General features: G+C 54.5%; 1 protein-coding gene across 1 annotated transcript; it reads left to right on the top strand.

Moving 5' to 3' along the window:
• Positions 1-24,295: 24,295 nt before the first annotated feature.
• On the top strand, positions 24,296-98,360 carry PKP1 (plakophilin 1). The gene is made up of 13 exons (XM_054395910.1): positions 24,296-24,497; positions 36,532-36,632; positions 54,127-54,548; positions 70,705-70,849; positions 74,604-74,811; positions 76,133-76,310; positions 80,456-80,570; positions 82,070-82,225; positions 82,322-82,498; positions 86,351-86,504; positions 87,482-87,668; positions 96,504-96,588; positions 98,289-98,360. Exons 1-13 carry the CDS (start codon positions 24,296-24,298, stop codon positions 98,358-98,360), a joined length of 2,202 nt encoding a protein of 733 aa, XP_054251885.1.
• Positions 98,361-139,007: the final 40,647 nt, after the last annotated feature.

Below are 139,007 nucleotides of genomic sequence, written 5' to 3'. Positions count from 1 at the left end.
TCCTGGGGCTGCTGGGGAGTGGCTCTGCTGCAGCCCCTGCAGTGCTCAGCCTCTGCTGACCCTTCCCTGGCAGCCACTCCCCCAAATTCCCATCGGATGAGGGAGCTCCAAGCCCAGCTGAGTGGAGTTTGTCTCTGCTAGGGGATCATGAGCCATGTCCTGAGCTGTCAGGGACAGCAGAGCTCTTCTGCTGGCTCCCACCCCAGGGGGAGGCTGTGGGGTGTTGGGGCTGTGCTGAACCATGGCTCTGCCCTGGGCTTTCCCCTCTGTTCAGAGGCAGGGCTGGGCCTGGCTGACACTGATGAGTGTGTCACAGCAGAGCCTGAGCAGCTGTGACAGCCTGGGGTGGACAACCTGGGCAGCAGGTTTCAACAGAGCAGGAGCAAAATCCCCCTGAGCCCCTGCTGATGGATCCTGTCAGGGCAGGAAGCAGCCTCTGACACAGGAGCCCTCCTTGGCCCTGGGTGTGCTTGGGCTGTGCAGATGATTTGCAACAGAAAAATACTTCTGCTGTTAGGACTCCAACTTCTGTGAGCTTTGGTGACCTGCAGAGCAAGATCAGGTCTGGAGCCCTCAAGACAGGAAGGACATGGACCTGATGGAGAGGGTCCAGAGGGGGAGGGCCATGGAAATGATCAGAGGGTGGAGAACCTCTGCTGTAAGGCCAGGCTGGGAGAGTTGGGGCTGTTCAGCCTGGGGAAGAGAAGGCTCCAGGGAGACCTTAGAGCAGCCTTCCAGTACCTGAAGGAGCTACAAGAAGGATGGGGAGAGACTGTTCCCAAAGGTCTGCCAGGTCAGGACCAGGGGCAATGGCTTCAAACTGGAGCAGAGCAGATTGAGATTGGATGTGAGGAACAAGTTCTGCACCAGGAGGCTGCTGGAACACTGCAGCAGGTTGCCCAGGGAGGTGGTTGAGGCCCATCCCTGGAGATATTGAAGGTGAGGCTGGACAGGGCTCTGGGCAACCTGAGCTGGTGGAGGATGTCCCTGTTGAGTGCAGAGGGGTTGGACTGGAGGAGCTTTGGAGCTCCCTTCTGACCTAAACCATTCTGTGATCAGCTCTGCTCACAAGCCAGCAAAGCTTTTCCATCCTATTTTCTGAGTGCTGATGTCAGCCCTAGGGACTCTCTGGACTTGTCTCCTTCTTTTTGGATTCTCCTTTCTTAGGCCCAGCTTAGCAAAGGCTTTTCTGCACCCACTGCAGCTGCTGGCCAAGGCCATGGGGCAGGTCTCTGCATCTTCCTCTGAAGGTTGTCTAATGAGCACAGGGCTGGGGAGGAGCAGCTGAGGGAGCTGGGGGTGTTCAACCTGGAGCAGAGGAGGCTGAGGGAGACCTCATTGCTCTCTACAGCTCCTGAGAGGAGGCTGGAGCCAGGTGGGGGTTGGGCTCTGCCCCCAAGCAGCAAATGACAGGAAGAGAGGAAACAGCCTCAAGTTTAACTTGGTCATGAGGAACAATTTCTCTCCCAGAACAGTTGCCAAGCCCTGGCCCAGGCTGCCCAGGGCAGTGGTGGAGTCCCCATCCCTGGAGGGGTTTCAAAGCCCTGGAAAAGTGGTGCTAAGGGCCATGGCAGTGCTGGGTTGGACTCCATGACCCTCAAGGTGTTTTCCAACCCAAACAATTCTGTGATTCTATGACTCCTCTCACCTGGACTCAGCTGCTCAGGGCCTCATCCAGCCTGGCCTTGAACACCTCCAGGGGGGGAGCATCCACAACCTCCCTGAACAGCCTGTGCCAGTGCCTCCTCCCCCTCACTGTGATGCATCTGGCAGTGCTGCAGCCTCCACACAGCAGGCTCTGCCTGAGCTGCCCATGAGCTGCCCAGGAGGTTGATCAGGGGCCTGTCCCCTTTGGCTGCAGGGGTCAGAGGCCATCCTCCTGGCAGGGCAAGGTGGTGCTCAACTGACCCTGGGCAGTGCCTGGAGCAGTGGCTGCCAACCCATCTCCTGGATCTGGCTGCTGCAGGAGGGAACCAGATGGCCTCTGGGCATGGCCCTGCTCAGCAGGGGAGGCAGGCTCTGGGGCAGCCCTGTCCATGCTCCTTCCCAGCTGCACAGCAGGTCCCATCCCTTCCTCTCCAGGGAGTGGTGCTGTAGGACTGCAGAGCCCTCCAGGCCTGCCCAGGGACTATGCAGAGAGGGTTTGCCAGCCTAGGAGGCTCTGCAGTTCCAGCTCCTTTAGGGACTGGAGACCCTTTGGAGTCCCAGCATCAAAGGATCATAGAATGGCTTAGGTTGGAAGGGACCTTAGAGATCATCTGCTCCAAGCTCCCCACCATGGAACACCCTCCCTGAGACACTGTTTAAGAGCTGCCACTGTGGCCCTCCTCTAGCTGGAGGGGTGAACAATTCCTTTCTGGGTGAGATGAGGAAGAAATTCTTTCAGGTGAGGGTGGGGGCACACTGGCACAGGTTGGTCAGAGAATCTGTGGATGCCTCATCCCTGGAGGTGTTTAAGCCCAGGCTGGATGAGGCTTTGAGCAGCCTGCTGTAGTGGGAGGTGTCCCTGTCCAGTGCAGGGGGGGCTGGAACTGGATGGTCTTGAAGGTCCCTTCCAACCCAACCCATTCTGTGGTTCTGTGACAAGGAGGCAGCCCTGGCAGCCTCTCCCCAGAGCTTTGAGGAGGATGCTCCTCTGTAGCTCCTGTAGCTTGCATCCAAACATCATCATCTCTGCTCCCAAAGCCTCTTTCCTCCTCAGCAGAGTCACTGCAGCTCCTCTGGAAATACAGAGCAGGGGATGGATGCTGCTGGAGCTCTCAGAGGGAGGTCAGAAAGGCAAATGCACCCCAGTGAGGGGCTGCAGCAAGGCAGGAATTCAGCCTTTGTGTGAGCAGCGGGAGCAGGGCAGGGATTGTGCCCCTGGGCTGGGCACAGCTCAAATCCTGGGTTCAGTTCTGGTGCCTCACTGAAAGAAGGACATTGAGAGGCTGGAGCAGGGCCAGAGAAGGGCAACAAAGCTGGGGAAGGGTCTGGAGAAGAGGGCTGGGGAGGAGCAGCTGAGGGAGCTGGGGGTGTGCAGCCTGGAGAAGAGGAGGCTGAGGGAGACCTCATTGCTCTCTGCAGCTCCTGAGAGGAGGCTGGAGCCAGGTGGGGGTTGGGCTCTGCTCCCCAGTCTCAGATGACAGAAGGAGAGGAAATGACCTGAAATTGTGGAGGGTTAGGTTAGAGAGGAGGGAAAATTTCTTTGCTGGAGGAGTGTTGAGGGATTGGAAGAGGCTGCCCAGGGAGGTGGTGGAGTCCCCATGGCTGGAGGTGTCCAAGCAAGGTGTGGCCATGGCACTTGGGGCCATGGTTTGGTGGCCATGGTGGGGTTGGGCTGGTGCTGGACTGGATGATCTCAGAGGACTTTTCTACCCAATTCTACCATTCTCTGACACTTTGTCATGTGTCCTGCAGTGTCCCCACTGTGAGAGGTTCAGCTCTGGGTGTGTGGCTGGAGGATGAGGAGCAGCCCATGGGTGCCTGTGAGCTGCACCCACCCAGGGCAGTTTCTGCAGTGGGGCAGGGTGGGGGCTGTGGCTTCACCTAGACACAGCTCAGTGTCCTGCTCCAGGAGCTTTCCTCAGCCCTGGGTAAGATTTTCTTTTCCTCTCAAACTGTCTCCCATTCCCCACAGGATCTGGGCAGCCAGGCAGCTGCTGTGCTGGGACTGGCCAGGGGAGTGTGAAAGGAGCTGAGCCATGACAGCCAGCCCCAGCCTTCCACCTGCACTGAAGTCCTGGGAGCCCTCCTAGAATCACAGAATCATGGAACTGTTGAGGTTGGAAGAGACCTTGGAGGTCATCAAGTCCAAGCACTCAGCCAGAGCTCACAACCTCACCCCTGCTGCTGAGCCACTGCCACTAAACCTCCTCCCTCAGCACCACCTCCACAGGACCCTTGGACACCTCCAGGGTGGGGACTCCACCACCTCCCTGGGCAGCCTGGGCCAGTGCCTCAGGACCCTTCCTGGGAAGGGATTTTTCCACATATCCAACCTGAAGCTCCCCTGGCACAACTTGAGGCCATTTCTTCTTGTCTTGTTTCATGAGGACAAGGCTCAGGTAGGCTCAGAGGAGACCTCATTGCTGTCTACAACTCCCTGAGGGGAGGTTGTAGCCAGGGGGGGGTTGGGCTCTGCTCCCAGGCACCCAGCAGCAGAAGGAGGGGACAGAGTCTCAAGCTGTGCCAGGGGAGGTCTAGGCTGGGGGTTAGGAGGAAGTTCTTCCCAGAGAGGGTGATTGCCCATTGGGATGTGCTGCCCAGGGGGGTGGTGGAGTCACCATCACTGGAGATGTTCAGGAGAAGCCTGAATGAGGCTCTTAGTGCCATGGTCTGGGTGATTGCTCAGGGCTGGGGGCTAGGTTGGACTGGATGAGCTTGGAGGTCTCTTCCAACCTGCTTGATTCTATGATTCTATGTGAGAAGAGCCCAACCCCCACCTGGCTCCAACCTCCTCCCAGGGAGCTGTAGAGAGTGATGAGGTCTCCCTCAGCCTCCTCTTCTCCAGGCTGGACACCCCCAGGTCGTTCCTCACAGGATTTGTGTCCAAGGCTCTTTGCCAGCCTGGTTGCTCTTCTTTGGACCTGCTCCAGCCACTCAGTGTCCTTCTGGGAGTGGGGGGCCCAAACCTGACCCCAGGATTCAGGCTGTGCATGAGAGGGATGAGTTTGCTGCTGCTCACATCATTGCCCATTCTGAGGGAGATGTTCCCAGCTCCTGTCCTGTAGCTCCTACACCAGCACAGCCTGGCCAGGGGAGGATGCTGCTGGGTGCTGCCTTGGGTAGTGGCCCTCCTGAGGAGGATGAATAGGAGCCCAGTGGGATGGTGGCTTCATGGCTTGCTGGAGGCAGGAGCATGGAGGAGCTGCTCTGCAGGGTCAGCTTTGTCTGATTTATGCCAGAATGATGGAATTGTTGGGGTTGGAGAAGTCCTCTGAGATCATCCAGTCCAACATCAACCCATGGCCATCAACATGGCCACCAAACCAGGGTCCCAAGTGCCATGGCCACACCTTGCTTGGACACCTCCAGCCATGAGGACTCCACCACCTCCCTGGGCAGCCTCTTCCAATCCCTGATCTGTGTCAAGGGAAGCCAAAGGAATTGGATCTCTTCATCCATCAGGCCTGGCTGGGGAAGGGCAGACCCAGAGCTGGATGGAGGAAGAAGTTGGAGACTCTCTTGGCCTTAGACCTGCTCTGGCTGCAGCTTCCCTCCCTGCAGGACTGGGGTGCACCAAGAGCAGGAATGATGCTCCCAAGGGCTAAGCTCTACTTCTACCAGGTCCCAAGTCTCTACCCTTTGTGCTTGAGGGCTTGAGCTGCCCAGGGTGTGTGGGCACCTTCCCCACATCTCCCTGGCCCTGGAGGTCCCTCCTGTGCCCTGTCAGTGCCAATGAAGCTGCAATCTCTTTGCTGCTCTAGCACAGCCTCTTGGTGAGTTGGAGAGGGTCAGGCACTGAGGCATTTCCTGGGCTGGCCACCCCCAAGTGCTCTTGGACACCAAAGCTGAAGCTGTGCTGCAGCTGGCAATGCAAAGAAGTAAAACTGGACAAGTTTGGAGGATTTCAGGACCCTCTGCAGCCTCTCAGCAGTGACTCAGCACCTGATGGGTGTCCAGGGGCTGCCCATCTCCACTCAGCCTCTCCTGATTTAGGCAGTGGGTGCAGAGCTGCAGCTCACAGGACACTTCCCCACCCTGTGCTCAGCCCCATGCTGGTCACCCAGGGCAGGATTGCTGCAGGGCAGCATGGTGCATGAGGTTCCCATCACCTGTGTCAACCCCAACAGCCCCACTGGGGATGCTGGCAGTGCAGAGCTGCCTGGAGCTGTCCCCCAGACAGTTCCTCATCCTCCTCCCTGCCCTGGAGATGTGAGAGACAAACCAAACCCACTGAGGTGGGGATGCTGTTGGCCACCCACTGCTGAGGTCAGGTGGGGTGGATGCAGTGTGCAGAGCATCTCCATCTGTGCCACCACTGAGCACAGCCTCTGGGCCACAGCTGTGGGACTGAGCTGAGGGCTGCTGTGGCTGCTGATGGAGCTTCCTCTGAAGCCAGCACAGCACAGGCAGCAGCAGCTCAGTGCAGGGTGGTGCTGTGTGAGCTCAGTGGGGCTGGCAGCAGCCTCAGGAGGCACTTTTGGCTCACAGAGGAGATCTTGTTAAGCCACAGGCAGCTGGAGTGTTTGCACAGAGATAAGGAGATGCCCAGAACCTCTGTGCAGCTCAGCTGCTCTGCTTGCTGTCAAAAGAGACTTTGAAGGCCTCCAGCTCCAGCCCTTTCTCCCTGCCCAGCCCAGCCCTGGCACCACAGGAGGGTTGGTGTCTGTCCCACAGGCTGTGGTCCTCCAAGGGGTCAGAGCCATCTGACAGCTCAGCCAAAGAGGCTCCTGCTGGAGTGAGGCTTGAGGCCAACCACCAGAGCAGCAAACTGCACTGTGCTGGTGCTGCCTGATGTTTGCTTCCCTCACAGCTGCCTCTGGCTCCTCCTCACCCTGGGCAGGCACAGCCTTCTCCAGCAGATGCAGATTTGCATGACAGACCCAGAGGCACTGACCTGTGAGGTTCTGTTACCCTGCAAGTGACATTGCCTCTTGTTTGCTCACTCCTGGGCAAGGCAAGCCACTCTCTGACCTGGCCCAAGCCTCTGCTCTGGGCAATGCCATTCCCTCTGGCTGCTGTTACTGCTCAGCTCCATGTGGGCATAGCCAGGGCTCTCTGCCCCTCCTCTCCCTCATCCACTGTACCCCAACTCCTTCACAGAATCACAGAATTACAGAAGGGACCTCCAGGGATCATCCAGTCCAAGCCCCTGCCAGAGCAGGGTCACCCAGGACACACAGAACACATCCAGGTGGGGCTTGAAAGCCTCCAGAGCAGGAGACTCCACAACCTCTCTGGGCAGCCTGCCCCAGGCCTCCAGCAGCCTCACACCAAAGAGTTTTCTCCTCATGTTGAGTTTATGTCCACTGCTCCTTGTCCTGCCACAGGACACCACTGAGCAGAGCCTGGCTCCTGCTTCTTACCCCCCACCCCTCAGCTATCTGCAAACTTTGATCAGATCTCCTCTCAGCCTTCTCTTCTCCAGACCAAACAGCCCCAGGACCCTCAGCCTTTCTTCATCACAGAGATGTTGCAGTCCCTTCAGCATCCTCATAGCCTCCCCTGGACTCTCTCCAGCAGTTCCCTGTCCCTCTTGAACTGGAGAGCACAGAACTGGACACAATCCTCCAGCTGTGGTCACACCAGGGAGCAGCACAGTCCCCCTGTTAGTCCAGAAGGAAGAAGTTAAAGACCTGCTGAGCCACTTGGATCCCCACAAGTCCATGGGACCAGATGGGATCCATCCTAGGGTGCTGAGAGAGCTGGCAGAGGAGCTGGCCAAGCTGCTCTCCATCATTTACCAGAAGTCCTGGCTCACTGGAGAGGTCCCTGATGACTGGAAGTTGGCCAAGGTGATGCCCATCCACAAGAAAGGAGGAGCCAGGGAATTCCAGGCCTATCAGCCTGACCTCAGTGCCAGGCAAGACTATGGAGCAGGTCATCTGGAGTGCAACCACACAGCACCTGCAGGATGGCCAAGGGTCAGGCCCAGCCAGCAGGGATTCAGGAGGGGCAGGACCTGCCTGACCAACCTGATCTCCTGCTATGACCAGGTGAGCACCTGGTGGGTGTGGGGCAGGCTGGGGATGTAGTCTGCCTGGACTTCAGCAAGGCCTTTGGCACCATGCCCCATGGCAAACTCCTGGCCAAGCTGGCAGCCTGTGGCTTGGACAGGAGCTCTGTGCTGAGTTAGGAACTGGCTGGAGGGTAGGACCCACAAAGTGATGGTGAATGGTGCCCAGAGAGAGGTGGTGAATGGTGCCCAGAGAGGGGTGGTGAATGGTGCCAGAGAGTGATGGTGAATGGTGCCCAGAGAGGGGTGGTGAATGGTGCCCAGAGAGTGGTGGTGAATGGTGCCCAGAGAGAGGTGGTGAATGGTGCCCAGAGAGTGATGGTGAATGGTGCCAGAGAGGGTGGTGAATGGTGCCAGAGAGGTGGTGAATGGTGCCCAGAGAGTGGTGGTGAATGGTGCCCAGAGAGTGATGGTGAATGGTGCCCAGAGAGTGATGGTGAATGGTGCCAGAGAGTGGTGGTGAATGGTGCCCAGAGAGTGTGGTGAATGGTGCCAGAGAGGGTGGTGAATGGTGCCCAGAGAGTGATGGTGAATGGTGCCAGAGAGGGTGGTGAATGGTGCCCAGAGAGTGGTGGTGAATGGTGCCCAGAGAGTGGTGGTGAATGGTGCCCAGAGAGTGATGGTGAATGGTGCCCAGAGAGGGGTGGTGAATGGTGCCCAGAGAGTGATGGTGAATGGTGCCCAGAGAGTGATGGTGAATGGTGCCCAGAGAGGGGTGGTGAATGGTGCCCAGAGAGTGGTGGTGAATGGTGCCCAGAGAGTGATGGTGAATGGTGCCCAGAGAGGGGTGGTGAATGGTGCCCAGAGAGTGGTGGTGAATGGTGCCCAGAGAGTGATGGTGAATGGTGCCCAGAGAGTGATGGTGAATGGTGCCCAGAGAGTGGTGGTGAATGGTGCCCAGAGAGAGTTGGTGAATGGTGCCCAGAGAGGGTGGTGAATGGTGCCCAGAGAGTGGTGGTGAATGGTGCCCAGAGAGTGATGGTGAGTGGTGCCCAAGGAGTGGTGGTGAATGGTGCCCAGAGAGTGATGGTGAATGGTGCCCAGAGAGTGGTGGTGAATGGTGCCCAGAGAGTGATGGTGAATGGTGCCCAGGGAGTGGTGGTGAATGGTGCCCAGAGAGTGATGGTGAATGGTGCCCAGAGAGTGGTGGTGAATGGTGCCAGAGAGTGGTGGTGAATGGTGCCCAGAGAGTGATGGTGAATGGTGCCCAGAGAGTGGTGGTGAATGGTGCCCAGAGAGTGATGGTGAATGGTGCCCAGAGAGGGTGGTGAATGGTGCCCAGAGAGTGGTGGTGAATGGTGCCCAGAGAGGGTGGTGAATGGTGCCAGAGAGTGATGGTGAATGGTGCCAGAGAGGGTGGTGAATGGTGCCCAGAGAGTGATGGTGAATGGTGCCAGAGAGTGTGGTGAATGGTGCCCAGAGAGAGGTGGTGAATGGTGCCCAGAGAGTGATGGTGAATGGTGCCCAGAGAGAGGTGGTGAATGGTGCCAGAGAGTGATGGTGAATGGTGCCAGAGAGGGGTGGTGAATGGTGCCCAGAGAGTGATGGTGAATGGTGCCAGAGAGGGGTGGTGAATGGTGCCCAGAGAGTGATGGTGAATGGTGCCAGAGAGGGGTGGTGAATGGTGCCCAGAGAGTGATGGTGAATGGTGCCAGAGAGGGGTGGTGAATGGTGCCCAGAGAGGAGTGGTGAATGGTGCCCAGAGAGTGATGGTGAATGGTGCCAGAGAGAGGTGGTGAATGGTGCCAGAGAGTGGTGGTGAATGGTGCCCAGAGAGTGATGGTGAATGCTGCCCAGAGAGTGATGGTGAATGGTGCCCAGAGAGTGATGGTGAATGGTGCCAGAGAGTGGTGGTGAATGGTGCCCAGAGAGTGATGGTGAATGGTGCCCAGAGAGTGGTGATGGTGCCAGAGGTGGTGAATGGTGCCCAGAGAGTGATGGTGAATGGTGCCAGAGAGGGTGGTGAATGGTGCCAGAGAGTGGTGGTGAATGGTGCCCAGAGAGTGATGGTGAATGCTGCCCAGAGAGTGATGGTGAATGGTGCCCAGAGAGTGATGGTGAATGGTGCCAGAGAGTGGTGGTGAATGGTGCCAGAGAGTGATGGTGAATGGTGCCCAGAGAGTGATGGTGAATGGTGCCCAGAGAGTGATGGTGAATGGTGCCCAGAGAGGGGTGGTGAATGGTGCCAGAGAGTGATGGTGAATGGTGCCCAGAGAGTGATGGTGAATGGTGCCCAGAGAGTGGTGGTGAATGGTGCCCAGAGAGTGATGGTGAATGCTGCCAGAGAGTGATGGTGAATGGTGCCCAGAGAGTGATGGTGAATGGTGCCAGAGAGTGGTGGTGAATGGTGCCCAGAGAGTGATGGTGAATGGTGCCCAGGGAGTGATGGTGAATGGTGCCCAGAGAGTGATGGTGAATGGTGCCCAGAGAGTGGTGGTGAATGGTGCCCAGAGAGTGATGGTGAATGGTGCCCAGAGAGTGGTGGTGAATGGTGCCCAGAGAGTGGTGGTGAATGGTGCCCAGAGAGTGATGGTGAATGGTGCCCAGAGAGTGGTGGTGAATGGTGCCCAGAGAGTGATGGTGAATGGTGCCCAGAGAGTGGTGGTGAATGGTGCCCAGAGAGTGATGGTGAATGGTGCCAGAGAGGGGTGGTGAATGGTGCCAGAGAGTGATGGTGAATGGTGCCAGAGAGGGGTGGTGAATGGTGCCCAGAGAGGGGTGGTGAATGGTGCCAGAGAGTGGTGGTGTATGGTGCCCAGAGAGTGATGGTGAATGGTGCCAGAGAGTGATGGTGAATGGTGCCAGAGAGTGGTGGTGTATGGTGCCCAGAGAGTGATGGTGAATGGTGCCAGAGAGTGATGGTGAATGGTGCCCAGAGAGGAGTGGTGAATGGTGCCAGAGAGTGATGGTGATGGTGCCAGAGAGTGAATGGTGCCCAGATAGTGATGGTGAATGGTGCCCAGAGAGTGATGGTGAATGGTGCCCAGAGAGGGTGGTGAATGGTGCCCAGAGAGTGATGGTGAATGGTGCCCAGAGAGTGATGGTGAATGGTGCCAGAGAGGTGGTGCATGGTGCCCAGAGAGTGATGGTGAATGGTGCCCAGAGAGTGGTGGTGAATGGTGCCCAGAGAGAGGTGGTGAATGGTGCCCAAAGAGTGATGGTGAATGGTGCCCAGAGAGTGGTGGTGAATGGTGCCAGAGAGGGGTGGTGAATGGTGCCCAGAGAGGAGTGGTGAATGGTGCCCAGAGAGAGGTGGTGAATGGTGCCAGAGAGTGATGGTGAATGGTGCCCAGAGAGTGATGGTGAATGGTGCCCAGAGAGTGATGGTGAATGGTGCCAGAGAGTGATGGTGAATGGTGCCCAGAGAGTGATGGTGAATGGTGCCAGAGAGTGATGGTGAATGGTGCCAGAGAGTGATGGTGAATGGTGCCAGAGAGGGGTGGTGAATGGTACCCAGAGAGTGATGGTGAATGGTGCCCAGAGAGTGATGGTGAATGGTGCCCAGAGAGGGGTGGTGAATGGTGCCAGAGAGTGATGGTGAATGGAGCCCAGAGAGTGATGGTGAATGGTGCCAGAGAGTGATGGTGAATGGTGCCCAGAGAGTGATGGTGAATGGTGCCAGAGAGTGGTGGTGAATGGTGCCCAGAGAGTGATGGTGAATGGTGCCAGAGAGAGGTGGTGAATGGTGCCAGAGAGTGGTGGTGAATGGTGCCCAGAGAGTGATGGTGAATGGTGCCAGAGAGTGGTGGTGTATGGTGCCCAGAGAGTGATGGTGAATGGTGCCAGAGAGTGATGGTGCATGGTGCCAGAGAGGGGTGGTGAATGGTGCCAGAGACGGGTGGTGAATGGTGCCCAGAGAGGGGTGGTGAATAGTGCCCAGAGAGGGGTGGTGAATGGTGCCCAGAGAGTGATGGTGAATGGTGCCAGAGAGTGATGGTGAATGGTGCCCAGAGAGGGGTGGTGAATGGTGCCCAGAGAGTGATGGTGAATAGTGCCCAGAGAGTGGTGGTGAATGGTGCCAGAGAGTGATGGTGAATGGTGCCCAGAGGGAGGTGGTGAATGGTGCCCAGAGAGGGGTGGTGAATGGTGCCCAGAGGGAGGTGGTGAATGGTGCCCAGGGAGGGGTGGTGAATGGTGCCCAGAGAGAGGTGGTGAATGGTGCCCAGGGAGGGGTGGTGAATGGTGCCCAGAGAGAGGTGGTGAATGGTGCCCAGAGAGTGGTGGTGAATGGTGCCCAGAGAGGGGTGGTGAATGGTGCCCAGAGAGAGGTGGTGAATGGTGCCCAGAGAGTGATGGTGAATGGTGCCCAGAGGGAGGTGGTGAATGGTGCCCAGGGAGGGGTGGTGAATGGTGCCCAGAGAGTGATGGTGAATGGTGCCCAGAGGGAGGTGGTGAATGGTGCCCAGAGAGGGGTGGTGAATGGTGCCCAGAGAGTGGTGGTGAATGGTGCCCAGGGAGGGGTGGTGAATGGTGCCCAGAGAGGAGTGGTGAATGGTGCCCAGGGAGTGATGGTGAATGGTGCCCAGAGAGTGATGGTGAATGGTGCCCAGAGAGTGATGGTGAATGGTGCCCAGAGAGGAGTGGTGAATGGTGCCCAGGGAGTGATGGTGAATGGTGCCCAGAGAGGGGTGGTGAATGGTGCCACTGCCAGCTGGTGCTGTCCCCCAGGGATCAGTGCTGGGCCCCATCCTGTTCTGTATCTTTATTGATGATCTGGACAAGGAGATTGAGTTCATCATCAGCGAGTCTGCAGATGACACCAAGCTGGGGGCAGGAGTTGATCTGTTGGAGGGTAGGAGGCTCTGCAGAGGGACCTTGCCAGGCTGGACAGATGGGCAGAGGCCAACAGGATGGCATTGAACGAGTCCAAGTGCCAGGTGCTGCACTTTGGCCACACCAACCCCAGGCAGTGCTACAGGCTGGGGACAGAGTGGCTGAGAGCAGCCAGGCAGAGAGGGACCTGGGGGTGCTGGGTGACAGCAGCTGAACAGGAGCCAGCAGTGTGCCCAGGTGGCCAAGAAGGCCAATGGCATCCTGGCCTGGAGCAGGAGCAGTGTGGGCAGCAGGAGCAGGGAACTCATCCTGCCCTGTGCTCAGCACTGCTTAGACCACAGCTTGAGTGCTGTGTCCAGTGCTGGGCTCTGTGCTCCTCAGTTTGAGGAAGATGTTGAGATGCTGGAAGGTGTCCAGAGAAGGGCAACAAAGCTGGGGAGGGGTCTGGGGCACAAGGCTGGGGAGGGGTCTGGGGCACAGCCCTGTGAGCAGAGGCTGAGGGAGCTGGGGGTGTTCAGCCTGGAGAAGAGGAGGCTCAGGGCAGACCTCATTGCTCTCCACAACTCCCTGAAGGGAGGCTGCAGCCAGGGGGGGTTGGGCTCTGCTCCCAGGCAAGCAGTGACAGGAGGAGAGGACACAGCCTCAAGCTGCCCCAGGGGAGGTTTGGGCTGCATGTGAGGAAGAAATTCTTCCCAGGCAGAGAGATTGGCCCTGGGGATGTGCTGCCCAGGGAGGTGGTGGAGTCCCCCTGCCTGGAGGTGTTTAATAGAGGCTGTGTGAGGCACTCAGTGCCATGGCTGAGCTGATCAGAAGGTGTTGGGTGCTAGGTTGCACTGGATGAGCTCTGAGCTCTTTTCCAGCCTGCTTGATTCTGTGGCTCTGTGATTCTGTATGGAGGGAAGAGCAGAGGTGGAGGAGAACCTCCCTTGACCTGCTGGCCACACTCCTCTCCATGCCCCCCAGGAGACCATTGGTGTCCTTGGCCACAAGGGCACACTGCTGGCAGCAGCTGCCACCCTCTTCCCACAGCTCTGATGCCAGGCTGGGGCTGCTCAGCGTCCTGCAGCTCCTGCCCCTGCCCTGCCCCTGCCTCCACCCCTGCCTTGGTGTGGCACCCAGGGGCTTTGTTCTCGCCCGGTGCACGGCCAGCAGATGAAAGCTGAGCGTGAGGGATGATTTATAGCCAGCTTGGAACAGAGATTTGGCAGAGCAGAGCACGCCAGGAGATGTGGCAATGCCCCAGGAGCTGTGCTCAGGCTGCTTATCAAACCATGCTTGAAAGGCTCAGCAGGGCTGAGCAAGAGCAGGGCTGAGTTGCTCAACCCCAGCAGAGGACACACAGCCAGGGACACGTGTTGGGGAGCCAGGAGCTGAGAGCTGCCTTTTGCAAACTTGTCCAGCAAGGCCAGGCAGAGCTTCAGGAGCCTTGGTCTGAAGGGCAAAGAGGCTGCAGAGTGCCCTGGCACATCCCCCAGCAGGCTGCCAGGGCAGGACAGGCTGGGGGAGCTTCTGCTCACAGCCTGCTCTGCCCTGCTGGGGACACATCTGGAGTATTGTGTCCAGGTCTGGGGTCCCCAGTGCAAGAGGGACAGGGAACTGCTGGAGAGAGTCCAGTGGAGGCTAGGAGGAGGATGAAGGGTCTGGAAGGGGTGATGAGGAAAGGCTGAGAGCCCTTGGGCTGGTTAGTCTGCAGAAGAGCAGCCTGAGAGGGGATCTTAGGGATGTTTGCAAATATCTGAAGGGTGGGGGGCAAGAAGGGGCCAGGCTCTGCTCAGTGGTGTCCTGTGACAGGACAAGAGGCAATGGACACAGACTGGAACCCAGGAGGTTCCACCTCAACAGGAGGAGAAACTTCTTTGGTGTGAGGCTGCTGGAGCCCTGGAGCAGGCTGCCCAGAGAAGTGGTGGAGTCTCCTCTGGAGACTTTCAAAACCCACCTGGATGTGTTCCTGTGTGAACTTCTCTACCTGCCTTGGTGTGGGGATTGGACTGGATGATCCCTGGATCCAACCATCCAACCCCTCCCATTCTGATTCCATCCACCCTTCTAGAAAACTGGCCCAGGAAGGAGCTTGCTGCCTGTCATACAATGAGGTATGTGTGAGCATCACACCAAAATGCTTGGGCAGCAGGAATTCAGCTCTGGCACACCCTGCAGGACTGGTGGCACAGCACCAGGAAAGCCTGGTGGGAGCCTGGCAGCCCCTTCCCCCAGTCAGCCAGGCAGCAACCACCAGATCTGCTGGGCCTGTTGTGTGCTGGGTCCAGCACAGAGCCCTGGGCAGTATGTGAGGAGCTTGTGCTGGTGTGGAGCACTCAGCTGGGAGCCCTTCTTGCCTCCTGGAGTGAGAGAATTGGTTGGCTTGGGAAAGCTTAGTGTTGCTGAGCAGGGAAGAGCCTCAGGGCATCCATGAGGTGGGTAGGAATCCCTTTGGCCAACACTTCTGTGTCCTGGCCATTGGGAGAGGACCTTTTGCACTGACCAAAGCTGGAAAAGTGTCTTAGCTGCATCTTTGTCCTCTTTGCCCTCCCACAGCCTGTGTAAAGGCTTTGAATTTCTTGCCCAGAGAGCTGGGAGCTGCCCCATGCCTGGCACCACTGCAGGGGCCCTGAGCAACCTGCTCTGGTTGGGGATGTCCCTGCTGACTGCAGGGGGTTGGACTGGGTGGGCATTAAAGAGCCCTTCCAACCAAAGCCATTCAATGATTCTCTTGCCTTTAACCAGAGGAAGCTGAGGATCCTCCAAGGGCTGCAGTGGAGATTCCATAGCCCTGCATGTAGGTGGAGCAGGGTCTCCATCTGTGGCATATTATGGCCTGGTGCATCTTACACAGTTTAGGTCCTGTGCAGGCATCAGACTCACCCCAAATGCTGAGCAGCAAGGAGGGTGGGGAGGCAAAATCCTCCAGCAGCTGCTTCTCCAGGGGAGGGGATGAGCACCACCTCAGGCTGCACTGCAGGAGCTGGAGAGGTCCCTCCCCACCCAAAGCACTCTGTGATGCTGTGGATGCCATGAGCTGTGCCAAGGACAAGGAATTCCCCACCCCAAGGAGGTTGCCCTCCTTCAACAGCTCTGGCTGGGCTGCAGCAAGCTGCCTTTTGCTCTCCAGCTGCCCAGGCTGGCAGGGGGCTTGCAGGCCATGGGGCCTCAGGTAGCTATGGAGCAGAGCTGTCTGCAGGCTGTGTCCAGCCCCATTTGTCAACTTTAGTGCCTTTTGTCACATCAACTTACACCAGAGGTTAAAAATGATTGAGGGCAGCTGCTGGTGTTGAAAGACTCCTGGAACATCCCTTCTGGTTTTCTAGCTCAAACCTTTGTGCCACAGCTCAGACTTTTTAGGACCAGATGGGGCACTTTGGCTGCAGAGGCAAGGGAAGAGGTTTTTGTCTGCAGCAGAGCACTCCTCAGTGCTGCATCTCCATCATGTTCTGTTGTGTTTCAACCTCAGCACTCTCTGACTCCTCAAAGGAAAGAGAAATTGCTCTCTGGTGGCCTACAAGTGGTCAACCTACTCTACAACCCCAGCACACTGCAGGTTACAGGATCACAGAATGCTAGGGGCTGGAAGGGACCTCCAGAGGTCATCCAGCCTAAACTCCTGCCAGAGCAGGGCACCCAGGGCAGGGCACCCAGGGCAGGGCACACAGAACACATCCAGGTGGGGTTGGAAAGTCTGCAGAGCAGGAGACTCCACAACCTCTCTGGCAGCCTGCTCCAGGCTCTGCCACCCTCACAGGGACAAAGTTTTCCCTTCTGTTCCCATGGCACCTCCTCTGCTCCAGCTTGCCCCCAGTGCCCCTTGTGCTGTCCTTGGCCATCCCTGAGCAGAGCCTGGCTCCAGCCCTGCACATCTTTATCCCCAGCACTGAGGGCAGCCCTCAGGCTGCTCTGCTCCCAGCTCCAAGCCCCAGCTCCCTCAGCTGTGCTCACAGGAGATGTTCCACTGCCTGCAGCAGCTCTGGGGCTCTGGGCTGGACTCTTTCAAGCAGTTCCCTGAGGTCTTTCTTGACCTGAGAGGCCCAGAACTGGACACAATATTCCAGCTGTGGCCTCAGCAGGGCAGAGCAGAGGGGGAGGAGCAGCAGGCAAGCAGACCAAGGTCCCAGGCCATGCTTATCTCAGCAGCATTGCCCACTTCCAAGGGAAGCCTCTTGCAGCAACCCCAGGTAATTGGTCCCTGAGAACAGGCTGCAACACCATCAAAGCTAAGTGTGGTGAGCACAAGGAGTCCCTTGTTGCACCCATCCCCTCCCACATGTCCTCTCCTGCAGGTGTACCAACCTGCCAACGAGGTGTCCCAGCATCATTTTGGGAGAGGATCATCCCCAGAGATCCTGAGCTGAGATCTTCTCCTGGGATCTTCTCCTTGGCTGTGCAAAGGAGTTTGTTAGCCCAGACTCACTCAAAGCCTGTCACAAGCTTTGGCCCTGGGCAGCTGGCAGGGACTGACCCAAGCTTTGCCAGCAGGGTCCCACACGGTAGGTCTTGGTGTGAAGCATCTCCTCCCCAAGCAGTGCAGCTCCTTCACAGAGCTGAGTGAAGAGACAGCCACAGGCTGAGCCCACCCTGAGCTGGGCAGAGCTCTGGGGACAGCTGGGAGGAGATCAGCAGCTTCTTGCCTCATTTGGGGGAGGACACAAGGGGATGAAAACTGCCTGGACTCGGTGGCCTTCTCCTAGAGAAGGAGAGCTTCTTCCTTCTCCATCACCATCCTCCCCTCCTAGGGCACCTCCCTGGTACCTGCCCTGCCCTGGCAGCTGGAAGGCTGCTCCTGGTGCTTGTTTCCAGAGTGACCTTCTGCCCAAGGCATGTCCCTGCAGAGCTGCTGACAGCCCCTGAGCTGGGAGCAGCTGTAAGCACTTCAGAGCTGTGATGCTGTTGCTCATCAAAGGTGGGACCTGGGATGTGACTCTTGGCAGAGGATGCCCAAATGCAGGGATGGGCAGGAGGGACAATCTGTATCCTCAGCCCTGAGAAGTGCTGAGTCTGGACCTGCTGCCAGGCAGCTGCAGGCTCCTGCACAGGGCTTTCAGGGGGGTCTCCAGCCCTGCTTTGTGTCCCTTTGGGTGCATGACATGTCCCAGCTGCCACAGACTGGGGCAGAGAGAAGGAACCAGGAAGGTGAGCCCATGGCAGGTCCATCTGACAAGGGCTGCTCTCCAGGCACAGGATGGTCAGGAGTGGAGCAGAGGACAAGCAAGGAAAAGCTGGAGAGCTGGGATTGATTCAGAATGGAGAAGGCCAAGCTTGGAGGGAGCTGGAAGCTCTCTGCAGTTCATTACCTGGAGCACGCAGAGAAGATTTGTGATCCGGAGATGCCTCTGGCTAGGCTGCAAACCTGCACACATCTTCTGACCTCTACAAGGTCATGCTTTGGAGAACCACAGAATCTTTTAGGTGGGAAGGGACTTCTGAGATCCCTGGAGTCCAACTCTTAACATGGGACTGCCAAGTCCACCACTAGATCTTTGCTAGGAGCACTACTCCTGTGTCTGAAAAGCAAGAAGTTGTCTTTGGCTTCAAAGCAAGTAAGGGATGGTGTTTCCAGGACCCATATTCACTCCCATGGTATTGGGACATCAGCCTGGAGAAGAGAAGGCTCCAGAGAGACCTTCTGGTGGTCTTGCAGTGCTTAAAGGAGGCCTGGAAGAAAGCTGGGGACAGACATTTTAGCAGGTCAAAGGGTTTGGAACTAAAAGAGTGAGGTTTAGAGTAGATAGGAGGAAGACATCTTGAACAGTAAGGGTGGGGGAGAGCCTGTCCCAGGTGGCCCAGAGAGGTGAGAGCTGCCCCATGGCTGGCACCACTGCAGGTCAGGTTGTTTGGGGCTGGGAGCAACCTGCTCTGGTTGAGGATGTCCCTGGGGACTGCAGGGGGTTGGGCAGGATGAGCTTTGAAGGTCCCTTCCCACCCAAACCATTCCATGATTCTATGCTGTGATTCTATAAGATGGAGTCAGAGATCCTGGGCTGCATGAGGGAGAGAAGCAACTGGAACAAGCTGGGACATGGGAAATTCCTCTTGGATAACTGGGGGGGGAAATCACTCTGAGGACAGTCAAATGCTGGGAGAGAGGCTGGAGATGCTGTGGGATCTCCAGCAAACCTCAACTGGACAAGGTCTGGAGCAGCTGAGCCCTGCTTGAGTCCAGCAAAGCCCTGGGCAGAGGCTCAGTCCCTTCCCACCTAAGCCATTCCGTGCTGGGCCACACCTCAGTGAGGAGCTGACTGCTCCCAGCTGCTTTATCTCTATGACACAAGGCTCCCACCCTGATGCACAGAGCCTCAGAGCTGCCCTCTGTGATCCATCCTTCCTTTTTTGTGGGCAAATCAGGGATTTCCTTCCTTTCCTCACCTCAGCTCCCATCCTCCACGGGAGCTGTCTGGGGCTGGGTGAAGCCTCCCTGCTCTGCAGGAGCTAGCCCCTGAGCTGCTTGGCACTGGCACCTTCTCATCCTCCCACCACACCACCTCAAAAACACCTCAGTGCCACACGTGTCTGAGGAGTGGAGGGAAGGTTTTGCTCAAGAACAACCTGCCCACATGTCCCAGCAGGCTGCTGCTTGGCTTTCTGCAGCTTGGCAGCTCCCTACTCCCTTCCCGCTGGATCCTGGTTACCCTGCTGGATCTGAGAAGCACAGAATCAACCAGCCAGGTTGGAAGAGACCTCCAGCATCATCCAGTCCAACCAATCACCCAACCCTATCTAATCAACCAGACCACTGAGTGCCTCAGCCAAGCCTTTTCCTAAACACCTCCAGGGACGTCGACCCCAGCACCTCCCTGGGCAGCACATCCCAAGGGCAATCTCTGTCTGGGAAGAACTTCTTGCTAAGCTCAGCCTAAACCTAAACCTCCCCCTGCACAGCTTGAGACTGTGTCCTCTTGTTCTGGTGCTGCTTGCCTGGGAGAAGAGACCAACCCCCACTGGCTACAACCTCCCTTCAGGTAGTTGTAGACAGCAATGAGGTCTGCCCTGAGCCTCCTTTTCTCCAGGCTGAACACCCCCAGCTCCTCCTCATAGGGTTTGTGTTCCAGACCCCTCCCCAGCCTTGTTGAGCTCTCCATCTGCCCCATTTCTGTGGCACTTTCTGGTCCCACAGAAGAAAGAGAGGCAGAGTGAAACCAAGGCTTCAGAACTCTGAAGGGCAGTTTCTTCTCCTGGAGAAACCTTGCCAGGCTCTGGCAAGTCTTAGAGCTGTGCTGGGACTGGGCTGAGTCACCACTCATGAAATGGCCTTATCCTGGGAAACACAAGAAACCCCTGACCTCTGCCCCCTCCTGCTGACCACCCACCCTGAGGAACAAGCAGCCCTAGGTGCTGAACAACCCCAGCAGGACTCCCTGCCCCCAATGTTGGGGGGCAGCTGCTCTCCCCCAGCAGGCTCCGCAGTCCTCCTTAGACACCGGCAGCTGGGGAGCGCCGGACAAGTCAGAACAGCAATCCCTGCACCACGCTGGGAGCAGCACTCAGCCCTTTGATTGGGATCAGCCAAGTTGGCAGGAATCCCAGGAACTCACACAAAAATGCTTTGAAGAGGGCAGATGCTCAGGGCGTGGCCCCGTGGGTGTGGAGGCTGACTCAGGCCATCGCCACGCGGGGCTGGCTGCGCACACAGCCCTCGGACCGCCGCCAAGGGTCCCTCTCCCTCTGACACAGAGTGGCTTGGGTTGGGAAAGCCCTCTGAGATCATCCAGGCCAACAGCAACCCAACCCCACCATGGTCACCAAGCCATGGCCCCAAGTGACACTTTGCTTGAACACCTACAGCCATGGGGACCCCACCACCTCCCTGGGAAGCCTCTTTCAATCCATGACTACTCCTCCAGCAAAGAAATTTTTACTCATCTCCAACCTAACCCTCCCCTGGCACAATTTGAGGCCATTTCCTCTCCCCAGCACCTCCCTGGGCAGCCTGACCAATGCTTGTGCCAGCCAGGCTCTTCCAGACATGGCATGAGATGTGCCTGCACTGAGGTGCACACCTACCACTTCTCCTTGAGGTCACAAGAAACCAGAGAGGAAACCTCCATGTGACATCCAGGTTTGGATGTACCCTGGAAGAGGTGCCCAGGGAGGCTGTGGCTGCCCCCTCCCTGGAGGTGTTCCAGGCCAGGCTGGATGAGGCCTTGAGCAATCTGGGCTGGTGGGAGGTGTCCCTGCCCACAGCAGGGGGGTTGGAACTGAATGATCCTCAATGTCCCTTCCAACCCAAACCCTTCTGTGAATCTAAGGATCTCCTCCTGAGCCCACAAAGACACAAAGGTGGCTGCAGCTGTGCCCTGCTTTGTTTAAACTCCCACCTTTTACCATCCTTGCCCTGCACTGGGCACAGGACTTGGTTCCCTCCCAGCCTTCCTCTGCTGCTGCCTGCGAGCTCCAGACAGGAAGGCAGACAGGGAGGTGGCTTCAGGCACTGGCAGGTGCAAGCTCTGCTGCTGTGCTGGTGCTTACTGGGGATGCCACTTGCAGTGTCCTGCTGGGTAAGCATCCCCAGCCTGTGATTCAGAGCAGAGCCAGCACAGAGGTGCAACATACTTCTTTGTTTCAGGACCTTCTACCCTGTCAGAGGTGGGTTTGGAGCCTGCTACAAAAACACAGGAGATTCCTTCCCTTGGTCCAGGCCTTGCAAAGCCTCCTGGAGAAGCTTTTGATTCTTGAAAGCCTCCCTGAGCTGCTTGTCCCCAGCTGCCAGCCCAGCTCAGCACTTTGGGGAGTTATGAAAGAGGGCAGATGCCGGAGCGCAGCAGCTCTGTGATCCGCCAGCGGATGACAGGGGTGTGATAAACACGGGGCTGGGGTGAGGGCTGGTCCTTGCCAGGGGGCAAATGACATTAGAGGTTTGCAAGAGCTGGGCCCTTTGTTGTGCAGAAGCCATCTGACGCTGACAGCCTGTCATTGATTTGCGAAAACACCGCCTGGCATCGATAAGCACCGTGCAGGACGGAGGAAAACAACACCCAGCTCCTGCTCTGCTGCTCCCTACCTGGACTGGAAGGAGGCTCCCACGCCTAGCCCTGCTCTGTGAATGACAGGAGCAGCAGAAAATCCTCCTCCTCCTCCTCCTCATCATCATCGTTGTCGTCATCACCATTATCACAGCTTCTCAGATTGCACTGGGTTGGAAGGGACCCTCCAAGGGCATCTTGTCCAACCCCGCTGCAGGCAGCAGGGACACCTCCAGCTAGAGCAGGTTGCCCAGAGCCACATCATGTTTGATCTTGAATGTTTCCAGGGATGGGGTCTCCACCACATCCCTGAGCAACCTGTTCCAGTGTCTCCCCAGCCTCACTGTGCAAAACTTCCTCCTGATGACCAACCTCAATCTCCCCTGCTCCAGTTTCAAACCATTGCCCTTTGCCCTTGTAAATAGTCCCTGCCCAGAATTCCTGCAGGTCCCCTTCAGATACTGAAGTGTAGCCACCATCATGATGTAGATATCATCATCATCAGCCACCCTGGCTTGGGCAGCATTCACCTCTCACCCTGCCTTGTGTGCAGGCTGGTTGGGTGGTGGAGCAGAGTGAAGTCACTGCATACCCTGGTGAGGAAACATGGGGAGAGGGAACCAAAGCTGATTGATTACCCTCCAGTTGCTCCAATCCTGTGTCTCACTGACAGATCTTGGGTTTCAGCTGCTGGGTTTCACTGTTGGGTTCATCCTGGAGCATCAGAAGAGGAAGGTGCACAGTGTTCAGCTTCTCCAGCACATGCTCTGTGCTTTCTGTGTCCAGTGCTGGAGCCCCTGTTACAAGAGAGCTATGGATATGCTGGGAGGTGTCCAGAGAAGGGCCATGAGGATGAGCAGAGGGATGGAGCTGCTGTCTTATGAGGACAGACTGAGAGAGTTGGGGTTGTGCAGTCTGGAGAAGAGAAGGCTCCCAGGAGACCTTCTTGTGGCCTTCCAGGATCTGAAGGGGCTACAGGAAATCTGGGGAGGGACTTTTTAGGATATCAGGGAGTGATAGGACTGGGGGGAATGGAACAAAGCTGGAAGTGGGGAGATTCAGGCAGAAGTTCTTCCCCATGAGAGTGGTGAGAGCCTGGAATGGGTTGTCCAGGGAGGTGGTTGAGGCTCCATCCCTGGAGGTGTTTGCAGCCAGGCTGGATGAGGCTGTGGCCAGCCTGATCCAGTGTGAGGTGTCCCTGCCCATGGCTGAACCTTGGGGTCCCTTCCAACCCTGACTGATTCCATGATTCTGTGATTCTGACACTGCTCCTGCTCCTGTGAAGCAGGAGGTATGGCAGCTGTGTGCTCACAGCCCACCAGGGAACCACAGAGCCTGACACAAGTAAGTCTCTTTCCTGCTCTTTTCAAGGAACCCAGCATTTGTGAGCTGGAAATGCCAGGCCTGTGGGCAGCCAGAGCCTGGGCACTGATTCTACCCCCCAGAGGGAAACCACACAAGTCCTGTGCACCACAGCACCCTGCACCCAGCAGTGTGGAGGAGCCTGCTCCTCCTGGCCCTTCTCCAGACTGTGCACCCAGGACCCGGTCCTGGGGACTTCAGGAAGCCTCTGCTCAGGGCACCCTCCTCTCAGTGTCCCTCCTGGTGGGGTTTGTGCCTCTTCTCCCATACCAGTGGCTTGGCAGGAGCTTTGTCAGCGCTTGCTGTGACCTGAAACTGGTCACACCAGCACCAAGTGTTGGGTTCCCTGCAAACGAGTTGCTGCAGTGTGGCTTGGCAGGGAGCAGATGCCCTGCTCAGATCATCACCTGGCAAGTCACTTCTTGCACAGCCATTTTATCTCCTCTGCTGCTGGCTCCCAGGCCTTTTTTCCTCCCTGCTCCCCTGAGCTGCTTGCAAAGGTGGCCCCAGCTCTTTGCCTGCTGCTGCCCTGATGCCTCCCTGCAGTGTGGGACTGCCTCTGGGAAGAGCTCCCACCCCCAGCAACACAGCAGCAGGAGCCTCCACCACCATTACCTGACATGCTCTGCAGGCCACCCTGCAGCCCTGGGCTCCCTGGGGTGGTTCTGCAGCCTGTGCATGCTGAGGAAGCTTTTTGCCCATGGGGAGCTGGACATATTTAGCCAGGAGGGAGGCTGGACACATTTACCCACAGGAGGGAGGCTGGACCCCAGGCAGGAGCAGGCACTGCAGGCAGTGCGGCACCCCTGACCCACAGTGTGTGCAGAGCTGCCTCCTGCTAGCAGGGGGGTGCCCAGGCTCTTGGCACTGAGACACCATTTGGATCCAGTTTAGCCTGGGGGAGATAACAAAACCCAAACTGAGCAGGCTGTGGGACATTCTCCATCCCCCCCAGCACAGCATCCCACCCAGACACAGAGTGAGCCCTTCCCAGTGAAGGGGATCAGGGGATCAGAGGATCAGAGGATCACAGGATGTTAGGGGTTGGAAGGGACCTTCAAAGATCATCGAGCCCAACCCCCTGCCAGAGCAGGACCATAGAATCCAGCACAGCACAGAATCCAGGAGCACATCCAGATGGGGCTTGAAAGTCTCCAGAGAAGGAGACTCCACAACCTCCCTGGGCAGCCTGTTCCAGTGCTCTGTGACCCTCACGGTGCAGAAGTTCCCAACCCTCACACCTCCGTCCTTGCCCACTGCCCGCTGGCACCCCCGGGTGCCCCTGGAGCCGGCAGAGGCCGGGGGAGGCAGGCTCGGGGCGCGGGGAGCCGTGGGGAGCGTGGGTGTGTGCAGGCAGGGCTGTATATCCAGTCTGGCAGAGGGTGTGCCCTGCTCACACGGCGGGGAGCAGAGCCAGGAGCAGCAGCCCTGAGACACCCATGGCAAGGAGGGGCTCAGGAGATTAAGCCCAGCACGAGCCACGTCCCTGCCGCCTTGCGTCCTGCGCCTCGGGTGAAGTGCAGCCCCCCGGCCCCGCGCCCTGCCTGCAGCCATGCTCCACTCTCCTCTCAAGACAGCCTTGGCCTATGAGTGCTTCCAAGACCAGGCCAGCTCCACGCTGGCTCTGCCCTCGGACCACAAGCTGAAAACTAAGGGCACAGGGAAGCAGAGGGTCCAGGAGCAGGTGATGATGACAGTGAAGAGGCAGAAGCAAAAGTCGTCTGTGTCGTCCAGCGTGGGTCACTCCAACAGAGGTAAGGTCCCATCCCACCGTGGGGTCCCCTCTGGGGGGGTTCCCTCCTGGGGAGGATGCCCTATGGGGTCAGAGCAGATGCTCTGGGGTGCTTCTGTGGGGTTTTGTTTGGGGGACACAGAGCGGTTCGTGGTTTACCCCAGGCAGGGGATGCTGAGGTCTCTTGTGCTGGATGGAAGAGTTAGGACAAGACTTGGAGCTGGGCGCATGGACTCCCTCCCCCATGCAGCTGATCTCCCTGCTCCACATCTCTGAGACACTTGGACATTCATTCCCTGACTCTAAAGCTGCCCAACCTCCCTAAATCCTTCCTCTGTGAGTGTCCATGTGCTTGGGATCCTTCCCAGACCCATCCCCTCCTGCCGATGGCCAAAGCTGGCAGTGCAGCTCTTCCACCCTGCCGTGGAGCCAAGGCTCAGCTGTCTTCTGAGCACTGCTGTGGGTGGGGTGCAGACAGCTCTGCCTGCACACACAGCACAGAAACCTGAGCTTGGGCTTTGCCTCTCAGGCTCCTACCACATCTCCTATTTGCAGGCTGAGAAGTGTGGGAGCCTCCAGGACTCCCCAGAATGAGTGGTAGGAAGGAGATGAGCTGGGAGATGTCCTCAGCTTAGCACAGGGCTTGCCCTGGTTCAGTGGGGATGCATTGCAGACCCCTCCCCCATTTTTCAGATGGGTAGAAAGGGCTGTAGGGGTCTGGGCAGCTGCCCTACTTCCAGGCACTGAGTCTGTGCCATGGAAAGCAAGCAGCCAGCTGAGTCCTGGAGCCAGGTTGCCACTGGAATTGCTTTGTCTTTGGGCCAAGGCTTGCCAAAGGCTTTTCTTCATTGCCCTTGCATCTGGAGCAAGCTGATGTGGTGGCAGAGCTCAACTTTCCCCAGTCAGCAGCTGCAGTCCCAGAGGGCTGTGACAGCCACCAAACAAAACCTCCTGGCTCCTGGAGGTGCTTTGGCCAGCAGCTGCCCTGAGCTCCCTGGCCTGGCTGAGCTCTCAGGGAGAGCCAAGCTCCAGGCTCTGGGGGTCAGGGGGGTGCCAGGGTTGAACTGGGACTGAACTGTTCAACAATTTCTGGAGCAAGCTGCATGCAGAGGGCTGAAAGCTGAAAAGCTGGGGGAGCTGGGCCAGTCTCTGCCACCTCTTCAGGGACTGTGGCTTGTCCATGAGCATTTCCAAGCTTGATTGTGAAGCTGAATCCAGCCTTGGTGAGGTGCCATGGTCTAGACATGGCTTGGGCTGGCTCACCAGGAGAAGTTGGGTGTCCCCAGGCTGCTGGGTGGAGAGTGGAGGTTGGTGCTCCCAGAGGAGGTGTTGAGATTGTTGTGAGGGATGGAATAGGGCAGCTCCCTCTGGATGGGATGTGTGCCCTGCCCTGGGATGGGCACCTCTGGGAGCAAACCTCTGATCCCTCTTCTTGTGCATGTTTGTGGACACTCCAAGGCTGAGTGGTGATGGAGCAAGGAGAGCTTTCCTCTGCCCTCCAAGATGCAGATCTCCTCCTACCTTGAGAGGCTTCATCACTTAGGGTGTTGCAGGGCTGGACCTGCCAAAAGAAAATACAAGCCAGGATGAGATGAGAGGCTCTGGACAGGGCTCAGGGCACTGCCAGCCTCCCCTTGCAGTGGATGGAAGCAGGCAGGGATGTGTCCCACTGGTGTCTGTAGGCAGGGAGGAAGGCAGGCAGAGGGGAGTCCTTCACTCGGAGAGGAGCCCAGGTGAAACCTCTGGGGAAGGGCAGCAAATTCCCAAGCTGCTGGTCTCTGCTCCGCAGGCTGGGGTTAACTCCTCCTCCAGACACCCTGGGAAGCGTCTGGGAATGGGAATTGCGTGGAAGTGTGCAGCTCTGGTTTCTGTGTCCCAGGGAAGCTGAGTCACATCCAGCTCCCAGGAGCTGCCTCCAAACATGGAGCCAAGGCTGTCCTGTTCCCACCGTGGGGAGCTTGGCCAGCATGAAGGTCCTGATGGCTGATTCACCCTGGTGGTTGCTCTCTCAGTGCCTTTCTGGATTGAATCCTAGGAGGGCAAGAAGCTGCCTGTGATTTCTCCTGGGTTAAAGCCTGAGAGGGCCAAGCTAAGCTTTCAAGTGTTGATGTTTACTGCTGGAGCTCCAAGGCTTAGCTGAGCAGACCCACTGAGGACCATCATCAGTGCTGCCTCCCAACAGGCTCTGTGGGGCTGTCAGGACTGGATCCTCTTCCAACCTTCCCCCACCACCAGCTACCTGCATCCCCCTGAGGTTTCTCAGAGATGCTCCTCACAGGCAGCACCTGCTGGGGAATTCACAAAGCCCCTTGGTAAACCTTGAAGGGCTTTGTTCCCTCTGCAGCCAGACAGCTTCCTGTGTGTGTCTGGTTAGGTTTTGGTCCAGGTCCAGCTGTCTGTTGCTGCATTTTGATCTGTGGTTTGGGCAGGAGCTGAAACGTGCAGAGCTTCCCCCAGCTTCACAAACAACTCTGCCTATGCTTGTAGGGCAAGGAGCATGGACTTGGACCCCTCTTGCCTGTGGCTGGCATGAGCATTGCTGCATCCCCCAAGGGGAGCTCCTTTAGAGGGTCACCAGGTGTTCCCTCAAGGCTCTGTCTATTGATGGACACAGAAAATTGTTTACCTGGAGTCCAGCAGATCAAGGAAGGTCTGGTGCCACCCAACCTCTGCACAAGCCAGAGGAAGGCAGCTGATCCACCTGGGCTCAAACTGGTGTGCACTGGGGGAGGGCAGTGAGCAGAAACCAGCTGGAAGCAGCAAAATCCTGCAGCCACAGCAGAGCAGTTCTGGGTGGAGAGTTCTGGGGCTGGGGACTCTGCCTTCCTTGGGGTTTGGGTCTGTGAGCTCTGCCCTAGGGCACCTCTGCCCTTCTCACCATGGGGAGAGCTAACCAGGTGGCTCCTCTGAATTTGTGAGCAATGCAAATTTCTAGGGAAAATGAATTTCAGTGGCATGGCAGAAGAAAAGGCCAGGCCAGGTTCCACCAGCTCCTGATCTGCAAAGTCCTCTGGCTAGAGGAAAGCTTTGCAGTGACTCTTCACTGGCTGGCAGGGTACAGCAGGGAGCTGCTGATGCTTGGGCTTGGTGATCTCAGGGCTCTCCTCCAACTGAGATGATTCTGTGATAGGTCTGAGGAAGCCCAGCCAAGGAGTCCCCTGGATGAGCTGAGATTTGCAGGTTTGCTCTGCTGGCTGTGGCTGAAAGGGGAGAAATCCTACCCAGCTGTGACAGAATCCAATCTATCTCTAGCTGGATCCCACCCAGCTGTGATGGAATCCAATCTCTAGTGGGATCCCACCTAGCTCTAATGGAGTCCAGTCTGTCTCTAGTGGGACTCCACCCAGCTGTGACAGAATCAAATCTGATTCTAGTGGGATCCCACCTAGCTGTGGTGGAATCCAGTCTGTCTTTAATGGGAACCCACCTGGCTCAAATGGGATCTCACCTGGCTGTAATGAGATTCCCCCTTAGCTCTAATGGGATCCCACCTGGCTCAAATGGGATCCCACCTGGCTCTAATGGGATCCCCCTTAACTCTAATGGGATCCCACCTGGCTCTCATGGAGGCCATGACTCTGACATGAAGGGAAGAGGAGATCTGGAGGACATCTAAGTCTTCTGAGGACTTCTGTAACCTTGTCCCCCATGAGGTGATTCAGTGGAAGCCTTCCACCCTCCCACCCCCTTGGATTCCTGGTACACAAAAGCTACCCAAAGCCTTCAGCTCCCAGGCCAGGAGGCAGGAGCTGGGTCACTGCGACAGGAATCTCAGCCTCTGGGATTTCAGCAACACTTCTCTCCTAGGAGGCATCTGGGCTCTGCTTTGTGCCTCCCACAGGCCCTCTTCTCTTACTCCCTCTTTCCTACACTTGATCATCCTCATTGTTTGAAAGCTCTGCATAGTTTATCCCTGAACTGGTCTAGCCTGCACCGCTGGTGCCTGGTTCTTGCCTTGCCTTTCCCTGCTGCAGATGAATATTTATCAACCTGCATCCATTTCCAGCCTGCTCCTGTTAGCTTTGTGTGTCCAGCCAAAGTCTTGCCCTTATGTGCTAGGGAAAAAAAAAGACATTTTTAACACAATTCCTCTCCTTCCCATCATCCCTGCAGTTCCAAGAGGTATAAAGTTGCTTCTGAAGAAAGGCAATAACTCATTAAGCACAGACATGGGGTGGCGGGGAGGTGAAGGGCTCAGTTTGCTCTGCAACAATTGACAACAGCTGTAGAAAGGAGGAGGAGGACAAGACTCCAGCCCTGGAAGTGTTCAAAGCCAGGCTGGATGAGGCCTTGAGCAAGCTGGGCTGGTGGGAGTTGTCCCTGCCCATGGCAGGGAGTTGGAACTGGTTGATCTCTAAGGTTCCTTCCAACCCAAACCCTTCTCTGACTCTAAGGTGACCCTGTAGTAGGGCTCATAGTGATCAAGTGCAAGATCTTGCACCCCTTACCTGCTGCAGTCAGCTTTTCCCTTCATGAACTGTCCTGCTGAAGCTAAATGAGAGTTCAGACTGACCCAGTTCTGCAGGAAATGCTTTGAGGCAATGACAATTTAGGGGTGGCAGAGAAGGGTCCCCACAACAGCCCAGCCAGTGCCTGAGCAGCCCCCAGGGGGATTTTCTGCCCACAGCCACAGCCACTGGCAGGCTGTGCTTCATCTGAGCGAGTCCTTGTGTCCTTAGACACAAGGGAAATGATCTTTAGACAGAAGGAAGAAGTTCTCTAGGCACAAGGAAGAAGTTCTTTAGACAGGAGGAAGAAGTTCTTTAGGCACAAGGAAGAAGTTCTTTAGACACAAGAAAGATGTTCTTTGGACATGAGGAAGATGTTCTTTAGGCACGAGGAAGAAATTCTTTAGACAGGAAGAAGTTCTTTAGACAGGAAGAAGTTCTTTAGGCAGGAGGAAGAAGTTCTTTAGACAGGAGGAAGTTCTTTGTGGTGAGATTGGTAACATACTGGAAGAGGCTGCCCAGGGATGTGGTTGAGGTCCCATCCCTGGAGCATTCAAGATCAGACTCAGTGTGACCCTGGGCAATCTGCTCTGGTCGGGGATGTCCCTGCTGACTGTAGGGGGGTTGGACAAGATGACCTTGGAGGGTCCCTTCCAACCCAATGCAATCTGCGAAGCTGTGAGTCCCATCTCTGCCTCTGTCCCACCTCTTATCTCCCATTCCTGCAGTGGCTTTAGTTGGCTCTGTCTTTGTCCCAGTGCAAGGGGGCACCTCAGGGACCTAAAGAGCTGCTTGGATGGCAAGAAACAAGACATCAACATGGACACAGCTATCAAAAAGCACCAGGGATGCCCCTCCCCCAGAGAGCATTTCCACCCCCTGCCAAAATATGGATTCTTCAGCAGATAGTCTGCTTTAATGCCAGGACCTGAGACCAACTTCTTGTAGAGTCTTCACCCTTCAGCTAGCTGAGAAGAGGAACATCCTTCCTCTCCCCGAGGGCTGGTGATGCACCTCCAAGCTGGCTCTCAAGATGAACCAGGCAGGAGAAGTGTCTGAACTTGCAGGGCTGAACAAAGCTGAGGTTTTTCTTTAGCCACCCCCATCAGAAAATCCCCAGGTTCTCCTTGGCCTTCACACCTGAGCTCACAAGCAATAAATCACAGCTGTGTGGTGGCAGGAGAAGCAGCTTCTCCGACCAGCAAGGCAGCTTCCAACTGCCTTGAACGTTGGAGGTTGTCTATAATTATGTGTTTAGAGGCTCTTATACACAAGTTCTTGGAGGTGAAGGCAACTAACTCTTCAACAGCTGGAGGACTTCAACTTGCATGAACTGCCTTGGTCCCTTGAAATCAGCCACGGAGCAGTGAATTTACACAAGAAAATGAGAGGTGTGCCTAAAGTGGCTTCTTTTGGTGTCTTCTTGCTCAGCCCTGAAGCCTCCAGGGCAGGGCAGGGCAGGGCAGGAATGGCCCCTGCAATGAAAAGCATGGTCCCAGGGAGGACAGGGCAGGGGAACCTGTGAGTCATGCCCAGAAACCCTTCCTTCCAACTGCTTACTCACAGCTCCCAGGTGCTCCTGCCTGCAGTTAGGTGATGTTGGTACAGGGCAGGAGCCTGAGTGGCAGAAAGAATTCCCAGGAAACTGTTATCAGGGGGCTGGGTTAGCTCTCTGCTCAGAACATTGTCCCTTGGGGAATCACCTTTGCAAGCCCTGCATTGTTTCTGCTGAAACCCAACACTGATGTTCTGATCTGGAGTTCCTGGGAAGTCCCAGGGTGGCAAGGGAAGCAGAGGGTGAAGGGCAGAGCTGAACTGTACCCCCTGCTGCATGGGGGTGGCTCTTGCCTTGCTTTATCTGCAAGATTTGGGCAGCTTAAGGTATGTGAAGCAATCAGGGCTGGGGAGATATTCTGAGAGCGATTCTGAGGAACCTCATCTTGTCCAGCCCACACCTGGGAAAGACTTGGCAAGCAACATACTGAATAATGTAGTGAACCTGTGCCCAAATGGGGAAGTTCTGGGGCAGAAGGCATGGAGGAGAGGGTCCTGAGCAGGCATTGCTGAACCCATCCAGGCTGTGCAAAGCCAGAGTTAGCTCAGAACCTTCCCAGCACCCTGCAGAGCCACAGCAAAGTGGTTTTCTCTCCCTGTGAGCCAAGAGGTTTCAGGCATGTTGGTGGAGAGAAGTTCTCTGTGCTGGCTTCTTGGAAACTGAGCTGAGCCATCCATGAGGGGTTTGGGAAGGAGCCTCAGGAAGTTTGCTGGTTGGAGTTTAAGAAGCTCCTAAAACAGCATCAGAGAAGCCTAGAATGGGTTGGGTTCTGGTAGCCCCCTTCAGATACTGGAAGGCCACAAGAAGGTCTCCTCAGAGCCTTCTCTTCCCCACTGCAAGACACAATCATAGAATCATAGAATGGGTTGGGTTGGAAGGAACCTCAAGGATCATCCAGTGCCAACCCCCTGCCATGGGCAGGGACACCTCCCCCCAGCCCAGCTTGCTCAAGGCCTCATCCAGCCTGGCCCTGAACACCTCCATGGCAGGGGACAGCCACAGCCTCCCTGAGCAACCTGTGCCAGTCTCTCCCCACCCTCACTCTCAATAATTTCTTCCTCCTCTCCACTCTCACTCTCCCCTCTCCCAGCTCAAAGCCATTGTCCCTCATCCTGGCTCTCCCAAACCTTGTCCAAAGTCCCTCCCCAGCTCTCCTGGAGCCCTTCAGGTCCCGGAAGGCTGCTCTGAGGTCTCCCTGGAGCCTTCTCCAGTGACCTGTTCCAGTGTCTCCCCACCCTCACTCTTATTAATAATTCCTTCTGTTAATAAGGAACACAGCCCACCAGGGGCTAAACTGTGGCAGACAAGGTCCTGTGGTGTTCTGCACAGCTCTGACTGTGGAACTGCTCCGTTGCTGCTTGGGTCAGACTCAGTGAGGTTCTCTGGGTGAGCCATCCATGCAGTCTGGCTCCTCTCTTGTGGACAACAGAAAGCAAATCTCATGATTTCCACCCCATCTCCAGCAATCACCTTCCTGAGAAAATCCAAGGATTTGTTTGTTTGTTTTTTCTTTTCTTTTGTTTTCTTGTTAGCCACCAACCAAATCACCATAACAGGTTCTGGGTGCCTGAGGCAAGGCAACAGCTGAGATTTATTCCAAGGCTCAGTGGCTGTAGGAGACCTGAGTGTCTTCAGGGCCTTTGTGGTGGAGCTTATCACACAGATGAGGCTTATCAACCCATCAGAGAGGTTAGGATATTTCTGACATTCCCCACCAGTTTAGCTGCATAACTTCAGACAGGTAAGGCCTGATGTTTGAGCTCCATGCAAGGCTGAGAGCTTCCCCTGGATGTTAATTGGAGTGAAGGGTTTGTGCTTCCTCATAACGGGACCTGGGATGCCACAGTGGCTGAGCACAGCTGGGAGTGAACCTCAAAGTCTTTTGGGAGCATCTGAAAGGGGTTAAGGGAATTCCAGGGTGGAAAGAGAAGGACTCACTTCAGAGTGCTGTGGGGCAGCTCACACAGCTTCAGCTTCTAGTAAAACATCTACCCAGGGGCAGCTCAAGATCTTTCTTTTGCTCCCAGAATGGCTCTAAAGAGCTCTGGTTGCTCTGGGGGGGATGGATCCAAGGTAGAGGAGGGGAGAGTTAGATTGGACATTAGCAAGAAATTCTTCCCCATGAGGGTGGTGAGAGACTGGCAGAGGTTGCCCAGGGAGGTGGTGGAAGCCTCATCCCTGGAGGTTTTTGCAGCCAGGCTGGATGTGGCTCTGGGCAACCTGCTGTGGTGTGAGGTGTCCCTGGGCATGGCAGGGGGGTTGGAACTGGATGAGCCTCGAGATCCCTTCTAACCCTGACAATTCTCTGATTCTATGATTGTGTCTTGCAGTGGGGAAGAGAAAGCTCCAAGGAGACCTTCTTGTGGCCTTCCAGGATCTGAAGGGGGCTACAAGAAAGCTGGGGAGGGACTTTTAAGGGAGTCAGGGAGAGATAGGAGTGGGGGGAGTGGAGCCAAGCTAGAGGAGAGGAGATTTAGATTAGACCTTAGGAAGAAATTCTTCCCCATGAGGGTGGTGAGAGCCTGGCACAGGTTGCCCAGGGAGGTGGTGGAAGCCTCATCCCTGGAGGTGTTTGCAGCCAGGCTGGAGGTGGCTGTGAGCAACCTGCTGTGGTGTGAGGTGTCCCTGGGCATGGCAGGGGGGTTGGAACTGGATGAGCCTTGAGGTCCCTTCCAACCCTGACAATTCTCTGATTCTATGTAGCATGGAAGAAAAGTCTGACAGGAAGGATGCAGAGACTGCACTGCCAGGGGCTGCTGGTGTGAGACAGTTGGAAGGGTGTCTAGTAGGGCTGGGGTAGGTGAATGCAAACACTGTGGACAAAGCACTGAAGAATAATAGAGAAGGCTGAGGGGTTCCTCCCAGACTGAGGTATTTGTATCTTTACAAAATGCATCTGAGATCTGCTCTCACACAGCTCCTCAGCACCCCAAAAACAATGATGTGACTTAGTACATTTTCAGAGTGAAGATCACATACTCCCAGACTGGTTTGGGTGGGAACAGACTTTAAAAATCTTCTATTTCCAGTAGCTCCAACCAGCCCATGTTGCTCAAGGTTTTTCACTCTCCCCTCTCCCAGCTCAAAGCCATTGTCCCTCATTCTGGCACTCACAACCCTTGTCCAAAGTCCCTCCTCAGCTCACCTAGGGGCCTTCAGGTAGTGGAAAGCTGCTCTAAGATCTCCTTGGAGCCTTCTCTTCTCCAGCATGAATAGCCCCATCTCTCCCAGCCTGTCCCCACAGGGGAGGTTCTCCAACCTCTGATCATCTTTGTGAAAAATCAAGAAGAATCAAGAAGAAGAATCAAGAAGAAGGTTGGAAGAGACCTCAAAGATCATCGAGTCCAACCTGTCACCCTACACCTCATGAACATCTAAACCATGGCACCAAGTGCCACGTCCAATCCCCTCTTGAACACCTCCAGGGATGGTGACTCCACCACCTCCCTGGGCAGCACATTCCAATGGCCAACCACTCTCTCTGTGAAGAACTTTCTCCTCACCTCCAGCCTAAACCTCCCCTGGCACAGCTTGAGACTGTGTCCTCTTGTTCTGGTGCTGGTTGCCTGGGAGAAGAGACCAACCCCCTCCTGGCTACAACCTCCCTTCAGGAGTTGTAGACAGCAATGAGGTCTCCCCTGAGCCTCCTCTTCTCCAGGCTAAACACCCCCAGCTCCCTCAGCCTCTCCTCATAGGGCTTGTGCTCAAGGCCTCTCCCCAGCCTCGTTGCCCTTCTCTGGACATGCTCCAGCAATTCAACATCTTTCCTAAACTGAGGGGCCCAGAACTGGACACAGTACTCAAGGTGTGGCCTAACCAGTGCTGTGTACAGGGGTACAATGACCTCCCTGCTCCTGCTGGCCACACTATGCCTGATGCAGGCCAGGATGCCATTGGCTCTCTTGGCCACCTGGGCACACTGCTGGCTCATGTTCAGCTGCTGTCAACCAGTACCCCCAGGTCCCTTTCTGCCTGGCTGCTCTCCAGCCACTCTGACCCCAGCCTGTAGCTCTGCATGGGGTTGTTGTGGCCAAAGTGCAGCACCTGGCACTTGGACTTGTTGAATGCCATCCTGTTGGACTCTGCCCATCTGTCCAGCCTGTCAAGGTCCCTCTGCAGAGCCCTTCTACCTTCTAACAGATCAACACCTGCTCCCAGCTTGGTGTCATCTGCAAATTTACTGATGATGGACTCAATCCCCTCATCCAGATCATCAATAAAGATATTGAACAGGATGGGGCCCAGCACTGATCCCTGGGGGACACCACTAGTGACAGGCTGCCAGCTGGATGTGGCACCATTCACCACCACTCTCTGGGCTCGGCCCTCCAGCCAGTTCCTAACCCAGCACAGTGCTGCTGTCCAAGCCACAGGCTGACAGCTTGGCCAAGAGTTTGCTGTGGGGGACAGTGTCAAAGGCCTTGCTGAAGTCCAGGTAGACTACATCCACAGCCTGCCACACATCCACCAGGCGGTCACCTGATCATAGAAGGAGATCAGGTTGGTGAGGCAGGACCTGCCCTTCCTAAATCCATGTTGGCTGGGCCTGATTCCTTGGCCATCCTTCAGGTGTGCAGCAATTGCCCCCAAGACAATCTGCTCCATGATTTTCCCTGGCACTGAGGTCAGGCTGACAGGCCTGTAGTTCCCAGGTTCTTCTGTCCGTCCCTTCTTGTGGATGGGTGTCACATTGGCCAGTTTCCAGTCTTCTGGGACCTCTCCAGTGAGCCAGGACTGGTGGAAAATGATGGAGAGAGGCTTGGCCAGCTCATCTGCCAGCTCTTTCAGCACCCTAGGATGAATCCCATCAGGTCTCTTCTAGACCCTCTCCAGCAGCTGCAGGTCCTTCTTGTGCTGGGGGCCCCAGAGCTGGAGGCAGTGCTGCAGGTGGGGTCTGAGCAGAGCAGAGCAGAGCATTGCCATTCAGTGCAGTGCAATCAGCTTTCCCTGAGCCTGGCTACTGCACATCCCCAGGTACTACCAAACCTGACCATCATCCTCCTCCCCAGGCCTGCTGTGTGCTCCCTGCTGACTTGACCAAGCCATGCTCAGGCTGGTGGTGTGGATGGGACTCTACTCAGACCAAGCAAGCCAGGCTGGTGGAAGGCTCAGGGGTGCACCTGGCCTTCAGAGAAGAGGCAAACTTCATTTACCTCCAAGTCAGAATAAGGGAAGAATGTGCCAGGTTCAGCCCTTCTGGGCTGTGCAGCACCAAACATCCAGAATCCCAGAATCCCAGAATGCCAGCATGGGTGGGGTTGGAAGGGAGCGCTGGAGATCATCTAGTCCAACCCCTCAATAACATCCAGTTCCTCTCATCTTTCAAAGACCTAAGACACTGCCCTGCCCTCAGACCCTATCCATGCTTGTCCCCTGTAGATTCCATGGCACAGGGTCTTCAGTGCTGGAAACCTTTGGCTGTTGGTTGTGATCTGAGGGATGGAGCTTCCAAGAATGCTTCTGAAACGAACATTGCCAGGCTGGGAGAGTTGGGGCTGTTCAGCCTGGAGAAGAGAAGTCTCCAGAGAGAACTTAGAGCAGCCCTCCAGTACCTGAAGGGGCTCCAGGAGAGCTGGGGAGGGACTTGTGACAAGGGCTGGGAGTGCCAGGATGAGGGACAATGGCTTTGAGCTGGGAGAGGGGAGAGTGAGAGTGGAGATGAGGAAGAAATTGCTGAGAGTGAGGGTGGGGAGAGACTGGCACAGGTTGCCCAGGGAGGCTGTGGATGTTCCCTCCCTGGAGGTGTTCAAGGCCAGGCTGGATGAGGCCCTGAGCAAGCTGGGCTGGTGGGAGGTGTCCCTGTCCATGGCAGGAGGTTGGAACTGGATGAGCTTGGAGGTCCCTTCCAACCCAACCCATTCTGTGCTTCTCTGCGCTCCTATGAGCTGCCTCCAATGGCAAGGGCTCAGCTGCCTGCCTGTCCCTCCCATGGCCAAGGTCTCTGACCCCAATATCCTTCAGCAGCTCAGCTCCCTGGCCACAAGGAGCTCTGTGCTCTGGAGGGGGCTGCTGGGACCACCTTCTCCTGCTGACCATGCTTTCTCCCTTTGCAGGTTCCATGTATGATGGGTTGGCTGATGGCTATGGCTATGGCACCTCCCGGGGCAGCTACTACACCAAAAGCCAGACAGCAAACAGCAGCTGGGGCTATCCGGTAAGATCCTCTTCCCTCTGGGAGCTGTGGCATGGTCCTGAGGGAACCTGTGCACCCTCCAGCTCTGAGTCTCCAGAGGCAGGCACAGAGCAAGGTCAGGGCACTTCAGGCTGTGGCTGTCTTAGACAGAAGCTCAACGCAGTGGAGGAGGATGGCTGAGGCCTCTGTAGCTCTGTTGTCTCTGGTTGGGGATTTCAGTGTGGAGCTCCTCTCCTAGGAAGACAGATTGAGAGAGTTGGGGTTGTGCAGTCTGGAGAAGGGAAGGCTTCTTGTGGCCTTCCAGTATCTGAAGGGGGCTACAAGAAAGCTGGGGAGGGACTTTTGAGGGTGTCAGGGAGTGATAGGACTGGGGAGGGGTGGAATAAAACTAGAAGTGGGGAGATTCAGATTGGATGTTAGGAGGAAATTCTCCCCCATGAGGGTGGTGAGACACTGGCACAGGTTGCCCAGAGAGGTGGTGGAAGCCTCATCCCTGGAGGGTTTTGGCCCAGGCTGGAGGTGGCTGTGAGCAACCTGCTGTGGTGTGAGGTGTCCCTGGGCATGGCAGGGGGGTTGGGACTGGCTGAGCCTTGAGGTCCCTTCCAACCCTGACAATTCTGATTCTAAGATTAATTTGGTTTGGTGGATTCATGCCCCCATGGCACAAGGGGTTTGAAGCTGTCTGAAGGCTCAGACTCTTACAGCTCAGTTTCAGTTTGGAGGACATCCACTGCTCACCTGGAAGTGTTTCTGGCTTTGTTTCCATGCACCAAAACTTCCCTGTGAGCAGCATTAGTGTGGCTGAGGGGTGATGGTCAGGAGCTTGCACTGTAGCTCTGTTGATAATCCCAAGGCCAAGGCTCAAATAGACATCCTCAGATAGTCTGTGTGTGATGAAGAAAGGCTGGGAGCCTGGAGAAGAGCAGCCTGAGAGGGGATCTCAGTGATGTTTATGAATAGCTGAGGGGAAGGGATCAAGAAGCAGGAGCCAGGCTCTGCTCAGTGATTTCCTGTGGCAGGTCAAGAGGCAATGGACACAAACTGGAACCCAGGAGGTTCCACCTCAACAGGAGGACGAAATTCTTTGGTGTGAGGCTGCTGGAGGCCTGGAGCAGGCTGCCCAGAGAGGTTGTGGAGTCTCCTTCTCTGGAAACTTTCCAGCTCCACCTGGATGTGTTTTTGTGTGCCCTGCCCTGGGTGCTCTTGCTCTGGCAGGGGGGTTGGACTGGATGATCTCTGAGGTCCCTTCCAAACCCTATCATTCTCTGATGCTGTGATTCTCTGATCCCCTGTGCTTGGAAGAGCTGTGGTCTGCTTCTCCAGTAGTGTCTTCCAGAGAAACTACTGCAGGCTGTCAGGAAAAGGCAGGTGAGGGAGTTTTTAATCCTTATGCAATCTGAGTTTATCCATTCCACAAAGGGCTTGGTCTTGTCCTTGGTGACAGACTCTTGGTACTGGGAATCACTCCAAACCACTCTAACATCTACTGGGACAGCTCCTGGTTGTGTTGCCCCTCCACCTCTGACCTGTATTCTGCTCTTCCTTGGTGATTCTGCCACTTTGCTCTGCTCTGGTGAGACCTCACCTGGAGCACTGTGTACAGCTCTGGAGCCTGCAGTCCAGGAAGGACATGGACCTGATGGAGAGGGTCCAGAGGAGGCCATGAAAATGCTCAGGGGGTTGGAGCAGCTCTGCTATGGGGACAGGCTGAGGGAGCTGGGGGTGTTGAAGAGGAGGCTCCAGGGAGACCTAATAGCAGCCTGTCAGTACCTGAAGGGGGCTAAAAGAAGGATGGGGAGAGACTGTTTGCTAAGGCCTGCAGGGACAGGACCAGGGGCAATGGCTTCAGACTATGGAAAGGCAGATATAGGTTGGATGTCAGGAAAAAGTTCTTTACTATGAGGGTGGTGGAACACTGCAACAGGTTGCCCAGAGAGGGCTCAGCAAGGCTTTGGGCAACCTGATCTAGTTGAGGATGTCCCTGCTGACTGCAGGGGGGGGTTGGACTGGATGAACTTGGGAGGTCCCTTGTGGCCTGGACCATTCTATGATTCATCAGCTGTAAAGTGGAAAGGAGCAATTCCCATAGCTGGGATTCAAAGAGAGGAAACAGAGAGGACTCCTTCCAACAGCTCTGGCACTGCCCAGCAGCTCCCTGCCAACCATCCAGGGGCTGAGGCAGGTGGGCTGCCAGATGCTCTGCCTGCTCATTGCTCAGCTCCAGAAGAGTTTCTGTGCTGGCTCTCTCCTGCTGCTGCAGCTTGCTGGGAGGCAGCAGCACCACTGGCTGGGTTTGCATCACTGGCTCTGCTGCACGCCCAGTAGGAAGGACTGGGAGCACTGGAATGCCTTTGAAATTACTATTTACAGGCTGTCTGGGGACTGGGCTCAGTGTCTCTTTGCTGAGCTGGTTGAACCTCAGACAGGGAGATGTTTCTGCCTGGTCTAAGATCAGAAGGGTGGCTACAGCTGCCCTCCAGGACCTGCAGCAAGGCTGCAGAGAGACTTTTCATGAGGGAGTCTAAAGGCAGGCCAAGGGGGAATGGTTTGAAGCTGAGGCAGAGCAGGGTTAGACTGGAGCTGAGGAAGAAGTTCTTCAACACCAGGGTGGTGAGACTCTGGAACAGGTTGCCCAGGGAGGCTGTGGCTGCCTCCTCCCTGGAGGTGCTCAAGGCCAGGCTGGATGAGGCCTTGAGCAGCTGAGTCTAGTGGAGAGCTGTCCCTGCCCATGGCAGGGGGATGGAGCAGCTGAGCTCTGAGGTCCTTTCCAACCTGAGCCATTCTATGATGGGTCAAAGAAGAGGTTCACTCAGCCAGGTGCCCTGGCTCCATCACTAAGGCTGGGCTGGGTCTAAGTGAGCTAAGCAGGCACTGGTGCATCCCAGAGTGGTATTGAAGCCACCAGCAGCTGTCCTGAGACAGAGGTGGAGTCTCTGAGCATCCTGAGTCCAACAATTGAGATGTTTCTTTTCAAAGTTGCTCTTTGCCCATGGTGGCTCCTGAATGGAGTTGGCAGAGCAGAACTTCCCTGTTCCAGCCATTCTTGTGGTTTCCAGCTGAGGGTTTGTCTTACGGAGAGAGGAGCCCAAGCCCCAGCTCTGCAGCTGCCCCTCCAGCTCATGCTGCTGGTGGTACTGCAGCTAGCACTGCCTGGGTGAGGTTTGCTGCTTAATTGTGTCCATTCCTGATCTTCTTCCCAGTCATAAGGGGAAGGAGTTAGGCAGTCAGAAATGCCACTGGCTGCTGGGAACTTCAGCCCAGCCTTGGTGGTGTTCTGGTGAACAGCTTGGAAGGTGATGTGACCACCAGCACAGGGAGGGGATTCTGCCCCTCTGCTCTGCTCTGCTCTGCTCAGACCCCACCTGCAGCACTGCCTTCAGTTCTGGGGGCCCCAGCACATGGAGGACCTGGAGCTGCTGGAGAGGGTCCAGAGGAGGCCACAAAGATGATCAGAGGTTGGAGAACCTCCCCTGTGGGGACAGGCTGGGAGAGTTGGGGCTGTTCAGCCTGGAGAAGAGAAGGCTCCAGGGAGACCTCAGAGCAGCTTTCCAATACCTGAAGGGGCTCCAGGAGAGCTGGGGAGGGACTTTGGCCAAGAGCTGGGAGTGCCAGGAGGAGGGACAATGGCTTTGAGCTGGGAGAGGAGAGAGTGAGAGTGGAGAGGAGGAAGAAATTGTTGAGAGTGAGGGTGGGGAGAGACTGGCACAGGTTGCCCAGGGAGGCTGTGGCTGTCCCCTCCCTGGAAGTGTTCAAGGCCAGGCTGGATGAGGCCTTGAGCAGCCTGGGCTGGTGGGAGGTGTCCCTGCCCATAGCATGGGGTTGGAACTGGATGCCCTTTAAGGCCTCTTCCAACCCAACCAATCTCTGAATCCATGACTATGAAGATCAGGTCCTCCCTTAGACACCACAGCAGTTCAGTCACTGCTGGCTCCCCCTGGGCTTGTGCAGCTTTTCTCTGAAGGGCTTTTCCTGCACTTACTGCTGAGGGAAGATCTTCCTCCAAGTGTCTCACAAGCCTTTCCTTCTGGAAATTTTTTTGGTGCAGGTCTTCAGGACCTGGGCTAGGGCTGCAAAGGGGATTGGGAGCTGTGCAGGAGCCACAGTCAGAGTGCTCTTACCTAACTGTGCCTATCTGAAAATCAGCCATTTAGTCCCAACAAGTCGTCTAGACTCCTCCCATGGCCAAAAAAAAAAAGAGGCAGAGGAGGTGATTCATGTCCTCTATCTTGGAGATCTGTCAGGTCAGGATGAATCAGCCCCTCTGGATGCTTATCTCCTTCCCCTGGCAGCTGGGTTGGAGCAGTCACCTACTGGGAGCAGTTAGGGGAGATGAGTCCCAGGTGCCATGGGCAGCTTGGAACACATAACCTGCAGCCTAAATCTGCTTAACCAGCTGAACAGACACCATCCTCCCCTGCCACACAGAGGAAGCTCCTCCAGTCTGCTTCTCCCAGAGAAGTGTTGAAAGCTTTACACACATCCACCACCAGCCTGCAGCTTGGCTTGGCTTGGGCTTTGGTCTGCAGAGCTTGTTTGAAGTCTCTGCAGGTTGCAGGCATTCCCAAAAGTGCTTCCTGTTTGTCATTCCTGGGTTGTAAGACATGAAAACAAAGATGAAGCAGATCTGGTTTGGAAGACAAAGTTGTTGGCTTCCCTTCCAGCTGGAGCTGGTGCTGGGAATGTTTAGGAGAAGTCAAAAAGTCCTCTGAGAAATCCTCAGGGATTTCAGGAAACCACCCAGTATAGCATCCAGGAAAATGTCTCATTCCTGAACCTGGAGGGGCTCCAGGGGAGCTGGGGAGGGACTATGGATAAGGGCTGGGGGTGCCAGGATGAGGGACAATGGTTTTGAGCTGGGAGAGGGGAGATTGAGAGTGGAGAGGAGGAAGAAATTCCTTAAAGTGAGGGTGGGGAGACTCTGGCACAGGTTGCCCAGGGAGGCTGTGGCTGTCCCCTCCCTGGAGGTGTTCAGGGCCAGGCTGGATGAGGCCTTGAGCAAGCTGGGCTGGTGGGAGGTGTCCCTGCCCATGGCAGGGGGTTGGAGCTAGATGAGCTTTGAGGTCCCTTCCAGCCCAACTCATTCTGTGCTTTGTAATACTGCTGGAGTTCAAAAGGTCTAACAGGCAACCCAGGGCCCTGCTGCTGCTGCTGCTCCTCAGCACCTGCAGCTCAGACACTGCTCTTGGATTGCCTTAACCGAAGGCACTGCCCTAGATGGTGACTCTCAATCACAGAATCACAGAATTTCAGGGGCTGGAAGGGACCTCAAGAGCTCATCCAGTCCAACCCCCTGCCAGAGCAGGAGCACCTACACCAGATCCCACAGGGACACATCCAGGGGAGTCTTGAATAACTCCAGAGAGGGAGATGCAGGAGATAACCTGCTTCATACACAGCTCTGACAAACTCTCCTTCCTTCCTTCCTTCCTTCCTTTCTTCCTTCCTTCCTTCCTTTTGTCTTGTTCTGTGTCTTCTTGGAAATCTCCACCTTTCTGCTTCTGAGTCTTCTTCCCAACCTTGTGATACTGATCTTCAAACATTACAGCAAATGAAATGAGAGCTCTGGAGGAAGAGCTAAGTCCTAACCCTACCCAATTAACACTTCTGACTAAAACCTGAATTCCCCACTCTTAAAGACTATTTTCTGTTTAATTTTGATATTAGGAATAAATTTCTTTGCTGGAGGAGTGGTCAGGGATTGGAAGAGGCTGCCCAGGGAGGTGGTGGAGTCCCCATGGCTGGAGGTGTCCAAGCAAGGTGTGGCCATGGCACTTGGGGCCAGGGTTTGGTGGCCATGGTGGGGTCGGGTTGGTGTTGACCTGGATGAGCTCATAGGGCTTTGCCAACCCAACCAATTCTGTGATCCTTATTGTCAGTGCTCTCATGGAATGCCTTGTTTGCAGCACCACTGTAGCCAGCATTGCACTGGGTGCCTCCTGCTCATTATCAGTGCAGAGAGCCCTGAAGTCAGTGGGACCAGACCAGGACCAGGCAGTCTGGAGCCAGAAGGTTGGCACTGGGTTCTTGTTTCCCTGGCTCATATTCCAGGGTTTGCCTCAGGCTTTCAGAGCTGGAGTCCCCAGTCCCACCTGCAGTGGCCATGGTGGGATTCAGTGATGGAGACATCAGTGGCTGCACAGCCCTCTGTGTCAGGTTGTGTTTCCATCCAGGTGCTGCTGAGCCCAGAAAACCCTTAGAGACATTTGTCACCCTGCTGACAATGTGAGTCATGAGTGGCCACCGGTTCCCAAAGCTACCTAACCACAGGAGCTGGCTGTGCTGTGTCCTGAGGTGCCACAGGAGGCAGAGTGGTGACCACAGTTTACACAGACAGACATGAGGGAAGGTTAAGCAACTGAACTGAGCACCTAGAGCAGTGCAGGCATGGCAGGAGGGACAGAGAATCACAGCACAGCAGGTTGGAAGGGAGCAAGGATCAGCTGGTTCAACCTCTCCTGGCAGAAGCATGGTCTGGCATGAGCTGCACCCTTGACTGACACTTCAAGACAAGGGGCAGTGGATGGAAACTCCAGCACAGGAGGTTCTACCTCAACATAAGGAGGAACTTCTTCACTGTGAGGGTCACAGAGCCCTGGAGCAGGCTGCCAAGTCCCATCTGGATGCATTCATGTATGATCTGCTCTGGTCCTGCTCTGGCAGGGGGGTTGGACTACCTCAAGGGTCTCCAGAGGTCCCTTCCGACCCCTAACATCTGTGATCCTGTGATTCAGTGCCACCCCAGAAATGGGATCTGCTCAGTGCTGGGCTCACAGCCACTGTCACAGTCCATGGCTGTCACAGGCCCCTGATCTGCAGTGAGTGTCCTGCTGACCCCAGCTGCAGCCACAGCTTTGGAGATTCACAGCCAAGCCCAAGGAAGGCAGAGTGTGGAGCCAGGAAGCCATCAGCAACGATCCTCTGAGGCTCAGCTCCCACCTGCAGCAGCTCTGCTCTTGCCTGGCTCTGCTGGGTTGGCAGCTCCAGCCCTGCTGGAGAGTCTGAGGGTCCCCATGTCAGGGTGCTGAGGTATCAGAGCAAGGTGCAGAGGCACACCTGCCCTCCCCACACTGCTGCTGCCACAAGAGGGAAATACAGCAGCCTGACATGGAGATAAACCACGGTGTGACCCCCCCAGCACTGCCCCAAACCAGGGGCACAGCAGCCCCTGGTGTGCTGGGTCGGGATGGAGGCAGCTCAGAGGTCAAGGTGCTGTGCTTCCAGCAAGGTGAGCAGGGATCCCTCCAGAGCTGACCTCAGCCTGGGGCTTGCAGTGAGTAATGCTTCTGAGAGCAGCCCTGCTCCCAGCCCTGCTCCCAGCCCCAGGAGCATTTGGCATGGCTGCTGCTGCTCCAGTTCAAGCAGCTAACTGAGCTGGAGCCTTGCACATAACAGCTGGGCCCCAGTGGCTACTGAGCCACCAGTGCTCACAGCTGCTTTCCTCAGGCATCACTGCTGGGCTCTCAGGCTCTGTGCTGCACTGGGCCACCCAGTGTGGGTCTGTAGCACTTGTAGCAGTGCTGGGTTAATGATGGGACTCAGTGAGCATCCCTGGAGACATTCAAGGTCAGGCTTGATGGAGCAACCTGATCTAGGGGGGATGTCCCTGCTGACTGCAGGGGAGTTGGACTGGGTGACCTCTAGAGGTCCCTTCCAACCCAATGCATTCTATAGTTCTATGACTCTATGATTCTATGGTTCTGTGGTTCTGAGATTCTATTGTTCCATGGCTCTATGATTCTGTGGTTCCATGAATCTACGACTCTATGGTTCCATGATTCTATGACTCTATGATTCTATGGTTCTGAGATTCTATTGTTCCATAACTCTATGATTCTATTGTTCTATGACTCTGATTCTGTGGTTCCATGACTCTGATTCTATGATTCTATGGTTCCATGATTCTATGTCTCTGTGATTCTATGGTTCCATGACTCTCTGATTCTGTGATTCCATGATTCTATTAGTCCATGATTCCATGATCTTAAAGGTCTCTTCCAACCCAAACAAATCCATGATTCTGTGTCCATTATGGCCCTATGCTGATCCCTCTGCACTATGTAGATCCTGAAGCAACTGCTCCCTGTGGGACACCTTGCAGAGCTTTCTCTTCCAAGTGCATTACCTGTGTGAGATGTGCTCACCACAGGGCAGGGATGCTCCCTGCTATCTCTGGAGAAACATCTCAGTCACTTGGAGCTCTGTGCCATAAGGATCTCAGGACAAAGTCTGTCCTTTGCTGTGGTGACACATGCCAGTTTAAAAGGAAAAATATTGAAAGAGAGTGGTTTGGGCACTTTGAGAAAAGAAGGTTGTTTGGGCTGGATTTTAGGAGGAAGTTCTTCAGCACCAGCTGAGAGAAGGCTCCAGGGAGACCTCGGAGCAGCCTTCCAGGACCTGAAGGGGCTCCAGGAGAGCTGGAGAGAGACTTTGGACAAGGGCTGGGAGTGCCAGGATGAGGGACAATGGCTTTGAGCTGGGAGAGGGGAGAGTGAGACTGGAGATGAGGAAGAAATTGTTGAGAGTGAGGGTTGGGAGAGACTGGCACAGGTTGCCCAGGGAGGCTGTGGATGCCTCCTCCCTGGAGGTGTCCAAGGCCAGGCTGGATGAGGCCCTGAGCAAGCTGGGCTGGTGGGAGGTGTCCCTGCCTATGGCAGGAGGTTGGAACTGGATGATCTCTCAGATCCCTTCCAACCTAAGCCAATCTGTGATTCTATGACTCTGAGCCACCTGCTCTGGTTGCAGATGTCCTTGTTGGCTGCAGGGGGTTGGGTTGGGTGAGATTTGCAGGTCCCTTCCAACCTAAAGCAGTCTGGGACTCTCTCACTGTTGCACATCACCCCCTGGTCAAACCCTGGGTGTCCCTGGGAGGTGTTTCAAGAGGCTTTTATGCTTTGCAGTAAGTAGCAAGCTGGACACAGAGCAGGCTGGACATGACCTTCCCTGGCCAGAACCCACAAGAACTAATTCTCAGCTGGAAAAGCTCATGGCAAGGCAGCAGGCAGGCAAGGTGGGGACAGAGCCTCTCAGAGTCAGATCAACAGCAGATTTGCTGGGTTTGCAATTCCCCCCCACCCCCTGCCTTGCAGCTCAGAGCTGCAGCAGGCAGCAGCAGCTACAGCATTTCGCAAGCAGCATCAGGAACTCTCCCCACCCATCACTCAGGGTGGGACTCTGTCATGTTGCACTGCCTGTGCCTTGCCCTCCAGCCTGGGAGAAACCTGCTCCTGACGTGTTTATACTGAGTCCTGCACTTCTCTCTGTCTGCTGCTCTAGAAACAAACAAATTGCAAGTGGGGGGAAAGGAAAAAAAATAAAATTAGAGCTGGGTAATGAACTGATGGCGTCCTGAGATGCAGGAGTCAGAAACAGCCAGACATCAGGGAGGGCCTCCTGCATGGGGAGGCAGTGCTGGGATGGAAGCATTGTTCCTGGGGCTGCTGAGCCTTGCTCTGGGCTTCTGCTGCTCTGGAAAGCAGGAGGAGAAGAATCAGAGAGTCACAGAATGGTAGGGGTTGGAAGGAAGCCATGAGGATGAGCAGAGGGCTGGAGCTGCTCTGCTATGAGGACAGACTGAGAGAGTTGGGGTTGTGCAGTCTGGAGAGGAGAAGGCTCCCAGGAGACCTTCTTGTGGCCTTCCAGGATCTGAAGGGGGCTCCAAGAAAGCTGGGGAGGGACTTTTGAGGGTGTCAGGGAGTGATAGGACTGGGGGGGATGGAGCAAAACTAGAGATGGGGAGATTGAGATTGGATGTTAGGAAGAAATTCTTCCCCATGAGGGTGGTGAGAGACTGGCACAGGTTGCCCAGGGAGGTGGTGGAAGCCTCATCCCTGGAGGTGTTTGCAGCCAGGCTGGAGGTGGCTGTGAGCAACCTGCTGTGGTGTGAGGTGTCCCTGCCCATGGCAGGGGGGTTGGAACTGCATGATCCTTGAGGTCCCTTCCAACCCTGACAATTCCATGATTCTGTGACACTGTTTTGTCTCCTCTGCCCTCCTCGGTGTAAAGTTTCATCAAGTCAAAAATCACAGAATCAGAGCATGGTAGGGGGTGGAAGGGACCTCCAGAGATCATCCAGACCAAGCCCCTGCCAGAGCAGGGGCACCCAGGGCAGGGCACCCAGGAACACATCCAGGTGGAGCTTGGAAGTCTCCAGAGAAGGAGACTCCACAACCTCCCTGGGCAGCCTGCTCCAGGGCTCCAGCAGCCTCACAACAAAGAAGTTTCTCCTGTTGAGGTGGAACCTGCTGGCTTCCAGTTTGTGTCCATTGCTCCTTGGCCTGTCAGAACAGAGCCTGGCCCCTGCTTTTGCCCCCCACCCTGCAGGTATTGATAAACACTGATCAGATCCCCTCTCAGTGCAGGACTTCTCCCCTAAAACAGAAGGGTTGTGAAAGGAAAAACCAGAAAAGGGCTGGTGACCACTGACCAGGATAATGCCAGCTGGACTGCCTGGAACCTTCTGTTCCAGGGGAAATATTTATTCCAGTGGAAATATTTCTTTACCTGTCTTGTGCAGCTGTTGGCTATTCCAGCTGATGGTTATTCCAGCTGATGTTCCTCAAATGGTCCCATCCTGCAGGCTGAGAACTGGTGACCCACAGCTGTTTATTAATTTAAAGGCAGATCTGTGCTGCTGTCAGTGAAGGGAAGCTCCTTCTCCCTGGGCATGACACCAGCACCCCTGTGCTCTCAATGCTCAAGATCTCTGCCAGTCCTCCCTGCACCTCCCCTCCTCGTTTTCACATCAATGAACCTCTCCCAGGGCTTGGCCTCAAAGGTGCAGTCTCATTTCATGGCAGGGAGGAGAAGTTCAGGTTAAAATTGAGGATGTTGATGCTCCCCAGCTGCACCTGAGCATCCTCCTGCAGCCTACAAATGCCGGGGGGTGCCAGTGTGTGGTGCTGGCTGGATCCACCTGCCCCAGCTGCTCAGGTGCCATGAGGAGCAGCCTTGCTGCCAGCCTGTGCCATGCCAAAGGGTTGGCAGATCCTGCAGTGCACAGGGAACCACTGCAGGGGATCACTGCTTTCTGCCTCTACTCTGCTTTGAGGGACTTCATAGAACCATAGAATGGCTTAGGCTGGAGGAGACCTTAGAGATTATCTAATCCAAGCTCCCTGCCATGGGCAGGGATGCCTCTCAGCTAGCTGCTTGCTCAAGCCCCCAGGTTGCTCCAGCCCCCATCCAACCTGGCTTTGAACAACTCCAGGGAGGGGGCATCCACAACCTCCCTGGGCAAATGACTTCCCTGCCATTTCCAGCATTTCTCTGCATGCTCCTGAAGGGAGGAGGTGTGGACCTGGCTCACCTGCCCCATCAAACACCCACAAGCAGTGGGCAGATGGAATTCAGGGTGTTGGGAAACCTGAAGGCTGAAGGCAAGAGACTGATTCTTGCCTTTCACTGGTGCTGTGCTGCACGGGGCCAGCTCACCCTGCACACCCATGGCATCAGCAGAACTGCTCAGATCCTTGTCAGGATCCAAACCACAGGCTGTGCAATAGCATCACCTTCACCTTTGGAGATGTCATCACTCCTGCAGACAGCAGAGAACCTTGCTGTCCATCTTATCTCACTGGTGACTGCACCCAGCAGAGATAACAGCCCAGGGAACTCCATTCCCTGTCTGCATTTGCTCCAGCGTTGGAAGGGAAGGTCTCTGCGTAGCTTGGTGAACATCTTACATGGAGATGGAGGCTTTGGTCTCAGAAAGCTTCTCTTACAGCACAGGCACAGGGCTTGGAGATCTCTCTCCTCTGAGACCAAGCAGTGGTCAGGTCAGCTGGAGGATTCCTAGAGACTATTTGGCAAGCAGGGCTGAAAGGAGCTGAAGGCAGCAGGAGGTTCCTCATCGATCTGCAGCGTTCGGATCAGGCTCGGGCTGCAGAGAGGGATCCTGAGATACCAACTAGGTTTGTGCCACTTGAAAGAGATTAAAATGGGCTCAGCCAAGCATCTGGTAGAATCAGCAATAAAAGTCATGCACTGACTTTGGTAATGAGCTTCGCATCACACAGGAACTATTTTCCCATGAGTTTGCAAAAGGCTTCCCCGCCCTGCCAGGACCTGCACCAACTTGCCACCCAGGGCTCCCTGTGTTGCAGAAAGGTCTTTTCAAACAGGCAGTGGCTTTGCTTCATCCATCTCAGGGGCTGGCAGCAAAGAGGACAATGCTGTGTGGCACCATAAACCCATCAGGAAGTGCAGAGTGGATGGTTCTGTATCCAAACACAGCCACACTCACACCTCGCCTGCTCTGCTGGCGCTGGGCCCATGGCGCTGCTGGAAAGCAAACCCAGGCTGTAGATAAACACCAACTTTGCTCTGCCATGGGGAGCTGAATTGGTTTCAGCAATGCCCAGGGGCTCCCCAGCTCTGCCAAGCTTCTGACAGCCCCACAACACAATCCTGGCTTCTACTGACTCATAAAGACAAAGGAGCAGGCTCACATGTAACAAGCTGCTGCTCTGTCCTCCAGCCAGGGGTGAGCCCTGCCGCTGGCTTCTCTGCTCCACCAAGCAGCAAAGTCCTGCCTGCACCTTCCTGCCACAGCCCTGTCCCAGCCCTCACTGTCCCAAGGGTCTCTGAATCCAAGACAATGCAGAACTGAGGGTGGTATCACCCTTAGAGGACATACTCAGCCCTGGTGGGGTGGGGTAGGTCATGGCGTCACGAAAGGTCACTTTGCACTGCTGTGTGCTTGCTGCATCCATGGCAGAACCAGGGTGGAGAGAACCTCTCCCTGGTGTGTGGCCATCCTGGAAATCAGAGATTGGAATCATCTCCCAGGGGAAGCAGTGGATTCCCCTACACTGGACAGTTTTCAGTCTCAGCCTGACAGGGTGCTGGGCCAGCTCATTGCAACTCCACCACAGAAAGGTTGGACCAGATGAGCCTTGGGGTCCCTTCCGACCTGGCACTCTGTGACTCTAGGAAATTTCAGTGCTAGGGCAGTCCCCAGGACCCATCACACACTACCTGCTTTGTCCTTGCTCTCCTTATCACATTCAGATCCTCCTTCCCCATCCCTGGGAGCTCTGCAGCGGGCACCAAACCTGCTGCCTGTTCTGCTTGCAGACCCAACAGGTTTTTTCTGTGTCCTCTGGAGCAAAAGCAAAGGAAACGTGCTCCCCTTTGCTCCCCTTCCAGCAATCCACCTGCTGAGATGCAAACCTGCCACATGAAAGCAGGAAAACAGCTCCAGACTGGTGCTCAAATGACAGAGCAGTGTGGGTGTCAGAGGAGCTGGACTGGAGGTCTCCTCATCCTCTTGGGTCACCTCCGTGAAACGCTTCCAGCTGTTACCTCTGCAGCTCTCTGGGACACAGCAGAGAGGATTCTCTGCATTTCTGAATATCAGTTTATTCATATTTGGCTTAATTAATTAGCATAATGACCATCCTGTGGAGTGTTGGAGGCTGGAATGATGATGAGTGTGCTAAGGGCTGGGAGGAAGCAGGGGCAGAGCAACAGGACTCAGGGTGAGGATCTCTGTGGCTGGGGACAATTTCTGTAGCAGAACAAGCGAAGGGGGTGGAGGTGGTTAGAAACAATAAGAGGGAAACTGAGTGGAGAGAAGGGAGAAATGTTTGACACTGAGGGTGAGGAGAGCCTGACCAAGGCTGCCCAGAGAACTGGGAGCTGCCCCATGGCTGGCACCATTGCAGGTCAGGTTGTTTGGGGCTGTGAGCAACCTGCTCTGGTTGGAGATGTCCCTGGGGACTGCAGGGGGCTGGACTGGAGGAGCTCTAAAGGTCCCTTTCCATCCAAACCTTTCTATGATTCTGTGATCCTGATTTCTCCCCCATATGGGGAAACAAGACTTTGTCTCAGTGACAGAAGCCATTGCACCAGAATTTCTACACCTTTGTACCTTGACTTTCCATGGACACAAGAAGTTACTAGTGCTGAATTTTCTCTCTCTGCCCATGGGATCCTTGGGTGGCTTTTGCAGAAGGAGGCATCCTCAAGAAGGAGGCTGCTTAAAGTTAGATAAGAAAAAAAACCCTTGGCCCACCAAGGATGAACTGTCCCAAGATAAACCAAAGGGAGGTGCTGCCAGGCAGTTTTGTTCTGTTCAGCCTGGAGAAGAGAAGGCTCCAGGGGAACCTTAGAACAGCCTTGCAGGACCTGAAGGGGCTCCAGGAGAGCTGGGGAGGGACTTTGGCCAAGGACTGGGAGTGCCAGGATGAGGGACAATGGCTTTGAGCTGGGAGAGGGGAGATTGAGAGTGGAGAGGAGGAAGAAATTATTGAGAGTGAGGGTGGGGAGAGACTGGCACAGGTTGCCCAGGGATGTCCCTTCCCTGGAGGTGTTCAGGGCCAGGCTGGATGAGGCCTTGAGCAAGCTGTGCTGGTGGGAGGTGTCCCTGCCCACGGCAGGGGGTTGGAACTGGATGATCTTGAAGGTCCCTCCCAACCCAAATCATTCTGTGATTCTTTCTATCCCTGCTTGCTTCATGCCTTGGAGATCTTCTTGTCAGCACACTGGGCAGGGGATGGGGTGGAAAGAGTCAATACCATGGGGCAAACAGCAGCACTAAAATAGCTTTAATTACTTTCCTTTCTCTAGCACACCCCTTGGTGCCTTGTCTCTCACTTGGACACAACCCTGCAGGCTTCCAGAAGGTTTAATGTTGCAAAAGAATATTGGAATCAGTCCTGGTGCTCTTGGGGCCAACTTTGAGGCCATTTGGTAAAGTGATGAATCCGTTCTGAAGTGACAGGAGGGCAGCTTGAGCCTCTTTTTCATTTGGCTAACTGCAGTTGTTTGGGTTTGTTTGGTTTGGTTTTTTGGTTGGCTTTTTCTTTTGTTGTTTTTTTTTTTCCTGTCTTTTAGCCTTTTTATTTCCTTCGTGGCTTAGTCATCTCAGCTCTTGTTGCATGTCCTCCTTTGTTCTCAGATCATCCCATGTGAGCTGATGCTACACACCTTGTAGCACCACAGGCAGATATTCCTTGTCTCCACTTGCTTCTTGGCACAAGGAGACAGAAGAAGCCTTTCTGACTGATCTCTCCCTCCCTTTGCTCCCTTTCTGATGAGCTTGTAGAGGGAAGGTGAACAAAACAGTACAAGGAAGATAAAAAGCAAGGCAGGGAGTGCTGGAAGGTCAGGATGGGGCAGCCTCCTGTGATGGCAAGAGAGGTGATGGGAGGGCCTCTAATTGCAGCTTGGCTTAGACCCTGTGTGTTGGAATTAGGACATTTGCTCTAACGCCAGAGTCATCTTTGGCTTTTCAGTTCTGCTTTCAAGCTCCTGGAGGCCACATCCTGTTCACTGAGGGTCCCCAGATTTCAAGGGAGTGTTTGGCACCTTGCAGAGTGTTCCTCGGGTGGAGTTTTTCCTTTTACCAGGGATCATTTTGTGTTTAATTTTCATGCTGCAAGTCTCCTTCTGTGATTCTATGATTCTATGGCTATGGGTGGGGGTCCTCTCTGCAGCTGATCAAACCATCTCTGTGAGCAAGAAAAGGGCTGGGTAGTCTCCAAGCTGTTAAAGGTGATCAAACCATCTCTGTGAGCAAGGGAAGTCTGCCTGCTGTCAGAGGTGGTCCAGCAGGGTGGTTTCCATTGCTGTGAGGGTGCCTGCAGTGGGCCCTGAGTCCCACTGGCTCTGTCTGGTGTTAGCTTGGATGTTAGAAAGAAATTCTTTCCCATGAGAGTGGTGAGACACTGGAACAAGTTGCCCAGGGAGGTGGTGGAAGCCTCATCCCTGGAGGTTTTTGCAGCCAGGCTGGATGTGGCTGTGAGCAACCTGCTGTGGTGTGAGGTGTCCCTGCCCATGGCAGGGGGGTTGGAACTGGCTGAGCCTTGAGGTCCCTTCCAGCCCTGACAATTCTCTGATTCTGTGGGACAAAACTGCTCTGGAATTGCACTGACTGTGGTCAGGGTCAGTACTGGTTCCAGAGTGGTGCTTCTCTGGTGTCCTGTGCCATGGATCTGATCTCCTGTGATGGTGTGAGATGAACATTTTGCCTCCAGTAAATTTGGGGCCACAAAAGATTTAGAGTGGGTATTAGAAAAAAGTTCTTTAGAGCAAGGGTGAGGAGACACTGGAACAGGTTGCCCAGGGAGGCTGTGGATGCCTCCTCCCTGGAGGTGTTCAAGGCCTTGAGCAAGCTGGGCAGGTGGAAGGTGTCCCATGGCAGGGGGTTGGAACTGGATGAGCTTTAAGATCCCTTTCAACCTAACCCATTCTCTGAACCTATGAAAGATACCTGAGCAGCACAGACATTTAGCAGCCATGCCAGCCAGGCAGAAGGGGGTCTGGTGATGCCCACCTGCAGCTCAAGCCCTTCCCTCGTGTGGAGGGTTGAAAATTGCCCCCAGCATTAAGTGGATAGCCCAGCCCAGCCCAGCTGGAAGCAAATGAAGCTGCATTTACAAGCAAAGCCACAATCTACAATGGGGTGCAATGAATAGGTACAAAATAGACAAGATTTGCAATATTTACAGGTATTTACAATTGATAAACAGCACAAGAAGCCAAAAACCAGGGGAGCTAATAGCTTCTCCACTCCCTGCCCCTCTCCCCCTTTCCTTATCCCCCCTTGGACACAAAGAGACAAGAGAAAAGAGAGCTATTTTTGTTAGACTTAGCCAAAGCAATGCAGCCAAGGTGAGCAGAAGCCAGCAGAAGCACAAAGTTAATATCTCCCAGGTTGAAGAAGCTTAAAGAGAGACAATCACATGCTGGGCTGCAGCAAGAGGAGCACAGCCAGCAGGTCAAGGGAGGTGATTCTCCCTCTCTGCTCCACTCTGCTCAGACCCCACCTGAAGCACTGCATCCAGTTCTGGAGCTTCTATTACAAGAAGGATCTGGAGGTGCTGGAAAGTGTCCAGAGAAGGGCCACAAGGATGAGCAGAGGCTTGGAGCTGCTCTGCTCTGAAGACAGCCTGAGAGAGTTGGGGTTGTGCAGGCTGGAGAGGAGAAGGCTCCCAGGAGACCTTCTTGTGGCCTTCCAGGATCTCAAGAGGGCTCCAAGAAAGCTGGAGAGGGACTTTTGAGGGTGTCAGGGAGTGACAGGATTTGGGGGGGGGGGGGGGGGGGGGGGGCGGTTGGAGCAAAACTAGAAGTGGAGAGATTCAGATTGGATGCTAGGAAGAATTTCTTGCCCATGAGGGTGGTGAGAGCCTGGCACAGGTTGCCCAGGGAGGTGGTGGAAGCCTCATCCCTGGAGGTGTTTGCAGTCAGGCTGGAGGTGGCTGTGAGCAACCTGCTGTGGTGTGAGGTGTCCCTGGGCATGGCAGGGGGGTTGGAACTGGCTGAGCCTTGAGGTCCCTTCCCACCCTGACAATTCTGTGAAGATTCTATGATTCTGACTTTACCAAATTAATTCTCATGGTAGCTATCTCCCCAATGGGATTGTTTAGACCTATCATCATTTTCCTTTTTGCACCCAGTGGTGATTCATTTACATTTTACTACTTTGTGGTCACGACCTGTGTGAAGATTTTCAAGGTCCAGCCTAAAGCTGCCACCCCCTCATGCTCTTGCCTCCTGTTTTGTCCTCGCCCAGCTGTACAACGGGACCCTGAAGCGGGACGTGGAGAACAGGCGCTACAGCTCCTACAGCCAGATGGAGGGCTGGGGCAGCAAGCACTACAGCAAGGCTGTCTGCAGCCCTGCCAGGGCTGGCAGTGACTACTGCTTCGTGCAGAACATCAAGAGCAGCCGCAGCGAGCCTGACCTCTACTGCGAACCGCCCCGGGGCACCCTGCGCAGGAGCCAGGGGGGAGGCCGGGCCGAGCACAAGGCCACCCTGAACCGCCAGAGCATCTACAGCAGCTGCAGCACCCAGCAAGGGACTACCAGGACAAGTAAAAAAATGCCAGCCCGGGCCCTCTCCTGCCCCTCCAGCAACAAGGCAGATGTGGTCTATGCCCAGCCCATGATGAGCTGCAAGCAGGATGTTTATGGACAGACCCAGTCCAGCTCCAAGTAAGTCTGCTGCTGCGGTTGGATGAATCTGGGGGGGAGGTTGATATCTGCTGAGGAGGTCTGGCCATCACAGGTAGTCCCCTGAGCTGCTTGATAGCCCCTGGAGAGGTGCTCAGTGGTGCCCTCTGTGTGTAATGGCATCCTGCAGCCTGAAGTGGGTCAGATGAGTCACACTCTCAAAGGGATCATTTCTTATCATGACCCTGGAGGGGTGGCCACCACTCAGAGAGCATAGCTCTGCTGTAGCTGGGTGGTGGTGGGCAGGATGGTCCCCCCAGTCTCATAGGATGTTAGGGGTTGGAAGGGACCTCTGGAGATTCTCAAGTCCAACCCTCCTGCCAGAGCAGGACCATAGAATCCAGCACAGGTCACACGGGAACACATCCAGGTGGGGCTTGGAAGTCTCCAGAGAAGGAGAATCCACAACCTCTCTGGGCAGCCTGCTCCAGAGCTCTGTGACCCTCGCACTGAAGAAGTTCCTCCTCATGCTGAGGTGGAACCTCCTGTGCTGCAGTTTCTACCCAGTCTCTCTGGTGCTATGTCAATCCAAGAACAATTACTTTCAAACTTGCCCCACGTTGGGTGCCAATTATTTTCCGTCTTGGTTTTGAGCCATGAGCTGCCCAGGGCAAAAGGACAGAAAATTCTAGTTTAGTCCTTTGCAGGGAGTAAAAATTTAAAAAAAAAAAGAGAAAAAAGAAAAAAATTGCTGCACAACTGGATTGGAATTATAAATGGAAATTCTACTTAAAATATATACCCAAAGGCATTCAGGTGTCACAGAATCACAAAATGTCAGGGCGTGGAAGGGACCTCTGGAGATCATCCAGTCCAAACCCCCTGCCAGAGCAGGGTCCCCAAGGCAGGTCACAGGAACACATGCAGGAAGGTTTTGAATATCTCCAGAGAAGGAGACTCCACAACCCCCCTGGGCAGCCTGTTCCAGTGTTCTGTCACCCTCACAGTGAAAAAAATTTTCCTCCTGTTTCCATGGAACTTCCTATGCCTCAGCTTCCACCGCTGCCCCTTGTGCTGTCATTGGGCATCACTGAGCAAAGCCTGGCTCCAGCCTCTTGGCACTCACCCTTCACAATTTTATAAACATTAATGAGGCCACACCTTAGTCTCCTTTTCTCCAGGCTAAAGAGCCCTCAGCTCCCTCAGGCTCTCCTCACAGGAGATGTTCCACTCTCACCATTTTCGTGGCTCTGTGCTGGACTCTCTCAAGCAGTTCCCTGAGGTCCTTCTTGACCTGAGGGGCCCAGAACTGGACACAATATTCCAGATATGGCCTCACCAGAGCAGAGTAGAAGGGCAGGAGAACCTCTCTTGACCTACTCACCACAGCCCTTCTAATCCACCCCAAGATGCCCTTGGCCTTCTTGACCACCAGAGCACATTACTGGCTCATGGTCAGCCTCCCATCCTTCAGCACCCCCAGGTCCTTTTCCCCTTCACTACTCTCCAGCAGGTCAGTCCCCAACCTCTATTGCTCCATGGGCTTGTTCTTTCCCAGGTGCAAGACTCTTCCCTTGCCCTTGTTGAACTTCATTCCATTTCTCCCTGCCCAACTCTCAGCCTGTCTCAGTCTGGCTGGCTGGCAGCACAACCTTCTGGTGTGCCAGCAGGCAGGAGGAATGCACTCGCAAAGCAGGCTCAGTCCTTCACCTGGCCCTACCACGCAAAAACCTTGCAGAGACCTCCACCCCCTCAGCTTCAACAGGCCTAAGAACAGGCCAAAACTGCTCCCACCACCACCTAGAACAGACCTACCACAGCTCCACCAGGCCTAATTGTGCAGCTGGAGTTTCCCTGCCAACCAAAGTCATCTCCCTGACATGAGCAAAGGCGAGCGAGTCCTGAGCGGAGGGCAGGAGAGAAGAGAGATTGTTTGTGTGGTCCCTTAAGTAGTGCAACATCTCTCCAAGGGAGAGCCACCAGGATGGTTGAGGGACTGGACTACTGCCCTATGAGGAGAGGCTGAGAGCCCTGGGGCTCTTTAGTCTGGAAAGGAGAAGACTTTATAAATATCTGAGGGCTGGGGGTCAAGAGGAAGGGGACAGGGGCAGCCTCTTCTATGTTGCACCCTTGGGTAAGACAAGGGGCAATGGAAGGAAAGTCCAGCACAGGAGGTTCCACCTCAACATGAGGAGGAGCTTCTTCACTGTGAGGGTCCCAGAGCCCTGGAACAGGCTGCCCAGAGAGGTTGTGGAGTCTCCTTCTCTGGAGCCTTTCCAGCCCTGTCTGGATGTGTTCCTGTGTGACCTGTGCTGGATTCTATGGTCCTCCTCTGGCAGGGGGGTTGGACTGGAAGATCTCCAGAGGTCCCTTCCAACCCCTAACATCTGTGAGCCTGTGATCAGGAAATAGAATAGAATTCCAGTTCACGATACCCTGGGATATATTGTCCATCCCCTTGGGAATCTCTCTAGCTTTCAGAGGACTCTCTTTGTGGTCATGCCAATTAACTCCTGATTTCCCTTAAACTCCCACATTCTGTTAGCCAACAGCTCCTTTGCAAGGTGAGGGTGGGGACGTGGAGAGTGGAAAGCCTGATGTGCAGGCTGGCTCCTGTGCTGGCTGCTTGTGCTGCTTGTGCTGCCTGTGCTGCCTGTGCTGCCTGCCTGTGCTGCCTGTGCTGGCTGCCTGTGCTGGCTGCCTGTGCTGCCTGTGCTGGCTGCCTGTGCTGCCTGCCTGTGCTGCCTGTGCTAGCTGCCTGTGCTAGCTCCCTGCCTGTGCTGCCTGCCTGTGCTGGCTGTGCTGGCTGCCTGTGCTGCCTGCCTGTGCTGCCTGCCTGTGCTAGCTGCCTGCCTGTGCTGCCTGCCTGTGCTGGCTGCCTGCCTGTGCTGCCTGCCTGTGCTGCCTGCCTGTGCTAGCTGCCTGCCTGTGCTGCCTGCCTGTGCTGGCTGCCACACTGCTTTGGCTCTCCTAAACAAACCCCAGAAATCAAATGGCTTTGAAGCAGTTGGATCCTGGGGGGTCTGACTCACAAACATGAGCCAGCAGTGTGCCCAGGGGCATGGAAGGCCAATGGCATCCTGGCATGGATCAGGAGCAGTGTGGCCAGCAGGAGCAGGGATGGAATTCTGCCCTGTACTGAGCACTGGTGAGGCCTCACCTCAGCACTGTGTGCAGCTCTGGGCCCTCACTGCAAGAGAGATCTTGAGGTGCTGGAGCAGGTCCAGAGGAGAGCAATCAGACTGGGGAGGGGGCTGGAGGGAAAGGCTGATGAGGAGAGGCTGAGGGAGCTGGGGGTGTTCAGCCTGGAGAAGAGGAGACTTAGAGGGGACCTTAGCACTCTCTACAGCTACCTAAAAGGAAGTTGTAGTCAGGTTGGGGTCAGGCTCTGCCCCCTGGCAACTTGTGCCAGGACAAGAGGGCATGGCCTGAAACTGTGCTGGGGGTGGTTAGGTTGGACATTAGGAAGCACTTCCTCATGGAAAGGCTTTAGGTTGGATATTAGGAAACACTTTCTCATGGAAGGGGTTTAGGTTGGATATTAGGAAGCACTTCCTCATGGAAAGGGGAATTAGGCACTGGGAGGGACTGCCCAGGGGGTGGTGGAGTCACCATCCCTGGAAGTCTTTAAGAAGAGCTTGGATGTGGCACTTGGTGGCAGGGTTTAGCTGAGGTGGTGGTGTTGGGCTGCACTTGATGATCTCTGAGGTCTTTTCCAGCCTCAATCATTCTGGGATTCTGTGCCTCAGCAGAGATGAGAACCTGCAGAGCAGTCGTGTTGACCCCTCTGCCTTTCCACCCAGCCCTTGCTTCATTCCCCAGAAAGGTCTGATCTGGTCTCCAGAAAAAAAAAAAAAAAAAAAAAAGATCAGAAATCCAAATAAAAATCCATATTGGAATAATGCCCCTAGGCAGGAAAGAGGAAGGAACACAAGTTGTTCAATTCCTTCCTGCCCAGAACATGCAGTCCCATTAGGATTAGGACTTATGCAAGGAGTGGAGGATGGTCCTTCACATCTCACTTAGCATCAGGGCCCTTCTTGTAAATGTTGTCTACAACAATAAGACATCCAGAGCACACCAGTGAGCTTGGGCACTCCCAAGCTGGCACCTGTGCAGTGCAGCTAAAAATACCTGCTGGGGTTTGGATGGTGCTAGAGAGATGTTGATTGAAAGCTACCCTGGTGGCTACACTGCCTCTGGCTCTGGGGCACCAGCCAGACAGAGAGGAGATTTGAGGTGCACAAAGCCTGGGCTTGGAGGCTTGCAGTTTGTGTGGTTTGGACTGCAAAAACATAGGCATGGAATCATAGAATCAAGGAATCATGGAATCATGGAATCATAGAATCATAGAATTATAGAATCACAGAATCACAGAATCAGAGAATCAGAGAATCAGAGAATCATAGAATCATAGAATCACAGAATCATAGAATCAGAGAATCAGAGAATCAGAGAATCATAGAATCATAGAATCACAGAATCATGGAGCCACAGAATCATGGAATGATAGTTACAGAATCATAGAATCAAAGAACCACAGAGTCATAGAGCCATAGAATCACAGAATCAGAGAATCATGGAACAGTCTGGCTTGGAAGGGACTTCCAATGCTCATCCAGTCCAACCCCCTGCAGCCTGCAGGGACATTCTCCACCAGACCAGGCTGCCCAGAGCCCTGTCGAGCCTGAGACTGAGTATCTCCAGGGATGGGACTTCAACCACAGTTCACAGCTGCAATGTTTTATTGAGCTGGAAAAGTAAGGTCTGAGTCTTCCTGCACTCCTGTTGCTGCATCACTGACATGCAGGGCCTGCTCTGCCCCAACCCAGGGGTGATCACAAGTCCCAGCTGGATGTGGCAGCTTGTCACACAAACCCAAGCTCAGCCCTGGTGGTTCCTGGTCCAGAAGAGAATTTTTCCCACTGCAGCATAAGTGTGAGACTAATTAACAGGGCCCACAGCCTTTGTCACAGCTCACACCAAAGGCTTGAGACTGTTGAGCTGTTGGCCCAAGGTGTGATGTAGATACTGAGGAAAGCCAGCTGCTGCCCTTTTCCACACCAGGATGCTGTTTGCCACATTTGTCTCCTAATTGCCTCCTCAGCCTTCCTTGTTTTGCATGGAGTAGGAGAAGCATGTCCCAGAGTGTCTACACCATGAGATGTCACTCACCTGTGTGCCATGGGTCCTGTCACTCACCTGTGTGCCCACTTAAGTTTATGTTTAACAGATGTAAAATAGGCCCTGGCCAGCCTGGAGCTCTGCTGGCACTGGTTTTCTGCTTCCAGAAGCTTTGTAGCTCCTCTGGAATAGGGAACAGAGACTTTACCTAGAATCATAGAATCACAGAACCATAGAATGGTTTGGGTTGGAAGGGTTGGGAGGGACCTCCAAAGGTCATCCAGTCCAACCCCCAAACTGGAAGTGGCTTGGTCTAGGGAATTTCTGACTCAAGAGCATTGAAGTGCAGTGGGAGGGGTGGCAGAAGGATCAGACATGGGACTGCAGCTGGCTCCTGCCTAGGGAGGGTCTTGCTTTGGGGAAGGAAGTCTCCCAGGCAGGCTCTCCAGCACAAGCCCTACCCTGCATGGCACAGTGCTATGGGTTGTAGCCTTGGTCATTGCCTGGGAAAGGTCACTTGGAGAGTGATGGCATTTGGTGAGGGGAAGGAGAAGTGCTGCTGGGAGAGGAAGGCTCTGCCCTTCAGTTAGGGAGTGGCTCCATTTGCACACTTCTCCTGGCTTGGGGCATGGCTCATCTGGCAGAACTGGTTCTGGTGTGGAAGGTCTCAGGCTTCCAGTGGCAGGCTCAGCTGGGGCTGTGTCCCCTGAGTCAATCTGATCTGGCTGGGGCACAGCCCCTGCTTGGCCTGACACTGGCTGCAGAGCTGGGTTGCTGCAGAGGGCAGTTTGCTGAAGGGCAGTTTGCTGCTCCTGACTCAGAGCAGAGGAGGTTGGCAGCACTGTCCTCAGAGTTTAGGAAACCTCCTGAGGACTTGTCCTCTTCCAAAAGATCACTTCTGTGGAAGGCCATTAACTCTTACAGTTATGTGGAAGGTCTTCACTCTTGGTCTGTCCTGTACTGGTGTTGGGGGGGAGCCTTCAGAGATGGGTTAGGACCACATCTGAGCTTTCTTTGCTGTGTGGGACTGTTTCTAGTTGGAGGATTCTGCACTTGGAGACCTTATTCTTCAGCTGGGTGGCCTGATCTTTGAGTAGGAAGAGGTTTGCTTGCAGGCATCCCATTATAGACCCCCCCCCACAGGCAGGAGGAGGGCTCAGCTGGGCAGCAGCTGCTGCAGTTCCCTGGCCAGGGCTATGTTCCCCCTGCCTTTTACCAGGGATCATTTTGTGTTCAGTTTTCATGCTGCAAGTCTCCTTCTGTGATTCCATGATTCCATGATTCCATGATTCCATGATTCTATGATTCCATGACTATGGGTGGGGGCCTTGTCTGCAGGTGATCAAACCATCTCTGTGAGCAAGGGAAGTCTCCCTGCTGTCAGAGGTGGTCCAGCAGGGTGGTTTCCATTGATGTGAGGGTGCCTGCAGTGGGACCTGAGACCCACTGGCTCTATCTGTGGGACAAAACTGCTCTGGAAACTGTGGTCAGGGTCAGTACTGGTTCAGAGTGGTGCTTCTCAGGTGTCCTGTGCCATGGATCTGATCTCCTCAGAGGGTGTGAGATGAAGAAGGGGTCACTGAATGTTCTCAGGTAGTGAGAGTGGTGTGTAGCTATCAAAACACTGAGCATGGAGGAGCTGCCAGCCTGTCTGTACTGAGCAGACCCTCTGAACTTGGTCACCAAGTTCTCTGGAACTCCTCCTGCTTGTGTGATAGCTTGGACTTGATGATTTCTGAGGTCTTTTCCAACCTTATTGATTCTGATTCTATGATTGCTTCCACTCATGGGTCTGGCTGTGGCTGTGTGAGAAGTGGAGGAGTTGTCTCTTTGATAATGACGTCTCAGAAGAGTCCTTGTCTCACAGAAGCTGCTCCAGTTGGTGAAAGCAGCTTTGCTCCAGCTAGCTGGTGATCAGGGGTAGCACCCAAGTGGTTTTGAGGGGAAGAACATTCAATGGCACCATGCTAAAGAACTTTCAATGGTTCCATGCTAAAGAACATTCAATGGCTCCTGATAAAGAACATTCAATGGCTCCTGATAAAGAACATTCAATGGCTCCATGATAAAGAACATTCAATGGCTCCATGATAAAGAACATTCAATGGCTCCTGATAAAGAACATTCAATGGCTCCTGATAAAGAACATTCAATGGCTCCATGATAAAGAACATTCAATGGTTCCTGATAAAGAACATTCAATGGCTCCTGATAAAGAACATTCAATGGCTCCTGATAAAGAACATTCAATGGTTCCTGATAAAGAACATTCAATGGTTCCTGATAAAGAACATTCAATGGCTCCTGATAAAGAACATTCAATGGTTCCTGATAAAGAACATTCAATGGTTCCTGATAAAGAACATTCAATGGCTCCATGATAAAGAACATTCAATGGCTCCTGATAAAGAACATTCAATGGTTCCTGATAAAGAACATTCAATGGTTCCTGATAAAGAACATTCAATGGCTCCTGATAAAGAACATTCAATGGTTCCTGATAAAGAACATTCAATGGTTCCTGATAAAGAACATTCAATGGCTCCTGATAAAGAACATTCAATGGCTCCATGATAAAGAACATTCAATGGCTCCATGATAAAGAACATTCAATGGCTCCTGATAAAGAACATTCAATGGCTCCTGATAAAGAACATTCAATGGCTCCATGATAAAGAACATTCAATGGCTCCTGATAAAGAACATTCAATGGCTCCTGATAAAGAACATTCAATGGCTCCTGATAAAGAACATTCAATGGCTCCATGATAAAGAACATTCAATGGCTCCTGATAAAGAACATTCAATGGTTCCTGATAAAGAACATTCAATGGCTCCATGATAAAGAACATTCAATGGCTCCTTGTAAAGAACATTCAATGGTTCCTGATAAAGAACATTCAATGGCTCCATGATAAAGAACATTCAATGGTTCCTGATAAAGAACATTCAATGGCTCCATGATAAAGAACATTCAATGGTTCCATGCTAAAGAACATTCAGTGGTTCCTGATAAAGAACATTCAATGGCTCCATGATAAAGAACATTCAATGGCTCCATGCTAAATGGTTCCATGTGATAAACTCAGCCATGATCTTAAGGGGCTTCTCCAACCAAAACACTTCCACAATCAGGTCATGCTATGCTGTAGAGGTTTTATTCACCCCATGGTGTTGGTTCTGCTGATGACATCTGAGGCTTGCAGATGTGTTGGTTCAGATCAGGAGGTTAAACACTGCTGTCTTGCTTTGAAAAACCTCCTCCTGAAGTGCATCACTGTCCACCACCCCTGTCTGCCTCAGTGATCAGAGTGGGACCTTCTGAGGTCCCCTCCCCTTCTCTATAAGCCCTCAGGGACTTAAGCCTTTGTAAGCATGATCCCATATTTGGGACAAGGTTTCCAAGCAGAGAGTCTGTCCTGGGCTCAGAAGGTCAGGAGCTGTCTGGTGGCTCCTGCCCAAGGGCAGTCTCAATGAGCAGCCCTCACATTCCACCACACAACAGCTCTCTGAAGAGAGTCCTTCTACCTGACAGAGCTGGAAGGAGACTCCTTGTGTCCAGGTGTCCCTCTTCTCATAGACTCATTGAGGTTGGAAAAGCTCTCTAAGATCATCCAGTCAACCCCACCATGGCCACCAAACCATTGCCCCAAGTGCCATGGCCACACCTTGCTTCAGCACCTCCAGCCATGGGGACTCCACCACCTCCTTGGGCAGCCTCTTCCAGTGCCTGGCACAATGCTTCTCACTAGAACCCTTCTTTTTGGGCTCTTGTGACATTCCACAGATCTGCATCCTGGAAGATCTGCAGACCCTGGAACCTGGCAGGGGTGGAGAAGACCAAAGCATAGTTGCTGCTTTTAACTATTTCTTCTGCTGGGTTGTACTTGCAAGTTACTCCAAGCGACAGTGTGTGCCCTAGAGACAGCAGCCCTCAGCTAAGGGACATGGTGCAGAGCAGCTCACTCAGGAAGATGTTTCTACATCCTCCTTGGTCATCCTCCTTGGAAGAGGGGAGATTGAGACTGGAGAGGAGGAAGAAAACCTTTCCAGTGAGGGTAGTGAGACACTGGCACAGGTTGCCCAGGGAGGCTGTGGCTGTCCCCTGCCTGAAGGTGTTGAAGGCCAGGCTGGATGAGGCCTTGAGCCACCTGGGCTGGTGGGAGGTGTCCCTGCCCATGGCAGGGGGTTGGAACTGGATCATCTTGAAGGTCCCTTCCAACCCAATCCATGATGTGATTCTAGGATCAGGTAAAGATACCAAGATGCAGGATGTGATGTTTGCTGCATCCATGAATACTCTCAGCCTTTGTCCCCCTCCAGCTGGAACCTGAGGTGCAAGAGAGCTGTCTGCCAGCAGCTGGCTCTGTGTTAGTTCTGCCTGCAGATGTGTTGCCTGTAGTGCTTCAGATGCCACAAGCACATGGGATGGACAGCCCAGGGCCAGGCTGGGTGGTGATAGGTGGTGGCTGTGGCTCTGCAGGGCTCTCTGCAGGTATCAGCTGCTTCTTGGTGTTTCACTTCATTAGGAGATGCCCACACCTGAGCTGGGGGCCCCCTGCTGCCCCTGCAGAGGTGCAGTCAGTAGTCAGTGAAGCTGAAATCTGAGGCAGGTTAGTGAGGTACCCCCAACAAAGGCAAATCCTCTTTCCTGGCCTTGAAACAGAATTTCCTCAGATGAAAGCAGAGAGCATACACAATTTTAAAGTGAAAATAGACATTTCTGATTCTGGGCTACCTCTGGTTGATTCTTTTTGGGAGGAAAGAAAAAAAACACAGAAAGAGAAGAGAGTGAGAATGAAAAATCAAAAAAGAGACAGAATGAAGGTATTTCTCTGAATGGATTTTCCCTATTCTGCCACATCCTTTATTCTTAGGCAGAGATTTCATCAAACTGCTGGAAATAAGACTAACTGTGGTGGACATTGAAATGCATGAGGACCCTCAAGTGTGAACACACAACCTGGTGCTGAAATGCTAAACAAAAGGGCCAAGAAGTTGCCTCTTGGTTGACTTCAGGGGAAACTCAGGTGTCTGAGCTGGACACAGCTCTCAGGCCAGATTAATCTCACCCCTTGTGAAGGATTGAGGGAGCTCTCCTCTGTGAAGATGAGGAGGTGAGCTGGGCTGTCTGCAGACATCTGAAGGGTTGGTGATCCAGATCAGGAGCCATTCATGGCCACCCACAGCTTATGCTGCCTTCCACAGCACCACAGGCACCTTTGGCCTCGTTTGAAGATGTGGCTGCATTCCCCTTTGGTGTTCTCTGCTCAGACATCTCCATGGAGACCATGAGAGACCAGGAGTCTCTCAAGGCACCTGGAAACTTCATCTAGAGAGGAGGCAGTGCAGGCTGGGACAACCTTTTAGACCTTCCACATGGTCATATTTATCTGTGCTGATGCTGGCTTGGCCCCAGCCAAGCTGCAGCAGCCTCTGTGAGCTGTGGCTGAAGGTCAGGGACAGTAAGTGAGTGTCCTGTAGCCTTCCATTCCTAGGCAGGAGCTCAGTCTCTGAAGAATTGTCCTGAACAATGAAAATCTACAGAATCATTGACTCCTAGAATTGGTTGGGTTGGGAGGGACCTTCAAGATGATCCAGTTCCAAGCCCCTGCCATGGGCAGGGACATCTCCCACCAGCCCAGGTTGCTCAAGGTGTCATCCAACCTGGCCTTGAACACCTCCACAGCCTCCCTGGACAACCTGTTCCGGTGTCTCCCCACCCTCAATCTCAACAATTTCTTCCTCATCTCCAGTCTCAATCTCCCTTCTTCCAGCTCAAAGCCATTGTCCCTTGTCCTGCCATTCCCACAAGTCAGGAAATGTTCTGAGGATGTTTCTGATCTCCTCTCTTTTGGGCTAGACCAAGGTGAGCAGTACCAAACCAGAAATTCTCCAGGGCTGTGGCACACCATGAAAGCAGAACCCAGCCTGGAGCTGGGCTCCTTCACTTGGCTTTGTTTGAGCTGGGAGAAAGTGCCTCTGAAAATGACAATTTGCTGGTGCTGGCTTCTGGGGGTGTGAAGTTCTCTGCACTGTGTGTGGGCATCCAAAGCAATCACTGTGGAGCTGTGCATGATGATGTCCTGGCAGGGCCATGCTGAGGGCCTCCTCACTGGCAATCTGTCCCCATCTTCCCTGCTATCTACCCATCAAGCAAAGCCTGAAGGGGAAAGCTCCAGCAGAGCTTTCAGTGGCATCAAAACTTTGGTGCCACCTCCTAGAGGTGGCCATGTCTGCTTGGTGTGGAGCATGGCTCCTGGGCTTGGCTCTGGAAGGCTTGGATGTGCTGCATGCTCTGGTTTCAGAGCCTTCACTCTGATTCTATCCGTCAACAATGGAATCTGTTAGAGTATTTTGGCTTCCTCCTCTCCTGGGGCTCACAACCCTACCAAGCAGGATGGAGAGTTCCATCTGATGAACACAAACCAAGCTGATAACACATCATGGATGAAAGACCTTGGGATCAATTGGGGGAAGTGGCTCCTCCTCAGCAGTTGTTTCCCTTCCACTCCTGAACCTCACCATCTCCTTTGTCTCCTGTTGAATCATTTCTAATTGAGGTCTCTCCCTGCTCTGATGGCTTTTTCTTTCTTGTGGAAGAAGAACAACCTTTGGAGCTCCTCTTTACCAGGCACATTGGCCCAGGCTGGAGATGGCTGCAGTCCAAGAGTTTGTCTTGGAGCAGGCTGCTGTCCTCATAGTGTAGATCTCGTTAGGAATATCCCTGACTGGTTGATGAACAACCTCCCACCAGCACAGGCTTTGGCATGGAGATTATCTTCTGAGCCAGGAGAAACCACTGCTGCTTCTGGGGCAGCTTGTCTGAGCCCAGCTGCTCAGCCTCTGTGAGCTTCTCCTGCTGGTGAGCCTGCAGCAGAAACAGAATCAGAGAATTATCAGAGAATCGGAGAATTGTCAGGGCTGGAAGGGACCTCAAGGCTCAGCCAGTTCCAACCCCCCTGCCATGCCCAGGGACACCTCACACCACAGCAGGTTGCTCACAGCCACCTCCAGCCTGGCTGCAAACACCTCCAGGGATGAGGCTTCCACCACCTCCCTGGGCAACCTCTGCCAGTCTCTCACCACCCTCATGGGGAAGAATTTCTTCCTAACATCCAATCTGAATCTCTCCACTTCTAGTTTTGCTCCATCCCCCCCAGTCCTATCACTCCCTGACACCCTCAATAGTCCCTCCCCAGCTTTCTTGGATCCTTTTCAGATACTGGAAGGCCACAAGAAGGTCTCCTGGGAGCCTTCTCCTCTCCGGCCTGCACAACCCCAACTCTCTCAGGCTGTCTCCAGAGCAGAGCAGCTCCAGCCCTCTGCTCATCCTCGTGGCCCTTCTCTGGACACCTTCCAGCACCTCCAGATCCTTCCTTACCTTTGCCCATGCAGACCTGGACATGGATGCCAGGTTTTTGCCTGCTGAAGGAGGATTTGCCCCTCCTGTGCAATGAGTGTGTAGAACACTTGCCTTCCTTCGGCAGCTGCATCCTTCTTTCTCAGGACAAGTGCACCTGATTTGGGGGATTACTCAGACTCGGAAATCAAAAAAGAAAATAACAATTCTTCACCATGATTCTGTCTGCTGCCTGGCACTGCCCTGCTTTCATTACTCAGATGCCTCCCTGCCCACACTGCCAGCCCAGCTCTGAAGTCCCTCTGATGGTGCTCCTATTGGATCCATCAATGTCTCAGCTCTGTTGTGTCTCAGGAACATGAGAAAGACTAAGAGAAAATCACAGCATCCTGGATCCAACCTAGAATATATTTGAAGTTCCATAGCTTCTGGTTTAAACTGGCTTCATAGAGTCACTGAATGGGTTGGGTTGGGTTGGGTTGGGTTGGGTTGGGTTGGGTTGGGTTGGGTTGGAAGGGACCTTGAAGACCATCCAGTTCCAACCCCATGCTATGGGCAGGGACACCTCCCACCAGCCCAGCTTGCTCAGGGCCTCATCCAGCCTGGCCTTGAACACCTCCAGGGAGGAGGCATCCACAGCCTCCCTGGGCAACCTGTGCCAGTCTCTCCTCAGCCTCACTCTCAACAATTTCTTCCTCCTCTCCACTCTCACTCTCCCCTCTCCCAGCTCAAAGCCACTGTCCCTCATCCTGGCACTCCCAGCCCTTGTGCAAAGCCCCTCCCCAGCTCAGGTCTGTGCACACACATGGGGGTGCAACACCCCAATCCTGACCAGCAGTGTAAACCTGTGTGCATGCTCCTGTGCATAGAACCAGAGCCTGGGTTGGGTTGGAAGGGACCTTCAGGATCATCCATTTCCAACCCCCTGCCATGGGCAGGACACCTCCCACCAGCCCAGCTTGCTCAAGGCCTCATCCAGCCTGGTCCTGAACACCTCCAGGGAGGGGGCAGGTTGGTGTTTCCTCATTGCCCAGTGATACAGAAGTTTCTTGGAGCCAGGTTTTGAGAAAGGTTCAGAGAGATGAAAAGTGCTGTGGTGAAGAGATGGTTCCTTGCTAGTATAGAAATAAAAGTGGGAGGAGGTTCCTCTGCCTTAGACACTGAATGTGCAAGGCTCAACCCAAGGCTGGTGTCTGTCATTGCTGTACACCATCAGGGGTATCTCCAGAGGGTAGATCTTCTGTCTCAGGAAACATGTCTGAGACACAAAGGCGGGCTGGGAGTTGGAAGTGCCCAGTTCTATCCACTGGCTATCCAGGGAGTCCAGACCTGGGCTCCTCAGTTCAAGATAGACAAGGGAGATACTGGAGAGAGTCCAGTGGAGGCTGTGAGGATGATCTGGGGACTGGAACATCTCTGCTATGATGAAAGGCTGAGAGCCCTGGGACTGTTTAGTCTGGAGAGGAGAAGGTTGAGAGGGGATCTGATCACTGTCTATCAATAGCTGAGGGGTGGGGGGCAAGAAGGGGCCAGGCTCTTTTTGGTGGTGTCCTGTGATAGGACAGGGAACAACCAACACAAGCTGGAACCCAGAGAGTTCCATCTCAGCATGAGGAGAAACTTCTTTGGTGTGAGGCTGCTGGAGCTCTGGAGCAGGCTGACCAGAGAGGTTGTGGAGTTTCCTTCTCTGGAGACTTTCCAGCCCCACCTGGATGTGTTCTGTGTGCCCTGCCCTGGGTGCTCCTGCTCTGGCAGGGGGCTTGGACTGGATGATCTCCAGAGGTGCCTTTCAACCCCTCCCATTCTGTGATTTCAGCTGGGTGAGGGAAGGGAAGGTGAAGCAGTGTCATGGTGGCTCCAGTGTCACAGCACAATTGGTAGACTTTGGCATTTTGGATGTAATCTGCTATGGAATTGTGGATATCATTCCCTGGCCCATGCTGTGTGACACTGACTCCTTCCACATCAAATGAGTTGAACTCTTGAATGCTTAAGGACAAACTGTCTGAGAGTGAGTCATAGAATCACAGAATGCATCAGGTTGGAAGGGAGCCTCCAAGGTCATCCTGCCCAACCCCCCTGCAGGCAGCAGGGACACCTCCAACCAGAGCAGGTTGCTCAGGGCCACATCAAGTTTGACACTGAATGACTCCAGGGATGGAGACATGCTCCAGATATCATCCATTGGACATCCTTTTCCATTTGGACATTCTCCAAATCTTATCCCATGGCATGCTGCTGGTGGTGGGGACCACACTTGGGTGTCCTTTCTAGACCTTTATTCCTCATGTACCTTTGGCACAAAGCAAAGTCTTCATCTCCCAGAGCTGGAGGAAACTCCTCCCTCACAGGAATACTTCATGCTTCAAATGTAATTGGTTCCTTTAAAGACATCATTAAAACCATCCTGGTTTGTTCATCTGTGAGGTTCTCTGAAGATGATGGAGAAGAGAAGGCTCCAGGGAGACCTCAGAGCAGCCTCCCAGAGCCTGAAGGGGCTCCAGGAGAGCTGGGGAGGGACTTTGGCCAAGGGCTGGGAGTGCCAGGACAAGGGACAATGGCTTTGAGCTGGGAGAGGGGAGAGTGAGAGTGGAGATGAGGAAGAAATTGTTGAGAGTGAGGGTGGGGAGAGACTGGCACAGGTTGCCCAGGGAGGTTGTGGCTGCCCTCTCCTTGGAGGTTGTGATGGTTTGAATGGTGAGGCCTTGAGCAAGCTGGGCTGGTGGGAGGTGTCCCTGCCCATGGCAGGGAGTTGGAGCTGGATGATCTCTCAGGTCCTTTCCAACCCAAACCAATTCTGTGACTCATCAGCCTGGAAGTTTGTTCCCTTTTCTACCTTTCTGTGGTTACAACATCACAAAAGATGTTCAATCAGCACAAGCCAAGGAGGGCAGGACCTGGATGTTCCCAAACCAGTGGCCAAATCTTGAGGTGTTTACATTTTCCCCAAGGTTTCAGCCCTGCTCTGAGCCTGAGGTTTTCCTGTCCATCCCCTGCAGGCTGCAGGCTCATTCTTGGCAGGAATGCTGGCAGTGGTCAGCAGTGGCAGGGGATGATCACTTAGCAGGAGGTGATGAGGACAGTGGTCAGCTTTCATGAAGAGCTTGGAGATTCCTGCTGGACACATAGCCTGGGAGCAGGATGGCTCAGTGCTGCCATTAGCAGTTGCCAAGCACAGAGTGTGTCCAGCCCTTCACTCCAGGCACGCCTCCTGTCTTGTCCTCAGGGATCTGCCCCAGCCTCTGCACACCACCAACTGCTCTCATATTTTTCCTGCCACCACATCTCACATCAAAGGATCTCATGCTGTGGGAAAAAGCAGCTGCCTGCTCCAGATTGTCCTGATGACCTGCTGAATGGTTTCACTCTTGTCCACTAATTCTTTTGTTTGAGGAACACTGAATCCTTCTTCTCTGCTCATTAACCCTCCCACTGGAGCCATGGTTAGCCACCCAGCACCTCAGCTGAGCTTTATTTGCTGCCTTCTTTCCTTCTGGCCAGACTGGAGCCATCCTTTATTAGCCTTAGTGGCCTCCACTGTGTATTTCCAGGAGACAGAGGAGTTCACTGGGGGTTCACCCTGTGGTTTCTGTGGTGATGTGATCCTCTTTTACATTATGTAATTGATTCCTTCCTTGTGATTCCCAGGACTGCTGCTGGAGCCCTTTTGGCTGAGCACTCAACCAACTGCTGTCTTTGTCTTTGACACAGGATCTGTGGTGATGAGCTGGATGGTGGCACCATGACCATCCAGAAAGCCATACAGCTCCTCTGCTCCTCTGATGACAAATACCAGGCCATGGGTGCCTACTACCTCCAGCACACCTGCTTCCAGGACGAGTCTGCTAAGCAAGAGGTGAGCAAACCCCTCCAGACCTCTGCTGCCATGCTGGATGTGGTGTACATGAGTGAGATGGATGAAACTGGTGAGCCTCAGCCTCACTAGCAAGGATCCATAGCTCCCAGGGATTCTCATGATCAGAGATCATGCAATGGAGTTGTCTGGGTTGGAGAAGCTCTGTGAGCTCATCCAGTCCTACACCAACCCAACCCCACCATGGCCACCAAACCCTGGCCCCAAGTGCCATGGCCACACCTTGCTTGGACACCTCCAGCCATGGGGACTCCACCACCTCCCTGGGCAGCCTCTTCCAATCCCTCAACACTCCTCCAGCAAACAAACCTTTCCTCCTCTCCAACCTAACCCTCCTCTGGCACAATTTCAGGACATTTCCTCCCCTTCTATCTATATCCATGGAGCCTTACACCTGATCAGACACACTCAGGAATTATTTAAGCAGATTTCCCAACCATTAGTAGCCATTTTCTCCTAGTAGCAACCAGCCAAGATTCTAACACAGGGGAATAGTCACCAGGCAGCAGAGGATACCACATCCACATTGTCCCCATCAGCTGCTGTGGCACAGCTGGACTGGTTTGGGTGATACAGGCAGGAGGAGCCATCCAGGTGCAGTGTCCTCTTCTGGATGCAACTGCACCTGGTTCCACAGGAACCTTTTGCTACCTCAGTGCTGCAGGGGCAGAGCCACACAAAATTGCCCTAAATCCTACTGGGATCTGCTTAGTGACACTTCAGTGCTTAAAGGGGACAGTCAGAGAGCTGGGGGCAAAGATCTGAGCAGGGCCTGCTGTGACAGGACAAGGGAGGATGGTTTGGAACTAGAAGAGGCAGATTGAGAGTGGAGAGAAGGGAGAAATGTTAGACCCTGAGGGTGGGGAGAGCCTGGCCCAGGCTGCCCAGAGAGGTGAGAGCTGCCCCATGGCTGGCACCACTGCAGGTCAGGCTGTTTGGGGCAACCTGCTGTGGTTGGGGATGTCCCTGGGGACTGCAGGGGGCAGGTCTGGGTGAGCTTGAAAGGTCTTTTCCTACCCAAACCTTTCTATGATTCTATGATTTCAGCCATTTTCACTCATCTCAGACAATGGTTGATTAGTGATCATGTACCAAGCTCTGTCAGCAAGCAGCAGCCCTTCTGCAGCCCAGCTCATTTTTCTCATGCTTTTACCCTCCAATGACTACATTTCTGCCAGCACAGAACCACAGGATCACAGAATGTTGGGGGTTGGAAGGGACCTCCAGAGATCAAACCCCCCTGCCAGAGCAGAGTCACCCAGGGCAGGGCACACAGGAACACATCCAGGTGGGGCTTGAAAGTCTCCAGAGAAGGAGACTCCACAACCTCTCTGGGCAGCCTGCTCCAGGGCTCCAGCAGCCTTACAGTAGAGAAATTCCTCCTCATGTAAGGAGAATCACAGAATGTTAAAGGTTGGAAGGGACCTCGAGAGATCATCCAGTCCAAAAGCAGGGTCACCCAGGGTAGTCCACACAGGAATGCATCCAGGTGGGTTTTGAGAGTCTCCAGAGAAGGAGACTTTCAAAGGAGCCAGCCTCAAGGATGGATCTGCTCTGTCACAGAAGTTTATCCCCCCCCCCGCGATGTGTTTGGCATAGAATCAGAGAATTGTGAAAGTTGGAAGGGACCTCAAGGGACACCTCACAGCACAGCAGGTTGCTCACAGCCACATCCAGCCTGGCTGCAAACACCTCCAGGGATGAGGCTTCCACCACCTCCCTGTGCCAGTCTCTCACCACCCTCATGGGGAAGAACTTCTTCCTAACATCCAATCTGAATCTTCTCATTTCTGGTTTTGCTCCATCCCCCCCAGTCCTATCACTCCCTGACACCTTCAAAAGTCCCTCCCCAGATATCTTGCAGCCCCCTTCAGATACTGGATGGCCACAAAAAGTTCTCCTCAGAGACCTAATTATGACCTTCTGTGGTCATGCAAGCCTGGCTTTAGCAAGTTGCCATCTCTGTAGAGGTTGCTTCCCATTTCCTGGCACCATCGTGGGGCTGGCCATGCTGGCACAGTGTGGGGGTGTTCCTCTGTGCCCTGGTTGTGGCTGAACCATGCCAGGGACCCCAGCCCACCTTAGAGCTGCTGACTGTGGTTGGCCACACCCTTGGTTACCCTTGAAACCAGTCCCTGGGCACTGGGCTGTCCCACAGCTTCCCAGCAGGATGTGTCAGAGCAGGCATCTGAGTCACCCCAGTGTCTGCTTCTTTCCTTCCCTCTCCCAAAGCTGCTCCTTCATTTTCTGCTGTCAGCAAAATCTGCAGCCCATGGGGTGCCAGGAAGGGCTCCATGTGGGGTTGTGTCCCTGGGGTGCCTGGTACAGAGGGCATCCTGCAGTAGGAACTCATTGTTTGGGAGAGCTCAGCTGGAGGGATTTGCCTTCAGCCCTCCCCTGTGCAGGGTCCTGCAGGCTGGGGTTCATTCCTCTTCCCAATGCTGTCATGGAATGATTGAGGCTGGCAAAGCCCTCTAAGATCATCCAGTCCAACCTTCCACCCAACACCTCTGTGACCACTAGACCCTGTCCCCCATCTACTCCTTTCTTGAGGGATGGGGACTCCACCACCTCCCTGGGAGCTTGTTCCAGTGCCTGGCCACTGTTGCAGGCAGGAAATTCCTCCTAATATCCAACCTGTCCCTGCTGAGTGCTGGAGTGTGACCCAGTAGTGCTTCTGGCTGACCTGAAGGGTGGTTAGGCTGTGCCATGGCTTCCCTCTCAGCTCAGCCTGTGACTTCAGGGTGCAGATAACTACACAATGTCCTTCTGTTCCTATAAATGGCCTCAACAGAGAGGCAGAGCAGTATCTTCTCCTGCTGCAAACTGGTGGAGGTTGGTGAAAATCTGTGGGAGCAAACATGTTTACAGCAGCAAGAGTCTGTCCATGGCCATTGCTCACAGACATCCAGAATCACAGACTCATAGAATATGTCCAGTTGCAAGAGGCCTCCAAGCTCATCCAGCCCAACCCTCAATCCAGCACTGCAGGGTCAGCACCAAACCATGGCCCTAAGCACCAGGTCCATGCCTCTTGAAACCCCCAGGGATGGTGACTGCAGCACTGCCCTGGGCAGCCTGTTCCAACATCTGAGAACCTTCCAGTGCAGAAATATTTCCTGACACCCAGCCTGAACCCTGCTGCAGCTTGGAACCATTTCTTCTGGTCCTGTTTGCCACCCAGGAGCAGAGGCTGTCCCCTCCTCACTCCAACTTCCCTTCAGGGAGCTGGAGAGAGCAATGAGGTCTCCCTCAGCCTCCTCCTCTCCAGCCTGAACACCCCCAGCTCCCTCAGCCCCTCCTCTAGCCCAGGGGCTCCAGGCTCTTCTCCAGCCTCTCTGCCCTTCTCTGGACAGGCTCCAGCCCCTCAGAGGGCCCAGAGCTGAACACAGCACTCGAGGTGTGGCCTCCCTGGTGCTGAGCACCGGGGGATGGTCACCTCCTGTCCCTGCTGCCCACAGTGTCTAACCCACACCAGGATGCCACTGGCCTTCTTTGCCTCCCAGCTCCAACCCCAAGGCCAGCACCCTTGTACTCACGACCTGTGACCTGAACCAGCCATGCCCTCTGCAAGCCCCAGCCATCCCTTCCTGCCAGGTCTGCTTTTCCAGCTGCTCTGTGGCACTCTTGCCTCCTCACCTTGCCCGGCCAGGGCAGCCGTGGCTGTCCCCAGGGCGCCGCTGCTGCGCGCAGCAGGCTGATGCCAGCTGCTGCCTCCTGCTGTCTCCTGCTGCAGGTCTACCGGCTGGGGGGCATCGCCAAGCTGGTGGAGCTGTTGCGCAGCACCAACCAGAACGTGCAGAGGGCAGCAGCTGGGGCCCTGAGGAACTTAGTCTTCAAGAATCCAACCAACAAGATCGAGACCCGGCGGCAGAACGGGATCAGGGAGTGCGTGGGGCTGCTGCGCAGGACGGGCAACACCGAGATCCAGAAACAGCTGACAGGTACCCAGCACCCCCTGCCAGCACCACGCTGCCCCCTGCCTGCACCATGCTCCCCCCCTGCCTGCACCATGCTCCCCCCCTGCCAGCACCACGCTGCCCCCTGCCTGCACCATGCTCCCCCCCTGCCAGCACCATGCTCCCCCCTGCCTCTCCTCTCTCTCACCCATTGTGGTATGCTTTAAAAAAAAAAAAAAAAAAAGAAGTCACAGATCTTGAAGAGAAAGTAGTGAAATTTAAATGAATCACTCTTGGGGTGTAACAAGGCAAATAAATATCATTCTAACCAATCCCATGGGAGAGCGAGCTTCCATAAGGTTTGGGTCTCCACACAATCTCTCTCTCTCTTCTCCCTTCTTTGCTCTGGGAGAGGCTAACTCTGTGCTTCTGCTTGACCCTGGCTGCACTGCTTTAGTTGTGACTGGTGGTGACTTCCCTGCTTCTGTCTCTTGTCCCTTTTGTACAGAGGATAAGGGGAGGCAGGGGCAGAGAAGCTGTTGCAGCTCCCCTGGTCCTTGGCCAGGGGGGTCCTGGTGCTGTTTAGGAATTGTAAATCCCTCTAAATCTTGTAAATCTTGTAAACCCTGTGTATTTGTACCATGGCAGGTTGGAGTTTTGCTTGGAAACACAGCTTCCATTTGCTTCCAGCTGAGCTGCTCTGGCAAAGTTAATGTTGGGGGGGGATTTTTCAACCCAGCACACCCATAGCACAAAGAGGGTGTTTGGTGCTCCCCTGGCACCAAGTGGCATCATGGAACAGAAGGCAGAGGAGGTTCTGGGCTTTTGGTGTCCTGTGAGGATTCCTCCCCTCATCAGGTCCCCCTGGGGAAGCAGCTGCACACATGGCTGTGGTCCTCCTGCCATTCCCACAGCTTCCTGCTGCTGCCAGGGGGGGCCCAAGGGTGCTGGCAGTCCCAGTAGGGTTATCTCATTGGTGTCTCAGCTTTTCTGAAGGGTTAAGGTGGGTTTGGTGGTGCAGGGGACCCCCAGCTGTGGCTGAGCGCAGTGTCTGCAAGCCTCTACCAGACCCCTAGAGAGAGGCTTTCCTCCTACAAGCTAATGGCAATAAAAACACCAATTCTGGGAGGAGGGAGGGTGCTTAGCTGCCCACCTCCACAAGACACCATGCTTCTGGTGCCCATTCTGCTGTTTCCTCTGCTGTTTCCCACAGAGCTGGACAGACACTAAGGTTTAGGGAAGCCTCTGAATCCTTGGTTCAAAGAGGGATGGAGGGCTGAAGGATTTCATTGCTGGAATTCACTCTGACCTCAAGAAAGCTGCATGGTGACTCTCTGCTTGTGCTTGCCTCCCAACTCCTTCCTAGGACTGCTCTGGAACCTCTCCTCCACTGATGAATTAAAAGAAGAGTTGATCCAGGAGGCCCTCCCTGTGCTGACAGACTGTGTTATCATCCCTTTCTCTGGCTGGTCTGATGGTAGCTGCAACAGGACAAGAGAAATCATTGACCCAGAAGTATTCTTCAATGCTACAGGATGCTTGAGGTGAGGCAACCAAGCAGGGACATGCTGCAGCTGGGGGCTGCTGGAAAAAGCTGAAGCTCTCTAAGTCCTCTTACAAGAAGCTAAGGACTCTGCAATTGTGTTCATTACAAATTCTCCTTGAGAAAGGTTCCTGGAAAGGCCAACAGGAGCAGGGCAGGGATTGTGCCCTTCTGCTGGGCACCAGGGAGACCATACCTTGAGTGCTGGGGTCAGTTTTGGGCCCTTTACTCCCGGAAGGACACTGGGGCAGGTCCAGAGAAGGGCAACAAAGCTGGGGAAGGGTCTGGAGAACAGGGCTGGGGAGGAGCAGCTGAGAGCAGCTCTGAGCAACCTGATCTAGCTAAGGATGTCCCTGCTGACTGCAGGGGGAGTTGGACTGGATGACCTTCAGAGGTCCCTTCCAACCCAGACTGTTCTATGAGTCTATGATTCTATGACCTGGGATTCTTTAGCCTGCAAAAGAGGAGGCTGAGGGAGACCTCATTGCTCTCTGCAGCTCCTGAGAGGAGGTTGGAGCCAGGTGGGGGTTGGGCTCTGCTCCCCAGTCTCAGATGACAGAAGGAGAGGAAATGTCCTGAAATTGTGCCAGGGGAGGATTAGGCTGGAAAGGAGGAAAAGTTTCATTGCTGCAAGAGTGTTCAGGGATTGGAAGAGGCTGCCCAGGGAGGTGGTGGAGTCCCCATGGCTGGAGGTGTCCAAGCAAGGTGTGGCCATGGCACTTGGGGCCATGGTTTGGTGGCCATGGTGGGGTTGGGTTGGTGTTGGACTGGATGAGCTCAGAGGGCTTTGCCAACCCAAACAATTCTGTGTTTTTTCTGACTCTAAGAGAAAGTGCAGAAAAGGATTACAGGCAAGATGTTTTTCCTACTAGCTGGGGGTTTGTGTTAAAGAAATTTGTTCTTGCTCAGTTTCTGCTCAGATCATCTAAGTTACTTTGTCCTGGGAGAGGTGTGGCAGCCCTGATGGTGCCCAGCTCAGACCAGGGAACCTGACATGTTTCACCCTTAGGTTTTTGAGGCTTCCAGAGCAAATTCTGGTTGCTAGAAAACAAATTGGTTTGGGTTTTAGGCGACCAAAAGACAGAATCCTCTGTGTGAGGCAAACAAACATTTTCCCACTCATTTTAACAACCATCTTAGGACAGAAGAGTTCCCTTGCCCTGCTCCCTTCTCCTGGCTGGTCCCAACAGGTGGGTCAGCTGCAGAGCAGGAGGAGCAGACTGAGTCCAGGGTAGTTTATTCTTCTGACAGGAAAGCCTTTGGTAGAGGATCTTGGTCCTGACTTGCTGCTTCTCCTACCACCCTCCTCCCCTTGGATGGGAGCTGCTTGTCTCACTGGGAACAAGTGGGGAAACAAAAAAACCCCTAAAGCTGTGTAATTAGAGACTTTCATCAACTGCAGCTCTCCCCGAGGGAGAACAGCACCAACCACACCCTGACCAGACATGCAGCTCGCTGAGGCTCTAGCTGCTTGTGAAACAAAATGGGGGAAGGTGGCAGAGGCCTTCTGAGCCCTGATCCTATCACCTGCTGTGGCTGGGAACCCTCTCTGAGAGAGAGCAAATGCTGCTCCCTCCCCTGCCTTGGAAGGCAGCTTCTCTGTGCAGCTGCCCTTTGGGATGTGAGTGCTCTGTGGGATGTGAGCAGCACCATTTTCCAGGCCATCTCAACCCACCATTCCCACAAAACATCCCAGGACAATGAGGGAAAGGCTGGGATGATGGAGGGGCTCTCCATAGGCCTGAGCTGGAGGTGGGCTCTGTCTGCTGAGCCTTAGCACAGTCCCTGGCAGTAGAATGATAGAATGGCAGCTGGAAGGGACCTCCAGAGGTCATCCAGTCTGACCTCCCCGCAGTCAGCAGGGACAGTAGCATCCAACACCCCCAGTGAAGGCTCCCAGAGGCAGGTCAGGAGGCTGGGGGGGAGCAGGAGTGGGGAGCAAGCCAAGTAAGGAGGGCAGAGTGGTGGTGACCAGAGCCCCTGCTGGGAGCAGGGTGAGCCCTGCAGGGCTGCTGTGACTCACTGCCCTGCCACATCACAGCACAGGGATGAGAACAGCCTTGGGTTTGCCCTGGGCTGGAGCCACTGCTGCCCAAGCATTTCTGGATTGCAGATGAATTCATGGTAATGAGGGAGGCTGCAAATCACAGTGAACATCAAATCCAGTTCTGGAATGCCTGGAGTGAATATCTCACAACCACTGCCAACCTCTCTTTGTTTTTCATCTGCAAGCTACAAGGCAGTAAAACAGGGAAGAGAAAAACAAAAACCAGCAGCAAAACAACAAACCTCATTTCCTGTGACTGCAGAGCTCCCAGGCCTGGCAGCAGGCACTGCTCAGGAGAGCAGCACCACATCACAAACTGGGCAGTCCCTCTGGCCAGGAGCTTGCTGCCCTCATTTCCCAAGCAAATGTTGCTGTTGACCCTGAGTGGCTCCATGCTGGCCACCACATGGCCCTTGCTGATTGATTGTCACAGCAATCTCAGATGGCCTGGGTTGGCTCTTCTCTTTGGAAACACCTCCAACCCTGTGCCAGGCCCTGCTGGGTGATGCCCAATGCCAGCACGAGGGGCAGTGGTGGAAGTTATGGAATCAGAGAATTGTCAGGGCTGGAAGGGGCCTCAAGGCTCAGCCAGTCCCAACCCCCCTGCCATGCCCAGGGATACCTCACACCACAGCAGGTTGCTCACAGCCACATCCAGCCTGGCTGCAAAAACCTCCAGGGATGAGGCTTCCACCACCTCCCTGGGCAACCTGTGCCAGGCTCTCACCACCCTCATGGGGAAGAATTTCTTCCTAACATCCAATCTCAATCTCCCCACTTCTAGTTTTGCTCCATCTCCCCTAGTCCTATCACTCCCTGACACTCTCAAAAGTCCCTCCCCAGCTTTCTTGGTGCCCCCTGCAGATCCTGGAAGGCCACAAGAAGGTCTCCTGGGAGCCTTCTCCTCTCCACACTGCACAACCCCAACTCTCTCAGGCTGTCTCCAGAGCAGAGCAGCTCCACTCCTCTGCTCATCCTCTTGGCCCTATTCTGGACACCTTCCAGCACCTCCAGATATTTCTTGTTGAGGCATAGGAAGTTCCATGGAAACAGGGGGAGAAAGTTTTTCACTGTGAGGTGACAGAGCCCTGGAGCAGGCTGCCCAGGGGGGTTGTGGAGGCTCCTTCTCTGGAGATACTCCAAACCCACCTGGATGTGCTCCTGGGTGATCCTGCTCTGGCAGGGGTTGGCCTGGATGATCTCCAGAGGTCCCTTCCAGCTCCTAAATTGATTCTGTGATTACATGAAGGTCACAGACACAACCTCTAAGGCAAGATGTTGCTGGTAGTTACTCTCTCTCAGAGACTGTCCTCTCTGCAGAGCTTCTAGACAGGACATGCTCCTGGATGAAACCAATCCTAAAGAGCTACAGGAGAGCTGTGCAGCAGCACAGTCCTGCAGAAGGCCTCCAGAATGAGAGCAGCTGAGCAGCTCTGCTGGGGAAGGCTGAGAGCCTGGGGCTGGTTAGCCTGGAGAAGAGGAGGCTGAGGGGGGATCTGATCAATGCTTACAAATGCCTAAGGGGTGGGTGTCAGGGAGATGGAGCCAGACTCTTTTCAGTGGTCCCCAGTGACAGGACAAGAGGTAATGGGGATGAACTGGAACATAATTCTATGATAAGAATTCTATGATAAGAATTCTATTATAAGAATTGATTCTATGATAAGAAGTTCCATCTAAACATGAGGAGGAAGCTTTTGACTGAGGATGCTGGTGTCCTGTGATAGGACAGGGAACAACCAACACAAGCTGCAACCCATCTGGTTCCATCTCAACATGAGGAGAAACTTCTCTGGTGTGAGGCTGCTGGAGCCCTGGAGCAGGCTGCCCAGAGAGGTTGTGGAGTCTCCTTCTCTGAAGGCTTTCAAGCCCCACCTGGATGTGTTCCTGTGTGAGCTGCCCTGAGTGCTCCTGCTCTGGCAGAAGGTTGGGCAGGATGACTTCAGAGGTCCCTTCCAACCTCTACCACTCTGTGATTCTGTGATCTCAGAACACCTCCTGAATCTCCAGGCAGAGCAGAACCCATGGAGACTGTGAGCTGACCTCAGCTAACCCTCTCCTGTCTTTCTCTGCTTTCTCTCTGTGCTCCCCTCCCTCAGAAACCTGAGCTCAGCAGACATGGGACGCCAGACCATGAGGAACTACCCTGGCCTGGTGGATTCTGTCATGACTTACTCCCAGAACTGTGTGGCTTCCAACCGGCCTGACGACAAGGTACCAGCTGCCCCCTGCCAGCTCCTGCCTGTCCTTCAGCACAAGGGCAAGCTGAGAAGCTGAGGCTGAGCTTGCAAAGCTGTCTGCAAGCCTTTAGCTTCTAGAGGATGGCTCCAAAGCTCCTCTCAGGCTCTGCTTTACACTTCCCACCCCTGCTGGTGTGAATCCACACCATGACACCTGTGCCTCCTGCAGCATGGGAGGGAAGCTGAGGCTCAGCCCTCTGCAATGGGGGTTGCCTTTCAGCCTGTGATTGGGAATATCTCAAAATCCCTTCCAAGCAAACACAAGAGGGGCCTGGGCTCTTGGTGGCTCCTCTTGTGCTTCCCAATCTCAGTGCAGTCTTCTCCAGGACTGCAAGTCCTCTGTGTTCTAGGCCTGAAGCAGAGCTGGGCTTTGCAAACTCCTTTTACTACACACAGGGACACAGCAAAAGATTTTGACTCTGAGCTCCAACATGCTTCCCTCCATCCTCTTCCCACCTTGGGATCCTTCCAGTGTATTAAGCTCCATCTTTTGCTCTTCCCATCACCTTCACCCAGCAGGACTCAAGTATATAAGCCCTAGACTGGCATCACATTCAGCAAGGAGCCAGGAGCTGGCACCTTCCAGCCAGTGCCCTGATGGTGACTCTGGGTCAAAGCAGGGTTTGTAGCCACATTTGCAGGAGTTCAGAGCTGTGATGCTGCCCTGAAGCCCTCGATGCTCAGCTCAGGGCTGAGCAAATTCTCTTTCAGGGCTGGCTGTTGAGAGCAGAGCAGTTCCAGCAGCACCTGCTGAACTCTGCAGATGTAGCCACAGGGTTTGGGTGTTAGCTACAGGCACCCAGGGAAAATTCTGCCTTGCTCTTTGTGTTGGGCAGGTGAAGGAGCCTTAAAAAACTGTTCTTGGTTAAAAGTGTTCCCTAATCTGTGGCTGTGACTTGAATGAAGCCATTCAGAGTTGGCTATGTCAGGAGGAAGACTTTCAGAACTGGGCATCCTGTGGTGGGTGTTGTGATATAAGCACCCTCTGGGCTCTCTTTCCCTGTTCATCAGCTTGTCTGGGGAAGAGAGACCTGAGAAGGTTCACTGAATCACTGAACACTGGCACAGGTTGCCCAGGGAGGTTGTGGCTGCCCCCTCCTTGGAGGTGTTCAAGGCTGGATGAAGCCCTGAGCAAGCTGGGCTGGTGGGAGGTGTCCCTGCCCATGGCAGGGGGGTTGGAACTGGATGACCTCGAAGGTCCCTTCCAAGCTAACCCATTCTAGGATTCTATGATGTCCCTGAGATCCACAGCATAGCATCTGGGCTCTGTGGCCTTCATCCATGTCTTCTCCTTCTTCCTCCTCAGCCATTGCTGCCTTAAGCAAGGAGCTCATGCAGTGTGACTGCTCTAAAAGCTACTTATGGCCTGGTCTCTGTCCTCTCTGTAGCTGGAGCAGGTGCTGCTCCCTATTTATTTTTTTTTTTTGTCTGCCCAATGTGATGTTTGCCTTCTTCTCCTGGGGTTGGTCGCAGTCTGTGGAGAACTGCATCTGCATCCTGCACAACCTCTCCTACCGCCTGGATGCTGAAGTTCCCAACAAATACACCCAGCTCAACCACATGGCCCGCAGTGTCTACATGGACAAAACTCTCACAGGCTGCTTCAACAGCAGGAGTGGCAAAATGGAGGTAAGAGGGTGCCAGAGAGGGCTTGGAGCTGCCATCTTCAAGCCCCAGGAGGGGCTGCAAGCACAGAGCAGCACCTGAGCTGCCCTCTCTTTGCAGAACGATGAGTACGGAGTCCCCCTCCCCGAGGAGGATTTCAAACCCAAAGGACCCAGCTGGCTGTACCACTCCGATGCCATCCGTACCTACCTGTCCCTGATGGACCAGAGCAAGAAGGATGCCACCTTGGAAGCTTGTGCTGGAGCTCTGCAGAACCTCACTGCGAGCAGAGGGCTGGTGAGTGCTCCTTCAGCCCCACACCTGGGCAGCCAAAGGGACTCAGAGGGGAAAATGCCCTCCTGCAACCTCAGGGCACTGCTGCAGGGCTTGCCATGGTGGAGGCTCCAGCTGAGGAGTGTAGTGGTGGCAAAAAGAGGTCCCATGGGGGACATGAGCATCCCATAATCAGCATCCCAAGGATCTATCCCAGATCCATTCACTGATTCATTCACAGAATGGGTTGGGTTGAAAGGGACCTTCAAGACCATCCAGTTCCAACCCCCTGCCCTGGGCAGGGACACCTCCCACCAGCCCAGGGTGCTCAAGGCCTCATCCAGCCTGGCCCTGAACACCTCCAGGCAGGGGACATCCACAGCCTCCCTGGGCAACCTGTGCCAGTCTCTCCCCACCCTTACTACCAAGAATTTCTTCCTCACCCCCTGTCTCAATCTGGTTTTCCAAGTTTCCCCCCTCTGTTGGCCACGCTCCCAGCATCTCCTGGCATTGACATGCCCTGATCAGGACCCCAGTCAGGATGTGCCCAGATGTGACTGCAGGAGCGAGGAGGGCTACGTGTGCACCACCCTGTGTGTGTGTGTTCCTCACGTGGGAGGTGGCTCTAATGACAGGGTGGCTTCTGGCCTCTCCTCACATCAGAGCTGCTTGTCAAATAGCTCTGAGAGCTGTCCTCACCCACAGGGAGGGCAGCAGGGAGCACACCAACGTGAGGCCAACGTGGGCATGGCAGCAGCTGGGGCACAGCCAGGGCCACGTCCTGCCAGCAGCTCTGCCGTGCCCCATGTCACTGCCCTGGGCATGTCCCCACACGTGGGCAGCCCTGGACTTGTCTGTTTGTGTCAAACTTCTTCAATTCCAATGGAAATGAGATGGCTGAGGAGATATGGAGATAATTATGCCCTGGGTAGGAGAGGCAGGTGACGTGTGCCCGGCGTCCCACCCGGCCTGGGTGACTCACAGCAGGAGCCCTGCTGCTGGGACAGCTCCAACCTGCCAGCTCTGCCCTCCTGGGAGCCTGTCAGGGGCAAAGACTTTAACAGCTTGAACTGCTAAGCAGTGCCAGGAACAAGGTGGTGAGAGGCTGGCACACTGTGGGCAGAGTGAGTGGAGAGGTGGAGCTGGAGCTGTGTGCTCCGAGGATGTGAAAAGGCTTTCAGCAGGCTGAGGAGTTTAGTGGTGGCAAAGATAGGTCCCATGAGGGACATGAGCATCCCATAATCAGCATCCCAAGGGTCTATCCAAGATCCATTCACTGATTCGTTCATAGGATTGTTTGGGTTGGAAGGGACCTGAGAGATCATCCAGTGCCAACCCCTGCCATGGGCAGGGACACCTCCCACCAGCCCAGGGTGCTCAAGGCCTCATCCAGCCTGGCCTTGAACACCTCCAGGGAGGGGACATCCACAGCCTCCCTGGGCAACCTGTGCCAGTCTCTCCCCACCCTCACTCTCAACAATTTCTTTCTCCTCTCCAGTCTCAGTCTCCCCTCTCCCAGCTCAAAGCCATTGTCCCTCATCCTGGCACTCCCAGCCCTTGGCCAAAGTCCCTCCCCAGCTCTCCTGGAGCCCCTTCAGGTCCTGGAAGGCTGCTCTGAGGTCTCCCTGGAGCCTTCTCTTCTGCAGGCTGAACAGCCCCAACTCTCCCAGCCTGCCCCCACAAGGGAGGTTCTCCAGCCTCTGATCATCCTCATGGCCTTCTCTGGCCCCTCTCCAGCAGCTCCAGGTCCTTCTTGTTGGGGACCCCAGAGCTGGAGGCAGTGCTGCAGGTGGGGTCTGAGCAGAACAGAGCAGAGGGCAGAATCCTGTCCCTCCACCTGCATCTCCCAGTGCCACTCAGGTGACTCTGTGCTGCCAGAGCACATTGCCAGCTCATGTCAAGCTCCTCATCAAGCAGCACTCCTGAGTCCTTCTCTGCAAGCTGATCTCAATCCACTTGTCAGCAAATGACTTCATCACATGAAGTCACACATTTTGGGCAGTGTGGGAAAAAAAACAACCAAGCATAGCCCAGCTCTGCCAGGGCTGAAGCAACTTATTGCAGCCTCTGGAATGGACCAGGGGGAACCTTCCTGGGGGTGCAGAGAAGGCTTCTCCTGTCAAGGTTCTTTTCACAGCTCAGAGTTGGAATTCATGGAATCACAGAATGCTCTGGGTTGGAAGGGACCTCCAAAGCTCATCCAGTCCAACCCCCCTGCACTCAGCAGGGACATCCTCCACTAGCTCAGGTTGCCCACAGCCCTGTCCAGCCTCACCTTCAATAGCTCCAGGGATGGTCCTCAACCTCCCTGGGCAACCTGTTGCAGTATTCCAGCAGCCTCCTGGTGCAGAACATCCAATCTCAATCTGCTCTGCTCTAGTTTGAAGCCATTACCTCTCATCCTGTCCCTGCAGGCCTTTGGGAACAGTCCCTCTGCAGCCTTCTTGCAGCCCCTTCAGGTACTGGGAGGCTGCTCTAAGATTTCCCCAGAGCCTTCTCTTCTCCAGGCTGAACAGCCCCAGCTCCCTCAGCCTGTCCAGCTGGGAATGGTTTCTGCTATCACTTCAATGAAAGGGAAGCTGAGGCCAAGCCTGTAAAGCTGACTGCAAGCCTTTAGCTTCTAGAGGATGGCTCCAAATCTCTCCTCAGACTCTGCTTTACACTTCCCACTCCTGCTGGTGTGAATCCACATCATGGCAGCTGTGCCTCCTGGAGCAAAGGAGGGAAACTGAGGCTTAGCCCTCTGCAATGGGGTTGCTTTCCAGCCTGTTCCCTCCATCCCCATGTCACTGTTGATGGATGTGTCACAGGTGGTGTGACAGTCCCCAGCAGCCCTTCCTGGGGGGGAGTAGCTGAGAAGTTCAGTCTAAACCCTGTCAATAAGAGGGCAATTCATCAATGGGCTGTGCTTCAACATCCATGGACACTCATCTGCATGAGCTAATTCCAGAGATCTTCTGGATTTACATAAGCAAACACCAGATCAGGATCCATAATGAGTGGGCTTGGTCCTTAGATTGTTTTTGGAAGGTATCCATTAGCTACTTCTGTTCCACCACAGCTTATTGCTTGTAGCATGGCAGGGAGCTGCAAGGGCACTGTGAAGGGCAAAGGTGAGGTGAGCACTTTTGGGGACATCAGTTGGGTGAGTTGCTAACCCCACCAGGGCTCCAGAAAGGGGGCAAAAGTACCAGCTGTGGGAGGGAGGATGAGAGACTGACTTGGCAGATGTCTGTGGAGAGCAGGGCTTGTGGTGGCAGAAGAAGGAGCTCCACAGCTGCTTTTTTATATAGTCATAGAGAATCCTTGAACTGATCAGGTTGGAAAGGACCTCAGAGATCATCTGCTCCAACCACCCTGCCATGCTCCAACCACCCTGCCTGCTCTCAACCAGCCCAGGCTGCTCAAGGCCTCAGCCACCCTGGCTTTGAGCATCCCCAGGGAGAGGGCACAGCCTCCCTGGGCAGCCTGTGCCAGAGTCTCACCACCCTCACACTGAAGAACTTCTTCCTCAGCTCCAGTCTAACCCTGCTCTGCCTCAGCTCCAACCCATTCCCCCTTGGCCTGTCTCCAGACACCCTCATGAAAAGTCTCTCTGCAGTGTTCCTGCAGGATCCCTTCAGGTCCTGGCAGGCAGCTTTGAGGTCCCCCTGGAGCCTTCTCCTCTCCAGGCTGCACACCCCCAGCTCCCTCAGCCTGGCCTCACAGCAGAGCTGCTCCAGCCCTTGGAGCATCTTTGTGCCCACCTCTGGCCTCGCTCCAGCAGCTCTGCTGGGGACAGCAGAGTCAGATGCTTCCTATGTTTGTCTGTCTGAACCATTCCAGTTTTGTGCTCCTGACACCAAACCTCAGGGCTGTCCCTGTGCTGTCCCCTAGATGTCCAATGCCATGAGCCAGCTGATCGGGCTGAAGGAGAAGGGTTTGCCTCGCATCGCGCGGCTGCTGCAGTCCAACTGCTCCGACGTCGTCCGCTCCGGGGCCTCCCTGCTCAGCAACATGTCCAGGCACCCTGTGCTCCACAAAACCATGGGTAAGTCACAGCATCACAGATCACTGATGTCAGGGCTTGGAAGGGACCTCTGGAGATCTTCCAGTCCAACCTCCCTGCCAGAACAGGAGCAGAGAATCCAGCGCAGGTCACACAGGAACACATCCAGACAGGGCTGGAAAGGCTCCAGAGAAGGAGACTCCACAACCTCTCTGGGCAGCCTGCTCCAGGGCTCTGGGACCCTCACAGTGAAGAAGTTCTTCTTCATGTTGAGGTGGAACCTCCTGTGCTGGAGTTCCCATCCATTGCTCCTTGTCCTATCCCAGGGCACAAGTGAGCAGAGCCTGGCCCTGTCCCTTCCTTCCTGACACCCAGTCCTCAAATATTCCTCACTCCCCCCAGCCCTCAGATGTGTAGAAGTCATAGAATCATAGAACCACAGAATTGTCAGGGCTGGAAGGGACCTCAAGGCTCAGTCAGTTTCAACCCCCCTGCCATGGGCAGGGACACCTCACACCAGAGCCACATCCAGCCTGGACTTACAAACTCCAGGGATGAGGTTTGTCGTCTCCAGCACAGTGGATGTCACAGCAGTGGCTACTTCCTAACTCTGCTATCTGCCCATCTCACCTTGCAGACCTCCTTATAAGCCACAGCCAAGCTCTCAAATGGGACAAAGCAGTGGCATTTCTCCTGGCCAGAAGGACAACTGCAGGTGGCACCTGCAAGTTGGGTCCCGTCTCAGGCTCCAAACCTACTGGCAAGAGGCACAGAGAGGATCCTGAGGTGTTTTGGGAGCTTCCTTGAGCTTGCCTCCCCATGACCAATATCATTGCCCTTCCAGAGGCCTGCAGCAGTTTTCTCTCTGAAAACCAAGGGATGACAATTATGTCATTAGAGCCCTCATCATCAGTGCCTCCTTCCAGAGATACCCTCCTCCCATTGCCCTAACACCCAGAGCCTCATTCCCTTCTGCCAGGTTCTGCTGAGATGTTGACTGGAACATTCCACCTCTTTAGCTCACCAGGTGCTGCCAGATGTATCACGTCTCCTGTCATTCCAGTCTGGAAACACCAACAGCTATGGGGAGATCATGACATCAGCTTGTTACACTCTGAGGAACCTCATCATGTCCAACCCACACCTGGGAAAGTCTTACCTGACAAGCAACATGCTCAATAATGTAGTGAACCTGTGCCGAAACGGGTGAGTTCTGGGGCAGAAGGCATGGAGGAGAGGGTCCTGAGCAGGCATTGCTGAACCCATCCAGGCTGTGCAAAGCCAGAGTGAGCTCAGAACCTTCCCAGCACCCTGCAGAGCCACAGCAAAGTGGTTTTCTCTCCCTGTGAGCCAAGAGGTTTCAGGCATGTTGGTGGAGAGAAGTTCTCTGTGCTGGCTTCTTGGAAACTGAGCTGAGCCATCCATGAGGGGTTTGGGAAGGAGCCTCAGGAGGTTTGCAAAGGAGCCTCAGGAAGTTTGCAAAGGAGCCTCAGAAAGTTTGCTGGTTGGAGTTTAAGAAACTCCTAAAAAAGAATTGAAGCAGCATCAGAGAAGCCTAGAGTGGGGTGGGTTGGAAGGGACCTTCAAGATCATCCAGTTCCAACCCTCTGCCATGGGCACCTCCCACCAGCACAGCTTGCTCAAGGCCTCATCCAGCCTGGCCTTGAACACCTCCAGGGAGGGGACAGCCACAGCCTCCCTGGGCAACCTGTTCCAGTCTCTCCCCACCCTCACTCTCAACAACTTCTTTCTCCTCTCCAGTCTCAATCTCCCCTCTCCCAGCTCAAAGCCATTGTCCCTCATCCTGGCACTCCCACCCCTTGGCCAAAGTCCCTCCCCAGCTCTCCTGGAGCCCTTTCAGGTCCTGCAAGACTGCTCTGAGGTCTCCCTGGAGCCTTCTCTTCTGCAGGCTGATCAGCCCCAACTCTCCCAGCCTGTCCCCACAGGGGAGGTTCTCCAGCCTCTGATCATCTTTGTGGCCTCCTCTGGACCCTCTCCAACAGCTCCAGATCCTTCTTGTGCTGGGGGCCCCAGAGCTGGAGGCAGTGCTGCAGGTGGGGTCTGAGCAGAGCAGAGAGGCAGAATCCCCTCCCTGTGCTGCTGCCCTTCTTGCTTAGGATGCAGCCCAGACACAGTTGGCAATTTGATCTCTGACCTGGTATTCTCCTTCCTAGACTTTCATCCTCTTTCATCCTCTCCTTCCACCTGCTGGGTTTGACAATACTCCATAGAAGTAAGCTGTTGTTGTCTGTTTTGGACCTTCACCTGCTTCCTGCACCAGGCTTTGCTAAACCAGTCAGGATCCACCACCTGTTCCATGGCAGCAGAGAGACTCTCAGTCATTACAAGTGGCCTCCTTGTTTAGTTTGGAGCTCAGCCAGCCAGCCTCAGTCAGTTTGCTTCTTTTCCATCCTTCCACCCCACAACAAGGCCAATTAACACCAAACCCAACCCTCTTGTAAGCCTTGGCTCTTTTCAGTGGCGTTTACTTCAGCCTAAAGTCTCCCTCCAGATCCCTCAGACAGGGCTTCAGCTAATTCTCTGCTTCAGCAAAGTGTTGCACAACTGAGCCTGTGCTCACCTGAATTGTCTGGAGAGCTGTGTGTGATGTGCTTTGTTTGCAGTGACTCACTGAAGAGTGAGGAGTTGCTAAACTCTGGAGATGTCTCTGGTGTGCTCCAACCTGTCTCTGTCATAAATTCCTTCTCAGAACCTCCTCACTTCTTACAATGTCCCAGACTTGAATTGCTCCTTTGCCTTCCCATTGTTCACAGAATCACAGAATGCCACCTTGGAAGTGACCTCAAGGATCATCTGCTTCAACCTTTCTAGGTGATGGTGGACTTGAGATCACAGAAGCAGAGAATTTAAGGGTTTGGAAGGGACCTCTGGAAATCATTGAGTCCAACCCCCCTGCCAGAGCAAGGCCATCTAGGACAGGGCACACAATCCTCCATCAGAAAGAGTCTCCCCCACTCCCTGATGGCAATCACCAGATCCAGCACCTCTGCTGGGGGCTGCTGCCTAGGCTGGATGCAGACCCCATGCCCTCCACACTGATGCTGAACGTGGTGAGTCCCACGCTGCCAACCACCCCCACAGCCAACAGAAACAGGGAAGAGAAGCACAGAATAGATCTGGTTGGCAGAGACCTCAAAGATCATCCAGTCCAACCCTCCACCTAGCACTGAAGGGTCAGCAGCAAAGCAGAAGAGCTTTGACCATACTGCCATGGGGACTACCAGGCCATTAGTGGTCAGCAGAGCTCTCTGCTAATCTGCCTCAGTGTCCCTGGGGACACACTTCCCTCCCCTCCAGCACTGGGCTTGGGTTGGTTGCTGTGCCTGCACAGTGCCTCCTCCCTGGCACCTGTGTCTTCTGCCACCCAGCCTCTTGACCAAGAGTTCTGAACTGGTCACTTGTTGCCTTTGAGGCCATAAAGCATTGGCTGAACAGAACCAGAGGGTCAGGGAGTGGTTAGGGTTGGAAAAGACCTTTAAGGTCATGGAGTCCAACCACTATCTAACCCTACCAAGCCTGGTGCTAAACCATGCTCCAACACTTCCATGTTTCAGAAAGACAGACAAGGAAGTTAGGGATCTTTGCCTTCCCTGTGTCCTTCTCAAATGCCAACCAGATCTAGGGGGAGGGGTTGAGATTACTCCCAGAATAATTTGGAGAACTACCCCCTGACTAATTGGGAGAACTAACCCCCAACTAATTTGGAGAACTAACCCCCAAAATAAAATTGCCAGACCAGCTTAGCCTGGGATGGAAGCAAACAAAGCTCTATTTTGGGAGCAAATGAAGCTCTATTTTGGGAGCAAATGAAGCTCTATTTTACAAGCAAACTACAGTCTGGAAAGATGGAATGCACTCAATAGGTACAAAATAGAGAATATTTACATAGATTTACAATTTATAAGCAACACAAGGACCTCCCCCCTGGACAATCCCAGGGGGGTTACCAATAGCCTCCCCCTCTCCACCATGTACAAAGGAAAAAAAGAGAAGAGCAGAGAGAGCAGAGAGAGCAGAGAGCAGCTTGTTAGCTACTTAGCCACAACAAGAACACAGCCAAGGTCAGCAACAGCCAAACAAAAGCCACCAGCTGGTGTCTGCCAGAGCTGGGAACCAAGACAGAAATATTTTATACAACTGACTTGATGGTGGTTAACAGCCCAATGGGATGAGTTAGACCTCCTCCTTGTTTTCCCTTTGACATCCCATGGTCATTTATTTGCATTCTACCACTTTCTGCTCAAGATCTGTGGGAAATTTCCTGGGCCTCAGCCTAAAACTGCCCCCAGCTCCCCTCAAAGCTGAGCTTCCTCTTCTTGCTCTTTCTTGTAGCTGTGCTCTGAGTGGAAGGCAGAGAAGGTTCAGTGGTTCAGCAGGTAGCTGTGGCTTCTTCTCCTTCCTGGAGCATCCCAATTCATTACTTCTGTCTCTTGAATATCCCAGAGTGGTAGGGGTTGGAAGGGACCTCTGGAAATCATCCAGTCCAAGCCCCTGCCGAAGCAGGGTCACCCAGGGCAGGGCACACAGGAACACATCCAGGTGGCTTTTGGATGTCTCCAGAGGAGACTTCACAACCTCCCTGGGCAGCCCACCCTCATCCATGCCCCAGGCTCCACAGGGCTGGTGGTGTTCACTCACTCTTTGTTGGTTTTAATCCATATTACCAAACTATTGGCTATTACCTTCCCTTTTTTATTTTTTTTTCCCCTGGTGGTGTTTCTGAAGCCCAAGTCACTGCTTTATTGTGCTGCCTGGTGGCCTTTTCATCTTTCTTCTCCAACTGCCTGAAAAATGCTCTCCTGCTGATTTTCAGGTGACCCTTATTTCACTCATAAAATCATCATTTTTCTCAAGACTTCTCCTTGCTGCAGCAAAGACTTTTCTCCAAATTCCCTGCCTGGACTTTAGAGTATGCAGTTTGCAGCTCATCTCACAGTCTCTTCACCAAGGGCTACCTTCAGTTTCTCTTTGTCCTGTCACTTCACTTTTCCTTTTCTTTTCTTTTCTTCTTTTCTTTTCTTTTCTCTTTTCTTTTCTTTTCTTTTCTTTTCTTTTCTTTTCTTTTCTTTTCTTTTCTTTTCTTTTCTTTTCTTTTCTTTTCTTTTCTTTTCTTTTCTTTTCTTTTCTTTTCTTTTCTTTTCTTTTCTTTTCTTTTCTTTTCTTTTCTTTTCTTTTCTTTTCTTTTCTTTTCTTTTCTTTTCCTTTTCTTTTCTTTTCTTTTCTTTTCTTTTCTTTTCTTTTCTTTTCTTTTCTTTTCTTTTCTTTTCTTTTCTTTTCTTTTCTTTTCTTTTCTTTTCTTTTCTTTTCTTTTCTTTTCTTTTCTTTTCTTTTCTTTTCTTTTCTTTTCTTTTCTTTTCTTTTCTTTTCTTTTTTCTCCTCTTTTCTCTTTTCTTTTCTTTTCTATTTCATTTTGCACTTTAATTCTACCCGAACATTGTACCAAAACTCATAGAATCACAGAGTGGGTTGGGTTGGAAGGGACCTCCAAAAGTCACCCAGTCCAACCCCCTGCACTCAGCAGGGACATCCTCCACCAGCTCAGGTTGCCCAGAGTTGCCCCTGTCCAGCCTCACCTTCAATATCTCCAGGGATGGGCCACAACCACCTCCCTGGGCAATCTGTTGCAGTGTTCCAGCACCTTTCTGGGGCAGACCTTGTTCCTCACATCCAATGTAAATCTGCTCTGCTCTAATTTCAAACCACTGTCCCTCATTCTATCACTGCAGGCCTTTGGGAACAGTCCCTCTGCAGCCTTCTTGTAGCCCCCTTCAGGTACTGGAAGGTTGCTCTAAGGTCTCCCTGGAGCCTTCTCTTCTCCAAGGAGAACCACTCCAGCTCCCTCAGCCTGTCCTCATAGCAGAGGTTCTTCACCCCTCTGATCATCTTTGTAGCCTTCTCTGGACCCACTCCAGCAGGTTAATTAATCATTCAAGAAGCTCAGGTCTTCCCTTAGTTCTTCTCATCCATCAGACTTCCTCTCACCCACACATTTCCAATTTCCCTTTTCACCCAAAGACTGCACCTTGATGTCAATTTGACAACCTTAGGACATCCTGAGGAACTCCTTCTTCCAGGAATCCCTTGGCATGTCCTGTGTCATACATGAGGTCCTTTGAGGAAAGATCCTTTCCCCCCATTATTTGATATTCATGTGCATAATCCTTGCCTTTTGTTCCTAGCCTGCCTCCCCATCTCCTTCTGATGAGGCTCTTGATTGTGTTGTGTTGAGTCAACAGATTTTGGGGTGGCTGCTGCCATCAGGACACCAGTGGACATCTCCTTCTTGTCTTCCCACAATTTGTCACAAAGAGTTCTATCTGTGAAACCCAGACTGCCCTTCAAATCAGCTGTGATTTTCAGGCAGCTTGGTTTTGAAACTCTTTGTCCCCAGACCAGGTCTCCTTGAGCCCCTGCTCCATGTTGTGCACTGCTCCAGTCACACACAGTCCCCAGCACTTTCATTTGGGATATGCTACTTGAAGTTGTCATCACAGCTCCATCAGCTCATGATTAACCTTTCCATACCTAAGCAGCAGCAGCAGAACCAGAGAATCAGAGAATTGTTTGGGTTGGCAAAGCCCTCTGAGCTCATCCAGCCCAACACCAACCCAACCCCACCATGGTCACCAAACTATGGCCCCAAGTGCCATGGGAGCAAGTTCATTCCCTAAGGCAATGCCTAAGAGGCAGCAGCTGCAGGACAGTGATTCAGGACTAACTTTAAAAGGACAATTTATCTGGAGATGAGACCCTCCTGATCTTCTGCTTGCCCTGTAATCCCCTTCCTCTGCCAGTATGAAATCATAAATCAGAGAATTGTTTGGGTTGGCAAAGCCCTCTGAGCTCATCCAGCCCAACACCAACCCAACCCCACCATGGCCACCAAACCATGGCCCCAAGTGCCATGGCCACACCTTGCTTGGACACCTCCAGCCATGGGGACTCCACCACCTCCCTGGGCAGCCTCTTCCAATCCCTCAACACTCCTCCAGCAAAAAAACATTTCCTCCTCTCCAACCTAACCCTCCCCTGATACAATTTCAGGACATTTCCTCTCCTTCTATCACCTGATGCTAGGGAGCAGAGCCCAACCCCCACCTGGCTCCAGCCTCCTCTCAGGAGCTGCAGACAGCAATGAGGTCTCCCTCAGCCTCCTCTTCTCCAGGCTGAACACCCCCAGCTCCTCCTCACTATGTAGGGATCCTTTGTGACACAGAGTCATTATCAATCCTTCCAGCTAAGAGTGGAGAAGGTCTTTTGCCTGAATTTACTCAGAATCTGGGGCTGGCAAGTTTGGGTTGAAAGGCAGAAATCTTTGGGTTGTGCTCTGAAGACATAACAGCAAAAAGTGTTCAACTGACATCATCAGAAGCAAATTCTCAATAGAAGAAAATTGCTCCAGCTTGGAAAGAGAGACCCAAGAGAGAGGAAGATATCCTTGTGCAGGGCAGGCACTGACCAACTAACCAGAGGGAGCTTTGCCTTTGTTGGGGTTTAATTGCTCTTCAACCACAGAATATTTCTCAAGCCCAGGCATTCTGCTGACAGGGCAAGGGGTGGTTCTACCCAGAGAAGAGATTTTGCAACCAAACCTGCTGCTTCTCCTTGTCCCAAAGCCCTGCTCAGGACTCTCTGCCTGCCTGCAGCTCCCCCAGGCCTCCAGACCATGGCAACGTGGAGGAGCTGCACTCTGCTTTTGGAGTTCCTGACCAAGCTAAACTTGCTGATTGCTGTGGTGACAACTTGTGCCTGTGCCAGAGAAATGGCCCAGAATGTGTGGAATGAGGCCACATCCCTGTGCCTTCACACTCAGAGCATGCTACTTGCTGGTCCCAAGCTTCTCATGACCACTGTCAGACCTGTGCCTCACAGTCTGATAGAATCACATCAGCAGAGGACCCTGGAGTGGGGTGGGTTGGAAGGGACCTTCAAGATCATCCAGTTCCAGCCCCCTGCCCCAGCCCAGCTTGCTCCAGGACTCATCCAGCCTGGCCTTGAACACCTCCAGGGAGGGGACAGCCACAGCCTCCCTGGGCAACCTGTGCCAGTGTCTCACCACCCTCACTCTAACAAATTTCTTCCTCATTTCCAGTCTCAATCTCCCCTCTCCCACCTCAAAGCCATTGTCCCTCATCCTGGCACTCCCAGCCCTTGGCCAAAGTCCCTCCCCAGCTCTCCTGGAGCCCCTTCAGGTCCTGGAAGGCTGCTCTAAGGTCTCCCTGGAGCCTTCTCTTCTCCGGGCTGAACAGCCCCAACTCTCCCAGCCTGTCCCCACAAGGGAGGTTCTCCATCCTCTGATCATCTCATGGCCTCCTCTGGACCCTCTCCAGCAGCTCCAGGTCCTTCTTCCTTTTCTGTTCTTTTTCCTTCCTAAGCATGGGCTTGGATCCCCAGCTGGGCCCTGTGTCTCCTATGCCCCCCTGCCCCTTGCTGAGGGGCTACAGGCAGCAGGAGCCTTGTGTGCAGCAGGCAGAACAGATGTGGCCTTGCAGGAAGACTTCAGCACTATCAGGTCTCCACAGGAGGTTCCCCATCCCCTGTTCCCTCAAGGATGGACTGCTGAGGACCATTCTGAGGAGGCAATGCTGTGTGGAGCTTTATCACACAGGGAGAGTCCTGAGCCTGCTCTCTCTCCATCACCCTGGCTCAGACAGGCTGAGGTTGTTGCACTGAACCCAGCTCAGGAGTCTCCCACAGAGAGGATGAGGCCCAGGAGATCAGGAGCAGTGATAAGAGCCAGCAAGGAGGTTTAGTGCTGGGCTGGTGGAGGAAATGTTCCCAACTCATGAAAGTGCTGCTGTGAGTCATGGTTTCGGAGCTGTTAGGTGAGCAAGGCTCTGTGAGCTGCTGCTGAGTAAGGACTTCTGCTTCCAGATGTTGTTATGACAAATGTTCCAACCTCCTCCATCCTCAGCAGCCAGAGCAGAGCCTGTTCCTCTGCTGTCCTCCCCAGAGCTTCACCCACACTGGCCCCATGGCTGCAGGCAAGGGTTGGCACCACTTCCATTCACTGCCACTCTCCACAAACACTCCTCCAGCCCAGCTCAGTGTTCATTTTCCACCCCAAGCCTCCCCTCTTTTAACAGAATCAGAGAATTGTCAGGGTGGGAAGGGACCTCAAGGCTCAGCCAGTCCCAACCCCCCTGCCATGGGCAGGGACACCTCACACCACAGCAGGTTGCTCACAGCCACATCCAGCCTGGCTGCAAACACCTCCAGGGATGAGGCTTCCACCACCTCCCTGGGCAACCTGTGCCAGTCTCTCACCACCCTCATGGGGAAGAATTTCTTCCTAACATCCACTCTGTATCTCCCCATTTCTACTTTTGCTCCATCCCCCCCAGTCCTGTCACTCCCTGAGATCCTAAAAAGCCCCTCCCCAGCTTTCTTGGAGCCCCCTTCAGATCCTGGAAGGCCACAAGAAGGTCTCCTGGGAGCCTTCTCCTCTCCAGACTGCACAACCCCAACTCTCTCAGGCTGTCCTCATAGCAGAGCAGCTCCATTTGTGCAGTTCTGGTCCCAGAGGTTGTTGTTCCTGAGAGAGCAAGGAAAGGTTTCTTGCCAGCCTTCCACCAAGCCCAGCCAGGCTCCCAGCTGGAGATGAGCATTTCAGAGAGGGGCTTGGGCTGGAGGGGACCTCAGAGCTCATCTACTCCAACCTCCTGCCATGGGCAGGGACAGCTCTCAACCAGCCCAGGTTACTCAAGGCTTCATCCAGCCTGGCTTGGAACACCTCCATGGAGGAGGCATCCACAGCCTCCCTGGGCAGCCTATTCCAGAGTCTCACCACCCTTGTACTGAAGAACTTCTTCCTAAGATCCAGACCCTGCTTTCCCTCAGCTCCAAACCATTGGCCCTTGGCCTGTCTCTAGACACCTTCAGGAAAAGTCTCTCTGCAGCCTTCCTGCAGGATCCCTTCAGGTGCTGGCAGTCTGTAGGGCTGGCTGGGAAGCTGCTGCAGTGTGTGGGTTGCTGTTCTGTGCCTGCCATAACTCACCAGGGTTGCTTTCACCTCCCCAGCTCCTGTCCCAAGGCAGCTGAAGCTGCTCGCCTCCTCCTGACAGACCTTTGGTCCAACAGGGAGCTCCAGAGTGTGCTCAAGCAGGTAAGGAGAAGGCTTCTGCTTGGGGGCTGGCAAGGACAACTCTGGTCTTGACTCAGCTGCTGAAGTTTCTAAGGCCAGCACCACGAGCAGCTGGGAGGATGCCAGGGCACTGGGCTGACCACGATGCTCCCAGAACTCTGGTACCCACCTCAGATCCCAGCTGCAGCTGCTGGGCCTGGCATCAGGAGCTCAGTGGAGGGCAGGAGGTCTCTGCTGGGCAGATCCCCCCCGGGGAGGGGCTGCTCATCCAAGAGGCTCAAGCACCTCCCTGCTGGGGTCAGTGCTGCCCTGTGTGCAGTGCACTGTTCTGTGCTGGGCACAGCCCTGAGGAGTTCTGCCCTGGGAGATGCCTTCCCTCCAGTCCCTCCTGCAGGATCAGCAGGTCCCAACACATCCCTGGCAAGCTTCCTCCTCTTATTTCCCCAGGTTTCTTCTCTGTCCATAACCCTACCCTGTGCTTACATCACCCCTACCATCAGGATAATCTTTAAACCCAGAAGAGGACCATTTAGGGTTTGTTTTGCTCTTTGCAACAGAAACTATGAAGGTGCAGAGCCAGGCAGGGCTCAGAGCCAGCTCCCAGTTCCCAGCTCCCAGTTCCCAGCTCCCAGTGGCTTTCTTTAACCAAGCTGGGATTTTCCAGCTCAACAGCAGCAGCACCTGCAGAGAGCAAAGGGCCAGATGAAAGAGAAGGAAAAACATCCACACGGGGGAGTGCCCTGGGGGCAGGAAGGTGCAAAGCACCTGAACATCATTCTGCTCGCAGCTGAGGACTTTCTCCATAGGAGATTCTGTGGCTTTGCTGGCTGGCTTTCCTCTCAGGAGCCTCTGCCCACTCCTGTTGGTGTCCCTGAGGCAGTCCTGTGTTCACACAGATGGCCACAGCATTGGTGCCCACCAGGGAAGGAGAGTGGCAGGATGCAAGGGGAGGTGCATCACCCACCTGCCTCTGCCACTTTTCCACCATGAGGAACAAGATGAAATAATGGCCAGTGGAGGACTGAGTGATGGTTTCCTCCGGCAAAGCTGCAGAAGTCCAGCTCTTGGCAGGTCACAGAATCAGAGCATCAGAGAATTGTTTGGGTTGGTAAAGTCCTCTGAGCTCATCCAGTCCAGCACCAACCCAACCCCACCATGGCCACCAAACCATGGCCCCAAGTGCCATGGCCACACCTTGCTTGGACACCTCCAGCCATGGGGACTCCACCACCTCCCTGGGCAGCCTCTTCCAATCCCTCAACACTCCTCCAGCAAAGACAATTTTCTTCATCTCCAACCTAACCCTCCCCTGGCACAATTTCAGGACATTTCCTCTCCTTCTATCACCTGAGACTGGGGAGCAGAGCCCAACCCCCACCTGGCTCCAACCTCCTCTCAGGGAGCTGTAGAGAGCAATGAGGTCTCCCTCAGCCTCCTCTTCTCCAGACTAAACACCCCCAGCTCCCTCAGCTGCTCCTCCCCAGCCCTGTTCTCCAGACCCTTCCCCAGCTTCATGCAAGGAAGATGGAGTTCAGCACTGAGGGTGATGTGTTAAAGGCACACAGAGAGAGGCTGGAGAAGGTTGCTGGAGTGTGAAGCAGATGTTCTAAGTGCAGGGCAGCAGCTGGAGTGGAGCAGGAGACTCTCTCATGGCAGCAGATCACTGTCGGCTCTGGAGCTGCTCTGCACTCACTGCACTTCCTTTGCATCTGCTTTTTCAGCAAGGCTTTGATAAGAACATGATGGGTTCTCTAGCTGGAACGACCTTCAGGACCCTCTCCTCCAGATTTTAGGAGCCTCTTCACACTCATTCAGGCTGCAGGTGAGCACAGAGCCCTTGGATGTGGGGAGGGGGTGGACTGGGGAGCACAGGACCAATCCATGGACCCCAGGAGATAGTTTGTATTTCTTTAATGTTCCCTAAAGTGGGTTTGTGAGATTTTGATCACAAATCTTAACAGCTCAAAGTGCAAAAGGTTTGTGTCACTCATAGAATGGGTTGGGTTGGAAGGGACCTTAAAGATCTTCCAGTTCCAATCCCCTGCCCAGGACGCTCAGGGCCTCATCCAGCCTGGCCTTGAACACCTCCAGTGAGGGGACATCCACAGCCTCCCTGGGCAACCTGTGCCAGGCTCTCCCCACCCTCACTCTTAACAATTTCTTCCTCCTCTCCACTCTCACTCTCCCCTCTCCCAGCTCAAAGCCATTGTCCCTCATCCTGGCACTCCCAGCCCTTGGCCAAAGTCCCTCTCCAGCTCTCCTGGAGCCCTTCAGGTCCTGGAAGGCTGCTCTGAGGTCTCCCTGGAGCCTTCTCTTCTGCAGGCTGAACAGCCCCAACTCTCCCAGCCTGTCCCCACAGGGGAGCTTCTCCAGCCCTGTAATCATCTTTGTGGCCTCCTCTGGACCCTCTCCAGCAGCTCCAGGTCCTTCCTGTGCTGGGGGCCCCAGAACTGGAGGCAGTGCTGCAGGTGGGGTCTGAGCAGAGCAGAGCAGAGGGCAGAATCCCCTCCCTGTCCTGCTGCTCTCCTGCTCTGGATGCAGCCAGCACAGAGATGATTCTTTGTGCTGCCAGTGCCTGTTGCCAGCTCATGTCAAGCTCCTCAACCACCAGCACCCCCAAGTCCTTTTCCTCCAGGCTGCTCTCAAGCCACTCCTCACTCAGCCTGGATTTGTGCTTGAGATTGCCCCAGCACAGGTGCAGGACCTTGCACTTGGCCACTTGGTTTTCTTGGGTCCACCTCTCCAGCCTGTCCAGCTCCCTCTGGATGGATCCCTTCCCTCCAGGGTGTCAACCACAGCTTGGTGGCATCCACAAGCTTGCTGAGGTTGCCTCCATCCCACTGCCCACATCAGCAGCAAAGGTGTTAAACAGCTCTGCTCCCAGCAGCAACCCCTGAGGGGCTCCACTCACCCCAAGTCTCAGGCTGTGTGGTTCCTGGCTGGGTGCAGATGTTGCCCACACTCTGCAGCTGTGTTTGCTGTGGACAAGCTCAGTGCAGATGCCATGGGCTGGACAGAGCTGCTGTACCTGCTTGGGCTTCCTCTGCCTTTCTTCCTTATTTTCCCAAGCCTGAATGGATTCACTGCACTTAACCAAACCCTCTCAGCTGGAGCTTTCCACAGAGATCTCTCTGGCAGTGATTTAATTCCTGAAGTCTGACTTAATGTTACCCAGAGAGTGTCAGTGGCACACAAGCCATGGCATCAACCATCACCCCCTGGGAAGTTTGGGGTTGGGTTTTTTGAGCACTTACTAATCCATCTGCCAGCCTCATGTCAAAATATGGAGCTAGGTGTTGGCAGCTGGAAAAATCCCAACAGAGGGGAGAGAAATCCTGGGCAGAATTATCAGGGCATGGTTACAGAGTTTAATTCAGTGTGAAAAGAGGAGTTGGACCTGGAAGGTACCTTTGAGTCATAATTCCTCCTGAAGGGAGAATCCTGCAATCATAGAATGGTAGGGGTTGGAAGGAACCTCTGGAGATCTTCCAGTCCAACCCTCCTGACAGATCAGGAGCATAGAATCCAGCACAGGTCACACAGGAACACATCCAGAGAGGGCTGGAAAGGCTCCAGAGAAGGAGACTCCACAACCTCTCTGGGCAGCCTGCTCCAGGGGTCTGGGACCCTCACAATGAAGAAGTTCTTCCTCATGTTGAGGTGGAACCTCCTGTGGCACCCAGGGCAGGTCACACAGGGATGCACCCATGTGGGTCTTAAAAGTATCACAAGGAGACCCCACAGAGGCACCCCACAGAGAGATCTCACAGAGAGACCCCACAGAGAGACTCCACAGAGGGACCCCACAGAGAGATCCCACAGAGAGATCCCACAGAGAGACCCCACAGAGAGATCCCACGGAGAGATCCCACAGAGATACCCCACAGAGAGACCCCACAGAGGGATCCCACAGAGAGACCCCACAGAGAGACTCCACAGAGAGACTCCACAGAGGGACCCCACAGAGAGATCCCACAGAGAGACTCCACAGAGAGACTCCACAGAGAGACTCCACAGAGAGATCCCACAGAGAGACTCCACAGAGAGACTCCACAGAGGGACCCCACAGAGAGACCCCACAGAGAGACTCCACAGAGGGATCCCACAGAGAAACCCCACAGAGAGACTCCACAGAGAGACTCCACAGAGAGATCCCACAGAGGGATCCCACAGAGAGACCCCACAGAGAGACCCCACACAGAGACCCCACAGAGAGACCCCACAGAGAGATCCCTCAGAGGGACCCCACAGAGAGCTTGAAGCAATCAGCTGTCTGCATAGCATCAATGGTAGAGGCTGGAAGGGACCTCAGCAGATCTCCCAACCCAGCTCCCCTGCTGACCACGTCCAGGTCTCCATGGTGGGGGCTGAGGTGACCTGCAGTGAATTATTTCCTCCCTAGCCCAACCTCCTCTTTGCAGCTGAGCTAAGCACAGTCCTGGTGCAGGAGGAAGTGCTGCAAAAGTCCATTTGGATCTTCTGCCCAGGTGCAGAGTTCACCTCATGCTCTGTTGGGTTCTGAGACCTCACCTCCAATCCTGCCTCCAGCTCTTCTGTCCTCAGCAGAAGGACACAGAGCTGTGGAGTGAGGCCAGAGGTGGCCACAAAGATGCTCCAAGGGCTGGAGCAGCTCTGCTTGAGGCCAGGCTGGGGGAGCTGGGGGTGTGCAGCCTGGAGAGGAGAAGGCTCCAGGGGGACCTCAAAGCTGCCTGCCAGGACCTGAAGGGATCCTGCAGGAAGGCTGCAGAGAGACTTCTGCTGAGAGGGTCTGGAGACAGGCCAAGGGGGAATGGTTTGAAGCTGAGGCAGAGCAGGGTTAGACTGGAGCTGAGGAAGAAGCTCTTCAGTGTGAGGGTGGTGAGACTCTGGCACAGGCTGCCCAGGGAGGCTGTGGCTGCCTCTTCTCTGGAGGTGCTGGATGAGGCCTTGAGCAGCCTGGGCTGGTAGAGAGGTTTCCCAGTGCATGGCCAGGAGGTTGGAGTAGATGAGCTCTGAGGTCCCTTCCAGCCCAAGCCCCTCTCTGAAATGCTCATCTCCAGCTGGGAGCCTGGCTGGGCTTGGTGGAAGGCTGGCAAGAAACCTTTCCTTGCTCTCTCAGGAACAACAACCTCTGGGACCAGAACTGCACAAAAGGAAAAGAGGAGAGGATTGGTGTAGGAAAAATGAACATTAAACTGGGCTGAAGAAGTGTTGGAGGAGGCCTTGAGGAACCAAACCTAGCTGAGAGGTGTCCCAGAGCATGGCAGGGAGGTTGGAGTAGATGATCTCTGAAGTCCCTTCCAACCTGAGCCATTCTGTGATGGTTCTGCTCCCACTGAGGCTCAGAGGAGAAGGGAAGTGTAGGATGAAAAGCTGCAGGCAGTACATCAGCTGGGCACAGTGATCAACAGCTGGGTCTGGACATCACCAAAAGGTTTCTAGAATGCTTTTAATTATCTAGGGGTTTGGTGTTTTGTTGTTTTGTTTTGTTTTGCTTTGTTTTGTTTTGTTTTGTTTTGCTTTGTTTTGTTTTGTTTTGTTTTGTTTTGCTTTGTTTTGTTTTGTTTTGTTTTGCTTTGTTTTGTTTTGTTTTGCTTTGTTTTGCTTTGCTTTGTTTTGTTTTGTTTTGTTTTGTTTTGCTTTGTTTTGTTTTGTTTTGTTTTGTTTTGCTTTGTTTTGTTTTGTTTTGTTTTGCTTTGTTTTGTTTTGTTTTGTTTTGCTTTGTTTTGTTTTGTTTTGCTTTGTTTTGTTTTGTTTTGCTTTGTTTTGCTTTGTTTTGTTTTGCTTTGTTTTGTTTTGCTTTGTTTTGTTTTGTTTTGCTTTGTTTTGTTTTGTTTTGTTTTGCTTTGTTTTGTTTTGTTTTGTTTTGCTTTGTTTTGTTTTGTTTTGCTTTGTTTTGTTTTGTTTTGCTTTGTTTTGCTTTGTTTTGTTTTGCTTTGTTTTGTTTTGCTTTGTTTTGTTTTGTTTTGCTTTGTTTTGTTTTGTTTTGCTTTGTTTTGCTTTGCTTTGTTTTGTTTTGTTTTGCTTTGGGTTTTTTGTTTTGTTTTGTTTTGCTTTGTTTTACTTTGGTTTTTGTTTTGTTTTGGTTTGTTTTGTTTTGCTGTTTTGTTTTGCTTTGCTTTGCTTTGTTTTGCTTTGTTTTTGTTTTGTTTTGTTTTTGTTTTCTTTTGCTTTGCTTTGTTTTGCTTTTTTGTTTTTTTTTGCTTTGCTTTGTTTTGTTGTTTTGTTTTGTTTTGCTTTGCTTTGCTTTGCTTTTTGTTTTGTTTTGCTTTACTGTGTTTTGTTTTGCTTTGCTTTGTTTTGGTTTGTTTTGTTTTGCTTTGCTTTGCTTTGCTTTGTTTTTGTTTTGTTTTGTTGTGTTTTTTGTTTGTTTTTCCCTTAGTTTCTCTCCATTTCAGGATTTGGAACTGGTTCCTGTCCAGGAGGAGAAACCTTCCAAAGCTCCTTAGGGTGTTTAACGACTTAGAGTCCTCCTGAGCCTAACCTCAAGCTGCAAAGCAAGCTGCAAGTCTGGGTCTCACCTGAGTGACACTGAGATTTTTAAGCATTATTTTGTTGTTTGTTGTTCATTTTAGGGGGGGGGGGTGAGAAGGGACTTTTATTGAGGTTATACTTTCCTGATGTCAGTAATGATTGGGGATGGGGATGGGGGGGTTGGGTGGGGGTTGTTTGGTTTGTTTTTTGCAAAGAGTCTGTTCTGTGTAACCCTGTGCACACCCACCTGGGGAGTAGGAGCTTCCTCCAGGCTTGGCCCCTGCCTTCCACCCAGCCTTGGGGTGAGATCAATCCTCCTTGTAGAGTTCTTTCTCCAGTTCCATGCAAGCCATGTACCAAATACTGCCACACTCAACATATGGCACAACCTATTTGTAGCTCCCCCAAGTCTGAAAATTGCCAATTTTAGGTCAAGTCCTCCCTTGCCCCCTGCTCTGAACAGCTGCACGTGAGGCTGCTCATGTTGGCTGTTCCCAACACAGGACTCATCTCTGCTTCTGAGCTTCTCTCCAAGGAGCTCCCATAGTTATTAGCATTTTCTTTCCTGTCACATCAACTCTTCCTCTCAAGAAGCAAATGGATGTCTGCAAAGTCTCTCCTGGGTCTCAGTAACCCTTCCCTGAAACTCTGGGTGAGGGGACAATGAGAACAGCAGCAGCAGAGCATGGACATCATTGGGCCCTGGACCACTCTGAGCACCAGAACAACTCCATCTCCTGACTCTGCCTGGACAGAAGGTGGCATCTGAGAAGCTGAGCTGGAGACAGGCAAAGTGTTTTGTTGGGTTTTTTGCCCCCTGGGATCACTGACTGCCATACAGGACTGGAAAAAAAAAAAAACCCAGTGAGGAATGTGGCCTCTTTAATACTGTTTTGTTTGTGTTGGCCAGTGTCAAGAAGTGGAATTAACCTGCAAAGGGTGGAAGCAGTTGTGTGAAGCCAGGCTGGGAGCTGTCTCCTTGCTTGGGGCCTTCAGTGAGGTGCCTCAGCCCTGCCATGCCAAGGTGGTGGCAGGGCACTTGCTAAGCTTACTTTAGGGCAGCCCACTCCTCATGACAGAGACTGTGGTGAAAGAGGCTGAGCTTCCTCTCTCCAGAAGGCAAATATCCTCTGCCTGTCCCCAGGAGGGACACAGCTCAGATGCACAGGGACAGGAGCAGCTGAGGATGCATTTGCTGGCTGCCCCCTCCCATGGCTGATGCTCCTCCAAACAGGGCAGGGGCACAGGACCCTGTTTACAAATACCCAGGATGCAGGAGGTGCTTGGGAAGGATGAGTTTTGAGCCTAGAAAGGGGAAAAGTCTTTTTTTTTTCTTTTTTTTTTTGCAAGTTTCAGACTCTAAATTGGAGGAAATCCCCAGGGCCCCCCTGAGCTCACAGCAACTGGGGGCGGGGGAGGGGAGGCTCCTGCCTGCTAAAGAACCGTCCACGAAGTTCCATTTGCTCTGACACAGCTCTGAGAGGCAGGAAATCCCCTGTGCAGACCACAGGGAGCAGCTGCCCACAGAGGGAGACCATTTTCCAGCTGTTTTGTTCTCTTGGACTACAAAGGGTGGCTCAACCTCGTGCACTTTAATGAGCAGCAACTCTTTGCTTGCCTTCCCCCCACGTTCAGTCGAGAGCTTCCCGAGCTGAGCTCTCAGCCAAACGAGAGAGAGGCACAAAAGCAGCTTTGAAGTGGAGAGCTAGAACCAGGAGAATCCAGTTGGGCAGTTTCAGGAGCATTTGAAGAGCAGCAGAGGAGCCCCAGCCCGTGGGCATTGCCCTCACCACTGCTGCCAGCTCTTCCCTAGCTGGATGGATCCCCTCAGATGCAGAGCTCAAGATGTTTTCAGCAGAACCCAGGTGTCCCAAAAGGGCTGCAGCAGCCACAGGTGATCCTCTCAGTGTGAAAGGATCTTGTGTGCAACTTGGCAGTCAGATTTTTTTTCTCCTGTAATTACACCTTGGACAGGAGTGCTGGGAGCTGATGGTTTTCCTCTGGTAAAATGAGTTGGGGAAATTCACTCTAATTGCCTGGGTTTAGGCTTTCTTTTTTACCCCCCTGCTGCTGCTCTCACCAGCTGAATGAGTCCCTGCATGAGGCACAAAGGGCTGGAGCTGCATCATCATCCTCATCCTCATCCTCATCATCCCACAATTACCTTTCACAAGCACTGGGGATTGCCTTAGGAAGTGTTGGACTCCAGGAGACAGATTCATCCCTCACAGACATTTTATTAGGCACAGCCAAGCTGCTTTTCCAGAGCTCATAAAATGATAGAAAGAAAAATCTGTCTGCAGCCTCAGAAGCCTCCAAAACATGACTGGGCACAGCCCTGAGCCATCTCCCTGGCTTTGGGCTTATCCCTGCTTGGAGCTGGGCACACCAGGGAGGTTCCTTTCAATCTCATTTTTTTTTTTTTCTGCTTTCATGCCTCAGCACACAGCAAACTGGAGAGAGCAGAGGGCTGTGTGAGCTGGAGCTCACTGCTCTGCAGCTAATTCTTGCTCAGCAAACTCTCTGACCCTCAACTCTCCTCCACTCAGTCTCTGTTTTGAACATCTGGAGCACAAACTCCACCCAAGGCAGTCAAGTGGCAGCAATACCCAGCTGTGAGGAGAGGAAGGAAGATCAGGCTTGGGGGGAAATCAGGCTTGGAGGAAATCAGGCTTGGAGGAAATCAGGCTTGGGGGGAAGTCAGGTATGGGGGGAAATGAGGCCTGGGGGGAAATCAGGCTTGGAGGAAAATCAGGCTAGGAAGAAAATCAGGCATGGAGGAAAATCAGGCTTGGGGAAATCAGACTTGGAGGAAAATCAAGCTTGGGGGAAATCAGGCATGGGGGGAAATCAGACTTGGAGGAAATCAGGCTTGGGGGAAATTAGGCTTGGAGAAAAATCAGGCTTGGGGAAAATCAGGCATAGAGGAAATCAGGTTTGGGGGAAAATCAGCCTTGGGGGAAAATCAGGCTTGGGGAAATCAGGCATGGTGTAAAATGAGGCATGGAGGAAAATCAGGCATGGGGGAAATCAGGCATGGGGGAAATCAGGCATGGAGGAAAATCAGGCTAGGAAGAAAATCAGGCATGGAGGAAAATCAGGCTTGGGGAAATCAGGCATGGGGGAAATCAGGCATGGAGGAAAATCAGGCATGGAGGAAAATTAGGCTTGGGGAACTGGGGTTGCTCACAACCAGAAGTGTTGGGAGCTGACTGAGGTTCCCTCCACCATAACTGGAAGCTTTTTTTCACCTCCAATTCTATTCTCCTCTTCCTTCTAGGGAGGCCATGTCCCTCAAAGGCACATTTTTAACCACGACACCCTCCTCAGCAAGCTGGGCTCCTGCTTCTTGCTTCTTTTAAGGGCCCAGGCAGGGTGTACCCCAAGAACAGGGACAAGGGCAGGTCTCCAGCAGGCAGCACATCCCTGGGGCATAGGAGTGGAGAAGCACTGAGGAGAGGAGGACCATAGGGAGGCAACAGCACCATTAGCCCTGGCAGAGCAGAGAATAGGAGCACACAGAACCAGGCACAGAATGGTTTGGGTTGGAAGGGAGCTCCAAAGCTCACCCAGGCCAAGCCCCTGCAGGCAGCAGGGACATCCTCAACCAGATTAGATCACCCAGAGCCCTGTCCAGCCTCACCCTGAATGTCTTCAGGGATGGAGCCTCAACCACCTCCCTGGGCAACCAGTTCCAGTGTTCCACCACCCTCCTGGTGCAGAACTTGTTCCTGGGGCCTGATTTGTGCACAGGACACACAACCATGTAAATAAATCAACCCCAGCTGTGTCTGTCCTGGGCTCAGCAGAGCTTTTGTTGGGTTGGGGATTTTTTGGGGGGGAGGTCTGTTTCCTCACAAAGGTTTTGTTTGTTCTCTGTGTGTACAATCCAACCCACCCCAGCATTTCAGAGGCCTCCTGGACAAGTAGAAGGCAGCAGGCAGTCTCCTTCCTCTCTGAGCACACCACCAGTTTGAGACCACCATAGCCCTCCCAGTCCATAGCTGTATAGAGTGGGTTCTGTAAGACAGAGGTGTGTGAGGCTGATGTGCCAGAGTTTTGTTTGGGCTGTACTGTATGTATTTGCTTCCTTGGAAAAGCTGAAATCAATAAAAATTGCTGGAATTTCTTCAAGCTTCTCCTTTTGGGTGGTTTTGTTTTGGTTGTCTGCCCAGAGCTGCTGGGAAGGTTTGTCAAAGCATCCTGCCCTGCAGCAGTGGATCACAGAAGCACAGAGTGAGATGTTGGGAATCTGCTTCTTGCTGTGCTCTGCTCCTGAGCCCAAAGTGCCCAAGGTAGCTGCTCCCAGCCCTTGGTGTGGTGAGGAGGGAGCTGACACCAGCTGCACGCAAGGGCCATGCAGGGGGACCTGTTCCTGCCACCAGTGAGATAAATCACCCAGCAGTGTCTGGAGGACTGGCTCTGCCCTGGAGGCCACTGGGAGCTGAACTCTGCTCAGTGAGCCCTGGGAGGTCCTGCTCCAGGTGGGGTCTGTGATCTGCATCCCTGAGGGTATCCCAGGCCTGCACAGCAGGATGACTTCTGGGTCCTGTGGGGTCAAAGTGCCTGGCTAAGAGGACTCCAAGGTCAGAGCTTTGGCACTGTGGCTGCTGTAGGGACATGGATCAAAGAATCCCAGAACGGTTGGGTTGGAAGGGACCTGAGAGATCATCCAGTTCCAAGCCCCTGCCATGGGCAGGGACACCTCCCACCAGCCCAGCTTGCTCAAGGCCTTGGACACCTCCATGGAGGGGACATCCATAGCCTTCCTGGGCAACCTGTGCCAGTGTATCCCCACCCTCACTGAGATGAATTTCTTCCTCATCTCCAGTCTCAGTCTCTCCTCTCCCAGCTCAAAGCCTCAGGAGTGCCACAGACCACAGGGCACTGCTGGAGGACATGTGGCAGCCCAGAGCAGGAAGCCCTGCCCCAGAGGAGCAGGACACATGCAGAAGAGCTTTAGCATCTTCCTGCCCCTGCACCCACAGCCCAGGGCACCTCCACTGCTGGAGCCAGGCCCTGGCTCAGGAGCAGAAGGAGTCCTGTGTGAGGCTCAGAGACTCATCCCTTGCTTACCTCCCCCCCCAACATGCAACACTTTGTGCTCCTCTATCAGGTAGCCCTCAGCTGGCTCTTGCCCACAGTTTGGTGTCTTTGCAGATTTAATCTTGCCTAGCACTGAACTTGTTCCCTACCCAGAACTTGGCCCTTTTCTTGGTGCCCCTGAGCTTGCCTTTGTCTCAGAAAAGCCTTTTCAGGGACTCCTGTGAGGCATCACGAGAGCAGGGCTGGGAAGGATCCTACGAGGGACCTGGGGGTGTTCAGCCTGAGGAAAAGGAGGTGGGGGGGAGACCTCATTGCTCCCTGCAAGGAGCTTGCAGTGAAGTCTCATTCAACATCTTCGTTGGACAGAGGCATTGAGTGCCCCCTCAGCAGGTTTGCTGATGGCACCAAGCTGTGTGGTGCAGCAGAGAGCTGGAGGGAAGGGATCCATCCAGAGGGACCTGGACAGGCTGGAGGGAAGGGATCCATCCAGAGGGACCTGGACAGGCTGGAGGGAAGGGATCCATCCAGAGGGACCTGGACAGGCTGCAGAGGTGAACCCATGACAGCCTCAGGAGGCTCAACAAGACCAAATGCAAGGTCCTGCAGCTGGATCAGAGCAATCCCAAGCACAAATCCAGGCTGGGCAGGGACTGGCTGGAGAGCAGCCCTGAGGAGAGGGACTTGGGGGTGCTGGGGGAGGAGAAGCTCAGCAGGAGCCAGCAGTGAGCACTTGCAGCCCAGAGAGCCAAGCAGAGCCTGGGCTGCAGCAGCAGAAGTGTGGCCAGCAGGGCCAGGGAGGGGATTCTGCCCCTCTGCTCCACTCTGCTGAGACCACTCCTGGAGCTCTGTGTCCAGTGCTGGAGCCTCTGTTCCAAGAGGGCTATGGACATGCTGGAAGGTGTCCAGAGAAGGGCCACGAGGATGAGCAGAGGGCTGGAGCTGCTCTGCTGTGAGGAGAGGCTGAGAGAGTTGGGGTTGTGCAGTCTGGAGAGGAGAAGGCTCCCAGGAGACCTTCTTGTGTCCTTGCAGGATCTGAAGGGGGCTCCAAGAAAGCTGGGGAGGGACTTTTGAGGGTGTCAGGGAGTGACAGGACTGGGGGGAATGGAACAAAAGTAGAAGTGGAGAGATTCAGATTGGATGTTAGGAAGAAATTCTTCCCCATGAGGGTGGTGAGAGCCTGGCAGAGGTTGCCCAGGGAGGTGGTGGAAGCCTCATCCCTGGAGGTGTTTGCAGCCAGGCTGGAGGTGGCTGTGAGCAACCTGCTGTGGTGTGAGGTGTCCCTGGGCATGGCAGGGGGGTTGGGACTGGCTGAGCCTTGAGGTCCCTTCCAACCCTGACAATTCTCTGATTCTCAGTGGGGGTTGGTCTTCTCTTGCCAGTCACAACTCCATGTCCTAACATGGCCCCAAGTTACCCCAGGGGAGGTTTAGGTTGAGCATGAAGGAAAAATTCTGTACCCAAGGGGTTCTCAAAGACTGGAGTAGGCTGCCCAGGGCAGTGCCTGAGTGCCCATCCCTGGATGTATTTAAATCCCTCTGGGCATGGTGCTCAAGGAGATGCTGTAGGAGTGGCCCTGGTAGAGTCACTGATGGTTGGACTGGATGATCTGTTCCAGGTCTGTTCCAGGCCTGGTGACTCTTGGCCCTGAGCTCAGGACCATCTCCCATCAGGCACCAGCAGGGCTCTCCTTTGCCCTGCTGGGGTGCAGGAAGACCTTGCAGCTCCACCTGAGCATTTACAACACAGGATCCTAGAATGGTTTGGGTTGGAAGGGACCTCCAAAGGTCATCTGGTCCAAGTCCCCTGCAGCCAACAGGGACATCCTCCACGTGGTGAGTGGGTTGGGGGAGCAGTGTCATCCAGAGCAACACCTCCCAGGGTCAGGAATCTCTGTGTGCAGTGTGGCAGGACGTGGTGTCCACTCCAGGATGGTCACTCAGAGCATCCCCATCCCCCTGAGCCTCAGCAGTGCTCCTCTAGCTCCCATCACAGCCCTCTGCAGCTTGACAACCTCCCCCAGGAAAGGCTTGGAGGAGAAGGTAGCTACTGCCCTGCTGCCACCCACCTGCACACTCCTTCTGCTCTTGGTGGCAGAAATGAGACCCTTGGTGCTCCATCCCAGCAGCTGAAGAGCAAGAGAACATCTCAGCTCTGCAGGAACCTTCTCAGGCTGTGAGGGCTTGGCACTGGGGGAGGGGGAGTTGCTGGCAGCAGGTTTTAGGCAGCAGATCTGGTCCTGATTAACACTTTGGCCAATATTTCATCTCTTGGATGAGAGCTCAGATGGCCCAAAACTGAGAGATGAGCACATCTGGGGACATCCAGGTTCAGACTTGATGAGGGTCTGAGCAGCCTGCTCTAATTGGAGATGTCCCTCCTGACTGCAGGGGGGATGGACTGGATGACCTTCAAGGGCTCCTTCCAACCCATTGCCTCCTGACATTCTGTGATCTGAGCACTGCTTCTGCCCGGCACTCAGAGCTCAGCACTCTTACCCACACAGAGAGCTTGCAGGGGGCCTCCCTGACCCTGCTTTTCCCTTTGTCCTTCTGTCAGTGGAGTTGTCTCTGTCCCTGTAAAGGAGGAGCCATGCAGGCAGAATGCCTCTGAGCAGTGCAGCAGCAGCCCCAGCCTGTGATGCTCAGCTGAAACACCTCCAGCTTGCATGGCAGTGAACAAACCAGCAGAGCATTCCTGTCTTCCCAAGGGAAAAACAATGGGAAAACCAAGCAGGTAGGAAGTTTCAGAAGTGATAAAGCTCCTGGAAGTTCCTGGCACTACCTCAGATACTTTCCCTGCAAGCCACAGATCCTCCCTCCTTACACAGAATCATAGAGTGGGAGGGGTTGGAAGGGATCTCTGGAGATCCTCCAGTCCACAGCAGGGGCACACAGAACACATCCAGGTGGGGCTTGGAAGGCTCCAGAGGAGATTCCACAACCTCTCTGGGCAGCCTGCTCCAGGGCTCCAGCACCCTCACACCAAAGAAGTTTCTCCTCATGTTGAGGTGGAGACTCCTGGCTTCCAGTTTGTGTCCATTGCTCCTTGTCCTGTCCCTGGACACCACTGAGCAGAGCCTGGCCCCTCCTTGCCCCACACCCTTCACCTTGACCTGTTACCATCAATAAGATCTCCTCTCAGCCTTCCCTTCCCCAGATCAAACAGCCCCAGGGCTCTCAGCCTTTCCTGATGTTCCAGCCCCTTCATCACCCTTGTAGCCTCCATTGGACTCTCTCCAGTAGTTTCCTGTCCCTCTGGAACTGGGGAGCCCAGACCTGGACCCAGTACTCCAGGTGTGCTCTCCCCAGGGCAGAGCAGAGGGGCAGGAGAACCTCTCCTGACCTGCTGGCCACACTCTTCTGAGTGCACCCTGGGAGGCCCTTGGGCTCCTTGGCCCCAAAGGGCACATTGCTGTCCTGGGTAACTGATTGTGCAGCAGGACTCCAAGGTCCTTCTGCATGGAGCTGCTTCCCAGCAGGTCAGCCTCCATCTGCACACAGCACACTCTGTGCTGCCTGCCTGTTTCTCTCCTTTTTTCATGCCCAGCCTGCTCCAGACCTGCAGCACTCTCACAGTACAGAAGTTCCTCCTCATGCTTAGATGGAACTTCTTATGGTCAAGGCTTACTCCCATTGCTTCTTGTCCTGTCCCTGGGCACTACAGAGAAGAGTCTGGCCCCATCCTCCTGGCACCCACCCCTCAGATATTTGTAAGCATTGATCAGATCCCCCTCAGCCTCATCTTCTCCAGGCTAACCAGTCCCAGGCTCTCAGGCTCTCCTCATGTCAGAGGTGTCTCAGTCCCCTCTGCAGTTCCCAGCAGGGCCCAGAGCATCCCACCAGCCCTGAGCTCAGGCAGTAACTGTCACTGCTGTTGTGTCCCCAGGCCAAGTTTCAGTCTGAGAGCTGTCCCAGCCTGGGTGCTGTCCAAAGAAGTGCAGCAGAGATTTGCTTTGTGTATTTTTATTGCCTCCTCCCTGATGTTCTCTCCCCTGGAAGCCTCTTTTGTCTCCCAGTGCAGGTCACTCCTGCTTCAATCAGCACAGATCTCTCCTGGCAGAACAGGAAAATCAGTCTGACATCAGCAGGGCTGAAAGAAACACTACAAAAAAAACTGTAAAGGGAAAACCCCTGGAGATTAGATGAGTGCCTTTGGGTTCCACCCTGAGCTTTGCTTTAGCACAACTTACCCAGGAGGGAAACTGATTCTGGTTTGCTCCCAGGGCAGGAGGAACAGCCAAGGAGGGGGTTTGGTATCAGAGCAGGGCCATGAGCAGGGCTCACAGAGTCACAGATGGCATTGGGGTGGAAGGAACCCTCCAAGGTCTTGTCCAACTCCCCTGCAGTCAGCAGGGACACCTCCAGCTAGAGCAGGCTGCCCAGGGCCACAGCAAGTCTGATCTTGAATGTCCCCAGGGACAGGACATCAACCACATCCCAGGGCAGCCTGTTCCAGTGTCTCCCACCCTCAGAGCTTCCTCCTGATGTCCAACCTAAATCTGCCCTGCTCCAATTCCAAACCATTGTCCTCATCCTGGCACTCCCAGCCCTTGGCCAAAGTCCTTCCCCAGCTCTCCTGGAGCCCCTTCAGGTACTGCAAGGCTGCTCCAAGGTCTCTCTGGAGCCTTCTTCTCTCCAGGCTGAGCAGCTCTGGTTCTTTCAGCCTGTGCCCATAGGAGAGGCTCACATGGAGGGTCTGGATTTCCCAGGCAGCAGCACATCTCCTAATTGGCTTCTGTCCCTTTTGTCTCTGCCATGAGAACCTGGCTGTGCCTACTCTAAATATTGCAGGGTTTGTTTCAAAGGCAGCCCCAAAGCAATGCAGAAAGGATTTCCTGCAGGATGGGGAGAAGCAGAGGGTGAAAGAGCCAGGAGAGAGGAGATGGTTCAGGAGAGGGTTTGTGCTGTTCAAAGCCTTGCCTCCTTGGTACATGGAGCAAAACCCCACAGCTGCTGCCTTCCTGCCCTGGAGCCTGCTGCAGGGTGAAGCAGCAGCAGCACTGCAGGGCTCAGCCACCGTGGGAAAGCCAAAGGAGCCACAGGGAGCCCTGCCATGGGGAGACCCAGATGCAGGTGAGTCAGAGCCCCACCTTACTTTGAACAGGAGGCAGCAGAGCCTGTGGAGAGGCATCCAAAAAAGGGCAGAGCATGAGAGGGTGCTTGGTACCCACGGGGCCCCTGGGAACCCTGCTCCCGGGCACCCTGTGCCAGCTGAGATACCCAGGCTGGCAGTTGGTGAGCCAAGGAGAATGGATGGAGGAGGTTGTCCTCCAGCAACCAAAGCATAACCAGGGAAGGACTGGCAGTGACTGGCAGGTGTCCAGCAGGCAAGAAGGGAATGGCTGAGCAGTCACCACTGCTCATGGGCTGGAAGCTAACTGCTCAGCTCTGCCCTGGGAAGGGTCAAACAGAGCCCAGTGCTGAAAGAGCTGAGCCCATAGCATCCAGACTCTTCTGGATGAGTCTTCCCTGAGCTGTGTCCTTGCCACCACTCTCCTGCCATGGACCACATCCCAGCAGGGGGAAGTGCCAGCAGGGATGGGCTGTGCAATCCCCAGGAGCCAAGCCTGGGGGTAATTCCACACAGCTCCTGCTGTGGACCATCTGCACCTCCAGCCTGAGCTGAGGGGACAGGAGTGACTCACAGAATTGTCAGGGCTGGAAGGGACCTCAAGGCTCAGCCAGTTCCAACCCCCCTGCCATGCCCAGGGACACCTCACACCACAGCAGGTTGCTCACAGCCACCTCCAGCCTGGCTGCAAACACCTCCAGGGATGAGGCTTCCACCACCTCCCTGGGCAACCTGTGCCAGTCTCTCACCACCCTCATGGGGAAGAATTTCTTCCTCACATCCAATCTCAATCTCCCCATTTCTAGTTTTGCTCCATCCCCCCCAGTCCTGTCACTCCCTGACACCCTCAAAAGTCCCTCCCCAGCTTTCCTGTAGCCCCCTTCAGATCCTGGAAGGCCACAAGAAGGTCTCCTGGGAGCCTTCTCCTCTCCAGACTGCACAATCCCAACTCTCTCAGGCTGCCCTCATAGCAGAGCAGCTCCACCCCTCTGCTCATCCTTTTGGCCTTTCTCTGGACACCTTCCAGCACCTCCAGACCCTTCCTGGAACAGAGGCCCAAGCCATTGGGTAGATGTGCAGTGTCCTGCAGCCCCATGGCTGGGCCCAGGCCAGGGCCATCAGCATGAGCCTGTAGCAGAAGGGCTGCAGGCAGCTTCCATCACCTTCCCAAGAGGAATGCAACATTCCTGGGAGCTGCTCAAAGGCAGCAACTTTATGCCCTCCAGAGGAGCACCAGTGTGGCACAACCTGAAGCCAAACCCTGAGGAGAAGCCAGGCCAAGAGTTGCTGTCTTTGAGTCCCCTCTGGCAAGAGGCTGCAGGAACAACCCCCATGTGAGAGCAGTGTGGCTCTTCCTGTCCATGCTCATGGATGTGCCACAGGCTGCTCCTCCTTCACAGTGTCAGGGAGCATGAGGACCCCTCCCCAGATTGTGGTCCACACTCTGTCATCCTCCCTTGGGGCCACAGCAAGCAGAGGAGCTTGGTGCAAGCAGAGGAGCTTGGTGCAAGCAGAGGAGTTTGGTACAAGGAGAGGAGTTTGGTACAAGCAGAGGAGCGTGGTGCAAGCAGAGGAGTTTGGTACAAGGAGAGGAGTTTGGTACAAGCAGAGGAGCGTGGTGCAAGCAGAGGAGTTTGGTACAAGCAGAGGAGCTTGGTACAAGCAGAGGAGTTTGGTACAAGCAGAGGAGTTTGGTGCAAGCAGAGGAGTTTGGTACAAGGAGAGGAGCTTGGTACAAGCAGAGGAGTTTGGTACAAGCAGAGGAGTTTGGTGCAAGCAGAGGAGTTTGGTACAAGGAGAGGAGCTTGGTGCAAGCAGAGGAGTTTGGTGCAAGAAGAGGAGCTTGGTACAAGCAGAGGAGTTTTGTACAAGCAGAGGAGTTTAGTGCAGGCAGAGGAGTTTGGTACAAGCACAGGAGTTTGGTGCAGGCAGAGGAGTTTGGTGCAGGCAGAGGAGCTTGGTACAAGCAGAGGAGTTTGGTGCAAGCAGAGGAGTTTGGTACAAGCAGAGGAGCTTGGTGCAAGCAGAGGAGTTTGGTGCAAGCAGAGGAGTTTGGTACAAGCAGAGGAGCTTGGTGCAAGCAGAGGAGTTTGGTACAAGCAGAGGAGCTTGGTACAAGCAGAGGAGTTTGGTACAAGCAGAGGAGCTTGGTGCAAGCAGAGGAGCTTGGTACAAGCAGAGGAGCTTGGTACAAGCAGAGGAGCTTGGTGCAAGCAGAGGAGTTTGGTACAAGCAGAGGAGCTTGGTGCAAGCAGAGGAGTTTGGTGCAAGCAGAGGAGCTTGGTGCAAGCAGAGGAGTTTGGTACAAGCAGAGGAGCTTGGTGCAAGCAGAGGAGCTTGGTGCAAGCAGAGGAGTTTGGTACAAGCAGAGGAGCTTGGTGCAAGCAGAGGAGTTTGGTGCAAGCAGAGGAGCTTGGTGCAAGCAGAGGAGTTTGGTACAAGCAGAGGAGTTTGGTGCAGGCAGAGGAGTTTGGTGCAGGCAGAGGAGCTTGGTACAAGCAGAGGAGTTTGGTGCAGGCAGAGGAGTTTGGTACAAGCAGAGGAGCTTGGTGCAGGCAGAGGAGCTTGGTGCAAGCAGAGGAGTTTGGTGCAGGCAGAGGAGTTTGGTGCAGGCAGAGGAGTTTGGTACAAGCAGAGGAGCTTGGTGCAGGCAGAGGAGCTTGGTACAAGCAGAGGAGTTTGGTACAAGCAGAGGAGTTTGGTGCGAGCAGAGGAGCTTGGTGCAAGCAGAGGAGTTTGGTACAAGCAGAGGAGTTTGGTACAAGCAGAGGAGTTTGGTGCAGGCAGAGGAGTTTGGTACAAGCAGAGGAGCTTGGTACAAGCAGAGGAGCTTGGTACAAGCAGAGGAGTTTGGTGCAAGCAGAGGAGCTTGGTGCAAGCAGAGGAGTTGGTGCAGGCAGAGGAGTTTGGTGCAGGCAGAGGAGCTTGGTACAAGCAGAGGAGTTTGGTGCAGGCAGAGGAGTTTGGTACAAGCAGAGGAGCTTGGTGCAGGCAGAGGAGCTTGGTACAAGCAGAGGAGTTTGGTGCAGGCAGAGGAGTTTGGTACAAGCAGAGGAGCTTGGTGCAGGCAGAGGAGCTTGGTGCAAGCAGAGGAGTTTGGTGCAGGCAGAGGAGTTTGGTGCAGGCAGAGGAGTTTGGTACAAGCAGAGGAGCTTGGTGCAGGCAGAGGAGCTTGGTACAAGCAGAGGAGTTTGGTACAAGCAGAGGAGTTTGGTGCGAGCAGAGGAGCTTGGTGCAAGCAGAGGAGTTTGGTACAAGCAGAGGAGTTTGGTACAAGCAGAGGAGTTTGGTGCAGGCAGAGGAGTTTGGTACAAGCAGAGGAGCTTGGTACAAGCAGAGGAGCTTGGTACAAGCAGAGGAGTTTGGTGCAAGCAGAGGAGCTTGGTACGAGCAGAGGAGTTTGGTGCGAGCAGAGGAGCTTGGTGCAAGCAGAGGAGCTTGGTACAAGCAGAGGAGTTTTGTACAAGCAGAGGAGTTTAGTGCAGGCAGAGGAGTTTGGTACAAGCACAGGAGTTTGGTGCAGGCAGAGGAGTTTGGTGCAGGCAGAGGAGCTTGGTACAAGCAGAGGAGTTTGGTGCAAGCAGAGGAGTTTGGTGCAGGCAGAGGAGCTTGGTGCAAGCAGAGGAGTTTGGTGCAAGCAGAGGAGTTGGTACAAGCAGAGGAGCTTGGTGCAAGCAGAGGAGTTTGGTACAAGCAGAGGAGCTTGGTACAAGCAGAGGAGTTTGGTACAAGCAGAGGAGCTTGGTGCAAGCAGAGGAGCTTGGTACAAGCAGAGGAGCTTGGTACAAGCAGAGGAGCTTGGTGCAAGCAGAGGAGTTTGGTACAAGCAGAGGAGCTTGGTGCAAGCAGAGGAGTTTGGTGCAAGCAGAGGAGCTTGGTGCAAGCAGAGGAGTTTGGTACAAGCAGAGGAGCTTGGTGCAAGCAGAGGAGCTTGGTGCAAGCAGAGGAGTTTCGTACAAGCAGAGGAGCTTGGTGCAAGCAGAGGAGTTTGGTGCAAGCAGAGGAGCTTGGTGCAAGCAGAGGAGTTTGGTACAAGCAGAGGAGTTTGGTGCAGGCAGAGGAGTTTGGTGCAGGCAGAGGAGCTTGGTGCAAGCAGAGGAGTTTGGTGCAAGCAGAGGAGTTTGGTACAAGCAGAGGAGCTTGGTACAAGCAGAGGAGCTTGGTGCAAGCAGAGGAGCTTGGTGCAGGCAGAGGAGTTTGGTGAAGGCAGAGGAGTTTGGTACAAGCAGAGGAGCTTGGTGCAGGCAGAGGAGCTTGGTACAAGCAGAGGAGTTTGGTACAAGCAGAGGAGTTTGGTGCGAGCAGAGGAGCTTGGTGCAAGCAGAGGAGTTGGTACAATCAGAGGAGTTTGGTACAAGCAGAGGAGTTTGGTGCAGGCAGAGGAGTTTGGTACAAGCAGAGGAGCTTGGTACAAGCAGAGGAGTTTGGTACAAGCAGAGGAGTTTGGTGCAAGCAGAGGAGCTTGGTGCAAGCAGAGGAGTTTGGTGCAGGCAGAGGAGTTTGGTGCAGGCAGAGGAGCTTGGTACAAGCAGAGGAGTTTGGTGCAGGCAGAGGAGTTTGGTACAAGCAGAGGAGCTTGGTGCAGGCAGAGGAGCTTGGTACAAGCAGAGGAGTTTGGTGCAGGCAGAGGAGTTTGGTACAAGCAGAGGAGCTTGGTGCAGGCAGAGGAGCTTGGTGCAAGCAGAGGAGTTTGGTGCAGGCAGAGGAGTTTGGTGCAGGCAGAGGAGTTTGGTACAAGCAGAGGAGCTTGGTGCAGGCAGAGGAGCTTGGTACAAGCAGAGGAGTTTGGTACAAGCAGAGGAGTTTGGTGCGAGCAGAGGAGCTTGGTGCAAGCAGAGGAGTTTGGTACAATCAGAGGAGTTTTGTACAAGCAGAGGAGTTTGGTGCAGGCAGAGGAGTTTGGTACAAGCAGAGGAGCTTGGTACAAGCAGAGGAGCTTGGTACAAGCAGAGGAGTTTGGTGCGAGCAGAGGAGCTTGGTGCAAGCAGAGGAGCTTGGTACAAGCAGAGGAGTTTGGTGCGAGCAGAGGAGCTTGGTGCAAGCAGAGGAGCTTGGTACAAGCAGAGGAGCTTGGTGCAGGCAGAGGAGTTTGGTGCAGGCAGACGAGTTTGGTGCAGGCAGAGGAGCTTGGTACAAGCAGAGGAGTTTGGTGCAGGCAGACGAGTTTGGTGCAGGCAGAGGAGCTTGGTACAAGCAGAGGAGTTTGGTGCAGGCAGACGAGTTTGGTGCAGGCAGAGGAGCTTGGTACAAGCAGAGGAGCTTGGTGCAAGCAGAGGAGTTTGGTGCAGGCAGAGGAGCTTGGTGCAAGCAGAGGAGCTTGGTGCAAGCAGAGGAGTTTGGTGCAGGCAGACGAGTTTGGTGCAGGCAGAGGAGCTTGGTACAAGCAGAGGAGTTTGGTGCAGGCAGACGAGTTTGGTGCAGGCAGAGGAGCTTGGTACAAGCAGAGGAGCTTGGTGCAAGCAGAGGAGTTTGGTGCAGGCAGAGGAGCTTGGTGCAAGCAGAAGACTTTGGTACAAGCAGAGGAACTTGGTGCAAGCAGAGGAGTTTAGTGCAAGCAGAGGAGTTTGGTGCAAGCAGAGGAGCTTGGTACAAGCAGAGGAGCTTGTTACAAGCAGAGGGGCTTGGTGCAAGCAGAGGAGTTTGGTGCAGGCAGAGGAGTTTGGTACAAGCAGAGGAGCTTGGTGCAGGCAGAGGAGCTTGGTACAAGCAGAGGAGTTTAGTGCAAGCAGAGGAGTTTGGTGCAAGCAGAGGAGTTTGGTACAAGCAGAGGAGCTTGGTACAAGCAGAGGAGTTTGGTGCAAGCAGAGGAGTTTGGTACAAGCAGAGGAGTTTGGTGCAAGCAGAGGAGCTTGGTACAAGCAGAGGAGTTTGGTGCAAGCAGAGGAGTTTGGTGCAGGCAGAGGAGTTTGGTACAAGCAGAGGAGCTTGGTGCAAGCAGAGGAGTTTGGTACAAGCAGAGGAGCTTGGTACAGGCAGAGGAGCTTGGTGCAGGCAGAGGAGCTTGGTGGAGGCAGAGGAGCTTGGTACAAGCAGAGGAGTTTGGTACAAGCAGAGGAGCTTGGTACAAGCAGAGGAGCTTGGTGCAGGCAGAGGAGCTTGGTACAAGCAGAGGAGCTTGGTACAAGCAGAGGAGTTTGGTGCAAGCAGAGGAGTTTGGTACAAGCAGAGGAGCTTGGTACAAGCAGAGGAGTTTGGTACAAGCAGAGGAGTTTGGTGCAAGCAGAGGAGCTTGGTGCAAGCAGAGGAGTTTGGTGCAAGCAGAGGAGTTTGGTGCAGGCAGAGGAGTTTGGTACAAGCAGAGGAGCTTGGTACAAGCAGAGGAGTTTGGTGCAAGCAGAGGAGATTGGTGCAAGCAGAGGAGTTTGGTACAAGCAGAGGAGTTTGGTGCAAGCAGAGGAGTTTGGTGCAAGCAGAGGAGTTTGGTGCAAGCAGAGGAGCTTGGTACAAGGAGAGGAGTTTGGTGCAAGCAGAGGAGTTTGGTACAAGCAGAGGAGTTTGGTGCAAGCAGAGGAGTTTGGTGCAAGCAGAGGAGCTTGGTACAAGGAGAGGAGTTTGGTGCAAGCAGAGGAGTTTGGTGCAAGCAGAGGAGCTTGGTACAAGGAGAGGAGTTTGGTGCAAGCAGAGGAGTTTGGTGCAGGCAGAGGAGTTTGGTACAAGCAGAGGAGTTTGGTACAAGCAGAGGAGCTTGGTGCAGGCAGAGGAGCTTGGTGCAGGCAGAGGAGCTTGGTACAAGCAGAGGAGCTTTGTACAAGCAGAGGAGTTTGGTGCAAGCAGAGGAGCTTGGTGCAAGCAGAGGAGCTTGGTGCAAGCAGAGGAGTTTGGTACAAGCAGAGGAGCTTGGTGCAAGCAGAGGAGCTTGGTGCAAGCAGAGGAGTTTGGTGCAAGCAGAGGAGCTTGGTGCAAGCAGAGGAGTTTGGTGCAGGCAGAGGAGTTTGGTACAAGCAGAGGAGCTTGGTGCAGGCAGAGGAGCTTGGTACAAGCAGAGGAGTTTGGTACAAGCAGAGGAGTTTGGTGCAGGCAGAGGAGTTTGGTACAAGCAGAGGAGTTTGGTGCAAGCAGAGGAGTTTTGTACAAGCAGAGGAGTTTGGTGCGAGCAGAGGAGCTTGGTGCAAGCAGAGGAGTTTGGTACAATCAGAGGAGTTTTGTACAAGCAGAGGAGTTTGGTGCAGGCAGAGGAGTTTGGTACAAGCAGAGGAGCTTGGTACAAGCAGAGGAGCTTGGTACAAGCAGAGGAGTTTGGTGCAAGCAGAGGAGTTTGGTGCAGGCAGAGGAGTTTGGTACAAGCAGAGGAGCTTGGTACAAGCAGAGGAGTTTGGTACAAGCAGAGGAGTTTGGTGCAGGCAGAGGAGTTTGGTACAAGCAGAGGAGTTTGGTACAAGCAGAGGAGTTTGGTGCAAGCAGAGGAGTTTGGTGCGACCAGAGGAGCTTGGTGCGAGCAGAGGAGCTTGGTGCAAGCAGAGGAGTTTGGTGCAGGCAGAGGAGCTTGGTACAAGCAGAGGAGCTTGGTGCAAGCAGAGGAGTTTGGTGCAGGCAGAGGAGCTTGGTGCAAGCAGAAGACTTTGGTACAAGCAGAGGAACTTGGTGCAATCAGAGGAGTTTCGTGCAAGCAGAGGAGTTTGGTGCAAGCAGAGGAGTTTGGTACAAGCAGAGGAGCTTGGTACAAGCAGAGGAGCTTGTTACAAGCAGAGGGCTTGGTGCAAGCAGAGGAGTTTGGTGCAGGCAGAGGAGTTTGGTACAAGCAGAGGAGCTTGGTGCAGGCAGAGGAGTTTGGTGCAAGCAGAGGAGTTTGGTACAAGCAGAGGAGCTTAGTGCAAGCAGAGGAGCTTGGTGCAGGCAGAGGAGCTTGGTGCAGGCAGAGGAGCTTGGTACAAGCAGAGGAGTTTGGTGCAAGCAGAGGAGTTTGGTACAAGCAGAGGAGCTTGGTACAAGCAGAGGAGTTTGGTGCAAGCAGAGGAGCTTGGTACAAGCAGAGGAGTTTGGTGCAAGCAGAGGAGTTTGGTACAAGCAGAGGAGTTTGGTGCAAGCAGAGGAGCTTGGTACAAGCAGAGGAGTTTGGTGCAAGCAGAGGAGTTTGGTGCAGGCAGAGGAGTTTGGTGCAGGCAGAGGAGTTTGGTACAAGCAGAGGAGCTCGGTGCAAGCAGAGGAGCTTGGTGCAAGCAGAGGAGTTTGGTACAAGCAAAGGAGTTTGGTACAGGCAGAGGAGCTTGGTACAGGCAGAGGAGCTTGGTGCAGGCAGAGGAGCTTGGTGCAGGCAGAGGAGCTTGGTACAAGCAGAGGAGCTTGGTGCAGGCAGAGGAGCTTGGTGCAGGCAGAGGAGCTTGGTACAAGCAGAGGAGCTTGGTACAAGCAGAGGAGTTTGGTGCAAGCAGAGGAGTTTGGTACAAGCAGAGGAGCTTGGTACAAGCAGAGGAGTTTGGTACAAGCAGAGGAGTTTGGTGCAAGCAGAGGAGCTTGGTGCAAGCAGAGGAGTTTGGTGCAAGCAGAGGAGTTTGGTGCAGGCAGAGGAGTTTGGTACAAGCAGAGGAGCTTGGTACAAGCAGAGGAGTTTGGTGCAAGCAGAGGAGTTTGGTGCAAGCAGAGGAGCTTGGTACAAGGAGAGGAGTTTGGTGCAAGCAGAGGAGTTTGGTGCAAGCAGAGGAGCTTGGTACAAGGAGAGGAGTTTGGTACAAGCAGAGGAGTTTGGTGCAAGCAGAGGAGTTTGGTACAAGCAGAGGAGTTTGGTACAAGGAGAGGAGTTTGGTACAAGCAGAGGAGTTTGGTGCAAGCAGAGGAGTTTGGTGCAAGCAGAGGAGCTTGGTACAAGCAGAGGAGTTTGGTGCAAGCAGAGGAGTTTGGTGCAGGCAGAGGAGTTTGGTACAAGCAGAGGAGTTTGGTACAAGCAGAGGAGCTTGGTGCAGGCAGAGGAGCTTGGTACAAGCAGAGGAGCTTGGTACAAGCAGAGGAGCTTTGTACAAGCAGGGTCACTGACACTGGCACTATGACAGTCCCTACAAGGCTCCGTCCTGGGGGGATGTCTACCTCCTCAGTTTCTCCTTCAACATCCTAGACCCAGCTAAGACGAATTCATCTGATTTAGAGGTCCTTGGCTCTCTGTTCTCCTGGGTTTTGAGAGGGTCCTGGCCCATCAACCTGATGCTGGTGCTGTGCTGGTGCCACCACACCCTGCAGGCACAGCAGACCTAGAGTCTTGCAGACCTTGCTGTGCCTCTTCCTTCCCCAAACTCCTGGCACAAAACTCCTCACATTACCTCAAGTGCTCTAAGATCCCCCCATAGAGCTGCTGGAAGAGCTCAGCACCCAGGATGCACATCACAGAGCAGGGGCAGTGGCTTTGAGCTGGGAGAGGGGAGAGTGAGAGTGGAGAGGAGGAAGAAATTGTTGAGAGTGAGGGTGGGGAGAGCCTGGCACAGGTTGCCCAGGGAGGCTGTGGATGTCCCCTGCCTGGAGGTGTTCAAGGCCAGGCTGGATGAGGCCCTGGGCAAGCTGGGCTGGTGGGAGGTGTCCCTGCCCATGGCAGGGTTTTGGCACTGGATGTGCTTTGAGGTTCCTTCCAACCCAACCCATTCTGTGGCTCTGATCAGTCCCCCCAAGGGCTCTGCCTCTTCAGCTGCACAGCTCTGCAGGGCTTGCCTTTGTTTACTTTTTTTTCCAAGCTGCCAAACATCAGCTGCCCAGAACCTCAGCTAAACAACCACCTCTGAAAACCTTTCCCCACCCCCCTGGCCTCCATTGCTCATTCCCTGCCAGGAGAAATTTGCTAAGCTCAATCCACCCTCACCTGGGCAGCCAGACATTAGACACAGGAATCTAAGATAGCTCTGGGTTGCCTTCAGAGCTGGTGGAGAGGAGCAGTCTGCCCTGCATGTGGTTCACCCCAGGGTCAGACAGAGGTGGAAGGAGAGGCAAGATGATGATTTTCTGCTTCCACTGCTGGTGAAGGAAGTGCATGTGAAGATAAGTGATGCTCAGAGATAGCATCTGGTGGCCTGAACCTCACCCTCTGCCTTTGGTGAGCACACAAAGCCAGGAGCACCCACCCTGCTTCTGCACTGCAAGGGACAACCTCCACTCTAGGATGTCAGAGCAGCTCTGCCCTGGCAGGACAGGATGGTGACCACCACATTGCTTGTGTCTCTCTGACAGGAGCCTGAATCTGCCATGGATAAAATTGGAGAGAGCTTTGCCATGCTCCTGGAATGCACTGCTGTGCCTGAGGCTGCTCCATCAGCAGTGCTCCCAGTTCTTGTCACAGAGTCATGCAAGTGGTCAGGTTGGCAAAGCCCTCTGAGCTCATCCAGTCCAACACCAACCCAACCCCACCATGGCCACCAAACCATGGCCCCAAGTGCCATGGCCACACCTTCCTTGGACACCTCCAGCCATGGGGACTCCACCACCTCCCTGGGCAGCCTCTTCCAATCCCTCAACACTCCTCCAGCAAAGAAATTTTTCCTCCTCTCCAACCTAACCCTCCCCTGGCACAATTTCAGGACATTTCCTCTCCTTCCATCACCTGAGACTGGGGAGCAGAGCCCAACCCCCACCTGGCTCCAGCCTCCTCTCAGGAGCTGCAGAGAGCAATGAGGTCTCCCTCAGCCTCCTCTTCTCCAGGCTCAACACCCCCAGCTCCCTCAGCTGCTCCTCCCCAGCCCTCTTCTCCAGACCCTTCCCCAGCTCTGTTGCCCTTCTCTGCCCCTGCTCCAGCCTCTCAATGTCCTTCTCGGAGTGAGGAGCCCAGAACTGAACCCAGGACTCAAGCTGTGGCCTCCCCAGTGCCCAGCCCAGGGGCACCATCCCTGCCCTGCTCCTGCTGCCCACACCATTGCTGCCCCAGGCCAGGCTGCTGGTGCCCTTCTTGCCCACCTGGGCACACTGCTGGCTGATGTTCAGACAGCTGTTTTTCCAGCATCCCCAGGTCCCTCTGCACCAAGCAACTTTCCAGCCACTCTACTCCTAACCCGGAGTTTTCTTGGGCTTGTTGCAACCCAAGAGCAGCACCCAGCCCTTGGCCTTGTTGAACCTCATACAACTGAGCTCCCCCCATCAAACCAAGGTGGTCAGAGAGATCCCTCTGCAGTCACCACTTCTCTGGGAGTCACCACCTCCTCCTGGAGTCCCCAAGCTGTCCAGGGTGGGCAATTTGCTGTGTTTCCAAGGAAACGTCTGCAGAGTAAAGCTTGAGTGGGGAGATGCTGTCAGTGGAGACCTGCAGCAAGCAGCCAGTGCCAGCAGGGAGATGTTTTCCTTGCAGCCCTGAGGCAGGGAAGATCTCTGCACCTGCTTGAATGATGGGGCTCCCTGCTCAGCCTGGCCTCTTCCCACCGAGCTGTGCTGCTGCTGGAGCACCTTCAGCTCAAGCTGGAGGCTCAGCTGGAGGCCTGCAGGGCAGCCCATGGGCAGCCTTTCCCTAGGACCCAGTTCTGAAGACACAGCACTGTGGATATCATCCATCTTGACTTCTGTAAAGCTTTTGGCACTGTCTCCCATGACATCCTCATAGAAAAGCTCAGGAGGTGTGGCACAGAGGGCTGCTCAGTGACTGAAAACTGCTCCACCACAGAGTTCAGAATCACAGAATCAATAAGGTTGGAAAAGGCCTCAAGGATCATCAAAGTCCAACCTGTCACCCAAGACCTCATGATTACTAAACCATGGCACCAGTTGCCACATCTTGAACACCTCCAGGGATGGGGACTCCACCACCTCCCTGGGCAGCACATTCCAACATCTAACAACTCTCTCAATGAAGAACTTTCTCCTCACCTCGAGCCTAAACCTCCCCTGGCACAGCTTGAGACAGAGTCCTCTTGTTCTGGTGCTGGTTGCCTGGGAGAAGAGCCCAACCCCCACCTGGCTACAACCTCCCTTCAGGGAGTTGTAGACAACAATGAGGTCTGCCCTGAGCCTCCTCTTCTCCAGGCTAAACAATCACAGCTTGAAGGTCATCATCAGTGGGGCAGAGTCAACTTGGAGGCCTGTGGCCAGTGGTGTGCCCCAGGGATGGGTACTGGGTCCAGTTCTGTTCAGTATCTTTATCACTGACCTGGCTGAGGGCATTGAGAGTCCCCTCAGCAAGTTCTGATGATACAAACTGGGGGTGGCTGAGACCCCTCAGGCTGTGCTGCCTCCAGTGTGACCTGGACAGGCTGAGAGCTGGCTGCAGGCAATCCTCATGGAGTTTAATAAGGACAAGGGCAGGATCCTGCATCTGGGGAGGAATAACAACAGGCACCAGGACAGGTTGGAGGCTGCCCTGCTGGAAAGCAGCTCCACAGAGCAAGACCTTGAAGTGCTGGTGGGCAGCAAGTTCTGCATGGAACAACAATGTGCTCTGGTGGCCAAGAGAGCCAATAGGCAAGAAAAGTGTGGCCAGCAGGGCTAGGGAGGTTCTTCTGCCTCTCTCCTCTGCCCTGCTGAGACCACAGCTGCAATCCTGTGTCCAGTTTGGGGCTCCCCAGTTCCAGAGAGACAGAGACCTGCTGGGGAGAGTCCAAGGGAGAGCCACGAGGAGGATTTGGGGACTTGAGCATCTCCCCTGGGAAGAGAGACTGAGAGCCCTGGGGGTGGTTAGTCTGGAGAAGAGAAGGCTAAGAGGGGATCTGATCAATGTCTATCAATAGCTGAGGGGTGGGGGGCAAGGGGAGGGGGCCAGGCTCTGTTGGGTGCTGCACAGGAATAAGCCAAGGACCAACAGGTACAAACTTGACCAGAGAAGATTTTGTCTCAACAAGAGGAGAAACTTCTTCACAGTGAGGGTGGCAGAGCCTGGAGCAGGCTGCCCAGGGGGGTTGTGGAGTCTCCTTCTCTGGAGCCTTTCCAGCCCCACCTGGATGTGTCCCTGTGTGCCCTGCCCTGGGTGATGCTGCTCTGGCAGGGGGCTTGGACCTGATGATCTCCTGAGGTCCCTTCCAACCTCTGATGTACTGTGGCACTGTGATGCTGTGATGTCCTTCCAGCAGGCCACACCACTGCACACAGCACCTCCTGAAAGCAAGATCTCCAGGCTGCCAGATCCACCTCTGGTGCCCAGCTCTGTAAAGGGAGCTGTTAATCCCCCACCCCACTCCACAGGGCTGCTGCCTGGCCAGAGTGTCCTTCCCAGGCACAGAAACCACACTGGGAGCATTGCTGCTTCTCTTTGAAGGCAGCCAGCCACACATCAGCTGCTCTGGGAAGACAGAGGCCAACTCACCTCCTTCACAGCCTTCTGGACTGCTTCATTTTAGTCCTCTCCAGGTTCTCAGAGGCTCCACTTGAGCCCTAATGAACACACAGCAGGACACAAATTATTCAAAATTCACTGCCCTCATTCATTTTAGCCCTCTCCAGGTTCTCAGAGCCTTCATGAACACACAGCAGGGCACACATTATTCAAAAATTCACTGCCCTCATTCTCCTCTTTGCATCCAAGTGGAAGCAGCAGGAAGAAGGCTGAAATTAATGGTCCAAAAGCCAAACTTCAAAGTGTCCTGCCAGGGGAAGGCTAAATGGAGTCACTGCCAGTGACCTGTGCAGTGCTGCTGGGTCACCCTGCTCTGCCTGGCTGCTGTTAAAGAGCTTTGGTCCCAGGAGGCACTGAGCTTTGGTGAGGAGCTCTGCTGACACAGGGCCAGACCTGGGTGTGTGGAGAGTTCAGGTTTTAGTGCTGTTAAGCATGGAGAGGTTCACCAAGGCCAAGGGCTGGGTGCTGCTCTTGGGTCACAACAACCCCATGAACGCTCCAGGCTTGGGGCAGGGTGGCTGGAAACTGCCCAGCAGAAAAGGACATGGGGGAATCTGGGTGACAGCAGCTGGAGATGAGGCAGGGGGTGCCCAGGTGAGCAAGAAGGGCACCAGCAGCCTGGGCTGGAGCAGCAATGGTGTGGGCAGCAGGAGCAGGGCAGGGATTGTGCCCCTGGGCTGGGCACTGCTGAGGCTGCACCTTGAGTGCTGGGTTCAGTTCTGGACACTCACTCCAAGAAGGACACTGAGGAGCTGGAGCAGGTCCAGAAAAGGGCAACAAAGCTAGGGAAGGGTCTGGAGAAGAGGGCTGGGGAGGAGCAGCTGAGGGAGCTGGGGGTGTTGAGTGTGGAGAAGAGGAGGCTGAGGGAGACCTCATTGCTCTCTGCAGCTCCTGAGAGGAGACTGGAGCCTGGTGGGGGTTGGGCTCTGCTCCCCAGCCTCAGGTGATAGAAGGAGAGGAAATGTCCTGAAATTGTGCCAGGGGAGGGTTAGGTTGGAGAGGAGGAAAAATTTCTTTGCTGGAGGAGTGTTCATGGATTGCAAGAGGCTGTCCAGGGAGGTGGTGGAGTCCCCATGGCTGGAGGTGTCCAAGCAAGGTGTGGCCATGGCACTTGGGGCCATGGTTTGGTGGCCATGGTGGGGTTGGGTTGGTGTTGGACTGGATGATCTCAGTGGGTTTTGCCAACCCAAACAGTTCTATGGTTCTGTGATCTTAGACTGAGCCTGGACTTCATTGCTCTGTCACCAAAAAAATTTCATCACAGCCTTGCAGCTGCAGAGCCAAGAAGCCTTTCCCCTGCCCAGCCAAGAAGCCTTTTCCCTTCCCAGCCAAGAAGCCTTTTCCCTTCCCAGCCAAGAAGCTTTTCCCCTTCCCAGCCAAGAAGCCTTTTCCCTTCCCAGCCAAGAAGCTTTTCCCCTTCCCAGCCAAGAAGCCTTTTCCCTTCCCAGCCAAGAAGCCTTTCCCCTGCCCAGCCAAGAAGCCTTTTCCCTTCCCAGCCAAGAAGCTTTTCCCCTTCCCAGCCAAGAAGCCTTTCCCCTTCCCAGCCAAGAAGCCTTTCCCCTTCCCAGCCAAGAAGCTTTTCCCCTTCCCAGCCAAGAAGCCTTTCCCCTCCCCAGGCAAGAAGCCTTTCCCCTGCCCAGCCAAGAAGCCTTTCCCCTTCCCAGCCAAGAAGCTTTTCCCCTTCCCAGCCAAGAAGCCTTTCCCCTGCCCAGCCAAGAAGCCTTTCCCCTTCCCAGCCAAGAAGCTTTTCCCCTTCCCAGCCAAGAAGCCTTTCCCCTGCCCAGCCAAGAAGCCTTTCCCCTTCCCAGCCAAGAAGCTTTTCCCCTTCCCAGCCAAGAAGCCTTTCCCCTTCCCAGCCAAGAAGCCTTTCCCCTCCCCAGCCAAGAAGCCTTTCCCCTCCCCAGCCAAGAAGCCTTTCTCCTTCCCAGCCAAGAAGCCTTTCCCCTGCCCAGCCAAGAAGCCTTTCTCCTTCCCAGCCAAGAAGCCTTTCCCCTGCCCAGCCAAGAAGCCTTTCCCCGTCCCAGCCAAGAAGCCTTTCCCCTCCCCAGCCAAGAAGCCTTTCCCCTCCCCAGCCAAGAAGCCTTTCTCCTTCCCAGCCAAGAAGCCTTTCCCCTTCCCAGCCAAGAAGCCTTTCCCCTTCCCAGCCAAGAAGCCTTTCCCCTTCCCAGCCAAGAAGCCTTTCCCCTCCCCAGCCAAGAAGCCTTTCTCCTTCCCAGCCAAGAAGCCTTTCCCCTGCCCAGCCAAGAAGCCTTTTCCCTTCCCAGCCAAGAAGCCTTTCCCCTGCTCAGCCAAGAAGCCTTTCTCCTTCCCAGCCAAGAAGCCTTTCCCCTGCCCAGCCAAGAAGCCTTTTCCCTTCCCAGCCAAGAAGCCTTTCCCCTGCTCAGCCAAGAAGCCTTTCTCCTTCCCAGCCAAGAAGCCTTTCCCCTGCCCATCCTGCTCCGCATCTTCAAAGCTCTCCCTGAGAACAAACTCATTAACTGTCCAGAGAAGAAGCTGATGACTAAGAGCTGAGAAACCCAATGAGTCAAGCTGCTTGCACCAGCCCCATGCAGATGTCAGTAAGATCTCCTCCTGCAGGAAGGGCTCTGCCTGCCCAAGTGCTAACACTGAACCCCAGCTGCCTTCCAGGGCTGTGAGTGGCACAGCCAGACCCAGCTGGGAGAAGCTTCAAAGGAGCAGCACCTCACCAGGAATGCCCCAAAACCAACCATGTGGCTTCCTCCTCCTCATTTGCCCACCCCCCAGTTGAAACTGCTGAGCTAACACAATCCCTCTGCACACCTCCAGCAGCCAGGGCACAGCCTGCTCTGCTTGGGAAGGGTTTGTTTACAAACAGCCTCTCCCGAGGACCAGGAGTTCAGAAGACACCAAGCTGTGTGGTGCAGCAGACAGGCTGGAGGGAAGGGATCCATCCAGAGGGACCTGGACAGGTGCAGAGCTGGGCACAAGCCAACCTCAGGAGGTTCAACAAGACCAAGGGCAAGGTCCTGCAGCTGGGTCAGAGCAATCCCAAGCACAAATCCAGGCTGGGCAGGGACTGGCTAGAGAGCAGCCCTGAGGAGAGGGACTTGGGGGTGCTGGGGGAGGAGAAGCTCAGCAGGAGCCAGCAGTGAGCACTTGCAGCCCAGAGAGCCAAGCAGAGCCTGGGCTGCAGCAGCAGAAGTGTGGCCAGCAGGGCCAAGGAGGGGATTCTGCCCCTCTGCTCCACTCTGCTGAGACCACTCCTGGAGCTCTGTGTCCAGGGCTGGAGCCTCTGTTACAAGAGGGCTATGGACATGCTGGAAGGTGTCCAGAGAAGGGCCATGAGGATGAGCAGAGGGCTGGAGCTGCTCTGCTGTGAGGACAGACTGAGAGAGTTGGGGTTGTGCAGTCTGGAGAGGAGAAGGCTCCCAGGAGACCTTCTTGTGGCCTTGCAGGACCTGAAGGGGGCTCCAAGAAAGCTGGGGAGGGATTTGGAGGGTGTCAGGGAGTGATAGGACTGGGGGGGATGGAATAAAGCTGGAAGTGGGGAGATTCAGGCTGGATGTGAGGAAGAAATTCTTCCCCATGAGAGTGGTGAGAGCCTGGAATGGGTTGTCCAGGGAGGTGGTTGAGGCTCCATCCCTGGAGGTGTTTGCAGCCAGGCTGGATGAGGCTCTGGGCAGCCTGATCCAGTGTGAGGTGTCCCTGGGCATGGCAGGGGGGTTGGGACTGGCTGAGCCTTGGGGTCCCTTCCAACCCTGCCTGATTCTATCATTCTAAGACACCATACCAGGGTCTGCTAGAGGGGGAATTTGATCTCCTTAACCTAACCTTGGGTGCTATGAAGGTGGCCTTGGAGTTGTGTCCAGCTTGAGGAGCAGCATTGAGGTTATAGAATTACAGACTGGTCCAGGCTGGATGGGACCTCCAAAGCTCCTCCAGTCCAAGCTCCCTGCACTCAGCAGGGACATCCCCAACTGGATCAGGCTGCCCAGGGCCTCATCAAGCCTCACCTTGAATATCTCCAGGGATGGAACCTCAACCACCTCCCTGGGCAACCTCTTCCAGTGTTCCACCACCCTCATAGTGAAGAGCTCGTTCCTGATATCCAATCCAAATCTGCTCTTAGAATCATAGAATCAACCAGGTTGGAAGAGATCTCCAAGCTCATCCAGTCCAACCTAGCCCCCAGCCCTGAGCAATCACCCAGACCATGGCACTAAGAGCCTCATCCAGTCTCCTCTTGAACATCTCCAGTGATGGTGACTCCACCACCTCCCTGGGCAGCACATCCCAATGGGCAATCACCCTCTCTGGGAAGAACTTCCTCCTAACCCCCAGCCTAGACCTCCCCTGGCACAGCTTAAAACTCTGTCCCCTCCTTCTGCTGCTGGGTGCCTGGGAGCAGAGCCCAACCTCCCCCTGGCTACAACCTCCCCTCAGGTAGTTGTAGACAGCAATGAGGTCTGCCCTGAGCCTCCTCTTCTCCAGGCTGAACACCCCCAGCTCCCTCAGCCTCTCCTCACAGGGTTTGTGCTCCAGACCCCTCCCCAGCTTTGTTGCCCTTCTCTGGGCACCTTCCAGTCCCTCAACATCTCTCTTGAACTGAGGAGCCCAGTCTTCTCCACCTTAAAGCCATTGTCCCTGCAGACCTTTGCGAACAGTCCCTCTCCATCCTTCTTGTAGCCTCTTCAGGTCCTGGCAGGCTGCTTTAAGGTCCCCTTGCAGCCTTCTCCTCTCCAGGCTGAACACCCCCAGCTCCCTCAGCCTGTCCCCATAGCAGAACTGCTCCAACTCCCTGATGATTTTCGTGGCCTCTTCTGGACCCTCTCCATCAGCTCCATGTCCTTCCTGTGTTGAGGGCTCCAGAGCTGCACAAAGCACTGCAGGGGAGGTCTCAGCAGAGCAGAGTGGCAGAATCACCTCTCTGGCTCTGCTGGCAGTGCACCTTGTGAGGCAGCCCAGGCTGTGATTTGCCTTCTGTGCTGCAAGCCCATGGCCAGCTTCTCCTCCCCCAGCACCCCCAAGGCCTTTTCCTCAGGGCTGCTCTCTATCACCTTCTCCCCCAGTCTGTCATGACAGTGAGGATTGTTCTGGCCCAGGTGCAGGACCCTGCACTTGCTCTTACTGAACCTCATGAGGTTCACCTGGGCACCACCTCTGCAGCCTCTCCAGGTCCCAGCTGCCCTACTCCTTGCTTTGGGCAGCTCATTAGGGCTGCCACAGGAATGTGACTTCTCTTGCAGGTCCTTGGCTTTGGGGAATGTAGGACACATTTGGTGGAGCAAAACAGAGATGAGAACATCACTCTGGTGTGTGGCTGAGTGCACCTGGGGACCAAGCCCAGTGAAAGAATTTAGACATTGCAGGCCAGGACTTTGGTCTTGGAAACTCCTGCCCAGCTGCATTGCATTTCCAGCAGGAATCATCCCTGCTGTGCCTCTGAGGCAGAGGCTCTGAGTGGCAGCCCAAATTAATCCACATTTCCCCAGATCCTCAGCAAATTTCAGCCCACAGCTTGTGGGGGACTGCTGGGGAGGAAGTGCAGCTGTGGGGCTATTTGAAAGGCAAACCCCAGAAAACACTTCAGGGATGCCAGGGCACATCATCTCCCAACACCTCAGTCCCTGGGCTGCTGGGATTTCAGTGTCCAAGCTCCTCCTCACAGCACAGGCTCTGTCCCACCCAGCACAGGCTGCAGCTCCCTGCTGCGAAGCTCTTCCTGCACTTCTCTTTGCTCTAAGGCATCACAAAGGCCAATTCAAAACCACAGCTTCCACCAAAGGGTGCAGGTGCCTCAGAGAAACCTTTCTGCAGCTTCTCATCTCACACCTGAGACATCTCATGGACCAAGAGGTTTTCCAGAGAGTGTGAGGACAGATTTCCAAAAGATCTCTCTCAGCTCAGAGAACAGAATCCATGGAGAAGTTTTGTGCCTTTGAGAGCTTTTGACTTCCCGAACCACTCCAGGCTGGCACTGATAGAATCAATCACAGAGTCATGGAACTGTTGAGGCTGGAAGAGACCTTTGAGATCATCAAGGCCAATCACTGCTCTGGAGCTCACAATCCACCCCTGCTGCTGAGCCAGGCTTATGCTGGACCCCAGCTGCATGAAGCCTCCCCCAGCTGGAGCTGGTAGCAGAGAGTGTTTGCTACTGCTTGGTTCAGAGAATCATAGATTCACAGAATGGGTTGGGTTGGGAGGGACCTTCAAAATCATCCAGTGCCAACCCCTGCCATGGGCAGGGACACCTCCCACCAGCCCAGGTTGCTCAGGGCCTCATCCAGCCTGGCCTTGAACCCCTCCAGGCAGGGGACAGCCACAGCCTCCCTGGGCAACCTGTGCCAGTCTCTCCCCACCCTCACTCTCAACAAATTTCTTCCTCCTCTCCAGTCTCCATCTCCCCTCTCCCAGCTCAAAGCCATTGTCCCTCATCCTGGCACTCCCAGCCCTTGGCCAAAGTCCCTCCCCAGCTCTCCTGGAGCCCCTTCAGGTCCTGGAAGGCTGCTCTGAGGTCTCCCTGGAGCCTTCTATTTTCCAGGCTGAACAGCCCCAACTCTCCCAGCCTGTCCCCACAGGGGAGGTTCTCCAGCCTCTGATAATCTCATGGCCTCCTCTGGCTCCTCTCCAGCAGCTCCAGGTCCTACTTGTGCTCAGGTCCCAGCAGAGCAGAGCAGAGCAGAGGGCAGAATCCCCTCCCTGTGCTGCTGCTCTCCCTGCTTTGGCTGCAGCCCAACACTCAGCCTCCTTCTGGGTCATGGGAAGAAGCTTTGGGATCATCTGTATCACTTTCCCTTCTTCTCCAAAGCTAAGTTCTTCTTTTGGATTTGCTGATGGATTTGCTGGGGGTTGTCCTGCCCTTAGCCCAAGGGCCTGCAAGCTGCAACTGGGATTTTTTTGTAGCTGCCAAGAAATGCCAACAATTTCCAGAATCCTGCAGTAACTTCCTCTGCAGTGCTGATGTCTGGAGTTAATCACAGGGCTCAGGAGCTTACAGGACTAATTGGCCCAATGAGCAAATAACCAGGAGCTGGTTCCCATCCTGCCCTTCCAGCCAGGACCCTGTCTCCATGGCTTTGACCTGCCAGGTCACACCACATCGAATCACCCTCTGGAGATTTTTGTCTCTGCCCACTGCCAGGAGAGACCTGGAATTGCAATCAGGCCATGAGCACATCTGCTGAGCACCTCTGTGAGCAGGGGTGGATCTGCTGCCTGATTTACTCCATGTGGCTGGAGGAGCAGTAAGCTGAGCCCCGGCTAGAGGTGATGGTCTCCAGGGATCCCATTTGGAGTCCAGCAATGCTGAGATCTCCTCTACACTGTGGCTTATCCACCACAGAGCCCTTGGTACAGCTACCTCCACCTGGCAGCCATGGAGATGTGCTCTAGGCAGTGAGACAAGGGATGGGGACCTCTGTGAGATGCTCAGGAGGAGACCTGTCCTGATGGGGGCCTTGAGGATCCCCTCCAGCACCCAGAAATGCTTCTTAGTCTTTGCCAGGAGGAGTCCTGTAATTATTATCAAGTGTGTGAAGCATTGTCCTGGACAAACAGTCTGGAGAATCTCTCAAAGCCAAATGTTCCCTTTCACAGAATCACACATGCAGGACCCCAGCATGGTGTGGGCTGGAAGGGACCTCTGGAGATGGTCCAGCCCAACCCCCCTGCTCCAGCAGGGCTCCCACAGCAGCTTGCCCAGGAGCACAGTGGCCAGGGGGATTGGAAGCTCTCCAGAGAAGGAGACTCCACAACCTCTCTGAGCAGCCTGCTCCAGACCTCCAGCAGCCTCACACCAAAGAGGTTTCTCCTCCTGGTCAGATGGAACCTCCTGGGTTCCAGTTTGTGCCCCTTGCCCCTTGGCCTGTCCCTGGGCACCACTGACAAGAGTCTGCCCCCAGCCTCTTGACATCTGCTAGTTGGATATTGATGAGCACTGAGAAGATGTCCCAAAGCCACCATGCCTGGAGGTGTTGAAGCAAGGTGTGGCCATGGCACTTGGGTCATGGTTTGGTGGCCATGGTGGGGTTGGGTTGGTGTTGGCCTGGATGAGCTCAGAGGGCTTTGCCAGCCCAAACAGTTCTGTGGTTCTGTGTTGGTCCAATACATCAGCAGAATGGGAGAAGGGCAGAGCCTGACTTGCTGTGAAGTGTGACAGCAGCCAGCTCAGAGTGCTGCACCTCCTGGAGAGGGACAAGAATTGCTCTCTTTTCACAGCTGAGCAGCAGCAGCTGGCTCACACTGAAAGGCCAAAAGCTTTCCCTGGATCAAAGGCCTCCACCTTGGTCCTGGTATCAGAGGCAGGTTCCCTTCCCCCTCCGAGGCACAGCCAGGGTTGGTGTTTGCAGGGCAGCAGCAGCTCCCAAGGCTTCCAAGGCCAGGAGAGCCTCATGGGCAGGGTGAGTGCACCACTGAGCTGTGCCACAGAGGAACACAGCAACATCAGCTGCTGTGTGTGGCCCTGGCATGACAAAGCAGTGGCACAGAGCACTGAGTGCTGCTGGGGTGACAGTCAGAGCTCAGCACCCTGTCAAGCCAAGGAGAGGTAGGAACTTGAATCTTCCACCTCACCAAGAGATGTACCCTCTGTGCTCTTAGGCAAGGGATGTGCTGCCTTCCTCTGCTGCCCTTCCCTCCTCCTCTCTGTCTTCTGTTGAAGGCTCAGAGTCTGAAGTGAGCTGAGCACAAATCCATCAGCTCTGTGTGGATGCAGAGCTTAGCAGCCAGGTCCTGCTCTTGGGTCACAACAACCCCAGGAAGGCTCCAGACTTGGGGCAGAGTGGCTGGAAAGGAGCTTGGTGGAGAGGGATCTGGGGATGCTGGTCCAAATGGCAGCCAGCAGTGTGCCCAGGTGGGCAAGAAGGGCACCAGCAGCCTGGCCTGGGGCAGCAATGGTGTGGGCAGCAGGAGCAGGGCAGGGATTGTGCCCCTGGCTGGGCACTGCTGAGGCCACAGCTCGAATCCTGGGTTCAGTTTTGGGCTCCTCACTGCAAGAAGGACACTGAGAGGCTGGAGCAGGGCCAGAGAAGGGCAACAGAGCTGGGGAAGGGTCTGGAGAAGAGGGCTGGGGAGGAGCAGCTGAGGGAGCTGGGGGTGTGCAGCCTGGAGAAGAGGAGGCTGAGGGAGACCTCATTGCTCTCTGCAGCTCCCTGAGAGGAGGCTGCAGCTGGGGGGGATTCAGCACTTCTCACATGCAGCAAGTGACAGAACAAAAGGAAATGGCCTCAAGTTGTGCCAGAGGAGGTTCAGGTTGGATATTAGGAAAAGTTCCTCCACAGAAAGGGTTCTCAGGCACTGCCCAGGCTGCCCAGGGAGGTGGTGGAGTCCTCACCCCTGGAGGTGTTTGAAAGCCAGCTGGATGTGGTGCTGAGGGAGGTGGTTCCATGGCAGTGCTGAGGGTGTGAGCTCTGGGGGAGTGCTTGGACTTGGTGATCTCCAAGGTCTCTTCCAACCCAACCAGTTCCATGCTTCCACGATCCTGTGTGGTGCAGCACCACCTTTACCAGTCCTGAACCTTACAGACCCAGAGCTGAGAGAAGAGCTGATCCCAGCCCCTGCTGGGCCTCATCATCTTCGAGCACTGAAGAGCCTAATTCACACCAAGGACTTCAGCTGAAAGCTGGGCATGAGAGCACATGCCAGCCATGACTCAGGCATCTCCAGGAAGCTCATTTTCCTTCCACTGAGTGCCAATAAAAATCCTGCTTCCAGGCAGCAGCTCCAACCTCTTCCCCTCCAGCCCAGGGCATGGCTCAGGCAGCAGGAGGTGTCTGAGGGGCAGGGGGCATTGTGTGGATGCTGAGCTCTGCTTGTGCTGCAGAAAGCCTTCCCTGATGATTTAGCACATCTGTGGAATCAGCACAAACCCTGGGGTGAGGTGAACCAATTCAAGGCAATTAATTGATAGCTCCTGGATTAGCCTCTCTGGGCAGTGGCTTCTGGGGCTGAAGTGAAAGGATTTATAAGGCACTTACAAGTGATGACACAGACCTGCAGACCTCAAAGAGCTGCACAAAGAGCTGGAGCTGCCCTGCAGGGGAGTGTGCTGAGGAGGGCATGGCACAGCAGCAGGATGGCTTGGGACTGAGCTGTGCTGGCAGCCCAGAGCCAGCTGAGTGCTGAGCTGCATCCAGAGCAGGGAGAGAGCAGCACAGGGAGGGGATTCTGCCCTCTGCTCTGCTCTGCTCAGACCTCACCTGCAGCACTGCCTCCAGCTCTGGGGACCCCAGCACAAGAAGGACCTGGAGCTGCTGGAGAGGGGCCAGAGGAGGCCACAGAGATGATCAGAGGCTGGAGAACCTCCCCTGTGGGGACAGGCTGGGAGAGTTGGGGCTGTTCAGCCTGGAGAAGGCTCCAGGGAGACCTCAGAGCAGCCTTGCAGGACCTGAAAGGGCTCCAGGAGAGCTGGGGAGGGACTTTGGCCAAGGGCTGGGAGTGCCAGGATGAGGGGCAATGGCTTTGAGCTGGGAGAGGGGAGATGGAGACTGGAGATGAGGAAGAAATTGTTGAGAGTGAGGGTGGGGAGAGACTGGTACAGGTTGCCCAGGGAGGCTGTGGATGTCCCCTGCCTGGAGGTGTTCAGGGCCAGGCTGGATGAGGCCCTGAGCAAGCTGGGCTGGTGGGAGGTGTCCCTGCCCATGGCAGGAGGTTGGAACTGGATGATCTCTCAGGTCTCCCAACCCAACCCATTCTAGGGTTCCATGATTTGCTGCCTCACTGAAGCTGAGGTTTCCCAGGATGAGGCACAATGGCTTGGAGCTGGGAGAGGGGAGATTGTGAGCTGAGGCTTTCTGTCTGCTCAACCTAAGGCACCACCATGCTCTCCAACATCTGCATTTCACAGGGGCTTTGCCTCTGGGAGTAGTCCAGGGTAGAGTATAGAGACAAGCATGAGGCTGCCTCAGCCCTGGGTTAGCACAGCCACAGCTCAAACCATCAGCTCAGTGCTTTACCAGCACCTTGTAGAATCACAGAATCACAGAATGCTCTGGGTTGGAAGAGACCTCCAAAGCTCATCCAGTCCAACCCCCTGCACTCAGCAGGGACATCCTCCACCAGCTCAGGTTGCCCAGAGCCCTGTCCAGCCTCACCTTGAATATCTCCAGGGATGGAGCCTCAACCACCTCCCTGGGCAACCTGTTGCAGTGTTCCAGCAGCCTCCTGGTGCAGACCTTGTTCCTCACATCCAATCTCAATCTGCTCTGCTCTAGTCTGAAGCCATTGTCCCTCATCCTATCACTGCAGGCCTTTGCAGTCTTCTCTCCACCCTTCTTGTAGTCTCTTCAGGTACTGGAAGGTCATTATCAGTTCTCCCCAGACTACCTTCTTCTGCATCCATTCCCCCTTGTGGGGGTGGTGGTACCCTGGGTACAATCCTGGCATGGGGCTTCAACAACAGCCCACGAGGTGCCCATGCTTGTGCAGGAGCTGCCTGGGCTCCTGCAGAGGTGCTGAGCCACCTGTGCTGCCCACCAGAGGAAGGAGGCTTTGAAGCCTGGGCTGGCAGCAGCCTCTGGAGCTTTGAACTCTGTCCAAGACATTGGCATCCTTCTGGGGAGGGCAGAGGCCTCCTGGTGCCACACTGCACTGTAGGATTTCTGAAGTGCCCTCTGCAGCCCAGAGAGCAAAGCAGACCCTGGGCTGTTCCAGGAAGGATCTGGAGGGGCTGGAAGGTGTCCAGAGAAGGGCCAGGAGGATGAGCAGAGGGCTGGAGCTGCTCTGCTATGGAGACAGCCTGAGAGAGTTGGGGTTGTGCAGTCTGGAGAGGAGAAGGCTCCCAGGAGACCTTCTTGTGGCCTTCCAGGATCTGAAGGGGGCTACAGGAAAGCTGGGGAGGGACTTTTGAGGGTGTCAGGGGGGGATAGGACTGGGGGGGATGGAGCAAAACTAGAAATGGGGAGATTGAGATTGGATGTGAGGAAGAAATTCTTCCCCATGAGGGTGGTGAGAGACTGGCACGGGTTGCCCAGGGAGGTGGTGGAAGCCTCATCCCTGGAGGTGTTTGCAGCCAGGCTGGAGGTGGCTGTGAGCAACCTGCTGTGGTGTGAGGTGTCCCTGGGCATGGCAGGGGGGTTGGAACTGGCTGAGCCTTGGGGTCCCTTCCAGCCCTGACAATTCTGTGATCCTACAACATGAGCTCTTCACTGTCCCATCAGCTCCCACACCTCCCTGCAGCACCTGCCAAGGCCTCTGGAGGGGAGCCTGAAGGACCATGGCACATGGGACACAACGTGATCCCTGTCTGGTGCTTTGCTGGAGACAGCAGAGCTTGAGGGGACAATGCTGCCATGTGCTGTGCTCCAGGGTGGAGCTGCTCCTCAAAGGACCACATCATGGAGGATGCTTGCATGCTCTGGCAGAAGATGTTCCTCTGCAGCATGGAGGGAGAGGCAGAGCTCTGCCCCTCCCTAGCAGGGCACCTGCCCAGGAGCCAGGAGGTGCAGCACCCTCTGGCAAGCTGTGGTGTGGCACAAGATGTTCCTCTGCAGCAGGCTAGAGGATGCCACACCTCAGAGCTCTGGGAAGATGCCCTGCTGGGGAAGGACAGAGCTCTACCTCTCACACCCTGTTCCAGAGGACACTGGTGGTCCTCAGAGCACCCAGAAGTGCTGCTGCCCATGGGAACATTGAGACCACACAGCAGTGCCACATTAATATGCTGCAAACCTCCAGGAGGCTGTGGCAC

This window comes from Indicator indicator, chromosome 35 (genome assembly GCF_027791375.1).
Source record: "Indicator indicator isolate 239-I01 chromosome 35, UM_Iind_1.1, whole genome shotgun sequence".
In the NCBI taxonomy this organism is placed as follows: Eukaryota; Metazoa; Chordata; class Aves; order Piciformes; family Indicatoridae; genus Indicator; species Indicator indicator.
Note: the sequence above shows the minus strand (reverse complement) of the source record. Positions and strands in the feature narration are given on the sequence as shown.

Bases quoted from the DNA above. Each gene is read 5' to 3' on its own strand.
- PKP1 (XM_054395910.1), top strand. From the start codon at position 24,296: ATGCTCCACTCTCCTCTCAAGACAGCCTTGGCCTATGAGTGCTTCCAA. The intron at 74,812-76,132 runs GTACCCAGCACC...ACTCCTTCCTAG, and splicing joins GATCCAGAAACAGCTGACAG to GACTGCTCTGGAACCTCTCC. The intron at 96,589-98,288 runs GTAAGGAGAAGG...CTGCTTTTTCAG, and splicing joins TCCAGAGTGTGCTCAAGCAG to CAAGGCTTTGATAAGAACAT.